At 34.7% G+C, this 132,074-nt stretch overlaps 2 protein-coding genes and 2 long non-coding RNA genes across 5 annotated transcripts; 2 read left to right on the top strand and 2 right to left on the bottom strand.

Moving 5' to 3' along the window:
* Window positions 1-37,140: 37,140 nt before the first annotated feature.
* On the bottom strand, window positions 37,141-78,977 carry LOC111424359 (SRY-box transcription factor sox21b). Of its 2 annotated transcripts, XM_023057865.2 has the most exons (6): window positions 78,725-78,977; window positions 74,334-74,402; window positions 69,910-70,154; window positions 57,245-57,439; window positions 44,473-44,621; window positions 37,141-38,570 (listed from the first exon to the last, which is right to left on the bottom strand). In XM_023057865.2, the coding sequence occupies exons 2-6, from the start codon at window positions 74,396-74,398 to the stop codon at window positions 38,013-38,015; spliced, it is 1,212 nt and encodes a 403-aa protein (XP_022913633.2). In that variant the 5' UTR covers window positions 74,399-74,402; window positions 78,725-78,977; the 3' UTR covers window positions 37,141-38,012. The 2 variants fall into 2 exon arrangements, with proteins under 2 accessions (XP_022913633.2, XP_022913634.1); XM_023057866.2 differs by lacking the exon at window positions 74,334-74,402.
* LOC139430017 (uncharacterized) lies at window positions 59,909-112,798 on the top strand. Its single transcript, XR_011640584.1, has 2 exons — window positions 59,909-60,120; window positions 111,941-112,798. It is a non-coding gene; the product is annotated as an uncharacterized lncRNA (long non-coding RNA).
* On the top strand, window positions 60,306-77,302 carry LOC139430016 (uncharacterized). The gene is made up of 4 exons (XR_011640583.1): window positions 60,306-60,429; window positions 61,907-62,063; window positions 62,147-62,782; window positions 76,488-77,302. It is a non-coding gene; the product is annotated as an uncharacterized lncRNA (long non-coding RNA).
* A 14,856-nt stretch (window positions 112,799-127,654) lies between the features above and the next one.
* On the bottom strand, window positions 127,655-128,709 carry LOC111424387 (transcription factor sox-3-like). Its single transcript, XM_023057893.2, has one exon. It carries the CDS (start codon window positions 128,628-128,630, stop codon window positions 127,893-127,895), a length of 738 nt encoding a protein of 245 aa, XP_022913661.1. The 5' UTR covers window positions 128,631-128,709; the 3' UTR covers window positions 127,655-127,892.
* Window positions 128,710-132,074: the final 3,365 nt, after the last annotated feature.

The raw sequence follows: 132,074 nt of genomic DNA, 5'->3' as shown, positions 1-132,074 counted from the left end.
GCCGCTCCGGACGACAATGCTACCACTACAATGGAGCTAATGTTATCCGAATGCATAATGATCGAATTATTCATATACAATCAGGCCAACATTGTCCGCTAATGATTATTTTTACTGATGCGGCAATTTTTTGTTACTCTTTTTTTCTCCCTCTCACCTCGAGATAAACGGTTGATTATTTGAACTGTTTAATTTTTGCGATTCGTCCCATGAAAAAAAAATCGTATACGAACGTTAATAAGCTTTTGTATAATCATGGTTTCACTTCCATTTTTTTTTTGTTAACAACGATTATAATAGCATGTTGGAATTGGTTGTTGGTTAGAATGATTGAATGGATGTTGAATATACATTTGGCATTCGGTACACATGAAGGCAATAAAACGATATTTATGATAAATAATCTGGGCTCGAAATTCAGGTCGTGTTAGCGCAATTGAATAGTTCTAAATTTGGTGGGCGGAACGACGGCGTGTTTGTCGCGCACCCCTCGTATTGTGCGCGATACAAAAACAAATTGACATCACCAAAAACCTCCAATTGTCTCTACCAATCAACCCCCATTGTATCTTGAATGCCTGTTTAATCGCGAGGGCCAGTAAAGGGTGCGCGATTCATATGAATACCCCATACCATATAATAATATTCGGACGTGGATAAGTAAGGGGTTAGACCCTAAATTTCTATCTACTTAGTTAAGTAATATTTAAAAAAAAATAATTATAAAGAAAATTGTATTAATTTTAACAATTCTTAAGTAAATTTTATCTATGAAATACTTATCTCAAAATATGTTCTTCATTGATGGTTAAATTCCATTCAATGAATTCGAAGTGAATGATCTTTATCATGCAATATCGATTTACGCGGAAAAGCATCTTTTTCAGCTTATCGTGGCGGTTGCTTTTTGGGGCTTACTAAAAAATTATTCGCCACGATTTAATAAATTAACCACTAACGAATAAGTTACCGAGCGAAGATTATGGATCGTTCGAACATTCGGAAAATATTGTAACCAACTTTTAAAGCTTTCTTATTTGCTTGTCAATCACTACAGTACGACATCTTTGAAGTACTTGAAGATCACAGTCATTCTGATATTGTACAACAACTCGTTTTGTAAGTTCATAAATCATACGATCCAATATTCAACCATGTCATTACTTAACTTGGTTGGTTTGGTTTGCAAAACATATTACTGGTAAGTTGGAAAAGATTAGAGAAAATATAAAAAATGAATGATGCACATTCTTTTAGTCTGGCAAAAGGATTAAGAGATTCTGTTGGAGAATACCAAAAAACATCAGAATCCGCTCTGAAATGTATGTTGATTACCCTCCTTGTCCATAACAATGTACAATCACTGTCTATTCTGCGTGTGCAGACTGTGAAATTGCCTTAACAATCACAATATATAACCGTTTTGAGTTTTTGGACATGGACAGAACTCAATACATTTATTTCTTGCTTATGATGTATTTTATTTTATAAGAATTGATACTTTTAGATCGTAAAGACAAGTTATTCAAGATGCTAAGAATACTTTAATTGTCAAAATTAATTATTCCATTCCTAGTACTTTCTAAAAAAGTCTGAAATTATACTTGTCAAAATATAAACTGCAAGAAAATGTCTGAAATTACACTGAGCCAAGTCTAATCTGCCAGAAAATGTCTGAAATTAAGGTTAGCCAAACTCTAGATTTGAAGAAAAAGTTTGAAATTACGCTACTTATATTCTAAGATGCAAGAGAAATTCATATTGTACTAGTCAGATTCAATATTTCCAAATGATGGCTGAAATTATATTGACCAGATACTAAGAAACTGTGAATTAACATTTCACTGATTGCAATTTAGAACGAAATTGAAAGAAAAAGTTTCAAATTGTGCTAATGAGATGATTTTTGCAAAAACCGCATGAAATTAATAGTTTTGATCGAGCGGAGGCTTTAAAAGAAAAGATAACCAAGGAAAAGATTAATCGTGCAGAAATCGACATTACATATTTCGCGTTTTATAATACTTTGAAGGAGTGTCAACTCCTATACGACAGAATTTGAAGAATATAAAACATATTAAAATCTATTGACCATATCAATTTTTGCTAAAAACTTGCAGGTTATTAGAATTTTTCGATATTTTGACACTTTTTTTTAGTGTGATTTGCTTTCTTCTGCAAACTAAAACGTAAAGTAGAAGATAAGATAAGTAGCGGAGCAGATAAACTCAAAATTAATTATTGCATTGCTAGTGCTTTTAAACTACACTAGTCACAAATATCGAGGAAATGTCAAAATTACACTGAGCCTGGTCTAAGAAAATGTTATGTCTAGAAATCTAGAACATGTTATATTAATGTATTCATGACTTCTTAATTCCAAAAAAAATTCAAGTAAGCAAAGAAGAATACGCATGATACATGCAAAAAGGAATGGTTAAAACGAATTCAGTTGAACCCATGAGGGATGTTTTATGGTCAACTTACTTCCATTATTGCTATTACGAGCTGAAACCTAATAAAGCTATGATTCTTCATTGCAACACAATTATACTCCATTACCAAGTGATGTTTGGTCAGGTATCAAACTTATTTAAAAAATAATTCCCAAAAAAGTGCTTGCTGATTGCACAAATTGGTGAAACTGCTGTATTAGTTGCCTTTAGTTGATATTTTCAACGAAGAGATCAGCTTTACTTAAAATTCCTTCAAGCTATATTTGACATTTTAAAAGGAAACTGACCTATCCTAACATTCCTTCACGGTATAATTTACATATGAAAATAAAACAGATCTCAGCTATGTTATTGTTTTTGACCACAGCATTGATATAAAACTTGGTTGAAATAGTTGCTAGTACATGCGGAAGGAGGATGAACATCGCATACCAGAAATCACAAGGATTTAAGGGTAGTGACAAATGTGTCATACAGGTAATTTCGAACTGTAAAGGAAGAATGCCGTGGAGTTTTATCCTGCTGAAAGTAACCAGATGTTATGATATGGAGGGGTAGATTGTTCACAACATACCTAGCCATAAATCTTTCGTTAATACTTCTAACTTCGGAATGTCACACCATAAGTTCACTTTCGGATGTGATGAAATGTGTTCATTTAGTTTATAAATAAATAAATAAATAATAATTTATTGAGCCAAATTAGAAAAAACAAAATACAATAATAAGGAAAAGTACAATAATATTAAACTTAAATTATAGCTCAAAGGGTGCAAGGGCAGAAAAGGCAAAACAATGAAACTGATTTTACTTGCACCTAATGAGAACAGCAGCAGAAAATAAAATAAAAGTTAAATCAAATCAAAACTGAGCGGTATCAATGAAAATGAGACAATAAAAATAAAAACAAAAATAAAAACAAATAGTTAGGATTATTAAATTACCAAAAGAATCAAAAGCAACATTATATCAATTATCACAAAAACCGATCAAACACCCTCTCGCGCAAAACAATAGATCTAAACAACTGAACCGAGCCGGCACACCTCGCAGAACTGGGAATCGCATTCCAAAAACGAGCTACTTGATAGGAAAACGAGCACTGAAATTTTGACGATCTATGCAGCGGAACTGTAATACAAAATCCATGCCTAAGATTCAAATTGTGTACATCAGTTCTGAAGGTAATTTTGCGAGAAAGATAAGGAGGTTTACCAGAATAAATAATCCCATGAATAAAAGACAAGTAATGAAAAACAAATCTCTGTCGCATATTCCGCCAACCACAATTCTGAAGAGCTTGTGAGACGTGATCACCTCTCCTCAATTTATAAATAAAGCGAAGATACGAATTCTGCACAACCTGAATTCTTCGCAAACTCTCAAAAGATAGACATGGACCAAATGCAACGTTACAATAATTAAAGTGAGACAAAACTAGAGCATCACAGAGAAGGCGTTTGAGCTTTATCGACAAAAACATTTTACTAAAATAGAGGCTTCTAAGGGACCCATTGACCGAGTCCATCACTCTTAATTGCTCCCCTAGCATACTAATGTTAAAGTCATTTTTATTAACAGATAAGTTACCCTTTTTAGTAAATAAGATGCATTGGGTCTTGTCAGGATTGATCACAAGAGCATGCCTTTATATCTCCACACATAAGTGACCCAATTCCTCAGTAATTCTGTCACATGCATGAGGCAACTCACCAGGTATAAGGTCGAAATAAAGCTGTGTATCATCCGCATATAAATGATAGGAACATAAGGTTAACTTTGAAAATAAATTGCTGGTGAATATACTAAATAAAAGTGGATCCAAAATAGAACCTTGCGGTACACCTGCTACAATTGTAGAAGGATCAAAACAAACGGATTTAACCTTAACTGATTGCATCCTGTTAGAAAGATAGCTCCGAAACAAGGAAACAGCACAATCAGAAACACCAATAAACCTCAGAATAGCCAACAAAAGGTTATGATTCAAAATATCAAATGCCTTGCTGAAATCAAGAAGCACAAGTACAGTAGATCTTCCCCCATCCAGAGCTCTAAATACGTCATCTGTCAGATCAAGAAGTGCCGTGGCACAGCTATACTGTCGCCTAAAGCCAGATTGTTTCTGAGGTAAAATATGATTAGAATTTAAAAAGGATTGTAGTTGTTCCGCCATAATCCTCTCAAACACTTTGGAAAGAACCGGGAGGATGGTAATAGGCCTCAGATCTTTAAACTCCTTATAGGAATCTTTTGTATCTACTTCAAATTGTGCTTATTCACGTTATCTGTGACATGTAATGGCCTATATCATTTAAATGTGGTACTGATTAATCCTCAGTTCGAAGTGAGGAATTTGTAAAACACCATCGTAGTCCCTGTGCGCAAAAATTTGTTAAACTATTATAAATATTATTATTATCGACTAGATTTTGGAAAATCTAATTCCGCAGAAAATGTTCCACACAGAAAGCGGCGAAAAGTTTTAGAGTTCCTACGTAAAAAGATTTTTGCAACGTCCGCCACTCCAAGCATTTAATACTTGATATACAGTGTGTTAATTAATTATCGTACCCCACGTCATCATTGCAAGTATGCAACCAATATCACAGTATAAGTATTGCAATACGCGATTTGCGTACTAGGTTGCATAGTTGCAATGATGATGTCGGGTACGATAATTAATTAACACACTGTACTAAATGTGGTAAAGTATCAAGGTGGCATTAATGGAATATTAACCCAATATCAATACAAAGATATTTTACAAGAAACTTTATGCAAAAAACTTCTTGTCCATCACATGACAATTCAACAGCACTACGATCAAAAATACACGAGACGATTTATGAAGAAAATATTAATTGTTAACTTTGTGATAGTTTTGTATTGGTGTCCAGATAGTTTATTCAGAAAAAGAAGTAGAATTAATTTTTTTTAGGATTACCACACCATAACTTTAAAATGCTGTTACTAAATCTACATTGATATTTGGTTGTTTTTAGTTTTTCGCAGTTGATTTGTTAGACATCGAAAAAGAACCGTCGGAAAAATGCAACGTTTCCATCGAACTGCTGCTGCACACGACGACGCGGAAAAGGGAAAGGGAGAGAAGGGTTCCGTTGGTGACGGGTTTTCATCGGAGAATTACGGCGCCTCCGTTCTCGGCACATCTTCACAAAGGTCCATATACACACAGCATAGTTAGATTCAGGATCCAATATACCATTCGGGGGGATTTAGCAACCACCGCCGCTTTGCGCACACAAATCCTAAATACGCGAATTTATTGACGGACTTGGAATAATTTCAAAGCCTGGCTCCTTTTGTAAACACGCTTAAGCGCGTCGTGATCGTACGAGCAACGTATACGAAAAAAACCGCGAAGAATTTCGAAACAGTTCGAGTATTTTGTGGCTTCGGAATCGGTTGGTTTTTGAATCGGATTTATTCATTATGGATTAATAAATGAATAAATAAATAAATAAAAATTAATTCAACATCTTCATTTTAAATCACCACAATTAAATACATCTAAAGCAAAACGCAATTAGGATATTTTCAACCTTTCCCATTGTCATATTAAACGCGAAAGCTCATCTCGAGCACAAAGCGTAGCCGGGCAGCGTTGAAATCCTCTTTCAGCCGAACATAAAAGTCACAATTCCGAATGGGATTTGTAAAGTTTACGATATTATTCGAGCGCCGTTCCCACTTATAGAAAGCTTTATCAAGATCCCGCGAAGTTAGACCTTTCAAAAGGGCCCATTCTGAGGAATATTGGAAAAAATAAGACCTCCCCACAAAAAAAAATGGTGAAAGAAGAAAATAGAGAGATGATATATCCCCATATTTCCCCAAAAAAATAACAAACTTTTACATTTCTTTTTTATTTTTAACCCAAAATATAAACGTTTTCATTATCACGGTAATTTTATGAAAAGGATTTGCATAAATTCTATTTCTTAACAAAATTTGTGAGGGAAATAGCATTTTGAAACATTCACCCGGAGAATAATCCCTAAATTACGATCGTTAGCTTCGGGGTGTTTTCCCTAACTCAATATTTAAAAGATACGTTCTTATTGAAGTGAGAAGATCAACAGGAGATTCCCAATAATGACTCGACGCATGCCTAAAATCAACGAATGGGTGTGAATTGTAAATAACCGCAGGGTATTCATTTATGCGTCATGGATCAATCCATTGTGAATAGTTTTTTAAAAGAAAATTTATTCTGTGGGATTCTTTTAATAACAAATATTTATATTTATTTTAAGTTGGATTATTGGATGCGTTTCGAAATCGTTTTATTAGAAATTATTAAATAATTAATTAAGAAAAATGGTTTGCTAAATTTCAAAACTCGACGACCCGTTCGTGACGTCACGCATAGGTATGCAACTACTTAATTAATTATCGTACCCGACGTCATCATTGCAAGTATGCAACCAATATCACAGTATAGGTAGCGCAATACGCGATTTGCGTATTTGGTTGCATACTTGCAATGATGACGTCGGGTACGACCATTAATTATTATAACACAGTGTATTATTTCACACTTTGAATTAGCAAATGCTTAATTTGCCGTAATTTGCTTAAGCCCGAATGTTTCTTGTTCTAGATCTAGTGTTAGTTCTACTTTTAGTTCAATAAAAATAGCGCTGAATAACAATTAAAACTAGAACTAACGTCCTAACTCGGGGAATACCTGAACGTAGAGTACAGCAACTTGAGGAATAACCCGAGTTGGATTCTATCCATGAGCCCTAACATTTATATTAAAATATATTGATATGTTAAACATATAATATTAATATTATGACTTAAAAATATTTTGTCCGTTATATCCGAAGTACGTTCTAACGAGGTTCGTTATATCGAAGTTTTACTATACGAAAATATTAAGGAAACTATTAAAAAAATTAGAAAACTTTTTTATATTTAGGTTGCTATTACTAAAAGGAAATCTATTAAATTTAAATTTACACATCTTATTGATTGCTACGCTCCCCGAAAGGTAGCGCTTCATTCCGGGATTCATATGTTCCGGGAATTTTAGCTCGTTCTGCTACTATTAAGTAGATGGCGATGTATCAATGGTAAAATCAATTTCAGAATTAAATTTTGTTTGGGAAAATCCTTACCATTTAAAATTGAATCTTAAATGACTTAAATTTAAAAATTTTTGATACAAATTTGTTTTGGAAAGTTTTTATGTCAGAAATGATTTGAAGTGTCTACAAAGCCTGGAGGGTATTAATGAAATGAAAACATACGGTGCACCGTAGATTTCACCAACAACCGTTTTAATACTTAAATTGTCCTTTTCACGCGAGGACAATAGTGATCTTAATGGAGTTGCCCAGTCGATCGTCGTCTACCTTGGGAAAAAAAAAGTTGACGAAGTGAAGAGGAGAACGTTAAAGGTTTACACAACTCCCGACGAGATGGATAACAGCGACGTAACAATAATACACTTTCAATACTTATCCCTGCCGATGGTGGAACGAAAACAAAATAAAAATAAGTGGAGTGAGAAAGACTGAAGATGAGATGAGATGATGGAGAGAAGTAGAGGTTGGACGGCACAAAGGAGTACAATTTAATTAAATTAGACCGTGTTGGATTGAATCGAAGGAAAAAGCCGGAATAACTCGAAACCCAATTAAAATTTTACCTCGACGAGACGAAACGGGACGAAAAACAATCGAACGGTCGAACAAAAGACACAATTAAAACAAAAAGCAATGCGGACAAAAAGCCTACACCGCCGGCCACCCCGCGTGCGCTCGATCCCTAGTTAATCACTAAAATGGCGTCTACTGTTTTCCCATGTGTTTTTATTGTGTTCTAAATTAAAATACACGCACACAATACATCGGGGTCGGGGGTCGTGTCTCCCGCGGACGTGTGCAACTTCGCGATTGCTGCACTGAATGCCACCAACGAGATGCCCTCGGGGACCGAATAATATTTTTAAACCGCCCCCAGTACGATTCTGTTTGCTCGATATAAAGCCTACTACACACTAAAACATAACTAAAAGTGCATACCTTAGAAACCCATTCATGTAGATAACTCTACATCAAAATATTTTCTATGAGATATTTTCAACCCAAAAGATCAGAAGTATTTATTATCAATAATTGTTTCTGCCACCTTCTTTATCTACAAATTTCAAGGATTCCGAATGGCATCACGTAATTCAAAGCTTATAACACTAAGAATTTTATGTTTCAGCTTTCTTGAAGACATATCTAGGTAAGGCAGAAATTTGGCATAATCTCCTCGTTTTTGCAACCTGATTTTCATGCTAATTAATTTCTTCGCCAAAAATTTGTATCTCAATAAAGCTTTTCTATACATTTGATATATTTAACAAAAACACGTCAATTTTGGTAATCTTGGTGATGAGGACTTGAAATGATGTTGACGTTTTATCTCGATGCAAACTCAATGGAGATTTAATGCAGACTTCGAAAACTAGATGTACATTTAATAAGGTCTATATGAAAAGTTTATCGAATCTTACTGCAGATTCAATAGTCAGTCTCGAGACTTGATTTTGTATAGATTTAAATAGATAGAAGCAACGTAAAGACTTGATGTAGCGAATATGTAGTACTTTATACGGAGTTGTCTCAATTCGACTTAATAATATATATTTATCAAGTCGAAGGCATAATGGAGATTTGATGCCTAAATCATAAACTTGCTCCAATTCACGAATATGATACTCTCGTAGATGCAGATTTGATGCAGTACCGATATTATGCTATTTTGAAGTAGACTCATAATAGTTTTGATTCTGTAAAAATTTAATTTGATAGAACCGTGGTGACGATTGCATATAGAGATAACGTCTTCCTTATGCAGAATTAGGAATATACAGAGATGAAAATCAGTGGCAGAAAATGAGATCAAAATGAAAACAAAGTCAAAAGAGTTATATAGCTGATGCAGATTCAATTCTAGTGAAACCGTATCACACTTCATTTATCTTTAGAATCAATAGAAAAGAAGTGGAAAAAACTTTTTTCGCTTATCAAGTACGAATGCCATTTGGCTAAACTTCTACATCAATTAGTGATCATAATGAAGCGAAAACTTCTAAAACAATTTTTTACTGTAGCAACGCTTATAATTTAAGCGAAGGGGTTATTGAAAAACCAACAAGTTTAAAGGAATGAACATTAAGAATCTTCAAGTTGATGGGATTGCTAATAATATTATTATTAATACCCTTCTCTTTAAAAGTGATACACCAAGCCATCCTCAAAATTTACAACCATTAGATCAAAGGCCGTTGACCTTCAGAGAAATTTTGAATTAAATGGAAAATTATTACTGGTTTTGAGAATTTAACAATCAAATGTATACAGGGTGATTCTCAACCTATACGCATAAACTTAGGGATTTATTCCTCATGACAAACAATGACTAATAGGTGAAAAAAATTGTAGCAAAGGTTTTTTAGTTTCCTAGATATCCGTGAAATTTACTTTCAATGAAGAATACATAAAAAACTTTAAAATAACTTCGAAGTTATTTCCCATACCTTGTTTTGTCTTGGCAAAACCATGAATTCGATTTCGCAATTCTTGCTCGTTATGCACTTTGGTGGCGTACACTATGATTTTTAGGTGACTTCAACAATAAAAATCCAGAGGATTGAGGTTGGGTAAATTATCGTACAAAAATTGTAAATAATGAGCACCAGTTAATCGATTATCCAGAAGAAAGAGCCAATTCATTCCAAGAATGGAATAAGATGTACTGGTGTAGGACTTGTACACGTTGCATGTGATATGGATGGAGTTGATTGTGCCTCAATATTCGCCAAGTTGTGGATTGTGATACTCCCCATGTTGCTCTGTAAGTATCCTAGTACTTAGGCCAGGCTGCTCTTCAACGACATTCAAAATCTCTTTCTCGACATTAACAATGTGGAAAGGTCTAACTGCTCCTCCAATTGCAATTGTTTATCACCATCATAGCTTCAAGTAATTCCTATGTATTTTTAATTTGAAAGTTAATTTCATTTTTTTTCACCAATTAGTCATTATTCAGGAATTCTTATGTTCAATTCTTGCTCGTTACAGGAATAAATAAATGTAATACCTTAAAATTTGATGTATGGTAGCTGCGGAATAAATAAGATTTATTATATTTTGTTACTTAGGTTTGTTTTAAGAGGTGTCCTGAGGAAAATTCTTAGAAAATTTTCTCTTCCAGGAATATTTCCTCTACATCTCCACTTAATTATTATCGTTCTTTTTTGTTCACCGCACGGTTATTGGACACAATGATTACTCTCAGTTGTCTAGAGGTAGTAGGGTAGCCTCTAAAGGTAACCCGATATTGTTCGACATCCACCATCTTTTTGGGGTTGGTTTATTAATAGACGATCCTAGTCGTTTATTGTTATTGACGACCTCAATTGGTGTGGATTTCAACAGTCGCTGTTGAATTAAATGATTGATTTAATTTCGTTTTGTCAAAATATTACGTGCTGAAATCGCTTCTGAAATAAACTGATTTGGATATACCTATGTATAATTGTGATGGCAGTATCAAAATTTTTGCATAAGATTAGAGCGATTAGCAGTCATGGTCTAATGATGGTTCACATGTTTGTTGCGACTGATTGTGTTGCGTTGGAAAGAAAATGTTGTTTCTGTGTTGACATCAATTGCAAGTTATACTTTATTTAAAGTAAATTTAGTTACATTAATCTTGTTTTATTTAGTTATATAGAGCGTCGATTTAATTTTGTTTACATAGCTTGCAGTGAAATCATTGTTTTATAGAATCAAACTGTTTAAATCATATAGAAAAACTTCTGCAAAACTCTTGTCATCAAATGAATAAATTAAAATTTGTTTAAGTTCGGACCAAGTAATTGGTGTTTTGTTTACATTCATTGCTTTGCGTGCTTTGACACGTAATTTTCTTGTAAACATCATTAGCAAGTATTTAGACAATCTAATTTTGGTAGATGTTGTAGATTTTGTTTTCCAGATCTCTTCAATATTCATAACTCTTCAGAGATATTCTCTCTCTGTCAAAGAGTGGCATCAAGTTAGTTTATTTTTTATGTTTTTCGGGACATTTCAACTTCCTTGATGGCTTTATCCCAATTGCATTTTTAGTTATAGTAGAAATGATCGACGATCCAAATTGTGAATTGAGTGTTTGAACTGAATAAACCGTCTGCCAGATCAAACATACTTTTGCGATCGCATTATTTTTATTACATTATTAGAGCCAATACAATACCACAAAGCCAAATCATCTACCTAATGCCACAAAACCAATTTGATACACGTAACTCTACAGTTTTCATAAACTGTGAGATTAAGAAGATGAATTCTTGTTTTCTTCTGGCCATACATAAATAAACACCAATTCTATATTCAAAATTTGTTTACATTAGAATCTCGTAATATGTGTTTAAATAATTCGTAAACAAGTTATAATGATGAGATCAGCGCGAATTACAAATAACTTTCTAAAGATATTCGAGCAAAAAATTACATTTTTACTCATTAGTAAGAACAAACGTTACTACTTAGAATCCTTGTGATACATAGTTCGTTTAATAAACGTCCTATGTGATGTGTTAATTACGACAGCAACGGTAGACTGAAGCGTAACGTTCGCTTACGCCAAGGTTCTGTCAACATTTGCTTTTAAAATAAGAGCGAAGCGAAGCCACTGACTTAAAGTGTCTTTTGTTTGTCCTCCACACAGAAAACGACAGCCCGTGGGGACTCGGTGCATATTTTCTTGATGACTCCACCGACCCAGAGACGCGATACAATCGCCTTTTGAAAAAAAAATCATTAGGGAAAACTTCGAGATGTACCAGGAAATTAGCTCGAAATATTCCCAAATGAATTTTCATTTGCCGATACGCAAAAGACGACATACGTCTTTTACATCTGTACAATAGTGTGCATAACCGTATACGACGAGACACGTTGTTGTGCCACTTTTCCGTTTTGCGATTGTGAGAAGAGCATTTCATGGACGCTTCTTATATAGCGGTAATGCAACTTCTTCAATAAAATGCCCTTATTTACTCGCATTTTGAAATGTACAAGGAGAGTATTTCGCGTTACACCGTTATACCTGGTTGCGAAAATGGCATCGCTTTGCAATTTCCTCGAGTTAGTCTCGTCGTTTATAACGAAGTTCCTTCTAAATACCTAGTCGGGCGTTACCGTCAATACTTAAAGAACTTTCTTGGTAATAAACTTCCTATTTTTACGCATCATTGGATTTTAAAATTTTATTTGCATCCATAGAGTTTTGTATTAAAAACAAAACGAATTTGTCGATTAGATGTCTAAATTAAATTGTTTGTATTGGAATTATTTTTGATATTGATTCTTTCTATTTTCAGATTATAAGTGTTGTTACGTGCATTTGAAAATTCACGCAATCTATCAACCACTCACAGCCAACTATGCATTGCAACTTCTTTGCAAATGGTTCATTAACGGCACGTAACAAAAGAGTAACGCCACACCACCTTAGGCATCTAGAATCTAGAGTCTTGAGGCGTTCGCCTTTGCCCGCCATGTTGCAGGCGTGCGTTGTTCTTTTTTTTTCCTGCGGCGACCCGCCTTTCTCCGATGATTCATGATCCTGCCAGGCGAAGGAGTGGGGGCGCCACCGGCGGTGGCCCGAACGCGAAGAGCTACATTCCATTGTCGCCCCAACGACGTTTTATTCGTCCTTTTGTTTCGTTTCGCCCTCCTACTCCTCTTCCTCCTTCTTTTTCCGTGTCGTTTTCGTCTTCTTCGTTTTATTCATTTTTTTTTCCGTTTTCGATTTCAGGTTTCGACCACGACCTCACAATATTTGGATCGCGGGAGGCGTAACGAACTTACGCAGGTGCATCGCAGGAGGCGGCCTCAGATTTCTTGGTAGTTGTTGCTTTACGTAGCGTGAAGTGGTGTTGCGTTTATCTTGCGTGAGGCCCACGGTTATTATACAATGGACAACCTCATTGGATGAAAATCAACCAATCACTATGTGAAATATAACATGCTATAAAGCTACCACTTAAAAAACTTTTTTCTTTTTTTATTTTGACACATCCTTACAGAACGTTTCGGTAAAATAAATCATCATCAGGTGAATCTCTTAGATAGAAACCAAGTTTTTATGGAGTATTCAACAATTTTTTTTGTTAATACAGTAAAATCAATCACTATTTTAACACCAACCTCGTTTGCGAAATTTAAGTCTCAGCAATATAATTTCAGACTTCTTCTTCGATCCCAGAAATTAAAACATTACTTTTTCATACTTAACTAATTGATATGTATTAACTGATTATAAATTCTGAACAATATAATACCTGATTTCTTCTTCTGATTGTTTTGATTTCTGGAGCCCGATGAATGCATTTCCAGATTTTTCTTGCAATTCAAGATTAAACCAATTTGATCCCAAACTTCTACTAGAAATATGAAGTTTAACCACTTTCAGACTTTTTTGTGCAGTTTAGAGTTTAGCCAGTGTAATTTATCCTTCATATTGTTAGAATAGTTAGATTTTTTTGAAATTTCAACTTGACCAGTACAATTTCAAAGATTTTCTTGTCATTTACACTCTGGCTATTGTGATTCCAGACTTATTCTTCACATCTGCAGTTTGGTAAAATGTTTTTGCACAGTTTAGAGTTTCACCAATGCGATTCATAACTCTTATCATATAATGCTAACTTATTTCTGATTTTGTTGTTAAGTCCAGAGTATGACCAACATAATTCCTGGCCGTTTCTTACAATTTAGTGTTTTAACCAATGTCGTTCCAGACTTTTTCATCATATACGAAGTTTATTCTTGCAACTAAAGAAGTAATTTAGAATGCCGAGTTACGACTTGAATGTATTTTTTGTACTCAGAATTATTATGAGTGAATGAATAAATTACTTCTTTTTTAGCTTTGCTAATTTTGTGATAGAATTTTTTTTTCATTTTATTATTGAAGATAGATTTGATGGATGAAAATCAACCAACCACTATGTGAAATATAACATGCTATAAAGCTACCACTTAAAAAACTTTTTTATTTTTTTATTTTAACACATCCTTACAGAAAGTTTCGGTAAAATAAATCATCATCAGGTGAATCTCTTAGATAGAAACCAAGTTTTTATGGAGTATTAAACAATTTTTTTTTGTTAATACAGTAAAATCAATCGCTATTTTAACACCAACCTCGTTTGCGAAATTTAAGTCTCAGCAATATAATTTCAGACTTCTTCTTCGATCCCAGAAATTAAAACATTACTTTTTCATACTTGATTATAAATTCTGAACAATATAATACCTGATTTCTTCTTCTGATTGTTTTGATTTCTGGAGTTCGATGAATCCATTTCCAGATTTTTCTTGCAATTCAAGATTAAACCAATTTGATCCCAAACTTTTACTAGAAATATGGAGTTTAACCACTTTCAAACTTTTTTGTGCAGTTTAAAGTTTAGCCAGTGTAATTTATCCTTCATATTGTTAGAATAGTTATATTTTTTTGAAATCTACAACTTGACCAGTACAATTTCAAAGATTTTCTTGTCATTTACTCTTTGGCTATTGTGATTCCAGACTTATTCTTCAAATCTGCAGCTTGGTAAAACTTTTTTGCACAGTTTAGAGTTTCACCAATGCAATTCATAACTCTTATCATATAATGCTAACTTATTTCTGGTTTTGTTGTTAAGTCCAAAGTCTGACCAACATAATTCCTGACCGTTTCTTGCAATTTAGTGTTTAACCAATGTCGTTCCAGACTTTTTCATCAAATACGAAGTTTATTCTTGCAACTAAAGAAGTAATTTAGAATGCCAAGTTACGATTTGAATGTACTTTTTGTACTCAGAATTATTATGAGTAAATGAATAAATTACTTTTTTTTAACTTTGCTAGTTTTGTTATAGATTTTTTTTTCATTTTATTATTGAAGATAGATTTGATGGATGAAAATCAACCAATCACTATGTGAAATATAACATGCTATAAAGCTACCACTTAAAAAACTTTGTCCTTTTTATATTTTGACACATCCTTACAGAAAGTTTCGGTAAAATAAATCATCATCAGGTGAATCTCTTAGATAGAAACCAAGTTTTTATGGAGTATTAAACAATTTTTTTTTTTTAATACAGTAAAATCAATCGCTATTTTAACACCAACCTCGTTTGCGAAATTTAAGTCTCAGCAATATAATTTCAGACTTCTTCTTCGATCCCAGAAATTAAAACATTACTTTTTCATACTTGATTATAAATTCTGAACAATATAATACCTGATTTCTTCTTCTGATTGTTTTGATTTCTGAAGTTCGATGAATCCATTTCCAGATTTTTCTTGCAATTCAAGATTAAACCAATTTGATCCCAAACTTTTACTAGAAATATGGCGTTTAACCACTTTCAAACTTTTTTGTGCAGTTTACAGTTTAGCCAGTGTAATTTATCCTTCATATTGTTAGAATAGTTAGATTTTTTTGACATCTACAACTTGACCAGTACAATTTCAAAGATTTTCTTGTCATTTACATTTTGGCTATTGTGATTCCAGACTTACTCTTCAAATCTGCAGCTTGGTAAAACTTTTTTGCACAGTTTAGAGTTTCACCAATGCAATTCATAACTCTTATCATATAATGCTAACTTATTTCTGGTTTTGTTGTTAAGTCCAGAGTATGACCAACATAATTCCTGGCCGTTTCTTGCAATTTAGTGTTTAACCAATGTCGTTCCAGACTTTTTCATCAAATACGAAGTTTATTCTTGCAACTAAAGAAGTAATTTAGAATGCCAAGTTACGATTTGAATGTACTTTTTGTACTCAGAATTATTATGAGTGAATGAATAAATTACTTTTTTTTAACTTTGCTAGTTTTGTTATAGATTTTTTTTTCATTTTATTATTGAAGATAGATTTGATGGATGAAAATCAACCAATCACTATGTGAAATATAACATGCTATAAAGCTACCACTTAAAAAACTTTTTTCTTTTTATATTTTGACACATCCTTTCAGAAAGTTTCGGTAAAATAAATCATCATCAGGTGAATCTCTTAGATAGAAACCAAGTTTTTATGGAGTATTAAACAATTTTTTTTTGTTAATACAGTAAAATCAATCGCTATTTTAACACCAACCTCGTTTGCGAAATTTAAGTCTCAGCAATATAATTTCAGACTTCTTCTTCGATCCCAGAAATTAAAACATTACTTTTTCATACTTGATTATAAATTCTGAACAATATAATACCTGATTTCTTCTTCTGATTGTTTTGATTTATGGAGTCCGATGAATGCAATTCCAGATTTTTCTTGCAATTCAAGATTAAACCAATTTGATCCCAAACTTTTACTAGAAATATGGAGTTTAACCACTTTCAAACTTTTTTGTGCAGTTTAAAGTTTAGCCAGTGTAATTTATCCTTCATATTGTTAGAATAGTTAGATTTTTTTGAAATCTACAACTTGACCAGTACAATTTCAAAGATTTTCTTGTCATTTACACTTTGGCTATTCTGATTCCAGACTTATTCTTCAAATCTGCAATTTGGTAAAACTTTTTTGCACAGTTTAGAGTTTCACCAATGCAATTCATAACTCTTATCATATAATGCTAACTTATTTCTGGTTTTGTTGTTAAGTCCAGAGTCTAACCAACATAATTCCTGACCGTTTCTTGCAATTTGGTGTTTAACCAATGTCGTTCCAGACTTTTTCATCAAATACGAAGTTTATTCTTGCAACTAAAGAAGTAATTTAGAATGCCAAGTTACGATTTGAATGTACTTTTTGTACTCAGAATTATTATGAGTGAATGAATAAATTACTTTTTTTTAACTTTGCTAGTTTTGTTATAGATTTTTTTTTCATTTTATTATTGAAGATAGATTTGATGGATGAAAATCAACCAATCACTATGTGAAATATAACATGCTATAAAGCTACCACTTAAAAAACTTTTTTCTTTTTATATTTTGACACATCCTTTCAGAAAGTTTCGGTAAAATAAATCATCATCAGGTGAATCTCTTAGATAGAAACCAAGTTTTTATGGAGTATTAAACAATTTTTTTTTGTTAATACAGTAAAATCAATCGCTATTTTAACACCAACCTCGTTTGCGAAATTTAAGTCTCAGCAATATAATTTCAGACTTCTTCTTCGATCCCAGAAATTAAAACATTACTTTTTCATACTTGATTATAAATTCTGAACAATATAATACCTGATTTCTTCTTCTGATTGTTTTGATTTATGGAGTCCGATGAATGCAATTCCAGATTTTTCTTGCAATTCAAGATTAAACCAATTTGATCCCAAACTTTTACTAGAAATATGGAGTTTAACCACTTTCAAACTTTTTTGTGCAGTTTAAAGTTTAGCCAGTGTAATTTATCCTTCATATTGTTAGAATAGTTAGATTTTTTTGAAATCTACAACTTGACCAGTACAATTTCAAAGATTTTCTTGTCATTTACACTTTGGCTATTCTGATTCCAGACTTATTCTTCAAATCTGCAATTTGGTAAAACTTTTTTGCACAGTTTAGAGTTTCACCAATGCAATTCATAACTCTTATCATATAATGCTAACTTATTTCTGGTTTTGTTGTTAAGTCCAGAGTCTAACCAACATAATTCCTGACCGTTTCTTGCAATTTGGTGTTTAACCAATGTTGTTCCAAACTTTTTCATCAAATACGAAGTTTATTCTTGCAACTAAAGAAGTAGTTTAGAATGCCGAATTACGACTTGAATGTATTTTTTGTACTCAGAATTATTATGAGTGAATGAATAAATTACTTTTTTTTTAGCTTTGCTAATTTTGTGATAGAATTTTTTTTCATTTTATTATTGAAGATAGATTTGATGAATGAAAATCAACCAATCACTATGTGAAGTTTAGTGATTGCATAGTGCAAGTTTTTATGGAGTATTAAACAATTTTTTTTGTTAATACAGTAAAATCTTTAATGAATGTTGTATATTTTTCAGTTTTCAAATCAAAAAAGTTAAACTGTATTTATACGTCACTGCGTTTCAAGTAAAATTTGTTGGTATTATTCCATATTTGTAAAGATCCAGCAAATGTGGATTTTATAATGCTATTTCATTATCTATCAATCTCTATTTCAACACCAACCTCGTTTGCGAAATTTAAGTCTCAGCAATATAATTTCAGACTTCTTCTTCGATCCCAGATAGTAAAACATTACCTTTTCATACTTGATTATAAATTCTGAACAATATAATACCTGATTTATTCTTCTGATTGTTTTGATTTCTGGAGTCCGATGAATGCAATTCCAGATTTTTCTTGCAATTCAGGATTAAACCAATTTGATCCCAAACTTTTACTAGAAATATGGAGTTTAACCACTTTCAAACTTTTTTGTGCAGTTTAAAGTTTAGCCAGTGTAATTTATCCTTCATATTGTTAGAATAGTTAGATTTTTTTGACATCTACAACTTGACCAGTACAATTTCAAAGATTTTCTTGTCATTTACACTTTGGCTATTGTGATTCCAGACTTATTCTTCAAATCTGCAGTTTGGTAAAACTTTTTTGCACAGTTTAGAGTTTCACCAATGCAATTCATAACTCTTATCATATAATGCTAACTTATTTCTGGTTTTGTTGTTAAGTCCAGAGTCTGACCATGATAATTCCTTACCGTTTCTTGCAATTTAGTGTTTAACCAATGTCGTTCCAGACTTTTTCATCAAATACGAAGTTTATTCTTGCAACTAAAGAAGTAATTTAGAATGCCGAGTTGCGACTTGAATGTATTTTTTTGTATTTTTTAACTTTGCTAGTTTTGTGATAGAATTTTTTTTCATTTTATTATTGAAGATAGATTTGATGGATGAAAATCAACCAATCACTATGTGAAGTTTAGTGATTGCATAGTGCAAGTTTTTATGGAGTATTAAACATTTTTTTTTGTTAATACAGTAAAATCTCTAATGAATGTTGTAGATTTTCCAGTTTTCAAATCAGAAATGTCAAACTGGATTTATATGTCACTGCGTTTTAAGCAAAGTTTGTTGGTATTATTCCATATTTGTAAAGATCCAGCAAATGTGGATTTGGTAATGCTATTTCATTATCTATCAATCACTATTTCAACACCAACGTCGTTTGCGAAATTTAAGTCTCAGCAATATAATTTCAGACTTCTTCTCCGAACCCAGGAATGAAAACGTTACTTTTTCAGACTTGATTATAAAGGCTGAACAATATAATCTCTGATTTCTTGTTCTGATTGTCTTGATTTCTGGAGTCCGATGAATGCATTTCCAGATTTTTCTAGCAATTCAGGATTAAACCAATTTGATCCCGAACTTCTACTAGAAATATGAAGTTTAACCACTTTCAGACTTTTTTGTGCAGTTTAGAGTTTAGCCAGTGTAATTTATCCTTCATATTGTTAGAATAGTTAGATTTTTTTGTCATTTTCAGTTTAGCTATTGTGATTCCAGACTTCTTCTTCAAATATGCAGTTTAGCAAAACTTTTTTACACAGTTTAGAGTTTCGTCAATGCAATTCATAACTCTTATCATAGTATGCTAACTTATTTCTGGTTTTATTGTTCAGTCCAGAGTCTGACCAACACAACTTCTGTCCGATGTTCTAGCGATCCTGTTCTAGTGACAGTGTTAGTGCAACATTAGACCTAGAACTAGAAACATTCCGTTAGTCCGTTATATAGCGGATTTTATTGTACGATTCTTATAAAAAAAAAATATGTAACCCTATTAATCTTTAGAAACATCTTCTTGAGTACACCCACATGAAAAATCAAAGCAATTACCATGGTCATACGATCGAAATAACGACGACGACGGTCACCCTTCTACGATTGCCGCTTCTCCCCCTAATAGGAGCAAACATATTGCTTAATTCCACGCTACTTGCGACCATGAACAAGCACACGGCATAAGGCAATGAGCGCTCGAGTATCCGCTAATAGCGATCCACCCCATAAGTTCATATTCGGGAGAGTGATTTATCGTGCGCCCCACAAAAAGTATTACTTCCACTCGCGTGGACCGCAAACAACTCGAATGATTTAGATACTAACCCCATGAAAATGTATGTGGATAAGAAACATGATGATACCTTATTTTTTAACTTTTTTAATAATAACAAAAATAAATACACCTGTTAAAATTTTCAACAGGAGATAGACAGGAAAACAAAAACCCTTTAAAATAACACGGCTACTCTATAGTTGTCCAAGATATTAAAGAAGTTCTTTAATCATTTACCACCTGCAGAACTTATTCGGTCATCAACGATGACTTTGCAATCGTAACAATATCGACGTGTGAGTCGAAATGACTCGACACTCCAAGAACGCTATATAAAGTTATGGAGAAAATAATGGCATTTTGGGACGCGAATACGTTGGCGTACACAACAATTTTCCACGCCAATCCTCAGTTTTTTGTCTATCAGGACAGCGATATTACATTTTTCGATCGGGACCTTGCTAACATAAAAGGAAAAGAATTAACGGGAATCGGCATTGTGACTGCGTCATGCGGCTGCAATTTGTATCCAACCATGTCTTTTGTTCGTCATTAATGAAGTCGAGCTGAGAATAGTAGAAACGTTTCTCTCGTCGCCTTTTCTTTTCCAGGATCTAATGGTCTAATAATGGTTTATAATAATGATGGGTTCTTGGAAATAAAATGTTCCACTTATTTCGTCAATTGACTTGGATCCTATCTACTCCATTGTGTAAGAAATAATCATATTTTATCGTTATGTTGGTCCAGTTTTGTCCAAGTCAACTTCCGTTACAAAAACAGGATACAAAACGGTCGACAAAACGCATTGTACTTGACTGGGATTAAAGCTAACTTGACCCCTAGATCGAGTAAGAAGAAAAAAAGGGAACGGACCGGGAAGAAAAAAATCGAACCCTTATCCGAGATCTCGAGTGAAATTACAAAGTCTGTCGTTGAAAAGGCTACAGGACCTGAAAAGAATAACTGATTGTCGGGGGAATAAAGGAGCATCTGTGCACAATATCTAGCGAGAGAGGAGAAACTCCAGTCTGATCTACATTCTCAGTCCGGGACCAGGTCGCTCCGCTTTTTTTTAATAAACCTACCTTCCGATATGGGGAAGTAAACCCCGCACAAAAAGACGACGACGACCTTTCTCGTCGCGTATAGCCAGATCGCTTTCAGATGAGATTGACCGGCGAATAAAAGATCCATTTGTAATGAACTCGACCCTACAAAACTTGGCGAGAATGCATCTAAGTGCGGGATCAAATGTAGTATATCCGATTTTCACCCTCTTTTTAGAATACCATCAAATCTATCTTCAATAATAAAATGAAAAAAAATTCTATCACAAAATTAACAAAGTTAAAAAAAAAGTAATTTATTCATTCACTCATAATAATTCTAAGTACAAAAAGTACATTCAAGTCGTATTCTAAATTACTTCTTTAGTTGCAAGAATAATCTTGGTATTTGATGAAAAAGTCTGGAACGACATTGGTTAAATACTAGATTGTAAGAAACGGACAAGAATTGTGCTGGTCAGACTCTGGACTTAACAACAAAACCAGAAATAAGTTAGCATTATATGATAAGAGTTATGAAGTGCATTGGTGAAACTTTAAACTGTGCAAAAAAGTTTTACCAAACTTCAGATTTGAAGAAGAAGTCTGGAATCACAATAGCCAAAGTGTAAATGACAAGAAATGCTTTGAAATGGTACTGATCAAACTGCAGACTTCAAAAAAGTCTTACAATTAATACTATACACTGGCTAAACTCCGAACTGCACGAAAAAGTCTGGAATTACAGAGGCTAAACTTCATATTTCAAGTAGTAGTCTGGGATCAAATTGCTTCTATGGCTTCTCTTGTCAGTCCTTGGTAATATCTGTTGTCCCTAACCATTACCTTTGTTTGTTTGACGTTTATTCGGTGTCCCTCCGCACCACGATGTCGTTTTTCTTGAGGTACCTGGCAATTCATTCCGTCACACCTGAAACATAGGGAAGACAGATAAATCCAAGTGGTTTTGTACTTACCGCGTCCTCTTTCTGCTTTCGTTCCTTGATGACCATTTTGATGTCCTTCGAAGTGTATCCGTTCTTCTGCAGCACGACTCGTAGAAAGTATTGCTCCTTCTCCAAGTTATCTCCTTCACATATCCTCGCTGCTCGTTGAAATAAAGTACGGATCACGGACCTCTTCTGTTGGGGATGATGATGATTGGTATGGGCCTTCTTCCTATTTACACCAAGTTCCATAACTCCATTTGTCGTCCTGGTGACCAACACATCTAGGAAAGGTAGTTTTTCGGCAAATGTCAAAAACGAGGTTGATGTTGCAAATCTGATTGATAGATAATGAAATAGCATTACCAAATCCACATTTGCTGGATCTTTATAGACATGGAATAATACCAACAAAGTTTGCTTCAAACGCAGTGACGTATAAATACAGTTCTGATTTGAAAACTGGAAAATACACAACATTCCAGCGCTGAGTAACCGTTATATCGAGATTTTACTGTATTAACAAAAAAATTGTTTAATACTCCATAAAAATTTGGTTTCTATCTAAGAGATTCCCCTGATGATGATTTATTTTACCGAAAATTCCGTTTCAAATGATCTTCTAAATCAATCCACCTAGAGATGGTTAATAATACAAGGCATGTTAGAATTACATTGTTATTGTATTAATTCCTTTGCCATTTCTAACATATTTGGGTTGAAGATTGAATTAATGCAGAAAAACATGGAAAGATAGGCCTAGAATTGAACGTAAAGAAATGTAAAATCGTGATAATAAATAAAAAGGAAATAAGAAATAACCCGAAAGAAATATTTATTAAGGAACAAGAGATAGAAGAAGTGTCGTCATGTGAGTACTTGGGCAGTAAAATATCAGAAGATGGAAGGATAGACTTAGATATAAATGCAAGAATAAGGAAAACAAGCAATGTATACCATACTCTAAACAGAACAATTTTCGGGAAGAAGGGATAAAAAGATAAAATTGAAAGTGTACAACTCAAACAAATCATGGACACTCCAAGATAAACAAGAAGGAAAATTCACAGCAATGGAAATAAAATTTTTACGGAAAATAATGGGGAAGGCGAAATAGGAATGAGGAAATAAGACTGGGAGATAATCAGCAAAATAGAGAGAGCAAATTGGTACACCGACATAATTAGAATGGAACATAACACAATATTAAAAAAGATATTTGAAAGAAGAAGGGAAGACCTAGAAAGAAGTGGGAGGAAAGAATAGCAGGGGAAGAAGAGAGGGAAGACTCTACCAGATATGAAGGAATGAGCCAGGAAACGGAGAGGGTGGAATAGGTGGATGGAGGAATAGAAAAAAGATTTATTCGAAGAAGATTGAAGTAATGCTTTCCAAAATGTGTTGCGCTACACCAACACCGATATGATTGTTGTACAATAGGAATTTGTCAGAATTAGACGATTTCAAAATCATCATGTTCCTAATCGAAAGATCTTCCCAAGTCATCAAAGTATTCAATAGGCACATCAGCAAGGTGGAAGATAACATAATCGATAGAATCACAAAGGTAGAATTAGAAGAAAATGTGTCTAGTTTTAAGCAGAGTTATTATAACGTCTACATTAGAAATGGATTCCAGAGTCAGAATCCAGAGGGTTAAGGGGCATTCTGGCTCCAAAGGTAACAACCACGCGGACAGGCTACCCAAATATGCTGTTGGTAGAGCGCCCTGTGCACCCGAGCCGATAATTACCCCCTCTTTAGCTACTCATATTGAGTAAATTCAGCCGCAATAGCTCAGTTCCTCGTAGAGCTTGGAAAAAGTGCCCTTCGAACTGTCACAGGTTTCCTCACGGGACACTGTGAGGTAAATAAGCACCTTCAAAACATGAAGCTTTTTGACTCCCCTCTCTGTCGAGCCTGTGAACAGGATGACGAGACGGTTAAACACATGATGCTGATTGCCCCTCTCTGACCGACCTCAGAATGAGGAGTTTCGGGGAGGAATGGCCAACCACCGATGGTATCAGGAATGCACCTCTAGGAGCTGTCCTATCGTTTGGCAAAACCTTAGGCTGGTTGATGTGACCAGAGTGTGTAATGGGAGGATGCATAAGGGGCCCAATGGGGCCTAAGTATGCGGTTTCGCATGGATTCCCGAATCCATACATACATACATGTGTTGAGCAAGATGAAAACTACTAGAAACATTTTAGCCGTCTTAACAACATTACAAAACACGAATAGGACTTTGAATTTGCTAATTCAAAAAGTTAGAATCACAACGGTGGAATAAGAATAAAATGTGTTGAGTATGATGAATATGTTATGAAGGTGGTTTTCTCCATTTGTTACTTGTTGTTTTATTATTATTAATATTAAAAAAGAATTTTAAGCATGCATTGTTACAGATGCTAATCATTTTAGGGAGTATTTATAGAGCACGAATGTTTACAAAACATCTAATATTTATTTGTCAGAAACAACTTAGACAATGTCTTATTTTTAAGTAGAAGCAACTTTTTTTAAATATTTTGTAACAAATTAAAAAAGTGTTTCCATAAAACGTTGTTGGGTACTTGTTTTGCACTTTGAAGTACTCTCGACGTCGAAAATCCTTTTCACCAATGGATTTGGGGTGGGTTGGCTCTCGAATTTGCGGAAACGGACCTTCAAAAGTGCGATTTGAAAAGAGCCCCTCGATAAAGTTCTCTTCTCTTTCGCGAGAAGGAATCGGAAAAATAGCTGAAACCAATTAATCCGGGGTGTGCAGAATCCGCGCAATTCGGCGTCTCGCGGATTTGACGTTGCATGTCGCCGTATTGTCGCGTATCGATCGTCGTCGGAGCTCCCCGGCTTCCCGGCAAGTTATTAAATCAGAATACATCGTTAAAACTTTTCAGACTTGGCGTGATTGTGTAGCGAGTGGCAGTGCTACTACCTGACTGCCGCTTTGTGCGGGCCCCCGTATTGTGCAAGCTCCTAACAATACATTATGCCGAGTTGTGTGCGACACAATTATAATTATGGTTCGGTTCGCCTCGCGGAATTATAATTAAAAATAAGAGTAATAATTGAATTACCAAGAACGACAATGCAAACCCCTTTAGGATCAAGCAATCGTTATAGACCTCGACAAATTCCAATTAATACCCACCGTTTCTGAAAAGAAACTGAAAGCGAAATCGATTTTACTCAATCTCGACTTATAACTCTTAAAAATGAGTTTTATTAAAGTAAATTATTAATAAATATTACTTGATAATGTAATTACAATTAAGTTACAAATTTTACGATGCTCTAATATTTAAATATAATAATCGTGTCGATAAATAAATCTCACAGGATTATTATGCGTAAAAACACCTGCGTTACATTAACTAAAGCCGCATCTGAGATCTCAATACGTTTTAGCGGAATGATTAACGTAAGAATTATACCGTTTAGCGGACCAATTTTTTGTGCTTATTTGCATACGTTTACCGAAGCAATTAATTACGATGCGCGGTTATAAGTGTGTACGTGAGAAGCAGAGAACCTGTTCCAACGCTTATTTTTTTGGCGCCGAACGGAAGTCGATTTGCAGTTCGACTTAATCCATAAAATTTGTCAGCCAATTAGCCCCGGTGAGATTTCCGTAAAAAAAAATTCGTCCACTTATAAAACGTGTAGCGGGATTTTTTGACGATTCGCCGTCCAATTCGGATGAGTCGCTTCAAATTAATCATAATTACGCTATCGTCCGATCGAAAAGATGATTAATGGGTTCCGTGTAATCTCACTGTTGTAAGTACATTAATATGTTAAAGGCATAAGCTAGAATTAATTATAGGCCCCATAGATTGCGTCCGTGTGCGCGCCATTGTATGGGCTTGCTTGTTAACCATAGATAAGCGTGTGCACCCAACATAACATATTGATATATCTCTCCGCGTACCATTATGGCCGAAACTCCCTTGTTAATTGGGAGTGGTCTAAATTAATATAGTTTGAATAATCTACATATGAAATAACTAAAATGTTTTACGTGTTACCGAAAAATCACTCAAAGTAATGTTTTATTTTATTCCTGCTCATGTTTTCATTGGTAGGTATAATTAGACAGTTCGTGTCAAAAAAAATATACCGATAAGAGAAATTTCGTGACATGAATTTGGATGGGGGATGATTCACCAAAAATAAGAACCATTAATATCAATGACGATTCTTCGTAAAAAATGAGAAGAATTTCAAAATAGTGGTTTTATTAATTTTAAAAGTGTAGTAATATAATTTCTTTCAATAATTCCTTGATTATTATGGGAAATGATGTGAATGATGTGAAAATAATGATAAACCAGCTGATTCTGATCTCCACCTGTCAAGAATAATTATTCCTGGTTCAATACCTTCTTGACCAATTGAAATACCTCCATCCGATGCTCTTCCGTTACAGCCTTCATATCAACATATACAGTGTGTCCCAGGATAGATGTTACAAGAGATATAATGACTTAAAAATTTTTGAATTTTATCTTAAGGCTGAGGAATTAAGCCCTGCTTGGTGCGGAGAGAATTTTAAGTATATTTTCATATTTTGAAAATCAACTCGGCCTTGATAGTGAAGAGAAAACTGTTTTTAGTCCAGGTAAAGTAACCTTTTTGTTCATGATACTGAAAAATGTTATTAAGAAAAGTTGTTCAAAATGTGAAATTATGTTCCTATGCAAAATGTCAGAAAGATTTATGTACTTTGGTTGAACCATCACATTTTAGTTTAGATAACATAAATATTGTATAATTTTATTTTATTTATAAAAAATCGAACGTAAACTTAACTGTCGTTTATTCAACATAACATCCACCTTTTGTTGCACACTTTTCTATACGATGCCTAAATTCTCTAAGGCTGTTCTTTTAGTATTTTACGATTATTCGGTATTGGTTGAGCGAAAACTAGTTGTTTAAGGCGACCCCATGAAAGAAATCTAATATTGTAAGGTCGGGAGACCTTCGAGGCCACGCAATTGGACCATTTCTAGATATAATCTTTTCTCGAAATATTAAATTTAACCATTCAGCTACACGTACTGTAGAATGTGCAGAGCATCCATCGTGTTGGAAGTAAATTGCCTGTCTTTCTATCAGCAAAAAAAAATTCTTATCTAAAATATAGTGGTTTAATCAATGTAGGTAGATCTTTCTGAAATTTTGCATAGTGCCACAATTTCTCATTCTGAACAACTTTTCTTAATGATATTTTGCCGTATCAGGAACAAAAAGCTTACTTTACCTGAACTAAAAATAGTTTTCGCTTCACTATCAAGACCGAGTTGATTTTCAAAATATGAAAATATACTTAAAATTCTCTCCACACCAAGCAGGGCTTAATTCCTCAGCCTTAAAATAAAATTCAAAATTTTTTAAGTCATTATACCTCTTGTAACATCTATCCTGGGACACACTGTATAAAGTTGTAATTTCCATCTGCGATTATGCAACTTAAAAAAATCGATTTAAATCTGCTGCAATTTAATTTCAAAGTAAGTAATGTTACATTCTTCAAATTTCTAATTTCTTCTACATAGTCTTTTCTATTCCATCAACTTCGTCATCATTATTTTTGCTATGTTCCACTGGCAATATCTGCTTAAACAACCGAACTCAACAAGTTATGATGGTTCGGCTACAACAATTGCCCTGTTCTGTACTATTTTTAGTCAAGGTCTATCGACGCGGATTAATCGAGCAAAATTCAATACTCTCTCTATTCTGAATTTAGTCTAGGTCGCTTATGACCAAGGCATTTTAGTATGATTTAATCAGGCGAAATCGTAAATTTTGCCCCCAACATACATATAATTCCATTACAACCCAAAGTTAGTCAATACATTCGAGTACTACGACCGGAAGCAACCTTGACTAAACTTAAGATGGAAAATCTATGACAATTTAAGCAAACGGTGCTTGGGGTATATTTTATAATTTTGCTCTTTTCTGACAAAGCCGAAATCTACTTCTAGGAACTTCTGTTATTAGGCACTAGAATCATCCAGTGGACACTAAAACATCTAGATACAGAAATCATTCGCTACGTTGTAGTTCTAATCCCTATGAAAATCATATCTAATTTCTGGATACTGAAACAAATCACGTTTCACACAAACAATCAATCCTCCACTATATGTTATTGGTCTATGGAAAATGTATTGGACACTGGAACGATTTACTATAGACACTTTACGCATCAATTAGATACTGGAATCATGCACTGGGTATTGAAATTCTTCCCTAGATATTGAAATCAACCAGTAGATCTTCATTCAAATTAGTATGGAAACTGTTTTTAACTTCTGAATGCTGGAACGAACCACTACAAGCACCGAACCCATCAACTGGATACTGAAATCATCTACTACACACTAGATCATCCACTAAATCCCGAACTAATTACGAGGGAAGCTGTATCTGTCTGCTGGATACTGGAACCATATACCACCCTCCCAATATGTACTAGAATTATTCACTAAACACTGCATATAGAATCTTCTGGCTCTAATTATTATGAAAATCGTATCTAATAGTGATGGAATGATGGAATTTGAATGTTATCAATGAAAATTGCAACATCGAAAATTTTATCAAAACTTCAAATATTGTTTTCTTAGAAACCTTTTAGGTTCGTATTGGGATTGTTACAATGAGGTTGCTAATGATAAATAAAGTTGTATTCAATGAAAAAGTCCTATTGGGGTTGAACTTGATTATTATCTGCAGTGTCCAACGCCTAAAAGAGATACTAATTCCTGTTAGTACTAGTATCTAACTGTTAAATACTGGAAGGAATCACTTGAAACATCACAGGCAATAACTAGGGACTGCAATTATTTACTGTATACTGAAATTATCCATCGAATTTTTGAATCAACTACTAGATTTTGATTCAATTTACTATTGAAACTGTATCTATCTTCTGGATACTGGAATGAATCACTACAGACACTGAACCCATCAAATGGAAACTAGAATCTAATAATGGATCCTGAAGTTCTGCACTAAATATTGTAATCGACAATTAGTTTTTGGTTCTAATTACTATTAAAACTATATGTATCTTTTGGATACTAGAATTAAACAGTACGAATGCTGCATCCATCAACTGATTAGTGGAGTTATCCATTAGGTACTGCATAAAGTACTATATAGTATTTTTGATCCGACGATGACACGACATCCAACAATAAAGTATTTTAATCATCCACCAAGAACTGAAGTTATCTCCTGAACAGTAAAATCGACCACAAGATTTTGGTTAAATTTACTATGGACTCTATATCTAACTTTTGTACGTTAAAACACATTACTATAGATACAGGAATCATCTGCTGGATACTGAAATCAACCACTGGATTCTGGATCTATTATAGAAACTGTATCTAACTTCTAGATACTCGATAATATGCGATACAAGCGATGCAATATGGCACTGAAAAGGAACCTGTTGCTAGATAACAGTTTAAAAATATTATTGTAAAGACAGAATGTTATTTGTCTGCGTCGCCAGGTGGTATAATTTGGTAAGGTTGTTTAATTTAAACAAAACCACCTGACAAAACTAAACCAAATCGATATTACAAAAGAAAAAAGAAGATTATGGAAAAATACAAATATACCACATGTATTAGACATTTCTTTATACATTTTTTTGGAAAAATATCGTAAAGTTGATTATAATACAGTTGAACTGTTGAACTATTCATAAATAATTTGTTTTTATTTTTTACTAATCGTTTTTAAATCAACTTAAAAAAGCTTTTCATCTACATATAAACGGTTTCATTCAAAGAAAAAAAATTGTCTATTCACTCGATACAATTCTGCAATTATGGAAATAACTGTTGCATGAAATTAATAATTAAAAAAATCTTTATAGCTATAATAACTGTTAAAACGATCATTGTGGAATCATAAAATTTCGTTTGACGACCACCCAACCCCGTAAAAATGCTTTTTTCCAGTAACCGCGACAATTACACGGTGTAAAATCGTTTGAAAATGATCGCCGTTACACCGTTTTTACATTTTATCGACCGTTAAAAATATTAAAAAGTTCTAATCCATTTTTTGATGTGAAAATGTTAAGACCAAACGACAATAAAAATTCAATTAGATGTCGCAGTGGCGTCAACGATCAAAAATCGTCTATTATTCGCAACTCGGGAACTCTTCGTTGCCGTCGTCGTCGTCGTCGTCACCGTCTCCGAGGCATTTTCTCGCATTTCTCTCATCGTAGTCAAATTACGACGCGGAAAATCAATATTAGACGGGGACAATGGCTTCTTCCAGAGCGCAAAAACGGGGGCACGGCGTCATAATGGTAACAAAAGAAGATAAACAAATGAATGGCGGCGCTCGCAATTGTTCGCTGCGACAATAAATAAGCCGGCACTATATTTGTTCAGGTGTCAATGAAAAAACAATCTATTGTCAACGATGACAATCGAGCGTCGGCGATATTCAAATGTCTCCTACGATTTGAGACCACCCCTTCATTAGTGATGATTTTTAAACCTACAAAACGCAATTATCCACTCATTAAAAAAAGAGATACTTGAAACAAGTTGAAGAATACCATTTCTTTTTGTATGAAACATAAAAATAGCCAAATAAAAATTTAAAATTAATTTTTTAAATTCATTTTCAAATTGTTTCTTTTAAAAAACCTCACTTGGTATAAAGCTAATTGCCACTTGAGTTATTTAATGAGAGACGCGGGATGTCATGACAGCTTATAAGCACTCCTGGAAAGCTCTGAGCTTTTTCTACTCCGGTGGTCTCCAAAGCGAAAGCTGAGCAGTTTCTGATTCGTTTAATACGTCGCTTGATATGAAAGGGGCTACACTCTGTTTGAATTAGCTTTTTTTTAAACTTTTTTACGAGCGCGTCCTTTTTAAGATGGTATTTTTGAAGGTTTACCCCAAAAGTTTTAACCTTAAAAATAAAATAAAAATTCTCGCTTTAAATACAAAGTTTCATTCGTACTCCAAGAGCACTATAACCTACAATAATCCATCTTCTCGGTTGACAAAAGCAACGTTTGGCAACAATACTACGCGGACATTACAGTAGGTGGAAATGTTAACAGTGTACAATTCGGGGAAAAAAAGATTTGCATAGTGGAAAGGACCGGCATTCGCATGGAAATGCGAGTTCCTCCGCGGGCGCATTGTGGCTCTCCGATAAAATATAAGATGACTACAATAGACCTTCAGTTGGAAATCTCATTTCGAACGGTCGTGCGTTTGATGTATCGAGAATGGGGCCTGCTCCCCTTTGGACTACCGACCTTTACTGACGTCCGGTTGTTATACATTACTGAAGAGGAAATGTGAAAAAAATCAAAACGACGACGATCTGAATAAATAACCCATTCATTGAAGAATTAATTTCTTATTCTACCTATACACAACAAATAATTTCGCGGATTATTTCTTGGTCAGAGTATTGTAACAAAACTTGGAATCGCAGGTGTTCTAATAAAGATGACCGACGGGATGAGAATACAATTCTAATGGTTCGCCATTACGGAGGGCTTTCTGTCGTCTTCGTAGCCGCGTGGATTCGGTCCAAAGTGGCCTTTTACCACCCGGAGCTCACGGCAACTACTCCAGAGGCTACAATTACAGCAGACAATAGGCGGAGTGTAGAGTCATCGGGCGGCAGCGATTCTGGATTCAATTGATCCGGGATTGGTCCCAGTGTGGGGCTCATTGTCCTAGACGCTGCTACCGGGGGCCCTCCTTATATACATCCAGAATAGATTAAAGTACGGGCCTCAGACGCCTCTTTGATGCCGACAAGAATAGGACAGAATAACGCAAGTAAACCCCGGTGTAAATGAGAATTCTCTGCCGTTTTGTTGAAATGACTGTAGAGGCGATTGTAATCACATAACGGATGCTGCACCTTACTTCTACACTTTATTATGTTACGTGGGTGTGAAGTTTACTTAATTGAGAAATGTTCTAAATTAGATACACTTGATGCCTCCTCCCTTAAACTTAACGAAACGAAAAGTCACGGCGTGAGGTGGTTATTTTAAGCTCGCACATTTCTTCCCGTTTCCTTATTTTCATGTCAACCCTATAATAACATTATTACATGTTTCACGGACATTCGCCAAGTCATTATCTAATTTAATCGAATTATGGGCCAAACTGTAAATTAAGATCTTTGTCGCGACTATATTTTGTTTAGACACCGGGCATAATCACCGGAGGGCGATAACTCGATAAAGCTGACAATGAAAAGAATTCTGACGGTCGAACAAAATCCGGACGGAGCACGGCTGACTGTCAAATTCATGCGCCACTCGAACAACACGGCACGGCGTACCGTTCGTTCAAAACTCTCGCCGTCGTCGGCCCGTTCAATTAAAACGAATGAGTGGTGCTTAGTTAGGATTTTAGGGATAATAAGGGGCGTCGCACGTTGCCCCGTTAACATTTTTTAGTAACGACCCGCGTGGTTCTTCACGTTATACGTGTCCCGCCCATTCTATGGTATAACACAAGATCAAAACGAAAATATTGAATCCAGGTTGGATTTGGGTTCAAGCAGGTGGCTATTTTTTAATCTGACGTCTTGTTATATTAATAACATGCTAAAAATCTGTATTAAGATATGTAATCGATCTATACTACATAATTTTAACTTTTTGATATTATATCATAATCGATTTTTAAGTGATATTTACTTTTTATTACAGCTTTAAGTAAAAATCTGGCTTCGCATAAATATGTTGCTGCAAATTGTATATACAGCTTTCGAATTCGGAGTTGGATATACATTTTAAGTTATTGAAGTACATTTTTAACTTTAATAGGAGAATTCTAAAATAACAAAGTAGTCTATATATGTAGTATAATAAAATTCGAAATACAAGGAAAATGTACAGTCAACTCCAAGGTTCTATCCAGTTCTAAAGTCTAAATGAATACCTCTGCTTCTAACGAAAGTGGAGTACTCGACTACATTCATGTAGTATAATAAAATTCGAAATACAAGGAAAATGTACAGTCAACTCCAAGGTTCTATCCAGTTCTAAAGTCTAAATGAATACCTCTGCTTCTAACGAAAGTGGAGTACTCGACTACATTCACCACACTCATTCCATAATGTTTAGCGACCTAGAATAAGGCAATTCTTATAATATATGTAGCACAAAAGCACATCTTTGGTGTTGCATATTTATTCGTATGGCTATTATATGTTACTTTAGTTGCATAGTGCTGAGTGGCTACAAAGATTGGAAAATTAACATTCAGATTGGAAAAAAGTTTAAGCACACATTTGCAGAAAATTGGTTACAGATATTTCTGGCAAAACATATTCAATTATAAAACCAACATTTTAAGATCTCTCTTGATTAACCCAAAAATCAAAGTAATAATTATGTATTTAACCTATATACAAAAGTGTTCTCAAGCTAAAACGAAGCAACTCTAAAAAGAGGCTACTTTAATTAATAATTGGCGATATTTCTACAAAGATCCTTCACGAAATGAATTCTACAGCGAATTTTGCAAGTTATCAATGAAAATTGTAACCACGAAAATTTTATCAAAACTTCAAATATTGTTTTCTCAAAAACTAAAAGCTATTTTTCAAAACGAGTTGGTTCATTGGAAAGAGGGCACTTTTATTAAAAATTTGGGAAATTTTCATAATCATATTCCAGGAATTGGATTTTATACGAATTTTTAAAACTTAATCGGCGAAAATTGCAAGATTCGAAAAAATTGTTAATAATTTCAAAAATTTGTTTCTCAAAAACTAAAAGCGATTATTCAAAATGGCTTGTTGCATTAAAAAGAGGATACTTTAATTAATAATTGGTGATATTTCCACAAGGATCCATCAAGAAATTAATTTTATAACGAATTTTGCAAGTTATCGATGAAAATTGCAACATCGAAAATTTTATAAAAACTTCAAATATTGTTTTCTCAAAAACTAAAAGCTATTTTTCAAAACGGGTTGGTTCATTGGAAAGATGACACTTTTATTAACACTTTAGGAGATTTTCATACTCATATTCCAAGAACTGGATTTTATACAAATTTTTAAACCTTAATCGGTGAAAATAGCTAAATTCGAAAAAATTGTCGATCATTTCAAAAATTTATTTCTCAAGAACTGAAAGTGATTTTTTGTAAAGTTTCAAAAGTCTCGATAACGTCGTTTTGTTTATCTTAGTTCCTCGTTCAGCAATCAACTTGGGTTGGCGAACACGGAACTTGGAACTTGTATATAACGATTTTAAACCATTTTGAAAAGTATTTTAAGCTGCTAAGTAGTATTGATAAGTAGCATTTTTGCTAACTCCTGTAATTACTTGGAAAGCACTTCTATTGAGTCATAATAAGCTTTTTAGACGAACAAAATTTTATACAAATTTAACAAATAGCTGATTTGAAATTTTAGTTATAAGACCTGTTTAGTTACTGACCTCTTCTGGCGATTAATCAGAGACATGGGTACGATCATTAATTAAGAATTTAGATATTTAAACATTTGGTTAGGCATGATGGCATGAGTTGAAAAAATATATAGCAGCTTTTGAAACTTCCCCATTGCAATCAATAATGACTTTGATTTTGGGTTTTTATGTAGACAAAACTGTTTGGTTCAAAAAAGCAGACGCTAACAATGTGGGCCTTAAGATTAATGCCTATATTGTATTGGAATGGTTTGATTAATACTCCTGTCTAGCATTTTATCCCTATTTAAAGGGAGCTTTGTACAAAATCTATGTACTTTTCAAACCTTCACTGAAAAGGGTAACTGAGCGCACCAAAAAAAGAGGACTCATCTGGATACATCTAGTACAAGAAATCGAATGCTATGGGAGTAACTTTATATATGTAATGGAAAAGACATGGAAGGATGTCGTTCAATAGATAAGTTGATAATTGTATATGGCAAGAGGTCATATGCAAAATGAACTAATTAACACCTGAGGCCAAGTTCTAAGAAAACAAATCGTTGATGAGATAAAGAAATATCACAGCTTTTCTATTCTACTGTGTCGAAACGTGTCACATGTCAGTAAAAGAGCTGATGAGTCCATTGGCGTTCGATGTGTTGGCAAGAAAGTTACGATTAAGAAAGAATTCTTAGGATTTCAGCCATTAGATAAGCTTGACTCCGAAACGTGTGTCTTGAGTACGATGAATGTGCAACAATGGCTGGAAAAGAAACGGATGTGCAATATGAAGTGAAAATACTGAATGTAGCTATTAATGACTTATGCTCAGTTTGGGAACTTCAAAATTGTTCCCTAAATATTAAGGAAATCGATTCTTCTTATACGAAGCGAACTGAACGATAAAATATAGGGCCTTAAATCGATCTCTTCAAGGTGTTAGCGTAAATTTTCTTAACGTTACAAAGTATTATTACATCGAAATCTATTTTGCAAATATGTATAAAGAAATTAGTCAAATTGTCAAAAAAGTAGGGGTGAAAATTAAAATGCCACAAAAATATAGGTCAAGTCCAACTACATTTCCCAACTTTCTGGAAGAATACTTTCACAAGATATTTTACGTACAAACCGGTTCGAAGAAAATAACCCTCCATCATACGTTTTGAGCTTGGTGCTCTCGAAATATTTAATATTCCCAACAATTTTATTTCGACGAAAACCTTTGTGAAAAAATGCTTACAATATTGTTAAGGGAAGCAAATTCCATCAAATTTACGTTTTGAAGGAAACTGAATCTTTTTTAACCAATATTTGTAAGATTTTCTTTATTCTGTAAATCCATATAAAAAGTATTCAACTTTTGATGCATATTTTTGTGTATGTAACCTTTAATTACTTTTCAATTTTATAACAACAATACAAACCATTCTTTAGGCAATCCACCAGTGGGAAAAATCCATTTCAACAAACCCTTTTATATCGTCTTGTTATTACGAAGGCAACAAAAGGACGATCTCACACGTCAAAATACGTTACTGTTTCGGTTCCAACCACGGTCCTACAATGCACGGTTCACAATTCACCGTTTTTATCATATTAGATTAGACCCCTTTCAACAACAATCGGCATTATACGCGCGTTGACATGTCTGGATTCTCTTTCGAGAATGATGTAGCAACACGTAATAGGATACACGTCGACTTATAATCTCAGTCGCACGTACACATAGCCCGATACACGTGGAGAATACTCTACACAGAGAGAGGATTCTGTGGCGAGTCTTAAATATGCATGTCTGTACTAATGTGGGTGATTATGGGGAAAATGGAAATGATCCGAACTAGTTTGGTGCTTGAGCGATTCATCTTTGCAAATTCGTCACGCTGTCAAACGCGTTGATTTATGGTCTGTTTAGTTTATTAGAGTCACGTTTCCATATACGGGACTTTGCCGCGTCAGTTTAATGTAACTAGAAAATAAACATTTTCTATTGTTGGTTGTATTCTCTATTCTTACATGGAATTAGCACCACTCAACCTTGTAATTACCACTTTTCACGAGCTACTGATTTTCATTTCAATTTTCTTTGATTATTTTAAGGTAAATAAAAAAATAAATAAAACTCGTTAATATTTAAACAATCACAATCTAGTTTATTTATTTTACCCTTATATAATTTACGCACGGATAATTCACTTTACACAACATTATGTTACAGTCTACGGCGCAGGTCGTGTAGATACTCGCTAAAATGTAATTTTTTTAACAATAATTAAATATACGATATATTTAATAATACGCGCGGTTATACCTAGGATAGGTAGATAGGAACGAAAAAATCTTAATAATCGATAATTAGATTACGCTAAATTTATAATTATCGATGATTTGCACTCAAAAAGAATCCATGTCGACGGACACAAGATGGTAATTTTCTTCGAAGAAATAAACAAAAAGAAAAAAATCACATTTTGTTCAGAAATATAACAAAGAGATATAGACGAGATAGTCTAAATAACAAGATGTAAACATATAATATGCGTTTAGGTTTTAAGGTACTTTATACATTTTTTAGGAAATAATAAATTTAATAATTACTTAATAATAATAAACAATATATACATTTATACATTTCAACTATAGCTTTTTGTCTACAAGTATTATTACACGTTGTATAGTTTATCATTATGTAATATGTAATTGTTTTTTTTGCTTACCATGCACCTATTAAATTTATTTATATTTCGCTTGCACTATGTATAGGTAGACTTTTTTTTAAAATGCATTATTTCCATTCATTGCTATGTACGCTTGAGTTGAACAACGAAAAACAAAACATAAAAAAAACATTATTTCGTGTAGAGCTGTCCAAAATCGTGCAGTACTATTTTAAATATAAGTACTTAATTATGATAACTCACGTATCATAAAAGGACTATAAAAGTTTTAGTGTACGAGAAACGTAATGAGTATGTACATGTAAGTATTCACAACCTGTCTGGTCAAAATATTACTGTCAAAGGTCTTCGAAATTCACCACCTGGAGCTTGAGACGGATACTGGCTTGAATATTGACTCATTGGCAATAAGCCAGGCATTGATCCTCCTTGTTGCATCCCGTTTCCGGGATAATAACTCGGCATACCACCTGGAGACGCACCCGCTGAAGACGTGGTCGTCGAACTCGACGTCGAAGCAGCGTCTTGTCTTTCTTGATTGCTCGGCTTCACGTCTGGCGAATCCGATGATCTTGGAGATCCAATATTACCAGAAGAAACTTGTGATTGGCTTTCGTACATTTTTCCAATATCCAGCGAGTACGGTCTCGTCGCTTCCGGATTATATTTTCCATCCATGTACATTTTCGATGATTCAAAATAGGCTTTTGTTAAAGCCGAAGTCGTATCTAAGTACCCTCGTTCTAAATAATTCTTTGATTGCGAGTCCATGTATTTTGGATCAGAATACATGGACATGGCAAGTGTTGATGGTGGCATATAAGCCGAACGGTATTTATCTGCTTCCATAGAATATTTCATTGCATCCATTGAACTCACAACCTGAAATAAAAAGAATTGTCATAAAATTTATTTGTAAAGAGAAATTATTATTTTGCATATCAAAGAATTAACTGAGCAAATCGCAATTAATTTTATAATGTTAGCTTTTAACACTTCGCTGAGTTATTCAAGACTTGTTTGTTTGTTTAAATATGTAAATGAAATCGGTTTCGCTTGTTATTTATAATTGTGATTAAGTCATATTAATAATTGATACTATTAGATGAGTATTATTCAGAAGAATTTTTTGAATGGATTAATAAAAATTTGTGGTACCTAATTTTATAACCCAAAAACCTTTATATTCTACAAATAACAAATTTCACCCCTCATAAAAGTAAGTAGACAATGGGCCGATAAATCGCGTTATTCCCTGGTTTAAAAGCTCTTATTTTTTTGGCCTCCTCCTTCATCTCGCTTCCCCTCGCACTTTCTCACTTCGCGGGGTGTTTATAAAATATGCACCGGGGATAAAACGATGGCGCGTAACGTGGACGTTTGTTTAAATCGTTAAAGCACATTGTGCTCGATGATATATTGTCACTTTTGTCCCGCAAGGTGCTGCTATACTGACGTCGCACAATGGCATAACGTATTACACCGGTTCTTTGTAACCGGACACGAGGATTTTAGAGGAAGGTATATACAGATCGAGAGAAAGAGAGAGAGAAAGTGAAAAGCGGTCCGAGTCCGAAGAGTCGTCGTGGACCCCCGGAGCCCCCAATCCTGGTCTTCGCAGGAATACTTCCTTTTATTGCGAAGAGTTTCTGCCACACGTCCGCGTGTTTTGATTTTTATGGGACGCTAATGAATTATGTCTTATTGATAATTTACACATTCGTAAACACAGATAAAGCTGAATTATGCGAACACGCTTAAAACCTTAAACCATAAGATCCCCAAACCAAAGCTTGATTTAAAAGTATTAAATAAAATATGAATCTCGCATTAAGTAACTATACAAGAGAAAGTTTTACGACCCCAATACTTTTTAAGTGTTTTAATTTAACCAATGTTGTTGCTTAGAGTAAAGTTAGAGTTGTATCAAAACAAAGTTTTGGTCAGGTCGGCTTCTATTATTCACGCTTTGGCCAAGCGATACAGGGTCGACCATTGTGTCCATAATTATACTCCATTAAGTAACCCAAAAGCGGTCACAATGGACGTCGTACACGCAAAGACGTCCGAATTTCTGTAAACAGTCCGCTTTATTTATCGAAAAACGAACGAAGCCCCCAAAAGGGGCCCATGACAAATAATAACATAGACACCTGGACACGCCGTGTATATCCATCGAGGGCCATGTCTAATGGCGACCTCTCTTCTTGGCGACTGATCGCTTGGCGATGACTTGCAAGAAACATCGAATAAAAACCGGTGCATTAATTCTCACACTTCGTTAGTTACAGCAAACAAATTGCCCGTGTAAGTCGGGGATTACCCCCCAAAAAACCGATGGGCCATCGTTATTGTCATCAATTTTCGTCGATGTCCGAACGTGATTCGATAAAAAAGACTAAAGAAAAAAAAAGAATAACCTTCCCCTAGTTTTCGTTCGGTAATTTATCGACGCAACTTTGAAAACTGATACGATTCTTTATATAATAAAACACTGGTGACGAGATGTTCTTGGAAATTGTAAAGAATCCCTAAACTAAGCACTTTATAAACTTGTTTTTTTTTTGCCATAGAATAAAAATAAAAATAATTTGAATTATTGATGAAAAATTAAAAACAAAATGAAAATTTAAATAATTAAAATTGATTTAAAAACGTTAAAATTCAATTAACAAACTGCACCCAGGAAATAATTTATTCACATCGATCGAATATCGTTAACGTTTTCCAACGAATACAAACGTTAACCGGGACATTAGTCAATTAAAAGAGCCGTGGTAAAATAATTACGGACATTATCCTCGTTCTATAGGACTAAGAACTCCGTTAGATGCCTCGTAAATTTTTCAAAGACCATTCATCCACCTCGACCAGCTGTCATCCTTTACTCTGGCATTACCAATTAAGTCGTATGAATCCGATACCGTACGTTATAATTAACTAAATTAAACAAAATTATTGGCATTCAACACTATATTTTTCAATCCACATGTCTATTCTCAGCATATTTATTACCCTCAGGTTATTTCTTTATACAGAGACATTTACTCTAAACTACAAATACATGTCACCTGGTTCTTCAGATAATTTTTGGTTTCCTGATACCTTGTCTTTAATCCACATATGGTTACTCTGCTTTTAAAAAGATCCTTTTGGGCATTGGAAAAAGTTAAAGAGGTCATATACATAAGAAGATACATATCACCATGTTCAAAAAGTTACCAAATAAGCATAGAGTAGAAAAGATTGAGTGTAAAAATTAATTGGCTACTTAATCACTGGATACAAATATTATCAAAGTATTTCCAAAAATTACTACTAGATTAATTTTTATAATTTTGCAAGTAATTTCAAAAGTTTCAAAGGATTGAGAAAATTAAGTATTTGGGTTGTATCTGGCTTTTCAAGTGATTTTCAAGCGACTATTTTTAAAAGTTTTTAAAAAAAGATATTCAGAAGGTTATCAAAAACTTTTCTCCTAACGAAAAATTTTCAGGAACTTTCCTAGCAATTGAAGGATATTAACTTTCCAAAAGGTTCCTAAAATAGGTTTTGAAGAATTCTGATGAAATTGTAAGGGTATACAAAGACCTTCAAACCTGTTCAAAGAAGTTAAAGTGTTTCCAAAGGTAATCTAAGATCCTGAAGGGTTTTTTATATTTACATAATATACACAATAGTTTACTAATATATTTCCAAGAGTTTGTAGATAATATGCTTAGATTTTTAATCATTAGGATTTGAAAGATTTTCAATATTGAGAGAAATATCGAGATTATTCAAGAAATTTAGAAGAACTTTTAAGATTTGTATGACTGTTTTTTGAATGTTTGAAGTTTTTTGCTGTATTCCAGTAGTATTCTGAAGAATTCCAGTAGATATCCAGACATTTCCAGAAGACGAGTTTGATTACCTGAGATTACAAAGGCTTATGGGGTTTATTTGAAACGATTACTAATTCTTGGATGACATCTGGTTAGCTTTTAAGCCTGCTATAATTGATTTGAAATATTTTCTACGATTTTCTAGAATCCTAAGAACTTTCTAGGACTTCCAATAATTATCTCAAACTACTAAGAAGGTTCGAGATTTATTTAGGTTCAGCTGAATTTTTTTTAAGTTTCCACAATTCCTTCAGCTATTTTATAAGCGTTTTCTAATGATTTTTGTAGTACCAAGTGAGGTTGGTTAAACCACAGGTGATATAACCAAAGCACTTGGGCCCCGACGGTCCCTTTGTACATCCTCAGGGTTTACTTCGGCCATGTGTAAGTCTATTTGGAGGAGTGAAAGATGTTCGAAATGGAAATAAATTCTAAGGGTTATCTCAGGACTTATTTGGCTACATCTGAATTTTTAAGAATACTCGTTCATAGATGCTTTTAAGACTTTTCGTGCTCTCTCAAATAGTTTCTAGGTGTCCAAAAGATTTACATACGTCTTTTGCAAATTTGATAAGTTTTTAAATATTTAACGAACTTTTGGCATAAAAGGATTTCTAAGTTTTTTCAAGGAGTTGATAAGTTTCAAAATGTCCTGCATTCGTAAACGTTCCTGTAATTTGATTGAGATTCATGTTCCAGTTTTTGATGGAAGAGATTTTAGAAGAATTTTGTACGGTTTCCAAGCATTTCCAGATGATTTTTAAAGATTACCTATTATTTCAAAGCTTTCTGGGTTTTATTTGAGAAGCACGCAGATCTTCAAATTTGTTTGAGAATTTATAGTACTTACATCTAAGGGTTTCCAAAGATTTGTAAGGAATTCGGAGATTTATTTGTATATATCACGATTTCAGAAGTGTATGCAATAAGTCTTGCATGGTTTTCAAATATCTGGTTCCAATTTTTATAAATTATTAAAAACTTTCAAGGTATTTTTCAAGGATGCATCTGAGGTTTTATGGGTTTTTGTAGAAGGTACCTAGAAAATTTACAAGCAAGAATTTGTATGAGATCCAAAAGTTTTGTATCTATAAGGATTCCTGCAATTTTTTGTGATACCTCTGGCTTTTCAAATATTTGCAGTATAATCCTAGATATATTTCAGTATTTCTGGAATTTGATCTATTTTCTCCACCTATCTAGAATACTTCAAGTAATTTTAGGAGCACTTCCTGAGAATGTGAAACGGTTCCAAGCCTGAGTTTTCTAAGGTTCTTTTTTGGGAATTACATTCTTTGAAATGATTTGAAAGATTGGAACGGTTTTTCTAGAAGTTTTAAGGATTTGTAAGGAATTTACAACCATTTCCAAGGTTCTTGGGATGGAATATCAAGATTTGCAGAGCGTTTTTAACAATTCTTAGAAAACTTCTTGTTAGTTTCCAAGTATCTTCTAATGATTTGAAAAAATTTTCCAACCTAACCCAATCCCCCGAGTATTTTGAAGAGTTTCTAGAAAGCATATCCAAAGCCATTCCTAACAATTTTTAGTGTTAAAAAAGATTATCTGGAATTTCTCAGGGTTGTTTGGGTTGGAATCAGAAACATGTGCCAGACTATTTCAAATTCATCCACATTTATGAGGAGTATCAAAGTATTTCTAAAAATTGCTAAAAAATCTTTAATCTTTGTTTGAGGATGTTCAAAGATTTCCAAGAACTCCATGAGATTTTCAGAGTCTTTCAGAGATCTCCATTTCTTGACGATTTTCAAGAAATTTCAATAATTGTCTGAGATTAGACAAGTCAACATTAACATTTATTTAATTTTAGAGAAAACCTTATAAAAAGCTACGAAGCTAACAAAAAATTTCTGTAAAAAAGTTGAAATAGTAACGAAATAAAATTGAATCTGACGTCTTTCGACCTCGAGATTAAAGTGCCTCCTCGGCTCATTAAACATAAGCGTTAAAGCCAAGATGAATACAATACTTTTTAACAAAAACGATTAATTTGCCACAAACAACCACGGTATTAACATCAACCTTGAAATTGTAGAGACCTGGCAGAAAGTAAGTATCTTTAACAAATCTCTACTATCTCTAATCTTTAATAAATCAGAGAATCTTTCAGCTTTGTGATTTCAACACAGCTGAAAGCGAGCTTATAGCTAATGATTTGGTATATTTGCTAATACAATAACCAGTAACTGACCTAAATATGTAATTATAGAATAAATTAGATCGTTTCAAAAAGATAACATTCATAACACAAAACTACTTAATTTTATTTTGATTTATTAGATTGTATTAATATCTTTTTCGGCAAACTGAATTAAAGCAAAACACTGAATGGACCTCGTTCGTTATAAAGAAGTAGATAAGATTTGGTCTTTGAATGACGTTGGTTAATACGAAAAACGCGTCAAATTATAATATGTAAATATAGCATAGGACAATTTATTCGGGCGTTGTTATTCAAATGAGGGTTGCATAAAGAGAGAGAGAGAAAGACGTTCGGGGGGAACCATTCAGCGTTAAGATACGATTGGGGCCCACGTTGACACTCCGAACTTCTGACAAAGATTATTAAATCAGGATTAGCGGTCTGTTTGTGAGTTTGTGACTGGTACCGAGGACCTCTTCGTGTGATATAAGCAAGCATCGTCCCTCTCTGTCCTACGATCCAACCGAAGGGAGAAAGAGGAAAAAATGAAGTAAAAAAAAAATAAAAGGCGAACGACGTTGATTTGTTGGCTATCGTGTGGTTTCAGGAATGTTCGGAGCGACTATGAATATACGATTTAAAAAGAACTAAATATTTTTACCACATTTGTGTCTACTATCTCAATTTCAACCATCAAAAATAAGCTTATTTTTTGTTATTAAAATTTAATTTTTACCTGTGCGGGTGCAGCAAGTCCAGACATTGCTGCTGTTTGTTGGGCTGCTGCAGCTGCTGCTGCCATAGATGCTGCACTTAAAGATCCATAAGCCGCTGATGGATTGTAATAAGAAGCCATTGATTGTCCCATACTAGAAGCTGCCATACCTGAAACAAATTTTAAAAAAATTTTTGTTAAAATCCTCAAAATTTATCAATTTTTTGTAACTCTATTAATAGTGATTAAAGTGATTCGCACACACTCAAGAATTAACCCGAACGAACACTTATATGAATGTTTTAAAGTAAATTGCTCTTAGCACGTTGCCTGTCCTTTTCGTGCCGCTTAAGTGCATTAAAACAAAACGATCAAAACGTCTACTACTACAAGCAATATACCGTAGATTGGCGCGTTAATCGCGAATAACACTCAAAAGTAGCATTTCCTGTTAAATGACCCGAGTCGGAGTGCATTTAAATTGACTGAAAGCTACTAAAAGGTTCCTCCGACTGCCCCTATTCATAATTTAATAAGTGCGTTATAATTAAAAGAGAGAGGACCGAGACGCGTAACGACGCTTTAAGCTTCCTTACGCAAAAAATATGCTAATTAACGGGCCTTAAATGGCCCGCGAAATTGTCTCAATTAAAATTCGAAAACTACTCGTATTAAAAATCGAAGGAAAAAAGGTGAACGTTTAATATTTAAATTGCGAGATGAACTTTTAATTATAGAAGTTTCGTTCTCAAGTAAGGATTATTATTGACTGTAGCTTTCTCATAATTTTTTTTTCATTTCAATCTTTTTTTTCTTAATCCGATGGTGACATCGAGCTAAAGCGCTTTTATAACGACCAATTAGAATGTTGTAAATGTCTTCTTCAGCTTAAATTTTACGATCGTTAATTTTTTATTGTTACTTCTGTTAGTTTAAAGTGTGTGTTTATAAAAGTTTATACATCGTGCTAAAACAATCTTTTATCGTATAGCTATGTAATTAAAAATTGAAAATGAACATATAAGTTTATTTGAATATTATTTATGTTACATCAATCAATTCAAATTTTCTTTTCTAAAACAAATTTTATATAAATAAATTTGAATAAAGTACTTAGAACTGAATCACGAAAGCTTATACAAAAAAAAGTTAAGGTTATTCATTTATTACTTCGTAATTTCAAAAAGTTTGTGCAGTAAGGCAAAAATAATTGCAAAATTTTGTACTCCACAAAAGTAGTTTGCTAAATCAACGCAAAAAACTACACTATGTTGAAAAAAGCAACTTGGCACTGATAATTCAGGGCTTAGCTTCAAATATTTTACTTCTTGTGTTTCACCCAAGGCAGCTTTATCTTCTGAAATGTCGTTCTTAGATGCATCCAAGTATTCTTTATTTCAACTACCACTGAAGCTGGTCCATAGTGTGTACATCTGACTTAATTCTGTTGTAGTCAATAATTATTTGTGGCATCTCTTTTGCATCTTCAAAAATTTCAACCTTATTGTGCATAGGTGATAGCAAAGTAATAATCAATCAAAGAACTTGAACTTTTTGGACATTAATCATCTCATCAGGCGACTCTTTATTGATATGAACAGCCTCAAAAATAAACAGTAAACCTACATATGTTAAAATTTGGGACAATCCAACCTCAAACACCCTTTTCTTACCTCAAAGAGTATAATAGTTACGAGAAAATTTTTTTTTACTTCATCTTCATCAATGTAGAATTGAATTGGTGCACTTTTAAATTGATTAGAACCTCTGAAAATTTAAGCACGTTTTGATACTTTACTTCATGTATGGAAGCAGCACTTCAACTTATAACTCTCTTGGAATTGTCCCTACTACACAAATCATATCGCAAACTGTTGCCAACAATTTTAAACAGCTTTCTCCCATTTCCTAAAACATTTCTGCTTTAAACTGGTCATAATTTACCGCCTTTCATGACTTTTCCAACACTTCAAATGATTGTAATAATCGTTTGCAATTTTAATAATTAAATGTTTAAAATATTGAAATCACCTGGCACTTTGGTAATCGAAAAGTAAATAATACAAGGTTTTGGGAATGGAGTGGTTAACAATTTGTCGTTAATTTGAAACCCTGCATGGAAATACAGACCTCCGAGGGTAAACACCTTGCGAGAAAATGTAAGAAAACGACAAAAAAATACGGCAATGTGCTAAAAAGGAAGTGGTCCACAGTGTCGCATTAGATGACAAAACAAACAGAAGTGTTGTGTTAGTGTAAACACGTTAATAAACGAACAAATAACGTTGTGTGCACAATAATCTTTCCTCAGGTAGCATTTGAAATGAATTCGTTATACAAAATATACAGTAGCTGGGTTTTATTCGCTCTTTTGGTTTATGTTTTAGAAAGTGGTGTATAGATTTATCTAAAACGATAAAAAATCAATGGGATTTAAAAAGTAATAATATAACCAAAAAAAAAAAAATAATTGGTGACAATTGATCCCAAGCACTCTCCGGGGTCAATTTTCACGTACCCGCTAAACGATGAAATTACTGTCAGACCAAGAGACCCATTAATAACCCAACACATTCCACACTTCGGCCTCTTCTCCTCGAAGTCTCGATCTTTTACACAAGAAGAGACGAAAAGAGGGCGAACATGTAAGAAAGAGAGAAATAAAAGGGCGTGTTATGGATGTTACTTCTCGTCTTTCTCTTCTTCTTTCGATCGCGCAGAACGCACGTCTCTCGTATATGAGACGGCGCATTTAGGTGTCAATCATATCTCGTTTAGGCCCAAGATTTGACAGCCAAGATTGGTATACATAGTGATTTATAGCGTTGCAGCAACAGTGAAGACAGAAATGCCTGTAAGTGACAGATGTGTACGAGTATAATTTCGTATTTCGAAGGTGTGATTATCGTTCGGCGAGTTAAAAATGATGACTCTATCGCAAGCTTTTCCTTCCTTCTTTTCTATCATCGGAGACGACCAAAAGATCTTGGACATTCGTTATTGCCTCTGGACTATAATTGATGGGTGATTAATACCCTTTTTTGGTTGTTTAGATTATCTCCCAGTTGATTATTATTGATCGATTGATACTGGACAGCGCGAATGGTCAACTAACAAGCTTTATTGCTCATTGTTACTAATGAGGCTTTAAAATGATGGCTTTTTAAATGTTTGAGCTATAGTTATGAGTTTATAAAACAAAATTGATTTAAGTTATTTGCATTTATACTTCGACAATACCATTAAATCATAATTAAAAAAATCTAATTAATTTAATTTTGTTGATTCATAAAAAAAATTTTGCATGCATAAGAAGCTCCCACTGTTATTTTAGATCAATAACACGGTGTGTCCGACACGTTACTCCACGATAAATAGCGAGCTATAGCGTGTCCTGTCAATACTTGTCATACGAAACGTAGCACAACTACTTCGTTTTTCTTTTAGCGAGAGCCCAACTCTAACCGAAACTACCGTAAAATATCACTTTATTATGCTGATTTGAAACAATATGAGCTTTTGTGCTGAGCAGGGTGCTTTTCATGTTGTTCGTTTTATTTTTATTTCTTGTTCTTCTCGAACCGAAAGGTCTCACCGGAGAACAACGAGAAGAACGGACGCGCACAAGCAAATCACGAGAGTTAATTCAGTATTTGTTATGCAAGTCACGATTGGTACTATTTCAATATGTGTACGGTTAAAAGAAAAAGGGAGGGTTAAAAAATGTTTTTGTTAAAAGAATGAAATGAAAAGAAGGTTGGGTTAATTAAAAATAAATTTAAGTATTGATTAAAACATGTTTCATACATAGAATTTTTTTTAGTATCTATGGAACTTCAACTATTTATTATTTAGTTTAACTTTAATTATTTGTAAGTGTTAGATTATCACAACTCATTCTGGAAGATTTAGAAGTTTATAAATAAAACAAATATTAGGAGATTTGCAAATAATTTCTAAGTGTTCAAACATAGTTACAAAATCCTGCTTAACATAACATGCAACAAAGTTATGGTTTGAATAGGTTAGGTTATGGTTCTATGTTGTGTTTTATTTTCTTGTCATACTTCCACAAAATGCAAATCAAGAACAGAATATTCTCAGTAAACCTCTCTAAAAGATGCAGGCATGTTCCACAAGATGGTGAATCTTCAAGAAATATCAGAACCTTGATGGTTCTATGAACTCAAAACTTCAAATATTGTTTTCTCAAAAACTAAAAGTTATTTTTCAAAACGGGTTGGTTCATTGGAAAGAGGACACTTTTATTAACACTTTGGGAAATTTTTATACTCATATTCCAAAAAATGGATTTAAACGAATTTTTAAAACTTAATCGGCGAAAATTGAAAAATTCGAAAAAATTGTCGATCATTTCAAAAATTTGTTTCTCAAGAACTAAAAGTGATTTTTCAAAACGGCTTGTTGCATTAAAAAGAGGATGCTTTAAGTAATAATTAGTGATATTTACACAAGAATCCTTCAAGAAATTAATTTTATAGCGAATTTTGAAAATTATCGATGAAAATTACCACATCGAAAATTTTATCAAAACTTCAAATATTGTTTTCTCAAAAACTAAAAGTTATTTTTCAAAACGGGTTGGTTCATTGGAAAGAGGACACTTTTATTAACACTTTGGGAAATTTTCATACTCATATTCCAAGAAATGGATTTTATACGAATTTTTAAAACTTAATACGCGAAAATTGAAAAATTCGAAAAAAATTGTCGATCATTTCAAAAATTTGTTTCTCAAGAACTGAAAGTGATTTTTCAAAACGGCTTTTTGCATTAAGAAGAGGATACTTTAATTAATAATCAAAAGTGATAACAGCGACAGTTCTGTTAGTAATGAATGTGATGATGAATTACAAGCGAAGAGAAGAAAACTAGATGAAACTGAACAAGAAATTTTATATATCGTATTGGGATTGTTACAATGAGGTTGCTAAAAACAAACCTGATATAAATAAAGTTGTATTCAATAAAAAAAGTCCTATTGGGGTTGAACTTGATTATTATCTGCAATGTCCAACACCTAAAAGAGATACTAATTCCTGTGAATGCTGGAGTACTAACTAATAGGTTTTTTTATATTCAGCCAAAGCCGGATATTTGGTAACTATTCGGTATCTGGCTACTGGATAGTTGCCGGATATCCGTTCCACCACTAGTGGAAACCAAAGTTTTATGTGGATGGAAATCTCAAGAAGAAGTCAGCCACAATGAACGATCTAGAACGATCATCTGGAGAAGCAACTGCATATCTACCGAAACCAAAGTGAGGATAGAGACCAAAGCCTGCATCAGCTCGCATATAATGCCAAAGCTTGGACAGACAAGAAGCTAAAAGAATGATGCATATTAACGAGTTTGGCGATTTTGAGACAATCACTGAAAAACACACGGAATAAGCATGTTTTACGAATGGAAAGGAATAGAATTTTCCAAAAGCTGTTATTGTATAATTCACCAGGACATCTTAATGCAAAGCTGTTAATAATTAATTTAAAAAAATGATGTAGTTTACTTTAAAGTGTAATTAAGAATAGTCAGTAAATTATATTTTTAGTCTTAAAAAATTGTCTCCAATAAATACTTTAATAATTGTAGATTTCGAATTCGTGGAATGGTGTTCTGTTCGCGTGTTCCCCGTCCCACTTGCCATAAATTGTATAGAACACGCACCGTGCCGCGAACGTATACTGAATCACTTTGCAACGGATGCCATGTCAACATTTATACCCGACAATAGCTCCTACTGCATTACCAGCGAACGTTTTGTTACGGCCCCGTCGATGGTTTGGTTAATTTCCATTTTGTTTGCCTGGGTATTGGCTATTATACTGGCGCGACATTATTGTTTCGGCCCAACATGATTTACGACAAGCCACGTTTTGGCGATTTGTCTCACATTGCTTCAAAACAACAACAAAATTGTTAAACGATCGAATTGAACAATAAAAAAAAATTAAAATAAGAAAATAGTTCCCATAACATTTAAACGAAAATATTTCTAACGGTTTCCCGTAATCCACTTGCGTCTAACAATAAAATTTTTGCCCTCCAGCTTTGCACATTTATTACTTTCACGGAAATTGAAAGAGTCAAAGCTCGTAGAAAGCCCGACGAACTGTGAAATCTAAATCCCCCGAAACTCGGTCAAATATTTGCTCGAGCCAACGCGCCCGGTTCCCATGCAGCTCTACTACCTGGGATTATTATTATAAGAAAACAGACAAAATCGAAATTCAATTGTGCTCGATGTGCACGGAACGGTAGTGGAACAAAAAACACAATACCCGGGATTGTATTCCTCGCATTGTGACCGATTTGGCATCGCGGCATTTGGAATTGGAGTGCACCAAGATTGCGAGGCAACTGTCAATCCACTCCAAGAAGAAAAGGACATACACCACCTGGCTCACCAATTTAATCATAATTTAACACAAATAATTATAATTAACAACAAATTATCTTAGCATTTAATTTAATACGGTTATAAAAATTGCTTTCTAACGAAAAATAATTAGAAACTAGGAGCTTTGTTATCAATGCAAATTACACATTTGTCGTTGCTTGCTATATAATTATCGTGTCGTGCTAACATGATATATTATTTTATTAAAAGTTGTACAATGTCTCTCATTATTATTTTTTAAAAACGAGTCTTATTTACACACTGGTTGAAATTGCATAACAATGGTTGATACTGACATGACAATATTGTGTTGTGAACATTGAAATTCACTTCTATTATTCAATATGCAAGATTAAAATCAATATAATAATTTAAAATATTAAGTTAAAACGTTAACTTTATAAAAAGTTATTTTAGTGCTTATTTTTCTTGCAATAGATATATGTTTTGTTTTCTGTTTGTAGAGAACGAGTAATTAATGCTTGAATAGTATTTGGAACTTCTGCTTCTTCTTCAGAAACAAATTCAAAGGTGACCAAATCGGTAGAAAATTCACAAAATATAGTATTATAGTAGGTCTATTTCCGGGGGACCGAAAGTGGCCACCATCTTGAAAATACTTTAGATCGAAAGGTTGGTATGAATCTCCCACATAAACTAAATTTCAGAAATGTAGATGTAATGGAACAGAAATAAAATAGGTGTTGCTGACTTTTTGGCGAATACTGTATAATTAAATATTTGATTTTTGATCTCCATACTATTCAGAAATGCTATCTGCAATATAGAATAGAGGAATTTTTCATCGAATCCAATGATGAATATATCACTGGGCCAGTTGAGCTCCATATCATCGAGTGCTTCTCGTGTCATCCTTTCTTACTAGATATTCGAAATTTTGTGGGATTTTAGCCGATCTAGTACTTTCCACATTGATAGTCTGTAGATAGCTGAGGAGTAGCTGAAGAAGTTTATCTTTTGCCACCATCACTGCGTTCTGTAGTTTACTAACTATTCCATATGATGCTGCAATATTCTCCTTTCTGCAATGCCAAATAAGCAAGGTCTGCCAAGGAACTATTGTACAGAGCTTCCTCGACCAGCGTTGACCTTCTTGGTTGACCAGTTAATGTCAAGATTCCAGTTATAGATGAAAGTACCTACATGTGCTACCATTCTTTTTGAATCATCATATTAATTTAAGAATTTTGCTCTTATAAAAGCACACTTCTGAACGTTGTAGCTGCAACATATTAGAAGAGATCAAAATCATTCTACAATATCAAAGTATAGCCTGAGGTTGTTATTTTCAAAAAACAACTGCTACATGAATTAGCAGAGTTGTTGATAATAGGGGAGCCGACAAGTTGCTATTAGATATTCTTTTAGTTAGTTTTATTATTGAGCTTTAATTATTAGTTGTACTTGATTGAATATCGGTGGAAAAATTTTCATTTACAACGTACACGTAAAATTATCCATTACCATTAAACACGAAATGTATATTAAAATTGAAATTATTTGTTGTTTTAGTTTTGGTCAATTTATAAAACCCATTAACGCTCGTCGTTTTATTAAAAATGCGAAAAAATCCAAAAGAAAAACCACATCAATACTCGCTTTTATCGTTGAAATGCAAAAACCTACCCGATACCAGATCGAAAAAAAAGTGAGTAATTTTGCCTCGAAATAGAAAACCTTCGCCATTTCCGACAAAAGCTTCACTAAGTGAATATGAATTCTTCATTTCCATCAGAATGTTCACTTAGGTCGTGACGTAACCGTCCGGGAGCAATTATAAAGTGTAAAGCGGCATTCACATCGTTCGCGCCGCTCTTAATTGCATGCAAATGTATTCGTTACTTTACCAACACGCGGCTGCGTTCAAAATCGAATTAAGAATTTATTGTGTTTAAAGTTTGTTAAACGTCCGCTGGAAGACGGGGCTCCCCATTTGCATGCTAATAACAGACGTCGCATTGGAGAAATGCATTTTCTCTGAAAAACCGTACTGTATTATTTTTTATTTTAATATTTTGGGTCAGTAGCCGGATGCCATCCGAATTTTATTGAGAAAATTGATGCAATATGCTAATTAACTTCGCTTCGGCATATGTGATGTCAGAATTTAACGTTATTATCATAATGAATATTATTATCTTATATTATTTATTATTTACCAACATTAAACTCAATCTTGAAGAAAAAAAATTTAATCCTGTAACACATGCACGAATTAATTTATGGGCAATTGACGTCCACTTCGTTTACGATACCATACAACACAAATCCACCAAGCGTATATAGCACCGTAACAAAGCTAAGGCTAAGACCTGTTGTAGAGCTTTGCAACGAGATGATAACACATCGTGCGCACGCACATTAATTTTCATCAGCAGGATCGCGGGGACACGAGAAAAAAGGATACTCGCTAACAGAGAGTGTATAAATCGCGATGGGCCGTGTTAAGTTCCCTTCCCGAAATTTATAGGCTCAATATAAATGCGTGGAATGGAGGGTGTCAAAGCATGTGTTCGGCGCGGCCGCCGGCTCAGAGTGATGTTTCGACTCCATGGGTGGTTGCAGAAGGTACCAAGAACGCACCATGCTACAAATACCGCATACATCATCGCCGTTACTTCTCGGCATCGCACCAAGAACAAATCATCACGATTCCTCATTGTTATTCACTAATTACTTTATTACGGTACTTAACCATTCTTATTGATATTTTATGACATTTTGACTTTCCTCATAAACAAGATTATATAAATTACTTTCCACTTCGTTGCAGAAATAAAACCCTACTTTTACAACAATAACACACAACGTGTTCGTTAGTGTGACGATGATGGTGAATTATGAAACAGAATTATTAATGAAGATCAACAACCTTTTTAAATCTCCTTAAAAGAAGGAGGATCTTTAAAAAATGATACTCAATAATTCCATACTAGTCTCGAAACCCCAAGTCCCGAAAAATACTCGGTACCCATAACAAAAAACGTTTAAAATTTTAAATCCAAACAAATCGCCGAACCTAAATCACCGATATAACAAGAATGGTAACGATGTTAAATCGATACGGCGCGATGATAAAGGCGATCTGAGGAAGGAAGAGGGACGAATAAGAAGAAGAAGGGCGAAGAGCACCGTTTTCTACTCGGACTCGAAATGATTCACGCTCGTAACGAGCCGTACACGACGGTACCCCGGTCCTTATTTCCAAAAGTCCTCGTGTTTTATTTCTGGGTTGGGTCCAACCGAGTGTGTAACACCTGGTCAAGGAGGTGTGAGATCCCGCGTTGCGGGTTCGATTTTTTTTTTGAACCCGCCACTACTACACATGCTTAAGATTCCAACAGGGACGACTCCCGTCGGTTTTATTTCTTCTCCTTCACACTGCGACCGCCGAAGACGTCGTTGTGTGGGTATAAAAACCACAGCAGGAATTATATTCTCGATATACTCGAATTTTCTCTATATCATAATTATATTTATATGACCAAGTCATTCAAAACCCAAACATCAACTCTTCGGGGTGTATCTTTGGCAATTTCTTATCAAATTACACTGATTTATCTTACTTTTGCATGGAATCGTTAATAATTAAACCAATTTAGAAAACAATAAAGGAACGTTCATATAAATAATTCGAGCTCGTGATGGGGAATAGATAATGTATGTTTATGTCTGAGGTTGAGATTGTGTACATCCTTTCGAAACCTGCTCCTATCGTAAATCTTAACGATAAGAATTTTAGTAGCTCATGCAAGGGCCAAGATACGCGTTCGCTTTAAATATTAATGAATTCCTTAACAGATATTTGCAGTGAAGACTTAACCAACCCAAATTCACTCTCAAAAACTCAAAGATCACTTTTTATATTTTGTTGAACTGTATTAAGATAAATTAAAGAGAAGTGGCAAAAAAATGATGTATTGGCATATTCGTTTATAAGAAGCATATTGCTAATGGAATTAATTTTGCGAAAGAACACATCAATTGGCAGTCTGGGAAATGGCATAACTAGAATAACGGAATCAAACATATGTCAGAAGGCCGTATTTACAAGAATAACCAATAAAAAACATGGTAGTTGTAAATGGTAACATGGTAGTTATAGTATAATGGCATGAGGATGTTATTCATAAATTTCTGTTTATTAGATTACTAAAAAAATGCCAGCAAACTAGTTCATATTTTAAATAATGTAATAATGCGTTTCGCAGAAGAAGCTGGTTAAATCTAGTTAACAGCTGTCTCACCACTATTATTGCCGGCTAATCCCATAGAAAATTATGGGAAAATTATGTTGCTCCTTCAACTCCATTCGGAAATCAGTGTTATATGCAAAGAAGTGCTATGAAGAAAAAGTTATGGAAATGATTGGAAATTTTGTTGATTTTTTTTGAAGCATTGCTTAGAGTGTAATATGAACAATATGTTCATTTTTATAAACTTTCTAACATCAACCTTTGGCCTTAGGTTCTGTTAAGGCCAAAGATTTCTACAAATTTTGCTAACTCTGAGTTAAGTAATGTGTATTTAACATTTATTACCTTATCTTGTGTTTTAATTATACAAATTCCAACTTCAAAATACAAAACTGGAATTAAAATCCTAATAATACATCTTCGCTCTTCAAAACCTGTCATACCCGAAGTGTTTACGAACATGTTCTTTTAATGAATGTCAAATAACACACTTATTTCTTCATTCATGTTTGGGTATTAACACTTCCTTGGCAGAATTTATTTATATGAAAACTCAACATGGAGTCATATTTCACTTTTCTGGAACACTATCTGACTCTTCTTTCGAGATTCTCATACTTGAAAATGATTAAAATAGACATTATTATTTATTTGAGTTCATTCGCAGACAGCAGCACTTTTGCCTTTCAAACCAAAAAGTTGTTGACGACTTGAATTGACATTCTAATGGGATATTAAATGATTTTAGAAGATCATGGAAGCTTGACCAATCAAAAAAAGATATGTTAGAGAATCAGAGAAAAATGTTAATGTATGCAGAGATGATTCTAGCCAACCTGGATGTATGTATAACAATGGGTAGTACGAACAGACTGATACAATCTCGTGGGCTTTTTCGCCTATTGTACTGAATGACATAAAAGTTCACGATATTTTGATTTGCTGATAATTTGTTACCCTCATTTCTGGGATGAGGTTGCAATCTTTTTTTAACAGAACTATTTCCAATAAAATAATAAGACTTTCTGTTGCTCTTTTTAATTCTCAAATGTTGATGAGGAATGACATAAACAATTGCCGCTCGATTACCATACTTTTCCAACTTCACCAAGGCTTTTGAACATCACTCAAATGTTTTGAACAGTTGGATTCTTGATCTCTCTTGATGTTCAACGAGTTTCTTTCAAGCGATGTTGATAAGAGGGTCAAGAAGATATCATTTACACTGATTTTTCAAATACTTCATGATAAAATCCATCATGACATTTCGCTTGTCAAGTTGAGTGCAGCTGATAGTTCCTCTGTGTTGCCTGTCTGTCTTAGTAATCAAGGCAATGTTAGTAAACTGGTTCTTTTCGTATGCTTCAATATTCTAATTTTGTCCATATCAATTTCAAATGTAATTGGTCTCCATAAACCAGACAACTCAACACAAATCAAACTCAACCCAACATATTCCAGAGAAATAAGCACTTTGTAAAATTTTAACATTAACTGGGGTTCTGCGAGAAAAATAAATCGCTTAACATTGGAAAGTGAGTTAATCTCGCATTAATCAATTATAACCTTATTTAATCTTCTATTAATCTTTTAAATCGAAAAAAAAAATATTGAAGGTAATAAATCTAAATGAAATTTTTTATTTTAATCTAAGTATATTTTAAGATTGAAAAGAACTGTTGTTAATTTCCTTCCAATTTTAAACAGATGGTATACGCGTGCTAGTTATGAAAATATTTCGTTATTATTACAAAGATTCAAAGAACATCCGTTTGTATTCACAGTAAGCATGCGGGTTTTGAAAAGAAAACGAAATCAGAAAAAGGACCAAGACATTGGAATGTTTTAAAAGAAAAAAAAACTTGTATCTATAGCTAGATAGGTACAAATTAGCATAGAGTTTGTCCGGCGAGATGGGATATAATGTAGACATTACTTCTTTTATTTCTGTCTCTTTGGGTGCGGCAAAGGTAGCGACCTCTGCACCTGGTGGGCGCGCAGACCACTTGATAGAAACAGCGGTTGGTCTTGGAGTTGTGTTAATAAGACAAACTCGACCCATTGATGACTGACGTTGGGGCCGTATTTTTACTATTTTTAATTATTATACCCGACGTTAATTTGTGTTATAATAATCAAAATTTTCACTTACCAGCTCTTAAGGCATCCATAGGGACTGAAGGATATGGTATGGAATACGGATATCCTTCCTTTCTCAGCGTTTTTGGTTTACGTCGCGGCCTATACTTGTAATCCGGGTGTTCCTTCATATGTAACGCCCTCAATCTCTTCGCTTCGTCGATGAACGGTCTTTTTTCGTCCTCCGTGAGCAGCTTCCATTCAGAACCTGTAAAGAACGACGGACGCCCGTTAACACCGCAATATATAATAATGTGTGCCTTAACGGCTGCACCACGGCCTTCGTTCAACGTTTATATTGTTCCGTTCACAGTCTTAGCTCAAATTCTGTTGAAAAATGGGCATGGCGAATTGCACGTGAACCGCAAACAAAACGTCACCTCGCACCTGGGCGGATCGCTTGACAAAGAAACGTTTGACAGTTCAACATAAAAGAAAGCCTTTTTTCGGACCCTCATCGACCGTGTCCGAAACGTATTGAAAAAAAGTGTATTTATTAGCGCGGTTAACAATATGTAATGAGTTTTTTCTTCGTTTATAAGTTGCACAAGAAATACTATCAATTAAAATTAGGCACCTAATAAAATTAAATAATAATGAAATGTTAAATTTGATTTGAAGAAAAACAACTCGCAAGCAATAATAAGGATGGTCAGTTTGTGTTGTATTCGGACGACACGAGTTCATTCGCGAAGGGAGAAAAAAAAACACAAAAGCCTCCGGGGCGTACAACAAAAAGTTATATTTTCCTATAGATTGAGTTCAAACTGTCCTTTTATTCCCCGGGCAAACGGCTTCGAGCGAGACAAAGCTTTCGCGATGTCTCTTTAGCCGGCTTTTGTTAAGCTCTATTGTTCGTTCGAATAGATACTTCAAGTTACATGGTTTCGCGAAGGGAGATTCTCGCCGATTGCGTTATCTCTAGCCGCAACTCCTCGCCTTTCAAGAGGATTTTGCACATCAGATTAGGCGAGATTTGAGAAAATTTGTTAACAGATTCTGTAAGTAAGTTTTCTTTTGCGATTATTAACAATTTTGATTAAGCATGCAAATAAAGAAAATTGATTTTGTAAATAGCCAATCAACACTTCTTATCATAAAAACAAGTTGATTATCTCAATCAGCAAAAAGCACCAAAATGATCCCTTCACCTTTGGAGTTTTCTAAACATGACAAGTAAATGGAAATGATAGTCTAAAATTGTAGCCGTTTTAAGACAGCCAACATAATTAGTAGGCAAAACTATGTCAACGCTATTATACTTTTTAAATTCTTATATAACATTGTGTAATTCTATATACTTTAGGGATTAGGAGATATTTTTATGTTAACACATAATTGGAGAACTCGGTCATTTTTAACTGGATAATTGAGTTGCACAGGATATGAAGTACATAATATTACTTTTCATTTTTTTAACGACATCGTATTAGAAAGTTGCATTATCTAACCAGGAAGGTGTCAATGTAATGGAAAGTAATAAAATGAACACTGCAGCAAGATAAGGTTCCGAAGGCAATCTGTCAGTCAAAGAAATTAATAGCGGCAAGGAAAAGTCCAAACGCACAGAAGGAAAAACGAAGAAGTCTCTTGGTCAACTACAAAAAAATTGCGGCACAAACATTTTTCTAAATGGCTTCTACGGAAATCTTCTTGTGTCTGTGGAAAACACACACAAGACTAATTGTAAAGCTAATTCCCTTACTTGAACTACAATGCTTCGATAGACTTAATACATTTTTGCAGGTATTTCTCTGAATTCAAGGTATCGCTAAAGAGTATACAAGAACAGTGCAAAATAATGGATTGCATGAATGACAAAAACGTGTCTTTGAAGAGCAGTGACACGTTTGCAGAAGACCAGATGCAATATTGACATTCTGGTAGAAGCGACATGTAAAGGTTTTAAATGCGGCGTGATTATTGATTCGAAAAACTTCCTCGAAATTCGAAGTTGTGGCATCAACGTGAAATTAGTTGTTAGCTAATTTCATTCAAAACACATTGACGTTTGATAAATTTGGAGGTTAAAAGCTAAATAATTTAATTTTATTTGGGTTCAATCTAAAATGCAAAGTTTAATTGTTAAATCAAGTGGAGATTTGAACGAATTTAATAAAAACATTTTTCTTTAATTGTTATAAATCTAAAATGATTTAATTTAATTAAAATTATTAATTTATCTATTAGAAGTGGCGCCATCTCTTAATAATTGTTTGGTGTCAATAATCGCGAAATGTCATTAATGACGTTCTGTGTTACTCCTCTTTAAATTTATGCTTTTCTAAGGAAAAACGGTTTAGAACTCGCTAAAACCTGTTTTAATAGATTCTTATAAGTTAATTGAAACAACATGTGATGGTTCAAAATGTGGTATGGTGATTTTTTGTCCAAAAAATTTCCTGGAAATTCAACGTTCATTCAAAACACATTGACGTTTGATGGATTTGGAGGTTAAAAGCTAAATAATTTAATTTTATTTGGGTTCAATCTAAAATGTAAAGTTTAATTGTTAAATCAAGTCGAGATTTGAACGAATTTAATAAAAACATTTTTTTTTAATTGTTATAAATCTAAAATGATTTAATTTAATTAAAATTATTAATTTTATGTATTAGAAGTGGCGCCATCTCTTAATAATTGTTTGGTGTTAATAATCGCGAGATGTCATTAATGACGTTCTGTGTTACTTCTCTTTAAATTTATGTTTTTCTAAGGAAAAAAGGTTTAGAACTCGCTAAAACCTGTTTTAATAGATTCTTATAAGTTAATTGAAACAACATGTGCTGGTTCAAAATGTGGTGTGGTGATTTTTTGTCCAAAAAATTTCCTGGAAATTCAACGTTCATTCAAAACACATTGACGTTTGATGGATTTGGAGGTTAAAAGGTAAATAATTTAATTTTACTTGGGTTCAATCTAAAATGTAAAGTTTAATTGTTAAATCAAGTCGAGATTTGAACGAATTTAATAAAAACATTTATCATTAATTGTTATAAATCCAAAATGATTTTATTTAATTAAAGTTATTAATTTTATCTATTAAAAGTGGCGCCATCTCTTAATAATTGTTTGGTGTTAATAATCGCGAAACGTCATTAATGACGTTCTGTGTTACTCCTCTTTAAATTTATGTTTTTCTAAGAAAAAAAAGGTTTGAACTCGCTAAAACCGGTTTTAATACATTCTTAGGCTACGGTTACAGTGCAAGCAAATTCGCGCGAACCATAGTTCGGGCGTGTACGTCCGAATTCGGGCGAACAAACAAACCGATATAGTGAAATGTGTATGGTTACAGTACAAGCGAATTAATCGCGCGAATCGCTACTTGTCGCTAGAAGTTCAAATGGGTTTGTTTTTTTCGCGCGAACTGCACATTTTAATATTAAAATTCAAGTTGGCATTATTTCAAATAATATTTGGATATCATGGATAATGAGAAATTAATCCTACTGGTGTTCGACAGAAGAGTGTTGTGGGACCAAAAATCACATTAAACTACGATTTATTAAGCAAGTCACACTGTTTAATATAATGTTTTCTAATGTATTTATATAATTGAAGTGTTAAATTCCGGTCTTAAATAGTAAATTGTTGTGGTATGGCGCCAATTTCACTATTAAAATATAGTTTAAAAGTTTCTCATACATCGTATGCCACGTTAGTAGACCTGTTGTTTGCACGAGCTTTGTAATTGTCCTTCCCTGTCTATAATTACGTTATGTAATTACTTTTATTATGCATTTCACTATTAAATCGACCTTATTTGGATGACACTCTATAGGTTTGTTTAATAGTCTCCATTTTGCTGTCATAATTCCAAATGAGCATTCCACTGTTCTACGACACCGTGACAGTCTGTAGTTGAATATTTCTTCTTCCCGTGAGAGATTTCGTTTAGAATAGGGTTTCATTAGATACTTTTTTAAAGGATATGCATCGTCACGTAGTAAAACGTGCGGGAGCACCACATCGGAATTGGGAAGTTTTCTATTTTCTGGTAGTAAAGATCGATGTTCTAACTGCTGCGATAAAGTTGAAGAAGCAAAAGTTCCGCCATCGCTTTGTTTCCCATATCCACCCACGTCAATGCACACAAATTTATAATTTGTATCTGCTACTGCCTGTAGTACTATGGAAAAGTATTGTTTATAATTATAAAACATTGTGCCAGTTTTATCTTTTTGTCATTTTCAGGTGAAACAGCAATGTCACAATGGAAAGGACTGAGAGATACATTTTGGAGAGAATACCAAAAAATGAAAATTAAATGCTTCGGTGATGAAGGAGGAGAACAGGTTGGCTCTACCTGGCCTTACTACGATAGTTTGTGTTTTCTGGCAGATGAGATGACACCGAGAGAAAGTGCAGGTAATGTTCCACCAGTGCGTAATAAAAATGTTGAAAGCACAATATCACAAGAACAGAGTCAATAGTGATGATTATCAGGATGATGTTAGTAACCAACCTGTAGAGGAAGAAACCCCATCAATATGTACAGTTAGAACGCCAGAATCAACTGAAAAACACCCAACGCGTTCTCTGAAACATTCGAGCGATATACAGAAAAGAATGATAGAAGTGGAAAAGGAAAAACTTAAATTTTTTAAAGCCTTTAGTACAGTTGCAGTTGCAACAAGTTCTTGTCAATGAAGTCACATCTTACACGCAAAAGTTAATTGAAACAACATGTGATGGTTCAAAATGTGGTGTGGTGGTTGTTGGTCCAAAAAACTTTCTCGAAATTCGACGTTGTGGCATCAACGTGAAATTAGTCGTTAGCTAATTTCATTCTAAATACATTGACGTTTGATGGATTTGGAGGTTAAAAGGTAAATAATTTAATGTTATTTGGGTTCAGTCTAAAATGCAAAGTTTAATTGTTATGAATCAAAAATTATTTTATTTCGTTTAGATTATTAATTATATGGAGATGATTGAAAATGAAAATTGAGCTTAAATTCCGTAAAACGGTAAATCAATAGGTTCGAATTATGTATCTGGAGATAATATAACAAGAGATTGCAGCTGAAATTCAGAACACACCAGTTATTGTAGCTGATGATTTCGAAAAGAAAATCTCTTTTCAAGATTGTCAATAAGACTACGTATTGTAACAATAACAACCAACCCATGGAATTATCTTGTACCGAATGTCTTGATGGATAACTCATCAACTTGTTCAAAAACACACGACAATATTGGGACTCCTATACAAGCTTTCAAGAAATTCTCGATGTCCTGGTCTCAATGAGTTGATGGTTTTTAAATTAATCTTTGTGCCATAAAGAAATATATTAGCAAAGACTTGCAAAAAAATTGAAGTCTGACAAAATTATGTAACATAAAGTTGAGCAAAATTAGGCAAAAAAAGAATCCATATTGTATTTCTTTGCCAACAAATTGCAACGGACAAAGGGGATATGCTAAAAAAGTTAATTGACAGAAAGACCAAAAAATTGCAACTATTTGACCTTGAAGACATCTAAAATTGATGTTATTCACCACAAAGAAAATTCTGCTTTTCGTTGGATAAGGTGTAGAAGTGTATGTAAGTATGAAGAGATTATTGACACATTACTTCTTATCATATAAGTAAGATCAGGCATATTATATAGCACTCAGTTATATTAATCCTTTCAAATTGTTTAAAATTTTGCCTACTCTCCAGGATAATAACTTATATTTTCTTGTTCGAGTATTTGAGTTTTTACAAAATCGCTGTATTTTGTGCATGATGTTGATTTAAGACATCAGTGAGATAATCCGTGGTTTAAATGAGTTGAGTTATTAAAAAAATAAGTCTTCATTAAAGCCGGATGATATGAAAAAAAATTAATTAATTTTAAATAATATTATATTTCAACAGATTTGTTACACAATAAAATTTATCGTCTTAATTATGATTGCATATCCCTTTAAAAATGTCTTAACTTAAAATTTATACATGACTTCTATAAAAGGGGAAGAAATGAGGTCAAGATTTTAAAGTTAATCTTCCCGGATGCGGGATTTAATTGTGCTTATTTACACGCGATATCTGACCAAGAAATGTAATAACACAAGGATATAAACTGTCGCGTCGTTTAATAAATTGTTATTGCGATATTCACCGCGACTTGCGACTGGGTCCAGTGCCGCAAGTTTCGATCGGTTAATACATATAAATAACGTGCTAATTTATTAATTAATAAATCACGTTTTAATGCTCTTATCCGAGTTACGTTTTGAAGATATTAATTTAAATGCCTTCTCTCGCAATTTATGCGGAGCCCCCGATCGCATTATAACAATAAATTAGTTTGACAGCGTGTGGATTACAGCAGTAGCGACGCTAACTAGGTGGACAGAGTCGTATGTGTAACGTATCAATTAATTTGCGGTTCATTAGCGCACGGTTGAGAGAAGTTGCTTCGGAATTATGTTTTACAAACTGATTTGCAGATTCACAAGCGAACGGCAACGGGTCTTTGTTTTATTTCAAACTATAAATTCTAATAAATTCAAAGCATTCTGTGTGAGATGATCCATGCGTTCCGTTCATATACTCTCACTTCATAAATTGGTCGTTGTACAAAGTGTTAGGGCAACTACACTGTTGAGTAAGCCGATTATACACTGTAAATAAGCTTACGGGGTAATATACGGTTTGTAGTGTCTAGTTTTATGTCGTTGTTAACACTTAGATTATGTAGATAAGTATAAGCAAAAAATTCATCTTTTTTTTGTTTGAAAAATACTTTCTTGTAAATGTTTATATACAAAGCTGTGGTAATTAATTCTTATCTTGGGTACTACGAGGGGAGCTGGAAGGGTGGGTAACAATGGGGTTTCCACAGTGGCTGATGTTGGCATACAACAAACTTCTAGAGAGACAAAATGACAAAACACAGGACAAAAACGGAGTGCAACGCAATCGGGCGTCTCCATTGGACGAGGAGGCAATCGGCCGCTCCATTGTTCCTCCAATGGGAGAACAGGTGCTCGCATCCGCGACAAAGCGCGCACCGCCAGGCCCGGACCGGGGACCCGGCCGTTTCATAGGAAACGATGAATAGGATCGGCCCTGGTTGTATGTGCGCGCGGGGGAGTCGAGTCGAGACGCTATTGTCCCCCCGACGGCGGGGACCGTCGATTTTTATCGTTTTCCATTTCCATTTTCACGACAGAAAGGGGGATGAAACGATATATTGATTTGTTAATAATTCGTTTAAAACTCAATTTTAAAAGTAGAACAATGTTTTTTCGGCCCCTGTTATAATTATTAATTTAAATATTAACTGCTACAGTGCAATAATGCATAAACAGACTGCTACAGAAGAGCGAAACCAAAAGGCACAGTACTACATACAATATTGTGTTATATGCAGAAACGAAATGATAGCAAAATTTTTTGACTTTATTATTATTTGCAAGGTCCCCACCAGTTCTTAAATGGCAACTCATACTTATCATTACTGCGAATTTAGCATCTCGTATATTTCAAAAGTCAGTCTTGTAACAATGCTTCCAGTGTAGTAATAGTAGCAACTTATTACTTTGTAATTCCTTGCTTTACAACAATCCAAAGTTTAACGGCGCTTTCAGACAAAATTACATTTGCGATAGGCCAAAATAACAAGGTATATTCCAACCACCATCAACCCCACAAAATAGAACTACCGCAAATTGGCACCGTTGTTGTTAAAAAATAGATGTCACGCCCAATTCTCTCCTACAGTAATTTATGCGAGAACACTTCCTCAGGTTTCTTAGAGGACATTCCATGTAAAACAAATATCCGAGAGTTATGGACTGAATCATCTTGATTCAGTAAGTTATAAGACTTACTGAATCATCTTGATTCAGTAAGTTATAAGACTTCCTGAGAAATATTTTCAGCAATACAAGAAGCAACGTTGATCAATTTGGCAAAATCATCACTATACTGACGGAGCTCGATCGTGTTTATTCACAGCTAAGCATTGCATGTTATATGCCTTTAGAACGTGTCTTGAACATACTACATTTCACGATACCTATCAAGTCGCAACATCTTATCTCGTGTAACCAAGCTACTTAGATACTTTTCAGTTTGCTGAATCTAGCTTGTTTCTGCGATATATTTAACGAACTGCATACAATTTAGAACTTTTGGAACTTTTCGGCGTTTAGAAAAAAGGTGTAGTTCTGAAACATTTCGCAAAGTTCATTGACTCGTTATCAGAAACCACTTCGTAGACAACAAATTTTCCGATTTTTCTTTCGATATAGTTGAACTTGAGAATCTTATGGTAGTGACAATTCCGTCATCTTGACATATTTTACTCATAATTGCTGTGTTATTTCAATAGTTTCTAATTCACTATTTTTCACCTTGCTGCAACTACTCTAGATATATTGTAAAAAGTCTATTACACATTTTTGGGACTTCTACTGCATTACAAAATGGACTAACTTGTAAATTCTTAGTATTATTTATGTTGGTCAGTTTTGTAATGTGATCCATAAAAAACCTTGAACGTATTCAAGGTTTTTATGAGACGAACAAGCTATTGAAAGTACTAAATAAGAACTCTTTTCGGAACTCAATTCCAAACACTAGAAGCAACCATTGAACCAAGAAAGTGAAACAATCCAACGCAGCAAAAAAAGCTAACAATAAGAATAATAAGATTAATTGTTGATATTGTAAGTAAAACCATGTAGAACACTACTACATGAAATTCAAGAAACTCATAGTTCCGGAAAGGACAGAGTATATTAAAGATAAAAAATTGTGCTAAGATTGCTCGTCTCACGACTAAAGCAGCAAGTGCAAATCAACGTCAAAATGTCGCATCTGCAATAAACCCATACGTTGCTTCGTAGAGGTGGGAACAAGTAGACCAATCAAAACATTAAATCTATAAAAAATGTTTAACCAAAATATAAAGAGTGAAAAAGATTGCATCAAGTGGACTAGAAAATGAAGGTCTTCTAGCAACAGCCTTGGTGAAAGTTAAGACTATTACTTATCTATCCAAAATCCCAAGCCTCCTTCATCAAAGACATGAAAAAAAACGTGGATTTTAATTCAAAAACTAACAAACGATACATATATGCAATTGTGAATTATACCACAACGTCAAGGAACATGACCTATCCAATTACATCAGAATCCAGACACTACAATGATCATTTTCCTAGGATAAAAGAAGATAGACGTCCTGAAATGCTAATAAACAGAAAAATGCAAGGAGTAAGGCCGAAATAAAGGCCACGGAATAGATGAAAAGAGGCGGTTGATATTGATGCAAAAGGAATGCTAGGATGCAGGAATTGGAAGAGGAAAGCAGGAAGTAGAAGAGCATGGAGATATAAATTGAAGGAGGTCAAACTGCCCAGCTTCCAAATTCGCAACATTATTTCTGTTTTTAATTTTTTGTTTCTAAACAGTGCAGAATGACCTATGGAACATAAGGAGTGGATAAAATTAGAATTTGGCATTGACAAAAATAATTATTTCCTCAGATTCAGAATTCAAAATTTTGCCTTTTTAAAATTTTTATTTTTATTTCCTGAATTTGTACTGTACTACAAATTTGGCAATGTCAAAAAAATAATGGATAAGGCATTCTCCAGTCGCGTTAGTGTCAAGCAATATAATATAGTATATAATATTCTAATCGCGCATCCTTCACAAATGGAACATTTCTTAATAAACTCAATTATTTATTGCATTATACCAGATCAAAGTTTACATGACTCATATTGGGTCATAAAGTGTGTTATGTTACAGATTTCGTAATTTTCAAAAATTTTCGATGTTCGACAACTCAGAATCATTTTTGGAACCTTTGCTGCTTTATAAAGCTCCTCAATTTGACCATAATCTTTTCTTCTGTCCTTTTTTGTTGCTTCTAAGGAAACGTTTAGCATATTTGTTGCATTTGATAGATTCGCATCTATACCAAAATGGAGTAACTTGTAAAATTCTTTGTATTATTTATGCTGCTCAATTTTGCAATGTCATCTAATAAATAATAATAAATTAAATAATAAATTCTTCATTAACAACCCAGAATAGAACATTGTTGAATAATTAATTAAATTAATTATAGCGTTATAATGCAAGTTTTGTAATGGATATAATTCCAAATAGAGACTAGAAGTTTGCTTGATGTTCAACATAGAATGTTGTAATTTGAAAGTAGCAAACTGAAAATTCACACATTGTTGCATATTTTCTCATTTTCATCTCAGAAAGCTGTGGTAAATTTAATCAAGAAATTTTGGACTATAGGTTTTGTTCAACATGTTAGAGAAGGTCAAAAGGGACATCTTAAAAATGTTGTACAACGTAATTTAATCTTAGATCTGCATATCCACGCTTACAAGATTCAACTGAGATAACATGTCAACCCAACAGGTCATGCGCAATCAGCAATTGGATACAACATCAACAAATCAAGGATTTTTCGAAGGAAATCATATTTAGTGATTGAGCGAATTTTCAACTTGACGGGTTATCAATAACCAGAACTGTCAATAGTTGGGTAATGCAAAATCTATAACTAAACTAACAGTAACCGAATAACTGTGATGTGGATTTCGGGTTAATTGGGTCGTATTTTTTCGACAACCAAAGTGGGCAAAGTACTGATCGTTAGCTTTATATAAATTTTTGAGTCAATAAGTATTTGCAAGAATGTTATCAAAGTAATAAATTTACAACACACATGTATGATTAAAACTAATTAATTCTACATGCTGTTTTAAAAACAAGTCTATGCGATATGAAATTATAAAAATATTAAATTGTTATGCAAAGTTTTAAAAACAAGATGTAGTAATTATACAAATAACAACAAACAATTTGCGAAACAATATTAATTACACTGTCATTCCAATCACTTTTGTATTCCAACACTTACGTAAATTACAAACAATCAATTTGTTTTTAAACAAATCGTAAAATTTGTCTATTTACATACTTACAAATACCACTGCAACATTTATCACTTTGAAAAGGGTAATTTACGTTACAAATGAATTCCTTTTCCATCAACTTAAAATACCTGAATCGTCATTAATTTTTTTATGATTTTTTCTTCCATTTTGGTTTTTTTTTTGGGTAAAGCTACCTCCATCAAATATCTCGATAACGAACTTGTTTTCATAAGTGATTAACGTCCGCTCGGAAATATGTACTTACAAAATACATTGGCAAACAAAAAATATTCGGTCATGGTGTGTTATAAACGCAATGTCAATTCTTGTTAGCGGGTTATCTTAACAAACGAAGAATTAAGTATAAATAGGCATTAATCATCGCTAAGTGTTAGTTATAACGAGAATAGACACGTAGCCGTTTATGGAAAATATTGTCACCGTTGTCGCTTTTATAAGATTTGAACCCAATTTCGAAACGATTTCTTAGAAAGAGAAATACAAACAGGGTGTTATGTAATATCGTTTCAGATGCGAATAAACGTTTTGAAGCCCGAGTACTATAACGCTCGTGATGACGATTGCGTTGCATAAATTGACCAAATAGCACGTCGACGACTTCTATTTCGTTTTGCATAATCAAACCAATACGAATGCCAATTATACTTAGCGTTGTTGGTAGTGACATTTGTGTATTGCACCGGACAAAACTCTCCTTCGCTAATCAATAGACTGCTAATTATCCGTTCCATTTCATTAAAATATGCAATGGCGGGTCGACCTTCGCCCACTAGTAGGATCAATAACAACTATTTTATACCCGTCGCTACGAAAAATGTTGGTCAATGCTGGAGGGAACAATTTAAAATTTTTCTTATACGATACAGTGGAGAGTGGAATCTCAAATCTACAATAACTACGATTTCTTACTAATGATTTCTTCGACCCCGAACGAATTGCGCATATGAAATAGAATTAACACATTCACTGTCAGTGCCACCAATAAATAACGGGGAATGAAAAGGTTATATAAAGAGAATAAAAAAAAACATGATACATTTTGTACAATATACATTATCAAAAACGAATTGCCCCCACTATAACCTCATTATAGAACCCCCAAGTAGCTCATAATGCGTTCCAGCTTTGCATATGAAAAGGGTGGCCCCGTTCGCAAGTATCCCTTAAACGTCAACATTTTCATATATTTGGCCCACCCCTTAAACGGGCGCAACACGAAAGCACCACCGTATGATACGTTGTATTGTACTCCAATGTTTATACAGAACGCGTCGTCCCTTATATTCCTATGTATTATTCATATTCGTGAGTGTATGATCGACAAGTGACAGTGCACAGCTGGACTTTTATTTCATTTTATATTTCAACCTTTTTTTTTTGAAGTGTTTTGATTATATACGGCAAGCTTTTTGGATGACCGTCTACTACTACCTACGTGTTCGTTCTCGTTTTGGCCGGTAGCAAAGCTACAAGGCATTTTTGGCCGAACAGTCGACGATGCCAACAATGGCACAGGACGCTTTGTTAACCGGATCTGCCGCTGCACAGTCCATTCGGATCTATTCAAAGAGTCTCAGGATGGAGGAATGGAGTTATTGTGTCGATCTGACTCCTGGCTCGCGTACATTACAAAACAAGATCAAATAAAAACCTCCAAAAAGGATGAAGTGAAATTATATGGGGATGTGTTCTTTTTTAGTTGTAATTACTCTAAAATTGGTGGGTAATAATAATAATAAAACTTACCCAGACGTTTCGAAATTTCTGAATTGTGCATCTTCGGATTTTCTTGAGCGATTTTACGCCGTTGCAATCGCGACCACACCATAAAAGCATTCATAGGTCGTTTTATGTGATCCTCTTGCTTCTTCGTCGCCTGTACCGAATTTGAGAGTCCTTGGGGTACCCCAAGGGCTGCTCCGCCGAGAGATGCCATCCTTGACAATCCCTCGGCTGCGCTAAATCCGCCGTCGCACATGGGACCAACGGATCTATAACAAACATCATTTATTATTATTAAAAATTGCACACTCAAATAATAAACGATCCCAAAAATACTCTCTCTGAAAATACATTTTTAAGATTTAAATAAAACTATTTACACAGCTTCCGAACTACCCAACTAAGTAAATCGTGTAACATGCCATTACATCCATTAATATCAAAAACAAGTCTACGAACGTCGTTTGCAAAAGGAGTAATTACGCAACTTCCTTCGAAGTAGCAATTAGGGACTTCGCGTGAAAGTGTCGACATTATTGGCCCCATCTCTTGACGTTCTCGACGCGGTAAATATCTTAAGAGGAACGGATTCACCGGGAATCCCAACGTTCCCACGGAACACTTTGCGAAACGAGAACGAGAAGAAAATGAAGATGAAGAAGGCGGCATCAAGGAGGACGCACAGCATCGCTAATTTTTCGGACCGTCAATCCGGCCAATTACAGTTGCATAATTAAGGTCGGAGTGTTGAATGGGATGCGAAGAATTCTGATGGTCGAACGAATACCTACCTTAAACGCCGATTCATTTTCGTTATTCATTTTGGGTATTCATCGTTGTTTATTGTCGAAGAAGTAACGGAAAATGAGAGTTTAATGAAAATGTTTGGAATGTTGGACGTTTGCGTTCGGTTGGTATTTCAAAGTTGGTATTCCAACGGGATTGAAATAGCTCAAGCTACTCTTTGTAGTAGCATTAAGGTGAATTTAATTGAAAAGGAGAATTTAATAGATATTTTATAGAAACAGTTTATATAATAGTGAGTCGTAAAAGTATGGGAAATAATTAAGCATCTATAACACTAATGTGAGTAATTTGAGGTTCGTTTACTGAAAATATTGTTTAAGTCGCATATTTGAATTCGACGTTTTTAGAAAAGAAAGAAAAAGTAAATATGTTGACATATACATATAGGTTGTTAGAACATAAAAAATAAATAAATACTGATTGCAATGTACTAATTATTGCTTATAAGAGACTAAATCCTATTGGCAGAAAGCTAAAACTGTTTGCAGAAGATAGACATTGCTTGCAGTAGACTAGAAACTACTTGTGAGTGACTAAAAATTGCAACCAGAAGATAAATACTGCCAACAAAAGGCTAAATACTTCTCTCAATGTACTAGAAATTGTTTACAAAAGATTAAATCCTATTGGCAAAAGGCTGAAACTGCTTGTAGAAGACAAATACTGCCAACAGAAAGCTAGATACTCCTCTGAATTAAAAATTGCTTGCTTGAGATTAAATCCTGTTGCAAGAAACTTTTTTTTTAGACTTATAGACTGTTCATAATACTTGGGTTGGGACTTACAGATAGACTTATAGACGGGTATGATACTTGACTATAATATCGAGAAGTGTACCAAAATATGAAAATTAGATGAATGCGTAGTTTTCCATTCTCAGCATATTATAACAAACTTTTAGATTAAAAGTTGTAAGTTCTACATCTTCCGCGTCAAATCATCTAAACTGCTGAAATTGTTGAGATTGAAACCGTAAGTTTTGAATTGAATTGTTTCGCAACTTTACCAACCTTAATCCAGCTATCTCTTCCTCATCACTTTCAACATCTAATTGCACATCATAAGATATTTCATCTTATGACTCATTCATTACTATAACTCTCATTCTCATTAAATTATTCTCTTCCTCAGTTTGATCCAAATCCACGAGAAATAGAAGGTAGACTCACATTTCTTTATTTTATTTATTTACGTATTAACATCAATTATCTAGTCAATGAGGATAATAGTTATTAAAGGCAACATTTTTGAATTCTTCTATATGGTTAAACACCTTCACATTTATTAATTTATAAGCTATAAATTATTTTGACCATTACTTAACTCAATTTTTATTAAGAACCGCAGTTTCATTTAATTAATTTTAAAATAATTGTTTCTTTAAAGGTTAGCATTTATGTAATTAGAAGTCTTTATACTATGAAAAACACCGACATCATTAATTTCAATTATTCTTTAGCTTGAAAGTACGTTTATTAATAGATAAGTATATGGTGAGAGAAACGTTTTCAAGGATCTTTGAATAACGGATCCATTAGTTAACAAATTGACCGTTCAATATTATGTTTCATATTGTACTCACACATGACCGTGTATTGCATAATTAATCAATTGCGGATTAATAACCTACTTATCGTACATAAGATACATTAAGTAAAAACTTGATAAGCAATTCGAATACATCGATTAAATAAGCATTTTTAGCATAATTTTAATTAAAATCTATCATAATTTATAACGTGAGAAATTTATTTATTTGTCGTCTAATTGTACTAGCAAATACTGCTTTCTACTTGCAGATGACAAATACTGCCTATAGAAGGCTTACAAGAGACTAAATCCTATTGGCAGAAAGCTAAAACTACTTGCAGAAGATAGATACTGCTTGTAGTAGACTAGAAACTACTTGTGAGTGACTAAAAATTGCGACCAGAAGATAAATACTGCCAATAAAAGGCTAGATATTCCTCTCAATGTACTAGAAATTGTTTGCAAGAGATTAAATCATATTGGCAAAAGGCTAAAACTACATGTAAAAGACAGATATTGCTTCCAGAAGACTAGAAACTAGTTGTGAGTGACTAAATACTGCTGCCAGAAAACAAATTGTGTATTGTACAATTAATCAATTGCGGATTAATAATCTACTTATCGTACACAAGATACATTATGTAAAAACTTGATAAGCAATTTGAATACATCGATTAAATATACATTTTTACCATAAGTTTAATTAAAATCTATCATAATTCATGACGTGAGAAGTTTATTTCTTTGTCGTCTAATTGTTCAAGTGTAATTATAAATTAAAAAATAACGAATATTTAAATACGAGTTATTAGAATTTAATGATAACGGTGGGTTACTTTGCATATATAGTTGTTACATCGTTTCTTCGACTTTGAAACCATCTGCTTTACGCTCACCGGAGCGTTATTAAAATTGTCCAAGACGTTCATTTAATTTGAGTAAAAAACCACCGTGACCAGGTGCGTGATTCATTAACTTCTTTGTATTGTTAACCAGAACCTATGCAAAAACCTAAGAAGTACCGAAGATAATTTTTAAATCATTAAAATGTTACGTTGATGATTTAAAATTTAAATTCGTTTGTTAGTATCGATATAATTTGGCATTCAAATTTACTCAACTGAACTAGTACACGACTTAATACCGTAGAGTCGTAGACAATACAAAGAGGTAATAAACGTCAGATAGCTCGCAAACGTCAAATAACTCAGGGGTGGTAATAGAGTTGTCAAGATACCACAGAAGCCGGCCAAAACGGTCTGTTTATAACTGAACACCGTGGGCCTTAAAGGGAAAGTGCGGGGCGTAGTGTGGCAAATGCGACCATCAGAAGCTGAAGAGCAGCAGCAACGTCTACGGACGTTGAGGGTCGGTCGTCGCATTTACATTTACGGACCTCCTCTGCTGCCCTAATGTAAAACGGCGAGACCTTTACACTTACCGACGGCAACCATGGACAGGTACAAAAACCCGTTCCCGAACGACAACGTTCGCGTCGGCTTTCGAAAGAAGGATTTTAATGTGTCAGAATGCGCGAGGAATCAGTATCTTTTTGGTTGACGGGTTGTTTATACATATTAAACGAAAATTTTAAATGTGGATAAAACGATTCTTCTTTAAAATGACGTGGCTTTAAATTTACAAAATATTAAAAAAGAAAGTTGAGGTATCTTTATATTAATCAATAACGTGGGTTAATGGATATAAAATAATAAATTAACAAATAAATCTGGAAAGAAACTAAAATAATTAAACTAGAACTAACACTAGTACTATCACTAGAACTAACACTAGACCTAGAACTAGAAACTTGCCGATTAAGTCTTTTGAAAATGTGTTTGAAATGTCCCATGTTGCAACCTTCTTCAGAAATAAGTTCGAAACACTTCTTGGCTTAACCCGAAAGTTTCTAGTTCTAGGTCTAGTGTTAGTTCTAGTGATAGTACTAGTGTTAGTTCTAGTTTTAGTTTAATTAACACCGGCCATGAAAGCCTTCGTACTTATAAACTAAAATAAATTCTACTAACAATAAGTAAATACAACACAAAATACAAAACAAAATACAAATAATAAAATAAATTGAACAAAAAAGAAAAAAATTGATAACGTACACTTCGGGATTGTGGTAAGTCTCCTGCAGTGGACTTATTAATCCGTGTTGCATTGTTCCATCCATGCTCCTACAGAAAAATGTAAAATACCGTATACAATATTAAAAAAAAATATAAGAAAATAAAATTTCTATCAGCTATAATAATTTGTTTATATTAAAAAATTAAATGTTTATTTCTATAATACTAATCAATAAAGGAATACATACATGTATATTATATAAATTTATATTAGAAATTATATTATTTATTATCAATACCCGGTTTTGTTTATAAAATATAAAGTAAATTCTAGTGATTTAAATGACCAATCAGTGTAAATTGCTACTTCGTTTTGTTGTCCCGTATCGAATCAGCAATAAATTTGTGCAGTATAGAAGCAAATTCAAGAATTGTTCTCAGAATTCACAACAAATTATATGCTCATGATTCATAGACCGTAAAGGCAGACTGGCGCCAGCAATTATCATGCCATCTTTAGAATTTTCACAAGTATACTATGTAACGCTTTAGCATTTCATCTACACTCTTAAGTTTACAAAAGTCTACATTTTTAGGTTACAACCTCAAAACGCAGACTAAAATCAGCAATACAACCTCAACTTTTAGAGGTTATAGAAGTTTATATTTTCATAATTTTGGATATAACAATTAAAACTAGAAATCAAACGATTATATTTATTTTTTAAATACAGCAGAAAGCAGAGTGTCTGGAAAGGCTTAAATGGGACGAAATAGGAGAAAGAGACTGGAAAAACACTAATTAAGGCATGAAAGGGGCACTGAGAAGAGGACAATGGAAAAAGACTGGAAAGAAAGCTGAGGAGGACCACGAAAGACTAAGAAATTTTTAATGGAAGAAATGAATTAGAAAGGGAAGAAACAAACTCAGGAGAAAGGAATGAGTCTGAAAGTGATTGGTAATAGAAGAAAGAAACTGGAAAGACGAAAAGGCGAAAATTAACAGTTTGGTAAGAGAACTGATTAGAGTCATGGTAATGGCCGAAAGAGATTGAACAGAGATTGTCTAGACAAGAAGAACATTGAGCAGAATGGATGGAGATTGGAAAGAAACCGAAAAGACAAAAAGAGTGTTCCGTTATGCATTGTTGAAGCATCAGTGAGTGGTGCTATAAGAATACTTACTCTGCTGATATTGTTGGAAAATAATATTAAATGTTAGTAGTAATTGTATATTATTCTTTTTTAATTGGTAGATTTATAAAAGTTGTGGGAAAAACTATGGGAGAATCACCAAAAATTTTGATTTCCATATTTACCGTGGAAACACCTTTTGTCAAAACGGATAACACAGCAAAACAGAACGCAGTACGAGAGTTCCAAAAAAGCTAGAAAGTATAGTTCAGGAGACATCAACAGATTTAGTATTCAATCAATAAAGAAGAAACGGTGATAGTAGCCTAAAGTTCAAAATCAAAAATTATAGGTGAAGCTGCAAAAGTCGTTTTTCGTCAAAACATCGCTATAGTATTATAAATAAAACCGTCGAAATATAGAGTGATAATTGGTGAAAGGAAAGCATAAGTGTAATAACTAAAATGCTTATACAAATTGGAGACACAGGTAATAATTCTGTGCTTATAGATAAAAAGGTATTCGAAGCTAAGACAAACAGTTTACTAGACCAGTCATTTTCAGGAGAAATAAAGGACACAACATGAGCGAACTAGATAGGAAGATGAAAGTTAATTATATCGAGGAAGCACTTACACTATGATTTGTAAAATTCCAAGCCAAAGACTTTCCTTGCAGGAAACTATATACCTTAAAGATTTTATTGTTTGCCACAGTGCACATAAAAAACATTTTCACGATTCACGACGAAAAATCTGCTGCTAATCTAATTTATAAGAGGAGCTGTTTTAGGAAGTCTCTTTAGTGAACAGATTCTGAACACAAAAGTTATAGCTGCAATACAAGGATGATGACACCTTTCGTTCCGGAGTAAGCAAAGAACAACCAGCCGATACCTCGAATCAATCATTAACCAACACAAAAAATGATACAAATTTCATTTACCATTCACACCAGAATATTTTCTTTCACTTTTTTTTCCAGAGAACCAGATAATATAGTCATCAAAGTTACAACCGAACAAATATTGCCTTCCTCAGTTTTCTTTTTATTTTGTAGGTGTGGCGACACACAACATGGAACGGCTCACAAGCTACGAAACGTATTGTCGGTATGAAAAGTTGTGTAAGTGTGGTCAGTACTATGTAGGCCAAATTGTAAGGAACTTTAAATGTGTCTGGCGTCAGAGAGCATTGTCATGCGGAAAGTTATCATAAAGGACAGTTCTATAGGACACTTGCCAGGTTCAGCCACTACAATCAGAGGATGACTAGAGAGAACTTATTTACAAAGAAGATTGCAAGAAGATTAATGATTGATGTATTCCAAAGTTATAATAATGTTTTTAAAATATCCGGAAAAGTCAGTTAGATTAGAATATCAGCAGATTGCCAATATAGAAGAACCCATTCAGTGAGAAGATGAAAAACGAACAAGTTATGTGTTACAAGTTATGCACAACAAAGAAGAAAGTGGAGATGAAAATAACGATCAATAAATTTTTGCCATAGGAACAAAAGTAAGTCTAAAGACTTTTAATAACGATTATAAATGCGATTGCAGGAATGATATACTATTATTGTTGTTTCAAGCAATTTTGGCTGATAGAATCAGTCGTGCCCAAATAAAAAATTATATGAATTAAATCATCTGGCAGTAACAAAAACATTTTTATTGTCAAGGTAAAGTTTTGCGATTATTGTTGGCAAATATATATCTTGATGAAAAACTAAAAACATCTGTGTTTTGTAACTTCACTGTAATTTAGAACAAATTAAATCCAATTTTATGGTTACACAAATATTTCCTCTGTATTTCAACGATCTCCTAACAGTGATGTAACAATCGAAATCGCATAAAAGAATAAAAAGATATCAATAAGTATAATTTATTAATACTGCGCAATGTTTGTATAAGTTTAAATTGAACTTAAAAAAAGCAAAAGAATATATAAATTGATGTTTATTAGCGTTGTAACATTTTCTATTAAATATAGAGAGTACCGGTAATAAATAAGATCGAATGATGATTAATGAAACTTCAGCTTCAAAAAATTGGTAATGTTTTTAATAGTGTTTTGACAACATTGGTAAATTCATAATAATGGTTTGCCCTTTCTTAAGTGATATTGCTTGTACATTTTTTGGTTGTGGATAAAACCCAAACCATAAATTGACAACTTCTTACTTCAACATTATTATGGTCATTCTAATTAATCTTCACATAATTGCAAGTTTCAATTTAAATCTAGACCTGGCTCATTATCTAAATTGTGAAAGCGACTCCATCAACAACTGTGTTCCCGATATTAATAACACGGCATAAAGAAGTAGTTTAAAATTATAAAACATTTCAATATTAGGAGGTGATTTCTACTTGAAGTATTTCGTTTATAAAATTATGACATCCCAAAAATAGACTCTTCTGAAAATAAGCCTTAATGTTTTTTAAGATGAAGCAATTTAATTTCTCAAATAGGTTAAAAAAAATTAACTGCACCTTGTTGAGTAAAAAAGTAACCTTCTTAGCAATACAAACAAGTACTTCTAACACCATTATGGTCATTCTAATTAATCTCCTTTGCAATTATACCTTTCAATCTAATCCGGGCCTAGTCCATTATGCAAATTGTGAAACCGACAATCAACAATTGTGCCGCCGATATTATTAATAATACAACTTTACCAACAATGCTTCGACTAGATACGGGCACAACAGATCGTACAATTAATGCCCATTCAATCCCGTACGGCCCCATAATTATCTACCATTCTTATTCCAGTAGAAAGAGAGAAAGAGATTGTTTTCGGTAAAAGTGCCAGAACGCTTTCCATCCATGCAGTCCACCCACTTTTTTACCACAAACAATAATTACAAAGATAATCGGATCTTTGATGACTTTCTTGGAATGTACTCGAAAGAAATCAGAAAAAAAAATAAATCCGACGGGGTGAAAACGAGGGTGTAAATCTTGTTAGTCAATTACAGTCAGCAAATTGGACCCTTTTGGTCAACCGGGATTTAGGGATAAACCGTCCTTTACTCCGGAGTGGACAGTTCACAAAAGGGGAATGAAATATCTATTTTGTTCATCTTTAAATAAATTTTATCTTTATAAAATTTTTTTCTTAGTAATATGTTTAATAAAAACAACGTGGTTTAAAAGTTGTTTCATACAAGTTTAACATTTAAGCATAAAAAATTGATGTCAAAACTGCAAAAACATTTTCGTAAAGAAACCTTGAAGACTAAATTTGAACTGTGGATATTATTTTTAATAAAAGTATAAAACTCACCGGATGAAATGGCCACTTGTGGCCTGCCTGTGTAGATCGAGATCAATTTTGAGGCCGTTTCGTTTACCGTGTTGTCACAAAAAAAATTATTTTAACCAAATGTCCCCGTGTGATACGCACCAGAACACTAATAGCACATTTAGATGAAAAACGCAAATAATTTATTGTATACTACCCCCTTTGTTGCAAATAAACGGCAACAACAATCGCGAAAATACGTGTTCACCACTATGGAGCGCGGTCTTCTATGCCCACGGAACGTGTTCCATGCCGCACCAGCACCGGGCAGGCGCAAAAGGAAATGAGGGAGACTATCCAATCGAAATCAGAGGCGGGGTTCCCCGGCTTTATCTTCGCCGTTATGCTTCGAATGGTTAAATGTACCCGCCCATCTATTGTTATGTTAATTTTTTATCTCTTATTCTTTTATATACAGGTGTTTTGGAATTGTGCCCAGAATTCTTTGTGGCGGTCGTGTTGGTATCTCTTCTTCTTTGAAAACCACATTTTTTTGTATTTTGGTGTTCAAAACCATTTTTCTTTTTTGGAATCAAAAATAACTAAATTATTAAGAAAAAAAACTAATATGTGTACAATAATGATCATATTTTCAAACAAACCATGTCCAATTAACAGATAGATTTTAAGGGGTTCCATGGAATATTCTTTAGTTCAACTTCAATAAAAAGTTGTGTGGTTTAAACGCTAGATGGCGTTAACAAATTTTTAATATAGATTTCCATAAAAGAATTTTTTTTATTTTGAGCTGGAACCTATCTAGCATATAAGTTTCAATGCTCAACGAGGATTCATATTATTATATGGTGTGAGCTCTTGGCTTGAATATCATGTTGGTGTCGAGCTTTTCAAAAGCTGTTAGTACCAAGGCTGCACTTACTATAGACGGGAAAAGATTATGCAAGAATGTTATGACTGGATTATATACCATGAAGATAAGAGTACAGCAAATCATAAATTCTATGAAAAGAATAAGTTAGATAAATTATGTAGGTAATAATTTCAAAGAAATTCTGGTTTTGTAATCGGCTTTGACATTTCAATCTTTGGAAAAGTCATCATCGTCCTCCTCTTCATCCAGTCGTTCAAAAATATCGATATGAAGATTTATAAAAATATGATAGTCACTTATATCATCCAAAAAGTTTTGCCTCCTAACTTATTAACCAGAACAAGTGGAATAAAGTTCCATATTAGCAGAAAAAAATGATAACAACACTGTCAGGATCATTTTCTGAAGTGAGAAAAAATTGATTGATCAAGGTGTTCAGGTTTCAAAATGAATGAAACTAAGTGAATGAATGAAGGCAGGAATAAAAATTTTCTGCCTTCTCATTTTCTCATTTTCTGTTCTAACCCAACATGACGGTGCAAAACAGAAAAGTTCTGTTGATAATAGGCACTTGTGTAGTTATATGTTAAGGCATTCAATTTGAGCTGTTTATTTTCAGTCTGGATCAAGGCATAAGCTGCTATGACGAAGAGAAATTGTATTCAACAATTTTGGCAATAGAATCAAACCAAAAGAAGCTAAAATTTAGTATTTTACTTTCAATTGACATTGACAATGAGGTTGATTACAAAAACAGTTAACATACTCTCTACATTATCTAAATATATCACACATGTCATTCATAATTTACTTGGTTATCTACGTTATGGGCTTAGACGTCAGGTGAACCTCGCCTGGTCCTAGGATATCAATTTATAATTATAACTAATTGCATTAATAAAATATTAACAATTCTCATATCAAAAGTACTTAAACTTAGAGATCTCGAAAATGAGTCTGAAGAGTTTCTCTATTTTTGTTCAAACTGCAGAAATATGATGAAGAATATTCTGTGATGAAGAAAAAATGTCTAAAACTGCAGACTAAGTTGTAAACGATGTCTAAGTATAAAAGAGCAACTTTGACTTACAAATATCTGTTGTATTTTTTGCAACCAGCCAAGAAGCTGGAGGAGTGACTCATGTTTTATATCATCTCGATATAATGAGTAGAGAAAGTTTGAAAATGTTCCCGCGTTAAATAATCTCTTGTGGACAACGTACTAAAACCTAAAAACCAATAAAAGGTACCTTCACTTACACCTTAGTATACAATATTTACTTAATAATTGCAGGGAAGAAACAAAATGAAGAATAGGAGAGGTGATGAAGAACATTAGAGCTGGAATCATAAGTGGGATCTATGAGATGAAAATGCATTCAAAATTGTGCGAAAATAAATCTTTATTTTATATGAATAAGTTCCTATTCGTCTGGAGCAGTTACATTTTTTACCGTCGGCATAGTCTCAGTGTTTGTGCCATGCTATCATAAATAATATTTTTCTTTTTCTGTTTTTATAATGGCAAATATGTTAAAAGACGAATCTTACAACAATTATTGATGACTTTGAAATAATTAGTGAGGGTTACTGTACGATATAAATTGATCTTGTCAGCAGACATAAAATGACAATCAGCATTTGTGCGCAGTGAAGGCGGCCATAAAGAAATTGGACATTGACGAATCTATAGATTAAGAGTAAATGAGAGAATGGTACTAATAGGTGATCTTAGCATACATTGTATCAGTAACGTATCATACAATATAATGATTTTAATAAATGACATAATCAAGATTACATGTAATATAAGAACAAAGATTTTAAGAAATTTCGTTTTTCAAATGCCAAACTCAATTCTGCCATTCAGAAATCCTTAAGTTCGTTAATGCAACCTAAGTGTTAGGAATTAATACACCCTTCTTGACTAGGTTTCAGAATAAATAGCACTTGAAATACAAAGTTGCAAGACTAATAGAAACGAAGTTATTGATTTGGTCTTCCGGCAGTGGACATCACATTCATCAGAAATGTTGATTCACGTTCACTTGCGAATGGCTTGCGTATTTCTACATAATGTTCTTTTAATCCGCTTAATTCAAAAGTGCGTTAGATAAACTTGAGTTTTTAATTTGGTAGCCGCAGTTGTCGTAGTCAAGGATAATTTCTTCTTCAACTTCAATTTTCTGATTAAAAATGAAATTACAAATAATACTCGCAAATTCTAAATATAGGTGATTTAGAATTTGCGAATTTGAGAATCTCCCTCAACCTCATGCCATGTGATGCAAAATCCTTCCTAATTTCATATTTTAAAGTGTAAAGTTGTGAACACATAGTTTGTCTTCCCTAGCAGCTTCCTGGTGTTTTAAATAGTCCCTTTCAGAAAGAGTTTTTTAATTAGGCAAACATAGGACTGAACTGGAGATTCTGCTCTTCAAATAAAAGTTTATCGAAGTTGTTTTGATTTCTACATCTCCATTTTTTGAAATTTTATTATAATCCTACATCTCTAACTGACTGTTAAATAGATTCCAACTATAATTGGTGATATTTTGATCTGCAGCAGAGGAGATTCCATTTTGGGCAAGCTATTGAAAAACGTATGAGTACGTATGATTGTATCATCTCCGCTTTAGTTCAATGACCATTCATTGTCTCCAAATGTCTGTCAAAGGCCAAGAGGCAAAATACGAGATAACCGTGGTTGTTGTTAAATCAACTGTTGTGGACAGTTGTTAATTTTTCTGCTCTGCAACTCATCTTAATCTGAAACAGTTAAAAGTCATTTATCATGAAATAATTTGAACACTTTGAAACTTTGAAATATAAACAACTCAAAATGTAGTCTTTAAATCCTTATCTCACTCTCTCACACATAGATTGTGTATTTCTATCTTTTTTTAATCTTTTTAATAATAAAGGAAAGAAATAAAATGCAACCCCATTAATATTATTTGCAAAAAAATAACGAAACGTTTAAACTGCTGCTGTCTACTTCTTTAGCATCCTTTCTTTGATGTTTTTGCAGGTAGACATCTGTTATAACCAAATATATCTATTTTCGTAAACCCTTCTAAATATCACAAAGAGTACAATAGGATACCATTCAGAAATCCTCCTACTCCAACAATAGGTGCTTAAGCGAAAACAACAAAACTGCTAATACCACGTGGGAGTTTCTTTTCTTATTCAAAGAATAGAATAGGTGACAAGCAGTCTGCTTTTATACGTGAATAAAAAAAATAGATTAGTATCATTTTTAAATGTTTGAAAATAAAATAGATTACGTAATATATTCATTTTGATGAGAAGAGTGCTACTCTTCTCTCATTCTATTTTGCGCGAAAAACAGGAGAGAGCGTCGTTGTCAACTTCCAGGTGCTATTGATTGGACACCTGCGTCAGAACAATTGCCCCCATGTTGCTAGGAAACCGCCCACGGTTGGCTAGAACCGGAGGATTTGTCAAAATCTGCATGCGTCGTCGGCTTTGAACTCTTTAAGTCGCGACGAATCCTGCGACCGCTTCTTTCGTTCGGATTTTCTCGACTGCTCTCTTCTCTTCTTTCTCCCCTTTGTCGACCACAAAGGGAGGACTTATTATTAAATTTCGCCTTCTATTCCGCTCCGCGAGCCTTCAAAGTTCTCTTGTGCCATTCAAAATGGAGAAAATGCCAATTTAAACTCGAGCGGATTGTTGTTATGATGGGTGGAAAGCGGCTTTCGTTTCACGCTCTTGTTTCAAAAAGGAAATATGTTAATATTTTCGAGAAGCACTTACTCAAGTGTAATGTTATAGGGTTAAACTAATTTTAGTGCCATTAGTGGTACTAAAACTTGGTGTACTATAGATATAGACATCTTACAGGTTCTCTAAATCCCGAAACTATTCCACGATATTAATGACAGGCATAAATAATATCGCGACTAACAAGCGGATAATCGAAGAGTTATGGCTTGCACGAGCATATTAATAACAAATCATTTAACATTGGTCTCTTCCATCCTTCTCCAACCCGTTACGGTAGTACAACCAAATGCGGACATACGCTCATCAATTTCTATACCCATCCTCCTATCCGTCGTAAATAGGGGAGTTGTGCACGGAGTGTGCCCTCTAAACGCACCGACCGACCGGACATTAACATGATAATACAACATTACAGGGTAATTATGAAATCCACATTGACGGTATGTTAATGGCGGAAACACCCCGACGCGGCTCGTAGGGTTTACTAGAGATAAAAAAAATCTTCAACAAAGATGGCATCGTGAAGGGAAGGAAGATTATTGCTATTTTATTATTCATAATTTTCATTGTACCGAAGCTTTTTATCGCTAGGATTTGCATCGGATTATCTCATTGTTACTTTGTTGCCGATGCTGGGAGAAGAACTATATGCGTCAAACACAATTACTTCGGTACTTTTTTTTGTAGGCCTTCAATAATAATGGCTTGTATTTACTTTATTCATATTAATGGGTAAGGATTTATGTAAGTATTATTATAATGCAATTTATTTTGCGATTTAATAGAATGTATACCGTAAGATGGGCCTACTTGGCCACCCCGGGGCTACATGGACACAACGCATACATGTTCAGACCTGTATCATGAAAGCGAGGTTAGGTTATGTTCTTGTTCCTGATGTTTTTTTTTTTTTATCAAAGGAGGTCACTGATTAAAATTGGTGCGCACGTATCAAAAAACTCCAGGGTCAAAACCCGGAAGACTTGGAAAAGGTTATGGATGCAGTTCGAAAGTGCCTTCAAAGTGCCTTGGACAACATTAGTACGGAAGATGCTTGGAAGAAATTCAAAACCCGTTGGATTGACTGTTTAAGCAAGTCTGAGGAGCTGTTGATTCCCCTTGACAAAGACCGACATTCGAGATGTGGTGAAAAAATACCGAGATAAACAAGGGAAGCAGGTCAAGGTCTTCAAGAACAACAGTCCAGGTCCAGATTTCATCGATTCTTTTATCGCTGGAAACAACCTGTCCATCAGAAAAGTCTTTTATATAAAAATACATTCCTTAATGCTTCAGTTATATTTCCAAGGGAACTTGATCATCTGACATGCAAAGTAAGAGATTGTCCCTAAATCAAAGTTTAGTCTCCAAGAAGTCCCCAACAACGGGGCTATTCGGACATCACTTTTTAACATATTTTTAGAATATACAGGGTGAGTCAATAGTGCGGGGACGGAAGATAGTGGCTATACTATTGAAAATAAAAGAAATGTTTTTATGCCATCATATATTACCATCAAAGCTGTATCGATTAAAATTATTTTCAGCTATACAGGGTGTTTCACTATTCCAGGACCATACTCAACTTCATTTTTTTAAATGGAACGCTATGTATTTTTTTACATATTCTGATTTGCTGTCTTAAATGCTACGACTGCATATCTTGTTTTTAAATTTTGAATGCAAGGTTGCCAAGTTATTATTTTTTTTGTGAAAAAGTTTGAAAATTCAGGTGGTCACTTAAAATTCGTTATCTGCATTAATATTGAATATTGAAGATTGCAATTTGGGGTGTCGATAAACAAAGCTTGGGTCTTTCGAACACTGTTCATACTATTGGATATCATTGTACAGGGTGTTTAGCAAAAGCGATTAATTTATGCAATGTTTGGAGAACCATAACTTTGTTATTTTAAATGGAACACCCCGTATTTTTCTAAGGTTTCGGATAGCCTTATTAATTATCTTTCATTTTTGTTAAGCATATGGTATCTCTAATACGTGTACTTTTTGAGAAAATTAGACTGCTTTAAAAATGTCGGCATAAACGTGATTTATTAAAAAAAAGTAGGCTTTGAAAAGATTTTTATAGCAATACGAAGTGTCAAACAATTAAGTTTTGATTTCTCTTTGTTTGTTCATAACGTGTTTCCAAAATCTGTTGTTTGATTAAAATGAATTTTAGTCAAGAAGAACTTATTGATATGGTATATTTCTTGGGTGCGGGAGAGCGAAATCCATTTCTTGCCTCTAGACTTTACGCTCAACAATTTCCAGAGCGTAGGCATCCTAGGGTTGAAGCATTTGAAAACCTTCAAGAAAGGTTTGAAAGAACAGGACACGTCAAATACGAAAAAAAAGATCGCGAGAAACGAACCACTCGGGAAGAGAACGAACTTTCTGTATTATTAAAGGTAGTTGAAAACCCGCACACTAGTACACGCAAAATAAGCAATGAGCTTAACGTCAGCCAAACGTCTGTTTCAAGAATCTTACGAAAATATAAATTTCATCCATACCATATTCAATTAGTACAAGAACTTGATGCAACTGATTTCCAGAAAAGGCTAGAATTTTCGGAATGGGCATTAGAAAAAGTTCAACAAGAGTATAATTTTTTTGATTATCTATTATTCAGCGATGAGGCAACGTTTCACAAAAATGGCTACGTTAACCGCCATAACTTTCATTATTATGATACTATCAATCCTCATTTTATACGACCAGTAGACCACCAACATCGATGGTCTGTAAATGTCTGGGCAGGGATAGTAGGATCTTGTTTGATCGGGCCGTATTTTTTCGAGGGAAACGTTAACGGAGAATCTTATTGGAATTTTTTGGAAAATCACCTGCCAGCACTTTTAGGAGATGTTCCACTAAACGTTCGGCAAAGAATGTGGTTTCAGCACGACGGTGCGCCACCTCACTATAGTAGGATAGTTAGAAGACATTTAGACAGAATTTTTGTTGATCGGTGGGTAGGCAGAGGAGGTCCTGTTAGATGGCCACCACGTTCTCCGGATTTGACAAAATTAGATTTTTTTTTGTGGGGATATGTAAAAAGCTTGGTATATGAAGAACCACCAACGACGAAAGCAAATATGATGAATCGTATTCGCGATGCGTTTGAAACAATAAACGTAAACATGTTGCAGAACGTTAATGTTTCATTTCTTAGACGAATTGAAACTTGTGTTCAACAACAAGGAGGCTATATTGAACATTTACTTTAATTTTGTTTTGTTAATGGTTGTTGCTTAATTCTTCATTGTATTTTTTTTAATATTGTGTATTGCACCTATATCTTTTTCGACATAAACTTACTTATATGTTCAAAAATGTTGTTCCATAGCCTACATTTTGTAAATAAATCACGTTTATACTGACATTTTTAAAACAGTCTAATTTTCTCAAAAAGTACACGTATTAGATATATCATATGCTTAACAAAAATGAAAGATAATTAATAAGGCTATCCGAAACCTTAGAAAAATACGGGGTGTTCCATTTAAAATAACAAAGTTATGGTTCTCCAAACATTGCATAAATTAATCGCTTTTGCTAAACACCCTGTACAATGATATCCAATAGTATGAACAGTGTTCGAAAGACCCAAGCTTTGTTTATCGACACCCCAAATTGCAATCTTCAATATTCAATATTAATGCAGATAACGAATTTTAAGTGACCACCTGAATTTTCAAACTTTTTCACAAAAAAAATAATAACTTGGCAACCTTGCATTCAAAATTTAAAAACAAGATATGCAGTCGTAGCATTTAAGACAGCAAATCAGAATATGTAAAAAAATACATAGCGTTCCATTTAAAAAAATGAAGTTGAGTATGGTCCTGGAATAGTGAAACACCCTGTATAGCTGAAAATAATTTTAATCGATACAGCTTTGATGGTAATATATGATGGCATAAAAACATTTCTTTTATTTTCAATAGTATAGCCACTATCTTCCGTCCCCGCACTATTGACTCACCCTGTATTGTAGAAGTAATACTAGACTTAGAACTAGAAACATTCGGGTTTAGCCGTAAGTCTGTTAAGACGGCTAAAGCCGAATGATTCTAGTTGTAGGTCTAGTGTCAGTTTTAATGATAGTGTTAGTTGTTATTCAGCGTTTGATTGTTGCACATTTCTCATTGAACTAAAACTAGAACTAATACTAGACCTAGAACTAGAAACATTCGGGTTTAGCCGTAAGTTTGTTAAGACGGCTAAAGCCGAATGATTCTAGTTGTAGGTCGAGTGTCAGTTTTAATGATAGTGTTAGTTGTTATTCAGCGTTTGATTGTTGTACATTACTCATTGAACTAAAACTAGAACTAACACTAGACTTAGAACTAGAAACATTCGGGTTTAGCCGTAAGTCTGTTAAGACGGCTAAAGCCGAATGATTCTAGTTGTAGGTCTAGTGTCCGTTTTAATGATAGTGTTAGTTGTTATTCAGAGTTTGATTGTTGTACATTTTTCATTGAACTAAAACTAGAACTAACACTAGACCTAGAACTAGAAACATTCGGGTTTAGCCGCAAGTCTGTTAAGACGGCTAAAGCCGAATGATTCTAGTTGTAGGTCTAGTGTCAGTTTTAATGATAGTGTTAGTTGTTATTCAGCGTTTGATTGTTGTACATTTCTCATTAAACTAAAACTAGAACTAACTGTTAGTTCTAGTTTTAATTGTTATTCAGCGTTACATTATTGTATACTTTCATTGAACTAACACTAGACCTAGAACTAGAAACATTCGGGTTTAGCCGTACGTCTCTTAAGACGGCTAAACCCGAATGTTTCTAGTTCTAGGTCTAGTGTTAGTTCTAGTGCTACTGTTAGTTCTAGTTTTAGTTGTTGTATTACTGTAATAAATTCTTCTGCGTTCCTCTTATATTTGATAGAGGTAATCAAATGTTAGCGAAAGTAGCATAACGTTTTTTTTTCTAACACAAAAAAATCTTTTTGTAAAGATTTAAATCAAACAAACCAATTGATAGAAACTTTATACCAAAACGTTACTAACAAAAAAACGCAAATCTCTTGATTCTTATCATTGACAATCGCAAAAATTCGACATTTTATTTCCCCTTCTCACTAAGATACCTTATCAGATCATTCGTACAATGACAAAGGCATAATCCTTGTAACCGTAAGGGTTCTTTGATGTCCATAGATGGCCCTCATCGATAGTAATTGTACCTATCCGGGTGAAGAGCCTTTATTGGCCAGGATATATGCGGCTAGATAATAGGATTTCACACGTATTGAGCAATTTACCGAGGAGAAAAACGAAAATAAAAATAACAAAAATAGGAGGAAGCATTTTTTTGTCGCTTTCTTACGGGGTTTTTACCGTAAGCAATTTTTGTTATGTTCCGACGTTCTTTGATATTACCGAATACAATAAATAAAGCTGGTTTTTTTTTTGAGACTTATTCTAAATGGACACGTACCGAAATGTTTGGACGTTACGTTTTCTATTGAAAGACTTGACGATTTGAGAAGGAAATCACGATTTTAATGGATGTTTACAAATAAAGGAGGTTTCGGTGAGATATTTCGTTTGTAAGCAAAAAAAAGAATACAGCTGAAGGAATCTTTATACGAATAATGAACTGTTGTTGAATAGTTGAAGTTAATAAAATTTCAATTACGAAATGTATTACAGATAAGCTTATTTATATGATTTTGATTTTTTAAAATACATGCAAATCATTCTTGATACATCGTATTAAAAAAAACTTTTATGACAAACCTTGTAAAACAAATGATTCGACAATAAGCTGACAATTTACAACACTTCAACCGACGTAGTTTATTCTATGGGGCGTAATCGAAGTGTGTTTATACTTGTATTACATACTTGGTCATCGTCTTATGTCCGTCCATCTGTCCATCCATAATAATCCGAGGTGGTCCGTGCCACCCGTGCGACGTTTTCATAAATCAAAAGGACGTCGGTCGGTTGACGCGACTTGCGATCCGAACTTTGTTCTTTTCTTACCAGCATTTTTTTTTCTTTTTGGGGTCTCACGTCTATTCAAGACGTTGTAACACCGCGATTTATTTTTTTGTGGTTTAATGGTCAGATTGGGACCGAATGGTGGTAAAATTTTTCTGACAGAAATAAACTGCTCGGTATTTTTACGCTTAATCAAACCGAATCAATAAAAATCCGATTGAAACTTAAATAATACAGTAATAATACGAAATAGGCTAATATTAACATTTAATTACGACAATTCGCTTTCAGTAGTGAACTTAGTTAACGGGATCTGTTTATACAGTTGTCCATTTAGGATCATCTTTCCCATCAATACGCACCCTTATTTATTCGAAACTAAACCCCATTCCATCTCGATTCTTCGTTAATGAGGTGAAGAAAACCACGCTTACTGTACCTACGTTTCGTTTCAATCCGTAATATCGATATCGTGAATAGAATGTGTTTTCTATTTACAAGAGCCCAAGTCCAGAAAAGTTCTCTTTGAGGGCATTCTGTTCGACATTTTTGTGCCGAAAAGGGCTTTATACTTGTGGAAGTGGGCTTGAAAATCCGATTTCCTTCATACGAGCCACCCCCGAACAGGCTGGCGTACGCGATAACGAACTCTAAAAGTGAACGAAATAAGTTTTATTCTTTCGATACAAAGGGCCGCTCCGTTATGTCGTTGTCGTTCGCAGACGTTTGACGTTGGGGGACAGCTTAAGATTTTTTTTTCTGTGGTTCCGATCATTTGTAAATAATCGCTAATATGTTATTAAATATAATCTCGCGTTTTTTAGTATTAATTATATGATGTTACAATTTTGTGTCTTCAATCTTCTCCTCATCAAATCAGTGTTAGATAGAATCACAAGAGAAGATTGGAGAATAATTAATAGACCACATTATTACATGTATTCTTTCCAACAGGGTCAACACAAGAATGATATAAAACCGAGCTTCTGGTATGGTATAAGTTTTCAACCAGGTGAGCCAATAGGGGAATAATCCCTATAATAATACCTAATAAGTATACTCTATAATGGACTTGAACAACTTTTTACATTCTTTCTATAACAGAGGAAACTAAGACACAAAATAAAGAGGATAAAGCAAGAAGGACTTAAGATATTTCCAATTTCTCTTTAGTTAAGGGCAGAAATTTTCAACATAATTCCAATGGCTTTATATTAACATATCCTAATTAACGTAATCCAGACTCATTACTCTATCTATTAGCATTTATAAGATCTTCGAGATAAGAACTTGCCAAAAAGAAGAGACCAAGAAGTCAAAGAGAAGAATAAATGCTAAACCACGGTGCTATAACATCTTGAGATGTTAGCTTTAATGGTCAAAAGTTCATACACTCATTCAAGGAAAGTATCTACTGGACTCCATTTGCTGGAATAGTATTAGTCGATGATGTGGTTTAAAGAATTGAGATGATGTAACTGCGAATGTTGAAATAGCGGCTCAAGGATACAGTTTAAGAACCTCAAATTCGACATAACAACGTAGGTACTAGAATATTTTTCTTTTAAAGTTAATCTTTCTATAATTCTGAGTCTGTTCTAAAAGCGAGGTATCTTTAAGTGGAAGTTATTTTTTGGTATGAAACACTGTCGAGTTTGGTCATATACAGACATCATCATGTTTAGAACATGAACTGATCTTAGCAATCAATTTGGTCACTTCACCATCCAGATAAGTTTAGAATATCTCATTTTTAATAGTTTATACAACAAGTTATCTAAGTTGGTTATTGTAAACCAATTTTCAGGTTTCTTTGGTAAATCTAATTATTATTTGTTGTTCTCAAAATTAGTTGTTATTCTATAAAGCAGATATTTGTAGTGTGGAGAGAAACTTAATAAAAGGCTGGTAATACAAGAAAGAGGCTGAACCGAGATTGGAAACGATCCAAGAGACTGTAAGCAAGTGAATAGACAGAGAAGATGAAGATTAAGAAAACTGGTGATAGAGGAAAGTGTGGATAAAGACTGGAAAATCAAGAAGTTACCCGGACAACTTCCAGTCTTTGGGACGCTAAACTAGAAAGAAGCTGGTAATAAAACAAACCGATGTCAGAAAAACTGGAAGAATCTGAACAGAAAGAGAGATTTGTTTAAAAGAGGAAGTTGTAGAGGCAAAAGAAAAGTGTTAGAAAATAAAGTTTGCAGAAATTGGAAAGACAAAAAGGAGATTGGTAAAAAAAGAGAATCAAGAGGTTAAAAACCACGAAGAAAGTTGTGCAAAAAGGTTAGGTTGGGTTGGGTTGGACATGGGTTAAGTGTATGGTAATAGAAGAAGATTTTGGGTGTATTATAATTTGTATGGCTGAATCGATACGATTTTCAATTAATATAAACGTGTAACATAATATTCTGAGATATCGTGTTCACACACATATTTAATGTTAAAAAAAATCGAAATGAATTCAGGTACATTCTAAAAACCGTTTATATAGAAAACATGAATGTCTCTTTTATAAGAATCTCGTAACTTAAATTTTGACTTTTCAAACGAACTGATTACAAAATACTGAAAGTTCAATGGATCGTGAAAGGTAAAAGAAAACTGTCATCCTCATCCCTTTGGTCGTTCCCAACGGGGCGTTACTCGTAAATTCGAAATTATCCCTTTTTTTATACCCTCTCTAACGTATTTCCGTGCGATATCTCAATCGGACCATTAGCACCAAATTTAAAGGAGATCCCACCTAAAACAACAATGGGTATAAATCGTACATTAGGAATGTACGCCACGAAATCGACGACGTACACAAAAAAATCATATAGGTCTCCCCAGTCAATAGGAACGACGTACAAAGACGCTTTGTTATAAAAATGTCGATAGTAGACGTGTAGAAGAGAAGGGTCACGGTGGTCGCAAAAAAAATGCCCCAATTCCGTATTCATTTGGGTCGCGTCACCCTTTCGGTTATGATTTATATTGAATGAGGTCCTGATATTTACAATATATGTAGCGAATTTAGATATTAGCATAACAGTGATCGATATATTTACGATTGAATGGGGCACGTAGTGTGGATTTGGTTTAAAATGGATAAAGGGGCGTTAGCATATACGCGTATTTCTTCTTCTAATGCGAGTTAGATATCCGGTTGACTTCTACATTCTGCACGGCCATTAGATATGCATTTATGCCGATATGCTACATGTGCCGATACGTTTATACATTTCTATGGGGCGTAGACCAAATAAAAATAAAACGCGGAAAGTACAAAGTATCGATTACGATTTAACTGAAAAAAATCTTTAGAGTTTCATTCAAATTCTTGAACCGCATTGTTGATTCTTTCGAGGGAAAAAAAGTTTCAGAAATTTTAATAATAACGTATGTAGATTTTTGCCTCTCGACTACAGACCGGGGTCTCAAGCTTTTAGAAGTTTCCTTTTATCGAATCGGCTATTCAAGAATATTTTGTATTCGAAATCGATGCATCTGTTGTATTATTATTGTATACTCATTAATTAAATCATTATAAATAATTAATTTTTGTTATGTTCAATCATTTCTTCAATCTGGGCTTAAACTTTCCTCGGTAAGGATTAACTCATGTAACAGTCAAAAGAGTACACGACTAAAAAACCTAATGATATCGATCTACATGGGTCTTGGCTTAAAACCTATAGATCAAGGCGTAACACGACACATGTTACAGTTAGTAAATGTAAAATGTCCAGTCGAAGCTTCATTGTGTACACTTGAGGAATGTAAATTGAACCCGACCTTATCTTACTGGCAGCAGCACCTCACTAATAAAGCATTGTTGCTTCGGTAACCGAATCCCCTTTGTTCTGTCATAAATGCCAACTTATTGAACTTCTGTATCCTTATTCTCATCTGAGGTAACATTAACTCGGAGCACACGTGCTGTTGGTATTCTTTCTTTCTTGGTAACTTTCCCTTTTTCGCAACAATCAATAAAAAGCAAATAGAAAAATATGTGTTCATCTTTCTATAGATGCTTAATTAGCGTTTTCTCACTCGAGATGAAACTTACTTAGAACTTATTGTAGTAGCCTTATTGGCGCATCATTAGAAGGGGGAAAATAGTTGTATGGTAGAGTACATACACCTGTTTGAGATCCAATTACGTTCACACACTATTTACACGGCGAATAGACGTGTTAGGTGCGTGCAAGATTCTATTGGATGATGCAGTTGCTCGACGCTAACAAGTCAAACCCAATTAGCGACATATGCGAAATGTCTTTATCAAGGACTGACAACCAACAGTAATGAAAAGAAAACAATAAAAATTATCATGAAAATAAATCTTGACAAATTATGGTCCTAAAAGTATCGAAATCCGATCGACCTGATCCCTTTTGTGCAAAAGAAACTATTCGAACAAATACTAAAATACACAGTCCTTCTTTTTAACTTTATAATAACTATAACATCTACTCCAGACACGTTTTGCCAATTGTGCCCGTTATGAATGAACGAAACTTTTTGAAAAGCGTAGGCCTTTCCAGCAATCTGCGCTACTGAAACGTACAATGGACGGGTATAATGTGAGGCCATGCGACATTGTTCAGGTGTCCCTGAATAGCCCCGGTAAGAAAACAATAATCTGCGAATAATGGGGACACAGAGTCCGCCCTAAGGACCAAAAAACCAAACGCATTCAAAACGTACACCACCGTAGAATCTGTGAATAGGAATCGGCGACAATCGCACTCGATCCCCGTGTGGTAGAAAGAGATGATGCTATGGAGAACACAAAAAGAACATTCTGTATCAATGGTGACTCCCGGTGGAATGCCACGGCAGGTAGAGGAGATACAGTGAGGACGTATTTTGTTTTCTGTGAAAACTGACCACACCTCTTTGTGCGATCGAATGGTTTCCCCGATGGCAGCATCTTTAAGGGTTTCCGGTGCTTTGTTAGTCGTTTCTTTACGCCACACTGACGCTCTGTTACCATAAATTGTTTAGCTTTTTTAGATGCCGATGCTCACCTTCAACAATACATCTTGTCTAATAAACCATGATTCAGCATGCAACCACATCCGAAAATTTTCATCTAATCTTAAGTATTAATTTATAATTATTCCATCATAACAAAGATGCAAATTAAATCCATGACATAAACCCCATGATTTATTACCAATAAACGTATATAGAGAAAAAATGAGACAAAAAGAAATCTCACCTTACAATTATCCTTTAAAAACCGTGACATTAAAAAGTTGTTATTCCCCATTTTCCCCAAAACCTTTTAAGCCTGCCGTTTCAAGAGCGAATTTACGAGGATCATTACACCTAAAGAAAGGATAATTTTATGTTAATCGTCCGGCCCCCGAGCCTTAATAAAGGTATTTTATAGACATAAACGTCCGTGTTATTTCTTCTCAGGGCATTTTTTCGGTTTCGAACCGGCGAAGGTTCCAGGCTGTCTCGTCCGGGAGACTTCTTCGGCGCCGAAATGTCTGGGATCATCGAAACGCCGGGCCCATTTCTTCTCTCCACCCTCTTGACTGCATTTTTTCGAAGACACAATGCAGGTGCCCTCAGAAGAAGTGACGAGGTCCGTTCTGGACAGTCATTCATGAAAATGCCTTCGGTGAGGGGGAGGATGTAAAGAACCACCGAGGCCCTTTTTTCTTAATAGATTGAATTCGGATAAGCGTATAAACGCGTGATATCCTGTGAGAAGGATAAGGGTTTTTCGACACAAATGAAATATTATACATTAATTCATGCGTTTATTTTGTTAACTTTTAAAAAGGTTGTTTGTTGATTAATTTATTGCAAGATTTGCGTTTTATTTTATATTGGAATATGGATAAGACAATTAATCTTTTGATGAGACCGGAGGAGCACAATACCAAACAATCTGTACATACAATAGGCAATGTTAGTAGATATGCAAATGTTGCATGCGGAGGATTACTATTATGCATAACACGACCGCATTAATAGGAATTTCCGTCTTTGTCTTATTGAATACATCAATCATGCCGCGACGTCCTTCGCAGATTGATTCGTACCGTAATGAATAGATGAAAACAATAATAATTTCCTTTTGATTGGTTTCTCACAATGAAACGAGAAAAATTTAACGACAATGACTCGTTTTATCGCACGATTAAATTGTGCATGAATTATTCCTGGAGAACAAACTCTTATTACGCCGCAAAAACAATTGTACTAAACGTGCGAACATATGTACAAACATACGAGAGGCATAAAACGGCACAATAGTTTTAACAAAGGGTACGGTTGCAAAGAAAAATGAATTTTTAATATAATCTACCTGAGTTTGAATGGGCCTGTAATGATCAAGTCACACGCTTTGGCCAAATACTCTATATAAAAGTAGGTAGAAGTAAAAGACCGAAATCGTAACATTCGTTTTCACGAATAAAAAAAAATGACACGGTAGTTATACAATGTGAAATTTTTTCTGGATCGAAAGGGGTTTAAAAACTTTCGTTTCTTACATGCCCTCTCTTTTCATTGTTTCCTCCTGTTCGTTTTTATGAATGCGACGCGGTGCACGCAAGAAGCCTCTCGCTGAGCCTAAATTGAACCGGGAGGGTGGAGAAGTCAGCATGGGGCCAAAGACATTCTCAGGTGTTGGAACGGCCAAGGTGGTATTCCACAGTCGCCACTGTGTCTGGCAGGGTCAAAATCTCCTACTCGAACGCTAACTTATTGTGGCAGCGGCACAATGAACTATAAATAAATCTGCATAATAAATTTGTATTCTCTCAGACGACCTGCTCCGACTGCTTTGTAAAAATTATAGGAAACCATTAATTTGTACCCTGAGATTTCGTGTCGCGTTCACTCTCCAAACCAGCACGAAATTATAAATAAATAACTTTTTCTATTTACAGAAAAGATTGATTTGATATTATTTATACAATTAGAATCGTTTTTGTTAATTCAAAATATGACATACCAGTGGCAAAAGCATTAAATCAGTCTTAAATAAAGATTGCACTAAAGGCATAAGAAAATAATATGCGAAGACGTCTTGAAGAAAGGTTTCAGATTTTACGGATCTTCTTAAAATTGCCTTGGTAATTTATAGCAGACATAAGCTCAACGTACGGGCAGGGTATCGTAAAAGAAGCAGAGGACGTTCTCGGCACACAGGGGCCATAACCATTAGAGACGTTATAAACGCCAACAGTTACGGGTTCATCTGCACAATGGGGCAACAAAGGCAAGCAAATTCGTGATTCGCCGCGTCAAGCGGCAAGCTATAAATGTCCGTCCGTATTAAGGCCTTTGTCAGACTCGACATCGTCCTCCAGATGGATCAAGGAAGAGAGAGGAAGAAGAAGGGACCGACAACTTGGGAAAATAAAAGCCTGCTAGCAGATACGTACCCACCGTGCGGTTCGGTTTGATCGATTTTTGCAGGTCAAAGGTCGTGTTTTCGTAAGCATTACTTCCTGTGTGATTTTTTGATTGAATGAAAAAGGATTGCCCTCATCAAAATCTCTTATTCAATTATAAAAACAGGTATACAAGTTATCTAACGACCTTTTTTCTCTATAATCTTTATTATTTATTTCATAGAAAAACACTGAATTTCAAGTTTTTATGCGTACAAATTGTAGCCTTTTAAAAAATCATCTCTAAAATAGCCCTAATCCTATTTTAATCACAATCCCTTTATCATCCCAGCGGTCATAAATCGACGAAAATCCGGTCGTCTCTCTTCCAAATAAAACGACAATAAGCTTGTTTAGACACAAAAGGGTTCGGTAATAAAGCGAACGTAATAAAAGTGGGAGAGACGATAATAAAAGTGGTTGTTTACGCGAGCCGGGCGGAAAAAAATCACACCCCGAAATTACAAGGGGCCACAGAGAGCGTTCTGCTCCTGTCCAACTTCACGTTGTTTTCTCACAGATAGAAATAAATTCCGAACGTTCCGGAGTCGTAACGTCTGTGTGGATATGTGTACGTAAGAGAACGAGAAAGAAAAGGACGGAGAGAGAGTGAACAAAAGGCCGGGAGACATCAATCATATCTAATGTGACGCGACAGCCAGAGCCGCACTTTGTCTATTGTAATCTGCCCATTGTTACATCTGCAGACCGGTGTGCTCGTATGGTCGTAACTTTTTTGCGAGGATTTTATAAATTACTGCAACCAAGGGGTGTGTACGTATGATTATTTATATTCATATGCCGAGATGTGTTACTAATTGCTTTTGACGGTTTATTACAAACTCCCTTTTGGTTTGAATCAAAAAGTATCACACTATTAACGAAATTGATGTTAAAAAAAATTTAGAAGGGCAACTTTTTATGATCAACAATTTTACTTGGGTAAGAACATATCGTTTTCTGACTTAAGCCACGATGGAGCCAGCATGGAAATGCATCTACCAATAACATTCCTAAAAACTATTTCTGGTATGTTCTGGCCAATGTTGGTCCACTTCCAGATTATTCAGAAATGTATATAACAATAAGGCCAAATGCGTTGTGCAAAAGAATGTTATTTAATACCCAACCTCAAAAATCAACAATTCTGTTGAGTCTTTTGAAATTAAGAACAATATTTAGATATTAAGAACCAAACCTATGACTTTGGTGGCAGAATTTCTGAAGCTAAAAATAATTAAATCACACATGTTAATACGTATATAATTAGTATGATGAATTAGACTTGAGTAGAGAATAATTTCAAGACAATATATTCATCACTGCAATGTGAAAGCGCGTGATACCAGAATACATCAATAATCGAACATAATAACCCAGCGGTTAAAAGTGGTTAAGAGAGTATTCAGAAAAAATGTGATTATATCATCAAACATTAATTTTAGACATATAACAGACACAAAATCCAGAAAATACAACGTTGAATGAGACAAGAAAAAGACTTTCTCTCAGTTTAAGTGTACCAGACTATGTTATTAAGAGATCCCAAGCACACAGGTCACATTGTGAAGGAATGGGTATTATATATTGTCCCTAAACAGCTACAATCACCACCGCAATCACTCGACCTCAACCCAATAGAGCACGAATGGGAGCTTCTTGACCGCAAAATTCGGAAGCTATGAATAGTAAAGTATTTCACCAGAAATTATAGCTAATTTAGTTGATTCCATGCCTCGACGATTAGCAGCAGTTCTTGCTACCAAGGGAGGACCTACCAAATATTAATTTTAGTATGTAAGTTTCGATTTGTTCATGATTGTTTCATATTTATCTATCACTAGTTTCTAGTGACATAGCATAAATCACAAAATGTCAAAATTGGACGATTTTTCTTAAATAAAAGAAGAAGAAAACAAAGAAGAAGATCAACCCATACAAAAACCACTATTCCCGAGTTCTTCCATGAGTTCCAGAACTCAAAGCAAGAAAACTGTATCAGAAGTCAAAAGTCTTTAAATCAAGTTTCAATTGAAAGATTTCCTTTTCAGCACAATCTCTGTTTTTTTGGCGTATTTAGCTATCTTTAAAAAACCAGTCTATGATTGAATGACTCCAAAATTTAGAGTTCTGTAGTCACCATAATAGAACTGTATCGGATTGATGATGAGGTGTTGCTGCAAATATAAAGTTTTGAAGAGAATTCAAGATACAAAACTTCAACTTAATGTTTGCAATTGGATGATTTCAGAACTCAAAGCAACAGTTGGTGATTAATCAGATGAACACTATGATAGAAGATATGGACGAAATGATGTCATGATTTGCTGCAATTTTAAGAATGTCAAATTAGAGCTTTTTTTCAAACTTAAGTAGGTACCTTATCTAAATAAAAGGGCTATTTCTGTTAACAAAATCACGGCAGAGGTTTATAATACTAGCTCCTGAGTAGGTTTTCTTGTAGACAGCAAAATATGTTGCCATAATGTTTCGAAGCACGGATCTCAACGTGAGTCTGCACACTGAGCAATATCTGCATCAATATCTCAGAACGGTGAAAGTACTGCGGTGGTGGTTTCTTCACGACGAAGTTGAGATCGATTGACAGAGAGTTTCTTCCTGGCATTAAACAAAATACAATTATAATACAAGAATTTAGTGTTAATAAGCTTCTAATCAATCGCAAAGCACTACTGCATTTGTCCATTAGAATGCAATTTACATAATTGAAAACCTCACCATAGTCAACATGAAAAAATGTACGATTGAGGTTGAGGGCATAAAATTAGGAAGGCCATACCTGATTTGAACATCTCCATGCCAAAATAAAAATGCCAACCTAAATGAGATCTTGGCTGAATATATAGCGGACTCACCTGTTGATATGTATCTCTAAATCCTCGCCTTTACTCATATTAACAGGGAGAATTTCTGTAAACAAACATTCTTAATATAATGATCACTATATCGTGTAATAGAAATTGTACTATAAAAATGTTTTTTTTTTGCACATTCAATCTGAATATAGAGCACAAAAAAAATCGTGCTCCAAAAATTGTCAAACATTTTCATTCATTATATTTCCATTTCTATTGTATCGTCAATGTAATACCATATAGCAAAACCATCGGAATGTAGTCCTTAAGCGTAGGTCATATAAGGTCCTTTCGTATCGTTACGAAGGTGAGATGGTATTGTTGGAGGTAATACCCCCATTCTCTAATGCCACACACAAACGCATTGTCACTAGGAAAAGACCATATGACAATGTATTATATCGACCATTCAGCGCATTCAATCCGTTGCACAGTTTTATTCTATTCAACGAATGGACAAAAGCCCCGCTAAAATATACACGCGTTGCGAATACCGAGAGCTTTTGTGAGCTTTTGTGTCCGGCAGCGGTGGTGGTGCTTCGGGGTCCGGACGCGTTCTCCTTTTTCCTCCTTCTTTTGGCGGCACCGCGTGTGTTCGCGTTGAGAAGGAAGTACGAATGGGATCGGGTTGGATCCTTTTCCGAAAATTTAACATAAATTGTGGGAGTATAGTGGCAGGTAGCAACCGAACTACCCCCACGACACTAAGAATAATGTGTGTAATTATAGTGTTTGTGAGGGTTCGGTGAAACCCTACAAGATAATTGAGGACCTTTGTATTTTGGTTGCAAACGGTCGTTCTATAAACTATGAATGGAGGTGTATTTTTACTATGCTTCTTATAATACACATAAATAGTGGGGTTAATACCAAAGAAATTGAAAAGAAAAAAAATATTTATTAATCTAATATAACAACAACCCTTCAAAATCCTTTTTAGCAAGACATTACGCTAAAAACATCGTGTTCGGAAATCAAAACATCAAATAAATCACTCACCCGGGCGCCGTTTCGTGGAAAGGCAGAGAACATCGTGAAAGGGCTAACAAACCGCATTAGTGATTGATTGCGATAAGGAGGCGGACGTATTTTTCTCTCCGGGGCCGATATGTTTCAATCACACCGGCATCTGGCAAACAATGATTGGTAGAAAAAACCACTCTCGTCCACCGGTGGTCAATAATAGCTTCATTGGCCGCCATTCTTCGCTAATGCACTGCCGATGATGCACCTGTCGAAGCGGCCCTTTTATCGTTCGTCCATCTACTGGACAAACGATATATCTGGCGAAATCGAACTGCGACGTGGAGTTTTGAAATTGAAGGAACGAGAAAAATTGGAAAATGTGGAACTATGTGTTTTTATTGTGTATTTTTCTTATTTCTAGACTGTTCTTATTTGAATATCTATTGAGAGTAAGAACCAGGTTCATTTTTAACAACGATAAAAAGAATTTCAATGACATGTCTACTGAATAAAGAACTCGTCTAAGTGAATATGTCAGCAAAACGCGGTTTGAGCTCCGTGGGGTTTCGCGTGCTAATGACCGCCGCTGTGGAGGGCGTCACAAGCATCCGTTTCAATATTTACATTGCTATTTACATGCATAGAGGACCTGCTAAGCGCTAACAGGGATTTTTACCATACAAGTGTCTGGAAGAGCGTTTATCTTCTCGTGCAGGGGCGAACCTCGCCGTCCGCGTTGAAAGACTGAGGAAGGGTGAGAATCGAGCTCTCCTCCGTTTGTCTTCTTGCTGACGGTGATGTGCTGGTAAAGAGATTATACGAAGTGGGCATTGTGCGGCCCCCGTGGAGTCCCCTCGGAACCCCCTTTAGACCGGCCCCGGCGTCGGTGTTTGGCGTTTTGATTATCGTAAGTGGCATTGACGTGCCGTGTGTTTGCTTAATTACGATTTCAATCCCTCGTCGCGACGCGGTGTCTCTGCCCCGAACCGAGTTTGTGGTACTTAAGATAAACGATTTATCGATTGTATTTGTGATTGTGGATAAAAAGGGGTCGGAAGGGGTTTTAAGTTTTAAGCAATCGAAATGTTAAACGAAATTTTCGTTGAATGTATTATTAAGGTAAAACGCTTGAAAATGAAGTTGGGTGTGGTAAGAAATTGATCGTCAATAACTATAATCTAATGACACGCGTTTTGCAAGTGTTAGTTGCTAATGGGTACCTCGTCATCTGGGTGTAAACACGCCGTCGAGTCGTAGGCTCCAATCACCGTAATGGAGGAACGACAAATAAATAAAATTAACACCCCGATGCAAATGGACAATAGAGGAGTGTGTCCGAGTGTGATAAATTAAAAGGCAATTTCCATACGTGGAATCCCGTATCTGAGGATGCGACAGGGACGAAGAGGGGCAGTAGCAGTAAAGAAACCCCCCGCGGCGACGAACGGGTCATAATAAATATTAATAACGGAGGTGAGACCCGCGAGATATTCACCGCTTTTCTTTTATGGCCCGATCTCTCACCTGCCTCAATAAAACCATAAATATTTGCCTGTAATTAATGCATTTTGTGTCACAGAGATGTGTTTATAACGCCCTATTCCTCTCGTTTTATTACGTTACTCCTCTTTAATTCTTTTTCTTATGCTAGTTAGAAGCTAAATCTAACATTCCATCTTTTACAATTTCATTACCAATACTGACTTCTTATAAAAACTTCGTTATAAATTTATTATATTTATTCATAAAAACTTTTCAATCCTTCATTGGTTTCGCTTTTACTCGTTCTGTCATGGCACGTATCATAAATCCATAAAACCATAACGTTCGCTCCTAGGCTTACTTGGGATTTATCGACATCACATGCAAATCGGATTGTGGCGACCACGACGCCGCCGCGATTTATGAGCGAAAATATGCTACGAGATCGTATGAATTATGGCGCCACTTTCGCAAATGTTTCTATAAATCTACTATCGCGATATCGGTACACTACTGTGCATCGGTTTCAACGTCATTGAACAAGACAGAAACACTATCGGTACATCTCTTAACACGGCCCTCACCGCGTGTTCCGCTATTTCAGCTTGTTCATCGCTGATTGGGGCATGTTCCACTGGCCGAGAGTGTGAGATCAGATCTTTACCAACTAAATTTTTGACCTCGACGTTAGTTTGTTTTGTTTCTATTAGAAATTATGCGTCACGTATGTATTTCATTGTGTTGCTTTAGATGTATCGTTTTAAACATAGCAAATATTCTTCTGCTTGTAAATGTGAGACTCTATTCCCATTATTCAAACCTCTAACTAATTACCACAGAATTTCAGTGTTCAATCACTAAGTTCAATGAAAAAAAGTGTTGATTGAAGGCGGCACAAAGATTCTTCTTCAAGAATAATCGGTTCATCAATGTGAAAAACGTGGAATAGAATTCTGACTCTTATCGAATTTTGAGCAGTGACTTGAGTTCTCAAATATCTGCTCAAATAATATTCAACATGGAACTTTTTGAAGTCAATAGCAAATGATTCTCATTTTTTGGAACGAATAACTGTTTGGACATGATACGGAAACTAAGAACGCCTCAACCTGTAAAAGGACCAAAAAAACAAAAATTAACAAGAGGAAGATAAAATACATAGAAATAATACATTAAACACTTTTTCGGAGAGGTATTTGTCATCTTCTAAAAACGAGTCATGCGTGTCAGATCAAGTACCAAGAATGTCCGGATGTGATTGTTCCTTTATGCTCTACTAGTAATGTTAGGAGATGTAACATTCCATCTTCACGTATTTTTGGAGACGTGGCGTTCCTAGTTCATCAATGATTGCGATAACTACAATGCAATTCAAAGTGACGATTTGGTGCCTCTAATTACCACCTCAGAAACTGGTTCTATGGACTAGTGGTATATGGTCTAATATACTAGACGGTTGGGCATCCGCATCTACAAGAACAATGATGGCATACACATACAAAATTAACACTCCTTTGAAGCTGGCTTGCTTCTGGGCTTACTTCGTATCCGTCAATGTAAACAGTCTTTCTCACGACCCACTTGACATTTATAGCACAGAACCTATTATAAAGTTGCGTCCCTAACTACGTTGAGTCGGGATAATTTCTTCATCCACAGTGATTACCGTGGTTTTACATCGTTCAACGATTTATACCTATTTGATCTAAGTATCAACTTCAAGTAACCACCGAACTCTTCATGGTCCATTCCGCCAATACAGCTTTAGCATTTCGCAAAACTTTAGGAGATTAACAGCATTGATCTCTGCACACCAGTCAATTTTCTTGTAAAATGTACAGGGTGGGCAAATTTGGGTGTTATTATAGTCTTGGAAAAAGAGACCGGGACATGGCACCTACTTTTTTCGTATCTTTTATAGTTTCTGAGATAGCCTATAATAATCTTTGCTATATCTAATATTCGTGTATTAGTACTCCCAAGATTTGTCCTTCATAAATGTCAACTCACTTCCCATCACATCTTTAAGGCTATCTTTACTGCTATCATTACGATGCATAGGTTTTAATTTTATCCATAACCAGTCTATGATTGGTCAATTCTCACAAGCCATTTCCAACTCGTTGTTTTCCTTTTTGTTGTTGTTATATCAACTCGACCTTCACCATTTTACTATGGGAGTTGGAGTTGCAAGATCGATGTCTTAGGTTCAAGAGCTTATTTCAGACTTGATTTAAAAGACGATGTAATCCAGATTATTTCAATAGTACTGGATACAGTGTAGAGTATAGCAGTACTTTAAAGATTTTAATGAATTGTTCAGCATCCCCCATTAAATCCCTCAATTTCTAGTATTGATCTTGGCCTGATGATGTATTTTCATTTTGCATTTTAGCAGATATCAGTACATAAACGTGTAATATACAAGTATTAAGGGTGTTCTGGCAGCAGGCATTGACACATGATCGTAGCAAACGAAATATTCACCACAGGTTTATGGATTTATGTGACAAGGTAGTAAGGTGTCAGATTTTTAAAGCTCTTAACAATACTCCTCAGTGCACTGAGTTGTAGGACTTAAGCGAATTGCTTTAGACACAATCACGGTACACTATGAGATAAATGACAACCTCTACAATATGACACTTTTTATCGTCTCTATTATGCAATCCTATTTCTTTCGTTTACTTTAAAACCTCAGACAAAGTCACTCATTCAAATCAACACTGTGCTACAAGAGCTTATCAAAAATTATAGAAAATCAATGAAAATTATTGAGTGTTTAGAAGTAGTCTATGAACATTGACAAATTCCTCAATGGTAGAGAATATTGGAAGTTGTATAGAAAGTTAATTGCACATCTTTATCTACCCTCTATCTCTTTGGTCTAAACAGGTTGAACAATCTGAGACAAGAGCCCTCTAACTAGACTAATATCTGTTAATATATTACAAGCTTTGAAGATTTATAATTAAGTTGGTGATTCTCAACCGATTTTTATTGTAATAACTAACAATTGCACATTAACATACACATTAAATTTGTGGATTAGCAATTCATTCAATTAAATTTATGTATTACCGAACATGTTTTGACGCATACATTTTAGCGTTAACTGTATATTTCTTTTTTGTTTAATCCTTGTTGAGCTTAAATACATAATAAGCTATGAGTAAGTATACATGTATACTTTGATGACATACACGAAATGCAACATCATCGCTTACAAGACCGTAGAACACCATTTAGCTGCCTGAAAGCATACCATTACTAAACGAATTTCGGATTCCAATTTGTCGACGGACAATCCCGAAACCGTCAACAGCGTGACAGTCGCTCGTTTGCCCCGTCTCCGTACTTAATAAAACATGCATCGGGGAGCCACCGTCCGACCGCGGCCGTTTTTTTAGTAGCTCGCTAAATGATCAAGCAATCTGTACTCGGACCGGGACTAAGAATCCTGTCCATCAGTTCTGGACGTACAATGGCAGATTGACTTTAAACATATCTGATTCCCCTTTTCTTTTGCATCGTCCGAAGCCGCCCCGAGCCGCTCAGGTGCTCTTCTCCACGCTCGGTCCCAACTCAAAGTGCTGCTAAGATGCTATCGGCACGACGAGGAGCGCGTTAGGGACGTCACTAGTCCCTGTTAGTAGGCGTAGATACGCCATTGTCATGTAATTGTATTTTTTTTTGTTTGAGACCTGATTGTAGATAGTAAGGGCAGGATCAGGATATAAGATTGAATGTCAACTGTTGTCAAATTTAGAGAACACCTGGTTCGTTGAATCAGTATCTTTGTCGTGTATTGTACAAATTATGTAATATTGAGTGGGTAAATGAAGCTTAATAACAAAAAATAAATTATAGTTACTTGACATTTAATAGTGGAACACCCGCCGTTAAGCACGTGTTCTTTACATTTTTATGAATAGGAACCGTTCAGAGATTTTCTGCCAACACGATTAATTTTCGACCAGGAACTTTCGTACCAATGTATCAACAATGTATCCCGCATTAGTGACGTCACATTAAGCCCATTCGCATGCAAACGGCGTGGACCATCATCTGTTCCGAGTTTTTTTACCTTCCGGCTCGTTGATATAAGGTCTAAAATCGCATCGACGACCCCACGGTATCAATGTCTGCACGAATTAGTGGTAACTGGAAGACCTTATATGTTAACTATGGCCCCCAAAAAATTATTACGCTTTACTTCCGAATTCGCCCTGGATTAAGTCGATGCCCATCGGGGAATGAATACGTTCGCTCAGAGCCCCGAGGGCCATTGTAACCTGAATGGAAAGTGTTCGATGTTTGTTGGTCGGATTAATGTTGTCTATTGAGCGTGTTTTATTTCATTGTTGGTGTCTGTTGTCCGCCATTGTACGGTACGCAATGTGCGAGTGGGACCTATTGTGCCCTATTTATTTTAGTACGACCTTTTTTCTGAACTATAAGGGATTAACGCTTCTCATAATCCTCGTATTCTTATTATTGCATGCGTCCCATCTCATTTTCCTCGATATCTGACCCTTATTGAAATCATTTTATAATTACATTACGAGATTAATATAAAACTAGGATGTCTTGAAAAGAAATAAATTTCTCCAAAATCTCTCATCTCGATTTTCTTTCAGAAAATCGTGATTAAAATTCCTACAAATATCAAAAGACCTCTTATTGAAGCGGAGGCCGCTAACGTCACGGCATACAATAGAATCGCACAGTCACGACTATCTAATTAGAGATGTTACACGTCGGTCGTTTGGTTCTGTGTTTAAGTTTTGCGCCTGACGTTTCGGACGCCCGGACGATGAGAGTATATATAGACATCTATTCATTCCGGGACCGGAGTCGGCGTTTTTCACTTACAACAATGGGTGGAAGTGCCCCCGGCATTGTGTGCGGATTATTGCGAAAAATAACCTATTATACGGCGACCGGAGAAATCGATTTCCAGGTGCGAAAATAATTTATAGCTTTCTCGACTGCTGTTATACTGTTACTTTTAGAACCTCTCTCTGTATGCGCTACTGAACACCACCTAGTGTTTCAATCAAATTATAACTATTCATATCAATCCGTAAATCATTCAAACTATTTATTATATCTATCACTATCACAAGAATTAACACTTGACCTAGAAACTTTCGGGTTAAGCCTTGCGTCTTTTTAAAAAGTGTTTGGTTTTGCCCAACTCTATGGTGTGTCCTCTTTTGTGGCAATCCTCTGCGACTGCAGATTGTTGGATTCTATTCAGTCGCCAATCCTTATAATTTTCCTTGATGCGGTACTCGATGATTCATCCACTTTGGCTAACATAATATTTCTCGCAACTGAATAGCCGATAGACTCCTGCTTCTTTAATGGTTTTAGTTTATCTTGAAAGAGCTTTCTGTATGTTGCTGGTGATATCATTCTTCTTCAAGCATCTCGCAATTCGCTCCATCACACCTGAAATATAAGACAGGCAGATAAAACCGGCTGGTATAGTACCATCGTAGTCTTCTGCAGTACATCTTGTAGGAATCTTTCTTCTATATTTAAGTTCTCTTTGTCGCATATACTTTCTGCACGCTGGAATAAGGTTTGAATCACGGATTTCTTCTGTTCTGGATGGTGATGGGATAAAGTTTGCAGGTACCTGTTTGTATTTGATTCCATTTCCATGGTATATTTATGGAGTGTTTTGTTGCCAGATCACGTAAGTGTCATCCAAGTTGCTTCCGTTTCCACGGACTCTTCCTTAAGGCTTCCTTTTCAAACAGCTCCATATAAAAATTTGCTATCACAGGTCACAAAGGTGATCCCATGGCTGCCCCTTCGTATTGCTCATAAAATTCTCCCTTCCAATTAAAATATATCGATGGTAGGTACTCTACTAATCCTGAAACATACTCAGGACTAACTGGAATAGTGTTAAAAGGGTGACTAATGAAAAATTATTATGAATAATAGAAGCTGATGACTATGATGACATAGCTGGTGGAAACATATTAAGTGATTTTGAAGATATTGATTTGATGGCTGGAAACGAAGAAGGTCAATTCATGAAAGTGATTATGTTGTGTAAATTCTCGGAGTCACTCTTTTGTTGCTAGATCACGTAAGTGTCAACCTAGTTGATTCGGTTTCCACGGACTCTTCCTTAACGCTTCCTTTTCAAACAGCTCCACATAAAAATTGGCTATCACAGGTGACAGAGGTGGCTGCCCCTTCGTATTCAATTAAAATATATCGATGATAGGTACTCTACTAATCCTGAGACATACTCAGGACTAACTGGAATAGTGTTAAAAGGGTGACTAATGAAAAATTATTATGAATAATAGAAGCTGATGACTATGATGAAGATTTTGATGACATAGCTGGTGGAAACATATTAAGTGATTTTGAAGATATTGATTTGATGGCTGGAAACGAAGAAGGTCAATTCATGAAAGTGATTATATTGTGTAAATTCTCGGAGTCACTCTTTTGTTGCCAGATCACGTAAGTATCAACCTAGTTGATTCGGTTTCCACGGACTCTTCATTAACGCTTCCTTTTCAAACAGCTCCACATAAAAATTGACTATCACAGGTGCCAGAGGTGGGTGCCCCTTCGTATTCAATTAAAATATATCGATGATAGGTACTCTACTAATCCTGAAACATACTCAGGACTAACTGGAATAGTGTTAAAAGGGTGACTAATGAAAAATTATTATGAATAATAGAAGCTGATGACTATGATGAAGATTTTGATGACATAGCTGGTGGAAACATATTAAGTGATTTTGAAGATATTGATTTGATGGCTGGAAACGAAGAAGGTCAATTCATGAAAGTGATTATGTTGTGTAAATTCTCGGAGTCACTCTTTTGTTGCCAGATCACGTAAGTATCAACCTAGTTGATTCGGTTTCCACGGACTCTTCCTTAATGCTTCCTTTTCAAACAGCTTCACATAAAAATTGGCTATCACAGGTGACAGAGGTGGCTGCCCCTTCGTATTCAATTAAAATATATCGATGATAGGTACTCTACTAATCAGGATGAGTTTGTGGCGAAGACCAACCTCTGGTGAATAGAGATTCCACTTCGCAACTTACCAGGATATCTTGTAGATCTAACTTCACACACCTGATTGATTGAAAATATGTAAAATCTTTGACATATGATTCTTTTTACTACCTTATTTTTTGTGCTTTTTTTTATTTACATATGAAGTGAATGCGTATTAAGGTACTAAAGATTAAACCACTAGGTACTAGATGAATTAATTTTGTTTGAAGCGTTAAAAGCATTTAGCCGCATTTTAGTAGTTAGTCCGAAGGGGAAAAATCTCAAAGGGAGTAAAGTTAATTGGTATAGTGCAAAGGTGGCGGTTCGCCACTCATTAATTAACGAGGGAAGAAAAAGGAAAACAGCTTTATTTCTAATTTGCACCCGACATACCACGGGGCGAAAACCCTTTGTCGGACATAAGGAAGCAATTTGCTTTTAATTTTCTCGTTAGCGCCGTTTCAAGTGGGTGCGAATAAACCAATTGAAAACCTAGGAGGAGGCCACGTGGAAATTTTCAGGAAAACACCATTGGATTTCTCGCGCAAACGGCGGCGGTCGCGTTAATGTAAAGGAAAGTGCCAAAGAAAACTCGTATTTTTATGCTATTCGAAAATTTTGCTTTGGCAATTAAAATATTCAAAGTAAATAGTAATTGAATTCCAAACCAGAGAGTTTATTGAAATTTTTTTAATTAATACATCAAGACTGTCTATTTAAAATCTACTCAGTTAAATTTAGTTTAATAAAATAATTTAATTTTAAATAATTTGTAAAAATTAAAAATAATCCTATTTTACTTGTATTCTGTGTATTGTATCCAAACAAGAATACGCTTTAACAATTGCATAAAGATACAATGCGCACAACAAACCGAGAACTATTGCATTTTTCGGCAGCTTTGTGCCCCTTTCATAATTTCCATGGTCCCCGGTAAATAATCGGCAATATTTGCACAATATCGGTACAACAGGATGTTGGGTCCATTGCGCTTTTTCTAGGGGATTCAAGGGTCCGACTGGTATAATATAGGAAGTATTATGTCACAAACGTGTGTGAAAAATGATTTCGGACCTATAGAAATACAAATTATTAATAGCTACGCGCCTGTGAAAGCTACTGAGGCCGAAGCACTTAAGCTTTCGGCAAGCTTTGTTGTCCGAAGCTAAATTGATATTATACTCCACGCTTGAGAGGAGCCGCATTGATTTACTCAATTCATAAAAAAGGTTTAGGATAGAAATATGGTTGTGTCGATATTGAGAACTCGAATGATGACGTAAGTGGTTTTTATTTTTCTATTCTTTGATAGTTTACAATATCTCATTGAATAGAACAATTCTTTTCTTTTTATAGTTTTTTTTCTGAGAAGGTAAGTCGAAGGACGAAACATGTTGCCAAAACATTTTCCGGTTTTATTTTTCAACAATTGTTTCTTGGAAAGGTCTGGCACCAAGCCACCGTTCGAAGCTAATAAAACCCATTGTGCACTGCGACATATTTAACTGTGAAAGTTTCAATTTGCTCTATCCCGTACAAAACGGGTCATAACATTTTTCGGACCATAAAACGGTTCAAAGTATTTCAGGTTATTTTTCTTAAGACACCGTGTCATAAACTGTCGGCATCATAAAAAGAAAAGGTCGTTTAGTACCTCTTTCACCTGGACTTTCCTGAATTGTGCTACCATTTGTACATTTTTATTAGGGGTACTTTATGATCTTTTACAACAATTTTTACCTTTAAATTCAGAAAAAAAATGCGAACAACACAAACAGTTAGTTAACAATTTTATTGAACCCTCATTTTCTAAACTTTCTTAACACGCTTTTCAAAATCATCCTTTAAAATTTTTTTTGATGATTGAGTTTGGAAAGAGAATGGCCGCGTTGATTAGCGCGGACTAACTTTTGTCTGTTACAAAATAACACAGGCACGGAGAATCCTATCTGGAGGCAATATCGGGACGAGTATTGTAAAAATACAAATGTCATGGTGTTAATTGAAAATATAATATGCGGCAATTAGTGAGGATGATGATATCGGGTCGAAATGGTCCGTAGACAATGGTGGCCCCATGCGGCGGCTGGAATTGCTACCGTGTGCACCGCGCCGCCACCAGAGGATCCCGTTGAGCTCCAACACGTGCAAAAGAACAGTGATGAAGCAATATCTTATGTTTCTTCTTATTCTTTTACAATTGTATTCTTCATTTTTTCTTTTATCATTATCTTAAATCACCATTTGAATATAACATCTATAAAGGTGTTATGTATTTGTTGTATATATATTTCTTTAATTAAAATTAATTGACATCAGTTAAATTTTAAGAGTTGTTACGTATTAAGCAACCTCATTTATGATCAAAATATGTCAATATTTGTACGTATAATGTACGTTATTACTAAAAAACAACAAAAAATGAGTTTCTTGTTGAGGAACCTAGAAGATCAGTAATTGCATAGCAATTTTCAGTTTAGTATAGTGTTAGAGGGGTGACTAATGAAAAATTATGGAGAATAATAGAAACTGATGACTATGATGAAGATTTTGATGACATAGCTAGTGGGAACATATTAAGTGATTTTGAACATATTGATTTGATGGCTGGAAACGAAGAAGTTCAGATCTACTTCACTCTATTGTTCATCACTATGTTCCCTCTATTGATAGTATATAACACATCCAAACGATTCTTAATTTCTTTAAGTGGTGGGGATAGTAAGGTCATGAAAAAACGAGTGTGGAAGCAGCAATGCCATTTCACACCAATGTACGCCCTCCAAGATTTGTCGGAATTTGTAAATATTAGCTGCATTAATTTTTCTTATAGTAATATATTGCTTTTTCTTAATTTCAGATACCTCCAGCAGAGTGAATATTTGGGCCAAATGGTCATTAGACTGTAAATAAGAGTGTCTTTCAAAAAATTTCATCAATAAAAGCTTGGGTTAGAAAACAAGCACCTAACCGATTTGAGATACTATCGTAATCGTAAACGACCATAATTCGCATTGTGTAAACACCAATCACTCTCCACTCGGTTGATGTAACCCCCCGCTGAAACTGGTTGTATGCAGTGTGTGAAAATAAAATTAAATCACCAACCCCCTCCGCTGCTAACACAAACAATCGTCGGTTTGGACTCAAGTGTGTGTGAAATGTTATCTATCACGGGGATCTATTGATTCACGGCCGATTTGCCTCGGCCGTACCCCCGCACAAAAGCACCACATACCCCTCTCTGTAAACCAAATATCCAGTATTAAGGCCAGATGTGCTGCGCTACTCTACAAACACTCATTGTACATTCTGACAATGAAAGTTAAATGCCTGATCCGCCGATTAGGTTACGATTGTGCCATGCTTTTCGATAAGAAATAAGATACTAATCTACATTTTTGGCCAAACAAATCCCACCTTGTACGACGGTTTGGTGCCTGTTCAAGTTCGATTTGTTCTACACCTAATCCAAAAACTGATACGATCTCTACGCCTATTTTTGGTAACTACGGTGTTTTGGAGTCAAAAGAAATTGACAATTGCCCAAAGCGTAACTTATTAGTTATTCTCGTTTTGGAAAGAAAATGGTTAAAAGCACGCTGTGATGTATTGATAAGGAATTAACTGTAACTGACCCGAGTTCTTTTATACAAAAAAGAACAGAGGCAGAGGTTTAACAAGATAATTTCCGTAAACATAGACGCATTTGACTTCACCACTGTTTTCATTTTGCTACGCCTCAAAGTATTTTAAGAATACCGAAATAGAAAATCGAAACGCTTAAATTATTGCAAACAATGTAATTTTCACGGTGGAGGATTGTCAGTTTGAAACCTATGATGTTGGTTTTTTTTTAAATGGAGTATTAAATTTTCGTTAAATTTTTTTTGCGGCAACCCCTCTTATTTCGGCCTAATATGATTAATACAATGTGAATGTGAATTGATTAAGCGACGCACGGTCTGCTCTCTAGACGATCTCGAGTGGGGAGCAGCCACATACGCACGCACACCCTTCGAAATTAACAGCTAACATATGACCGGAGCTCTGGGGTGCATTTATATTCAAATGCTCCAGGAGTAGCCCCGGGTGACGAGAATTTGAAGTGCGTTACAAAATTTATTAAACGTCGCTTTTCACTTAAATTGTGACGTCAACATATGGAGTTAATAAAGACGGCTATTATGGTCAAGTTATGGTCAGATTCATTTCAATTCTAGTTTTATTTTAAAAAGGGCACATTCTAATCGTAAATACTTTACACCTGGCTTTTACTGGTTTTCTTAATATAAACTAATATGCGTATATTTTGATTCAAAATTGTTCACCCTTATAAACGAAAAAAAAAATCATCCAATAAAATTATAAAGAGTTTTGTTATGGTTATGCTATTGTTGTAAAATCTTTCACCCAGTTGAATGAACGAGTCTGTTACATTAACCCGCCACTTGTACTTACAAGTTGCAACAAAATTTACCTACCGGGCGCGATAAATCAAGTGTTAACGGTAAAACCGCGGTAGGTAACATAAAGCACCTCGCATTCCCATCACATCCCGATGATGCCTATTTATATTTTAATCAGCGCCGGGCACCGCGTTTATAAAACAGGACCCCATAAACAAGGTAAATGTATTCATCGGTCATTCGGGTAATGAATACCGACACAATAAAATATTATTCATAACAAATCGGTGCATAATGCGTAATGCGCCATAACTCACTCGTGATTATTCATACGTTTTATTTGCGCGCCAGGACCAGGCAAAACAAAGCGCCCCAGAGACGTGCAGAACTGATAAAGGACGGGGTTATAGCCCGCAACAATAACCACAATAGCACAAACATGTTTTAATATTACAATGGGCGAGATTTAATTTAATCCGCGAATTATGACGCCCCTAAAAATCTTTCTACCCATAGAAACGCTCTCCTACAACACATTTACTGATTTAATTATATAACAATCACTAAAAGGATTAAAAAAACTATAATGGGAGAAAAATTTTTGTATCACTTTGTAAGGAATTTATTAATTTTTTAATTTTTATATAATCGATCGATAACATCACATTTCATTGCGCAGCATTATTATCTTAAAGATGCCAAGAGAATCAAGGACAACTCAAATATTTTTCAAATTATCAGGGGATATAAATTGCATCCCAAGTATAGAGATTCTGACATCATCGACCTTGATATAAAAAGACGCTGGAACTTTGCATAAAACAAGTTCTACACTAAGAAAATTGTAATAATATAAATATGATGTAGTTTCAATTTATTTGAAAGGTTTCAGTGCTATATAATGCAGCATGAAACATTATGTAGCACTGAAACCTATCAAATAAATTGAAACTACATATTTATATTATTACAATTTTCTTAATTCCCTTAATATGATGAACTTGGAGACAACTTTACCCTTAAGTTCTACACTGCATCATCCCAATGTATTGACGTAAAGATTCCCATTAAAATGTTGACTTCAAATCTAAGCTGTCTAAGTTCTAAAGGTATACCTACCCAACCCAACCCAACTTAACCAAATCCAACCCGACAAGCCACTCGTAAAGAGCTGATTACCATTAAAATGGCTTTACCTCTAGAATTAAGTTTTAATCACAAAGCTTCTTGTTGTTAAATGTTGTGATGTCAATAAATCTGTCAAAGTGCACTTAGTCAAAGTGTATACTCAGTCTACTCTGCACCAATTCTCCTGGTATGAGACAATGTAAAAGATTTATTGACATCACAACATCTAAAAACAAGAAGCTTTGCGATTAAAAGTTAATTCCAGAAGTAAAGCCGTTTTAATGCTAGTCAGCTCTTGGCGAGTGGCTTGTTGGGTTGAGTTTGGTTGGATAGGGATAGGTTGGGTTGGGAAATTCCTTTTCTAAAAGGGTTTGGTTGGGTTGGGTTGAGTTTGGTTGAGTTGGGTTTTGATAGGTTGGGTTGGGTTTAAAGGCAGTGTAGTATTTATAAAGACCATTACTTTTTAAACATTCAGTATTTAGGCGAAGATCGAGCAAATCAAGGAGATTAGTAATACAATTGTATTAATACAACATCACTAGTTCTAATAAAGCCTTTAGGATACCTAACATTGGACAGATCAGAAGATGAGACATACTGATCAAATCTATAGCTGTTACAGTCTCTTTTTCTATGTGTAAAAGCAGATGAGATTCCCATTGCACTTGCAATTGCTAATTTAACAACCCGTTCTGTACGTAAAGGTTTGCTGATACCTGACACTTGAAAAGCTTTCCTATACTGGTTTCAGCATCTTAAGTAATTATTGGTTTAACCACAGTTACATAAAATTAGAGGGGTTCCACTCCCAATTTTTATCGCATAAACTTCGCAACACCTTAAAGCAAATTATCAGCGTCAGTGTCTGCATTTTCACCCTAGTAGCCCAGACCATTACCATCAAATCCTTAACCAAGATTTTGCCAAGAATTTTCTACAGTTCCTATATTGTAAAAAACGTTCCTCATTTCTACGTTAATCAATAAAAACTATTGAACTCCTAGCTAGAAACCATTCTATACCTAAGTATTTTACAGTTCCAATACATCATAGTCGATTGCACCCATGTATTTAACGTAAATTTTTTACAGAAGCATTGGTTTAGTGTAGATTGAGTCTGCAGTCCAGCTATGATTCTTGACCATTCTTTTTCCAACTCGTTAATGTTCTCTATCAACTAATAACCAGATCTGAATTCGTGTTAACGGTAATCAGCGCCTGGCGACTTGCTTAGCTGACGAAGTTAAATGACATACAGCCTTTCTTTAGAAGGTTGTCAATTTCGTATGTCAATGATAAATATTTTTACCAGCAAAGCAATTGCAGTACCTGCCCATACATGACGATGACAGATTTCTTCTTTCCAGAGATTATGGTATTGTGTTGTTAAATGTCCATTCAATGTACAAAATCTCCTCCTCACTAAGGCATCTAGATGCTTTACCCACCAGCTTGTATAGAATGACTTTAGCTGATTTCCTTGCTTTGTAACCATCTATTTGTTAGCCTGAGCCACAGTTATCTGGAGTATTGAGATTACGAGAGTGTAAAAGTTAATTAATATCTATGAGTAGTATATCTCAAGTGCTTTAATTTAACAGACAAAATTGTAATATTTTCTTTATAATATAATAATATTTGGGTACGATTAATTCCTGGATGAAAACATCTGTTTTAGAAAGTCTAGAATCCTTTATCAATTAATGAGGCTTCTCTTTGATGAACACTTTCTTTTTATACTATTATTTTCCTCTCTTAAATGTCATAAACCAAATCATTAAAATTTTTCTAAGTACAAAAAAATTAACACGTCAAAAATATTAAAGTTAACAATCTTGATATACAAATAACTATTAATTGTGATATTTGTAATTCCATAGAAGTTCAAAATGAGGTGAAAAAGATAACTGAAGACATTGAATACGAACATCGAAGTTTAACAATGTGCCATTATATCAGATAAATATTGAATTATCCGTTTCCCATACTGTCGCATTAATCTACCGGTGTATCTATTCAAAATGCGCCTTTTGGTATTCATTGCGCGCTCGGTGCCGTAGCTTTACGGATTAAGAAGCAATCACGACGGCCATATTGTGCGTCCGGCCTCGGAGGGCCCTGACACTGATTGCATCTAAAATATAATTAAAGAAAGACCGATAAACATTGCTTTTAACACGAGCGTGGCCCACGCAACGTCTATTCTTTGGTTAAACTTTCTGTGTAACTGTTCATATTACAAGATATTATTGTTATCGCGATTTAGCCGTTTGATATAACAATTTTAAAATTGAATCCTGGTACTTTAATTATTGAGTTGTGGGGAGTGTAACAAAAGGGTTAAAAGTAAAGATGGTTTTTAGGTGAATGGAACAGTCGATTGTAGCATTTTCGGAATAGAAGTAAAGAAGGAAAAGACTTGAAAAGAAAAAGAGAGTAGGGATGGAATGACTTGGAGTGGACTTCATAGTGGAGTGGCATGATTGAAATCCCAAATTGTTCGAAAGTTGTTCTTCTCCTCACAGTAGCTAACTTCAATTAAATCGAAGTCGAGATGTCGGAATGGAATGCTTGACTTTTGTGCCCGCACAGGAGCCAAATGAAGTCTTTTCATCTTGCGGACAAAGCATTCACAAAGGCCGAGGAACGGGCCCGGAATCTTACCAGTCATCAAGTATTCAGCTGCACTAATCTACGCTATAAACAACGGCCGAGAGGGCCCTTGTACTTTTTCGAGAATGTTATTGTTGCCCATTGAAATAATTTATTTTCTAAATTGATGGGTATGGCTCAATCCATGTCAAAACGTTCCTTGTCGCTTTTGTTTGCAATAAAATTGTTTCGAAGCTTTTCCTTTCATTACAGGTTACGCCTAACCCGTATGTACGTTCTAGCAATGCATTTTGCTTTGTAATTGTTTTAAATCGCCCAACCACATCTTTACGAAACCTTTACAAATTTCAACAATCCTTTTTTTTAATTAATCTCCTAGACTTTAAACCAACACCTTAGTATTTATGTAAGTAATTACGTTTACACGAATGAAACTATTCATTAAATAACTTCTCAATCGATCACCACCAAATGGTTTTAATTAATACATCCATCGAACGATGCTTGCACTAAACGTTTGGCGAGTAAAATGGCACGACGTTCGCAAGAAAGTCATTCAACACATGTTCCTCGCCCGGCAGAGAGTTAAGGCTCATAATTTATGGGCCCATACAAGTGCACGAGGCGCGAGATTTATGCTGCCGCATTATGAGTGAGGCGCAGACGCCCGGATCCAAAGCGAATAATTAAGCGATAATACCTTGAGTCGTCCGCCGTTTTGCTCGGAAGAAGAGTTGCGATTATGCTTTTCATAAAATAAGGATTTTATGGTTAAACAACTAACAATAAGGAGAGTTCACGTAATGGTATGTAATTAGTCATTGGGCGAAGTGCCGGTATTGTTCTGAGAAAAGACTACTTTGCAACTGGTTGTCCACGGAAAATGTTGCGAAATAATACGTTTAGTTATTCTGTATAGAGTCGTAAATAAGAATTGTCTACAACTTTGTTTTGTTGAACAATGAGCTTGAGACATCATAAAAATAAGGCAACATTGTTTTACTTTTGTACATACAACTATTTGAAATCAAGAATATGATGAATGACTTCATTTCGCAGCACCTTTGAATCGCGAGTTATCTTAAGTTGTAGCGTAAATTTACTTACAGATGATCTTGAGATGCTGTTTAAGACTTGTGTGTGCCACATATGGGTTCGCGGACTTTGTAGGTACATTACACCGCATAATTTCGACAATGTATGGTCCGTGCAAGAGGCGACTCTGTTCGTCGAAACTAATTTCCTGCCAGCAGCGTTTCTAGAGGACAATCGTGTCATTAATCTTACCACGACGTCAATGCAATGTTTTGTCTGCAACAGCTTATCTCTCTCTCGCGCGCATTTTAAACGGTCTCACACTCCAAAAACAACCGGTGACAAGTGACAAGCGATAGATTGGCTTTTTTTGAGAATCGCTGTATAATGATTACCCATCAGAGAGTTTCCGTTCTTTCCCCTTCTTGCTTCAATCTAACACAACAATGGGTGAGCTCGAAGCTGTGTATTTACTAAGAAAGAAAAGGGTGAAAACTTACACGCGGAACGACTAATAAGACCGTAATTTAATTTATCCCAGATAAAGCGAGGAAGTTTTTCTTAACCACAGTGAAACAGTATCAATCAGTCGACCCATAACAAGCCTGTTATGCCGACCGAAATTGTAGGAGCCGAGGTATTGAAGGCCAATTATTGCTCTTAGCCTCCGACGTCAATGTTAATTAACGAGACGCCTGGGAGACCGTTCTGTGTGACGAAAGGGCAAAAAGAGAACGGTTTGGGTGTTTAAATGGAAGCGCGGATACGGGACGACCTGAAAGGACTTATTGTTCGCCAATGATTGACCACCTTCGACTTTAATTACTTTCCTTTGTAATGGCATTACACAAGGCATACAAACCAGGATTGCAATTCTCTAACTTGATCCGAGAAAATAACATACACCCTACATATCTTTATTTAATTGAAAATCAACTGAAATTATTCCGGTCGCATTAATACATATACAGAAAATTGAAAATTAAATTCACACCGTGAAACAATAAATATATAATTTACGAGTCGTCCTGTCAGGGAAGACCATCAAATCCATTATACAAGGCACAAGCAGAGACAATCGCGTATTGCTGTGAACGTTCAACCAACAGAGAAGCTCGTAAAGTTATGAATTATGACCAACAATCGTAAAGTTGTTCGTAAATTTGTTAGGATTCTTTTTTTCGTAAGAATTTCAACCATACAGATTCAATCTTGAGACTAGTGTGTTATCTTATAAAAAGAAATACAAAAAAACCTCAATATAACGGATTAAGGGAATATCTGTTGTAATCAAAAGTTTTAATTTAATCTTTAAACTGTTGAAATTAATAATTTTAATGCACACAAATTTTGACAGCTATTCACACCGTTGCGTTCTACTTTTAGTTCAATACAAATGTACAGGGCTTCCCAAAACTCCCGGGACTGAGCTGTACGTTTTGAATTATGTGGTGTTGACTACCAACTGCGAAAATAAAATGTTTTCATGTTGTTTTGCACGTTTAGTACGATTTTTATAACAAATGTTCAAATTAAACATATAGGGGAAATAGTTATTTCTTTTCAAAATTTTATGGACGGAACTTTTACCAATTTCATGTACCTGAGACGCTTTTAATAAGGAACTTGAAGAAACCACCAATATCACTAGGGATATGCTCCTGATGGTTCAAAATTCCATTTATAAGCGTTTGGGTCATTGCGAGACCGAAGAAAGTCGACAATTTGAATATTTGTTATAAAAATCGTAATAAACGTGCAAAAAAACATCAAAACATTTTATTTTCTCATTTGGTAGTCAACTCCTCATAATTCTTGAAAGAATTAACATATCGGGTTTTGGTTTATGAGGTTGTGTTTCTTTTTTCATTACCTTTAAAATAAAAGTTGATGAGGTTTGATGAGGTAAAAGTTGACAGAGGTTGCTATTTAAAATGTAGGGGTGGTCATCTCCTAAAAAAACTCCGCATTGTATGGAAATTCTAAATTATCTAAGAATGTAGTTTTTATGGCTCTCAAGTGATCTCCAAATTTTCAAATTATTTTCTTCACTCGTTCAAAACTTATAGCTCCGTCCCGGGAGTTTTGGGAAGCCCTGTATAACAATCTCAACTGATTAAAAATTGATTGATTTATGCATACAGTGTTAGTCCTCATAAAGTTAATTTTTTTTTGAATTGTAGAGCGTAAGAAACTGTACTTAGGACAAAGATTCATTTTTTTTTTAAACCAAGGGGTTCACTTTTTAGGTGCGAAAAATGAAGAAATCATATTAGGATTTTTTTTTCAAAAAATCTGAGTACACAACTGCATTAAGCGCCGTTTGAAATGGGGATATACCAAATTTCATCAAAAATGGTTACAAATTAACATCATTACAGATAATTGAAAAATATAATTTTTTACCAATTAATTTCATCTGTAACAAATGTAAATAGTTTTAGTATTATTGTCTGTCTTTTATTACCTTTTTTGTCATGGTTTACTAGATCAGATCAAATAAATTCATAAAAAATGATATTTTTCAATTTTCTGTAACGGTTTTAATTTCTAACCATTTTTCATGAAATTTGGTATATACCCATTTCAAAAGCCGCTTAATGTAAAAAATTTCCTAATATGATTTCTTCATTTTTAGCACCTAAAAGTGAAATAGTAGACCTTGGTTTTTCTAAAAAAAATATGACTCTTCGTCCGAAGGTACAGTTTTTTACGGTCTACAATTCAAAAAAAAAATTGTCGAAATCGGATAATAAATACTAATTTTACAAGGGTGCTCCGCTTTCAAATGGGTCACACTGTATATAAATGCATTAAATAGATAATATTAATAGTATGAATAAATACTACATTTTGTCTGTTCTAACGAGATTTGACTGTATTTTGGAAGACTTTGTTTTTGAAATAGTCTCTACAAATATTTACAACAACTTTCAGTTCCTTTTGTACCCGTTTCTTGTTAATACTAATTTAACGTTTTCTTCAAACAATACGAGCAACCTAGCTTTTTTCTAGAAGAGTTTTTGTGCGAGTCTCCATTATTCTTCGTTCCGTGACAGCTTGACTCTAATACGTGTTGGTACACCCACAGCTTAAAGCGTTAAACGTCCCTTAGGACGATCCTTTGTAAATAGAAAAAGGTTCATCACGTTCTACGTCAAACTCGTAGAATCGTAGCTGGATGCTGCTTTCTTTTAAACAATTTCTACTGTTGGTCTGGATGGTATTATAACGTTACAATGGAACTATTAGTTCCTTATTAACACAACTTTTTTTTTGATTAGGTGACGTTAAGAAGTAACCGTTTTCGATTATTTTTATTACTTTTATTGTGTACAAACGCGAATTTAAAGACATCACTGCGTCTGTTGGTGAATAGGTAATTGGTAGAGCATTTAAATTGAAATTTCACAAGTCTGTCGGTCCGTTCCGGGGACGAACACTCTAACTCGGAATTAATAGCAGGTACGACAAAGAGATAAATGAATATATCATTCGTTTGGGATGGTCTTGAATGCGCGCAATATCCTCCTTCGAGCGCAAATGGCGAACAGAGACGTAAGCGAATGAAAGAAAATATCTTTAGAACAGTCGCGCGAGCGTAAACGGCTCTCCGCACCGTGGAACATTCAAAGTTACGGGGCGCCCTTTGTGTTAAATTAATCTTCCGCACAATATTAGCTGTCCGTGAGGTCGTACCGTGCCGTATTATTGCGCATGGAACGCCCGACGACAATAACATATCCACTACCTCAGACAATAGGCTGCGTTTTGTCAATATAAAATATTCAACGGCATTATTATGGGGGTTCTGAAATATTAATCTGCTGTCATGGGGATCTGGTCTTTTTAATATTACAGATTCCATCTATTGACTATGATGAATATTCGTTGAAATCTTTTTAATTTAATCTTTTTAAATTTTTGTCTTGCAACCACGTATATAACTGTATAGGGTTTGTGTACCACTTAACCAGGAGTTGTGAAGAGGAGCGGTAAAATAAACAGTCTCTGTAAACAGCTCCCGATTCTTGCTACCAAGAAGTTCGCCTACGCGCCACGCCCGATGCCCCCGAAGAGGTGTTCAAGACCACATTTGAATGCGCTTTAATAAACGATACAAGGGAGCCGCGCACGTCCAATATTAAAAGCTCCCTGATCCCTTATTATTTAAAGGTAATATATTGTCGCCGCGGTTGATTTTCGGTGGGAAGATCCTTATTTATGTGACGCTCGGCGCGCTCTTTAAAAACTGGCACAATACATAAACTCGCGTTCAGGAGCCGTCCGTTAAACGGGAACTTCACGTAACTTACACACTTATAGAATGGGTCTCTAAAGGTTTAAAGAACACCTTAGAAATTGTCTTCCTGTAGTCCACAATACCACATCATAAATGCCTTGAATCTTTTTTTTTTTGGTTTACTAGAATAATGAAACGAAAGGTGTTGGCGTAGGACGCGCAAACATTACAACTTAACTAAGAAAAAAAATGTTAAAAAAGTGAAATGTATACTTATCCCATCTGTGGTACTTATTGGTTAGCAAACCTCCTGTTTGGTTAACTAAAACGTAATAATTACTTCGTGTGTGAGAGATACTTATGCCTTTTCACGTGTCGAACTCTATGGAATTTATCACTATTTGTAAAAATTGTTATTAAATGTTAATTGAATTATGATGGCAACAACACACTGCTTTTTTTACGTTTTCTATTTCTTTGTGGAAACCGTTGAGGTTTGTTCTACCAATTCTGCTTGCATTTCTTATGATGCAAACTAGCGATAGGCCAACTCAAGCTTTGTGTAAGCCGAGTTCAAACCGAGTTGATAGCAAAAATCTAAAATCTGTAAATTAAACCGCGTTCTGGTTTGAATTGATGGATGTGTAAAAAAAAAATACCCGCTTATAAACAGTCTTTCAGATGGTACCGAAGTAGCTGGTATGCAGAGGTATTTATGCGCTATTTTAGCTAGTTTCGGAAATAGACATTTTTTTTACTCCAAAATTGGACAAGTTGTAGTGGAGTTGGACTTCTCAACAGTTTCTGATATTTTTCGGTCTATAACACCCCAAATATCATCAATGTCGGTTGAGTTTAAGGTTTCCGTTGATAAGTAGTCGTTTAGTTCATTTATTATCCACATTTGCACATTGTTAGCATTGCTTTCTGATCTAAATGCTGATTTTTTATATCATGGATCAAGAAAAGTTGCTTTTGTTGCTGTACTATTAATCTCATAAACCTTAACAGCGAGAGTTCTTTGTAAGTGCTTGCCTGTCTATGTCTCTGGAGTTTTGCTATTTATGGTATGTCGTAGAATACAAGAGCTATAACAGATGATAGCGATGGATACTTTTCCCCGGATAAAATTGCAGTTACCTTTTCAAACGGATGTAAGAACGCCACTACGTCTTCAGCAAAGAACCACTCTTCAGAATCCAGATTCGGTGGAAGTGATACCAGTGTCGGTAATGTAGCAGAAAACGGAACCTTGAGCATGAATAGTCGTTCGAGCATATGAAAAGTAGGTACTGTTCAAGCGAGTCAGAACATCTTGCTTTAATTTGATTACATCCAAATTCATTTGCTTCTGCATGGCGACCAAAGCATATTAAGATTTTGTGCTATGTTTAAAATGTGACACAATCGCTCGGCATTTATTTATTACTTGCAATAACTGATTATTATTAGCGGTGGTATCTCCTAAATTAATTCCATCTTTTTCTATATAGTTTTTCACAGCAAGATTAAGAGTGTGGGCTACACAGAAATGGTTTTGCTTATTTAAAATTTCGCTAAGTGCTTTTTTCATTAAAGCTACATTGTCTGTAACTATAGTCAATATTTTACAACTTATCTGCCACTCGCCCTATATTTGTTGATTAACATTTGCTATATTTTCAGTCGTATAATAAAACTTTTATTACTGTCTGACGGCCAAATATCTGATGTCAAAACAATATGTTCAACATCCTGCAATTTTACGAGTTGTAGACTCAATGTTATACTTTTCTTCCAACACCTGAGTCAATTTTTTCCTCGAAGGCAGTTCATAATCGGTATTTAACATTTGGTGTATTTGCGCAAACATTTATTTTCGACAATTTGTAAAGGTTGGTAATCCTGAACTATCATTTGAATCAACGCATCATCTCCAGATTTCTGCAACATTTTTTGCAGAAAATGGTACAGTTAAGCGAGTGTGCTTGAATCGTTTTATTTGAGATTTAACATCAAGAGATGAAGAAGAAGCCGGTGGTAGCGACAAAGGCGGTTCGATTAAAATGTTATTTTCAGTTTGACTCGAGTTAGTAACAGTCTAATTCGAATTGACTTGAAATAACCTCAACTCGAGATAGCCCGGTTTGATAAATCGAGATCTAATGCAGACGACGGTTAGTCTTATTGATGTTTTTAGAGATCGTCCGGATGGCCTTTTGGATGCTGTTCTGCAATCTCTAGCAATCCTTTAGCAGTCTATTCCTGTCAATTCGTGAAACGTGCTCATTCTAGAGTCTTCTGCGTATGCGTGTCCACCTCATTACAGTTTTCGTGTCCCACTCCTGACGAATTTCCTTGCTTCTTCTGTGATTTCATAATGTATTTCAAGTGACAACTCTCAAAATCGCCATCTCTTAGCATCTTCTGGGTGACTTCTGTTGTGATATTTAATTCCAAATAATTATTATATTATATTATATAGTAGCTATTGTAGTTCATGTTAGTAACTGCAATCAATGCTGCATGCCATGTGTCATATGATGTATTCATTACCCATTTGTTCTATAATCCATCAATTAAGATATTGAAAAGTAGTGGACTGAGTGGGTCGGCCGTTACCAATTTTTCAGAAATCTTTGCTGTTCCTCGTTATGTTCTCGTTGTTGCTAAATTGCAAATTTTTTGAGATATTCAGTTATTACCTTCTTCTCCCTATGATTGATATCAATAAAACTAAATTTATAACGTCCACTAACTATACCTACAACAAATATAATTTGTAGTTGATTCATTTGCTAGATATGTAACATCCGACGCTGCTTTGTAAGTTGAAGTATCTTCCTGCGGTAGTATAATCAGGTCCCTTACGTCTACAAAGCAGTAATTTGGGTTTAAAAGTTAGCAGATCGTTTTTCTTTCGTGGTTATGACTACAGGCTGTCTAAATTCATATTAAGATTAGTGTTACGAAGTCCTATGTCACGCGTGTTCTATGCATGTCTATGCATGCTCTGTTATCATTGGTACAATACTTGGTATAATACATTTGCACATAGTAAGATTGTGTTTTGGACATGAATTACCACCAGTAAAGCACCATATATTCGAAGATCCCACTCACTTCTCAAAATCCCAACGTCATTAGCAACCTTTTTTTCTATATTCGGAAGATACACTATGCATGTTCTTTTGTCATCCAGGACAATACCCATGTGTTTTCCTTTCTTGGTATCTGAAATGGATTTTATATCACATCTAATTATGCGATTTCATGCTTGTCCCAGTCTCGATCCGTACTCACTATCTCCGCTCCAACAATGCCCTGTTATTACCTTTCACCACAGTCAACAGACCATTGTTGTACCGAATAACTCCTTAAACTTTTATATCAAAAACTTTTTTCCAAAACCTAAGTCTCAGTGTTGGTCTTTGAGGACAACCTGTTGGCACATTCTTTACAGAATTTTTGCAAAGTTGTTGGAACACCTATGATCACCTTTCAAATTTCGACACATAACTTTATGTATTTAATAAGTCGAAAAATCTGTGAGCATGTTTGAAATAGAGCACACTATTTGCTAATAAAATCGATTCTATGATGTACATAGCATCATGACGTAGGATAACTTTTTAATTTTTAGGCAGATTTTTTTGCTTGTATTTCAAAATGATCTATTAATACTATCATGCTATAAATTCCTTCGTTTTATTATCATTCTATCGTTAACAATTTGTATTGTTAGCATTATTCATATACGAATATGACACAACGCTAATACCCGAAGTTTCCCGGTGCAGTCATCATCAAATTCATCAAGACAACCACGTTGACGTTATGTCATCTTTCCTTGCTTATAATTGTGTGCGAGCCGGAGATAAATTCGTTGACAAAACATGCTGGGCGACGACGAGCCGCGTCTTGGAGTCGTATAACAAGACGTCTGGCTCGGAACAGAATGCCTTTAACGTTGTCTTCCAGGACTGAGAAAACATACCGATGCGATTCCGGCGTCTTTTGTGCCACCCCACAATGTATTACGTTAATTCCAGCGGTTTGTCTACTAGAGGGAGTTTAGAATGTAATATCTGCTGTGGGCAATAAAGGATTCTTCATTCATTCGTTTTAATAAATCATTGTTTCAAACAAGTCTTTAAATATAATACTTTTTTTTATTTTATTGTTCACAAATATTTCAAACTACCTACATTTTTATTCAAATAACCCAAAATAACCATATTTTTCAAACAAAGTTATGACGAACTAAATAATATAATGACAGGTAGATTCTATTCATTGAAAAAATTTTCTTTGTTTTTTAGTCTTTTACAGCTTTTTCTTCTGCCGGTTTGCTGGAAAGCGTCATTTTTAGGATGAACTGATTCCGAGTAGCACAGCTACGGGTTCAATTAAAAATTATTACCTTCGCCATAAAACTTTTCCCGGAGTGTAATAAAAGAGGGAGAGCTCTTCTTGGCGCACTGGGCTGAGAAAAATTAATTGCCAGCTGCTTATCTCGGCGTTGGAGCCCTGTTAATACAAGAGGAGGGGTTCTCCTAATCCCTAATTCAATGACACCACCAGTTTTTTTTTAAGGGGGGTCTTTCTGGTTCAGCTTACGAGATGAGTTTTATTGGAAATTATGATTTAGTAATTTGGTTAAATGTGATACATTTACTATTAGTTACATAACATTTAATGGATCAAATATATGTGTCCATAAAAAGTACACTACAATCTCATTGTTATGTAACCATACCTACCTTATTCTTACGACCCATACAAAACTGTCCATCCACCCGAATAATACCCGGAGATATTTTGTTCAGATACCCGAAGAAAGCCATTTTCATTTCCCCATACATTCCCTGACAATCGTCCATAGCCACAATAGATGACAATCGATCGCCAACTCTGATAAACACAGTTTCATTATGCGATAACGTCACGGAACAAACTTTAACATCAGGAGTACTGTCGAAAACGACTTTACCAATATCGTAAAAGTTCTTTTCTTACATTTTAACTTTTTTTGTATTAGTATTTGGTGTTCGTTTTAATTAATACAAGAAAAGTGTTTTAGCTGTATTGCTCATAATGAAACGCTATAGGGGAATCGAGAAACAATAATGATGAAAGGGTTGAAATGGAAAAACGTTGCTTTTTGTTTTCGGTTTCTTTTATTTCCTTTTGTACAATTATAACAAAAAAAAGAGGGTGGAAACAAAGTTTGCTTAAATCTAGTAATTATTATTTTTGTAACTATAATCTAATATTCACAGAATACAATACAATAATGCTGTATTATTTAGAAAAAAAAATATTTACACATTACATATACATCAATATTTCAGTCAATTGAAAAATCACAGTGTATAATAAATTAAAATAAAAATCTAGCGACATTAGTACATCACCGGTACAGGTGCTCTTCTTAATTCTGTATCCGTCGATGATGTCGTGCTTGACGCGGGACTCGAGGACGTTGAATACATCATTGGTGACATCATCGGCGGAATACTACTCATAGTCATAGTTGGAAACATACTCATGTGAGGTGTTGATGTAGTGAAAGGTTTTGGTGGAGATTGATATAAAGATGAATACAACGATGGATGTAAAGATGGCACCATGGGTTGTGAAGTCACCACAGTCTTTTCATGCGAACTTCCTAATCTAGTAAAATCGAAGTTTGGATTGAAATATGGATACGGTGTTCCCAAAGTATCTATCGGTGTGAAATAGGGCATTTGAAGATTGGAAAATCCCATTCCAGGATTTTTTAAAGCCGATTGCATCGGACCTTTAGGTTTCCTTCTTGGTCTGTATTTATAATCGGGATGTTCCTTCATATGCATCGCCCTTAATCGTTTCGCCTCGTCAATAAACGGTTTCTTCTCAGCTTCCGTTAACACTTTCCATTCAGCTCCTAACCGTTTTGAAATTTCTGAATTATGCATCTTGGGATTATCCACTGCTATTTTTCTTCTTTGGATTCTCGACCATACCATAAACGCATTCATAGGTCTCTTAATATGACCTTCACTGGATGTGGTGCTGGGCGTTTGGTGGTAATCTTCGATGATCGGTGCTCCGGGGTAACCGGGAGTGGGATAAAATGAATTGCCGGTAATATTGCTCATGTTGACACGAGGAAAGAGCAAAAAAAATCACACTCTGTGTAATAACTGTAACGTTAACAAACGAGACTTGGATGAAGACTGAGGGTTTTTGTCGCCTAACGAAGGATGTATAGGCAGAATGGGCGTGACGGTGAAAGTGGGGTGAAGTTGACCCCGCCTGTTTTTTCACTATTGGCCAGACTGTTTCCCACTACCACTAGGTCCGTAACCGCCAGCTTTATTATGGTCTTATTTTTCCTTTTTCTTTCATTTCCCACTTCGGTCTCTGCACGTTGGAAGCATTATATTTGAGTCGAATGCCGCTTTTATCGTGTGTATACCATTATTATTGCCGTGTTTGAGAAAGTCTTTTGTTGCAGAAATATGTTTAACTGTAATAATGGGTAGAGGAAACGTGCACTATTTTATTTGAGGTGTATACATATAATAATTATTATGTTACTTGTTATAATAGAAGAGTATAATAGTATTCAACTTGTTTTAAATTTTTGTTTTATGGTGTATGAAAATTTATATATCCTATTTTATTAGGTGTTATTAATTTATTTACTCCTGATGATGACAAACGTAACCGAAACCGGTTTATATCAATATTTTTATTAGAGTAATTTTTTTCAAAATGTATTGTATTTGGGAGGTATCAAATTTTCTCGGAACCACTGTGAAACGGCGACTCAGTCAATGGTCCCAGGACAGCGGTCATATTGTAACCCTTATCCTGCCCCCGACATTGTGAACTGTAACGGTCACAATGTCCCATTGTTTTGCACAGTTCGGGTTTATTGTGCCCAGGGTTGTCAGGTACAAAGGGCACAGTTACACACAACACGTTACGTGCACGGTGTCGTTTCGTGGCCTGTTCGGCCCAATCCATTCAAACTATATTATTATTGTTATACTTCTGGACACGGCATAATACAAACCAGACACATAATTAACGTTCTCTATTTATTGTAAACGAACTTCGATTGCAGACACAACAATTTGCATAAAATTCATTTTAGTTGTATAAATAAGAATCCTAATAAGCAGCATTTATTTATTTCTGAAGGGATCTCTATTGAATTTTTTTCAATGGTGTCCCAAAATCCAAAAGTAACTGTTCCCACTTCACTACCATGTTATTATGTGGGTGAAAAGTGGTTATTACGTAACCACGGTAGGTGCTAAAGTGCGAAATGGAACTGACAAGGGCGGGTTCTGCGATCACCCATGTGTTTGTTGTGCCATGACCGCAGGGGGTACAATTAGGGCAGTGGGAGTGGTACCCGCGTTGACCCTTGATGGGACGTCGTTACACCCTAAAAACGTCCCCTAAAATCCGTTTTGATGGTATCTATTTTTTTCCTAGTAACAACTTCCTTGAAATATTGATTGTCCAAACCGGTTTATTATTAGTATAATTTTTGACGATTGCAAAAGGATATAAGACACGGACCATTGAAGACACCAAACATAAACCAAACAAAGCTCTCTTTTTGACGGGCAAAAGGGCGGTTCCTTCGAGCAACAAACGGCTGTGCACATTACGCATCGCTGCAAATCCACTTAGAGCTTTTCTTTGTAAAAAGCTCCGACGGGATGACCGCCACAAACAAATAGCCGAAAGAACCGCCCCCCCGTAATGCGGCTAATAGCCGCAGGAAGCGGGCGGCGCAGCGATCGCCGTCGTGCCACACGGCGGCCATTTAGGGAAGTTCCGTCGGCACCGGAAACATTAGCCGTTTATATCGCTCACAACCGTCCATTAATCATATCTCGTTTTCGTCTTTACACAACTAAAGACCATTATAAGTGATATTGTTATTGAAATTGTTGTTTTCCATTTCTGAAACTATTTCAAAACAAATAAAATTAATAGAAAATGTAAGATTTTTATGAAATGAAATGTTACTTTTAATGTTTATTATTTTATATTTAATAATGCTACATTTCTTTTCCAAATATGATTTAAGTTATACAATAATCTAAGTTCGAAATTACATTGTATGACAAAACTGACTGAATTGACGTTAGCTAACTTCTCTGTACCTAGCGCCATCTATTAAAATCTATTACAAGTAAAGATACCTAATTCAGTAGCTGATTAATGCCATGTCCATGATTACTTGGAAACCAGCGACTCGGTTGAATCTTTTTTTGCGCAGAAAGCAAAATACCTTACAAATTTTTTCGCCGAAATATGCCAGGATTTTCTGATGACTGTCTTTTTTCAATAGAAGTTGGCTCACCATTTGATTCACAAAAACTTTTTTGCATATGCAACAAGAATACTTTTTATCAACTTCGATGTAACATTTTTTGTTTTACCAAACGCACTGATTATCGAAGTTTTAACAGGTTTGTATCAATATCAGGTTCACTTCAATGACGCTATTACTAACAATAAGCATTAATTTAATTCTGTTACGATTGTTTTTTGTGTTAAATATCTGTGTGATTGCAAATAAACAGTTTGGGAAACTGTAAATTGTCACTTTTAGAATGCAGAGATCGTTGTGTTTGTTCCGAAATGAATGTAGTTCTGCTGAAAGCCGAGAACTGCCTTAGTAAGGAGAATCATGCTTAGACTAGAATATCTCCTAAGAGATTGGCCGAAATAGACAAGGAACCATATGAAACTTCTTTCCAGATTGGATACCCAAACAAAGTCGAAGGCTAGATTTTTCTCGGATTAGCAACATGGGTTGTGGGTTGGGTTGGGTTTGGGTTTAGGTTGGGTTGGGTTGAGGTATGTTATCCTGCCGGATGTAAGATGGCATTGCTTCATGATGCACCTTTTATTAGTTTATTGGTCATCGGCCAGAATTTCGTCTCTCCAAGTCATTCCAAGGCGGATTGAACACTGACAATATCGTTCGGTGTTCCTGTTTGGCTTTGGGAGATCTTCTTAATGATTTGACTCACCAATTTGACCGACTGTTTTTTACTCTTCTACCAACGCTTCAAGAACGGTATATATCTTCGATTGATTTAATTCATAATCCATATTAACCAATTATTAATTAATAATGATGTTTCCTTTGCACTTATATTGGTTATTTTATTTCAATTATGCAACTGTACATTACATTACATTACATGTTTCGACTAATAAAAGTCATCCTCAGAATCGTTGTCACAAAATTTTTTACGAAAAGCGATTTTTACGAAAACTTTTCGTAAAAATTTAGCGTAATTTGTATTGTTCGTCCATTTTACAATTTTATTAGTAAAAATTTTTTAATATTTTAATCTACAATTTTAATTTGTTTGTTTTTGTGTGTGACAAAATATCTTTTATCGTGGTTATTTACATTTTGGAATGTTCATCACTTTGATTTTGTGACAAAGAAAACATAGTTCAAAAAATTGACGATGTTAGAAAATTGACGAAATTGATGATTGATCTTAGATGGGTTGGGTTGATTTGGGATGGGTAGGAAGTAACTTTTTGGATTTTGG

The sequence above is a fragment of the Onthophagus taurus genome, chromosome 6 (assembly GCF_036711975.1).
Source record: "Onthophagus taurus isolate NC chromosome 6, IU_Otau_3.0, whole genome shotgun sequence".
Taxonomy (NCBI): domain Eukaryota; kingdom Metazoa; phylum Arthropoda; class Insecta; order Coleoptera; family Scarabaeidae; genus Onthophagus; species Onthophagus taurus.
Note: the sequence above shows the minus strand (reverse complement) of the source record. Positions and strands in the feature narration are given on the sequence as shown.

Excerpts from the sequence above, each read along its gene's own strand:
- LOC111424359 (XM_023057865.2), bottom strand. The coding sequence starts at position 74,398 with ATGGATGGAACAATGCAACACGGATTAATAAGTCCACTGCAGGAGACT. Across the intron at positions 70,155-74,333 it reads ACTTACCACAATCCCGAAGT|ATCCGTTGGTCCCATGTGCG; the intron begins GTACGTTATCAA and ends TGTTTGTTATAG. Across the intron at positions 38,571-44,472 it reads GACTTGCTGCACCCGCACAG|GTTGTGAGTTCAATGGATGC; the intron begins GTAAAAATTAAA and ends TTTTTATTTCAG.
- LOC111424387 (XM_023057893.2), bottom strand. The coding sequence starts at position 128,630 with ATGAGCAATATTACCGGCAATTCATTTTATCCCACTCCCGGTTACCCC.